At 40.8% G+C, this 144,179-nt stretch overlaps 1 protein-coding gene and 2 long non-coding RNA genes across 5 annotated transcripts; 1 reads left to right on the forward strand and 2 right to left on the reverse strand.

Annotated features, from left to right (window-relative positions):
• Positions 1-21,048: 21,048 nt before the first annotated feature.
• LOC138743261 (uncharacterized) lies at positions 21,049-24,630 on the reverse strand. Its single transcript, XR_011344762.1, has 3 exons — positions 24,459-24,630; positions 23,902-23,990; positions 21,049-23,389 (listed from the first exon to the last, which is right to left on the reverse strand). It is a non-coding gene; the product is annotated as an uncharacterized lncRNA (long non-coding RNA).
• Positions 24,631-31,149: 6,519 nt separating this feature from the next.
• On the reverse strand, positions 31,150-107,989 carry znf366 (zinc finger protein 366). 2 transcript variants are annotated; one of them, XM_069936818.1, is made up of 5 exons: positions 107,851-107,989; positions 83,922-85,209; positions 46,553-46,744; positions 35,286-35,460; positions 31,150-33,059 (listed from the first exon to the last, which is right to left on the reverse strand). In XM_069936818.1, exons 2-5 carry the CDS (start codon positions 85,185-85,187, stop codon positions 32,581-32,583), a joined length of 2,112 nt encoding a protein of 703 aa, XP_069792919.1. In that variant the 5' UTR covers positions 85,188-85,209; positions 107,851-107,989; the 3' UTR covers positions 31,150-32,580. The 2 variants fall into 2 exon arrangements, with proteins under 2 accessions (XP_069792919.1, XP_069792925.1); XM_069936824.1 differs by lacking the exon at positions 46,553-46,744.
• A 15,070-nt stretch (positions 107,990-123,059) lies between these two features.
• On the forward strand, positions 123,060-141,665 carry LOC138743277 (uncharacterized). 2 transcript variants are annotated; one of them, XR_011344797.1, is made up of 4 exons: positions 123,060-123,148; positions 131,681-131,794; positions 133,587-134,124; positions 140,031-141,665. It is a non-coding gene; the product is annotated as an uncharacterized lncRNA (long non-coding RNA). The 2 variants fall into 2 exon arrangements; XR_011344784.1 differs by lacking the exon at positions 140,031-141,665 and having other exon boundaries at positions 133,587-134,613.
• Positions 141,666-144,179: the final 2,514 nt, after the last annotated feature.

The following is a 144,179-nucleotide window of genomic DNA, read 5'->3' on the forward strand; positions in this document are numbered from 1 at the left end:
ACTAAACAAAAATGGGAACAGGATTTAAATATAAAGATAAAAAAGGAAACATGGGAGAAGTTATGCTCTGGAACGATGAGAAATACAATAAATACGAGGTTACGTATGATACAATATAACTGGATACACAGGCTATACATTACACCACAAAAGTTAAATAAATGGGACCCAACAGTATCTGATAGATGTTTTCGATGTAAAAAAGAAATAGGAACAACAATTCATGCAATCTGGACATGTGAAAAAGTAGAAACATTTTGGGAAGATCTCAATCAGATATTAAACAAAATAACAGAAAACAATATACTAAAGAATCCAGAGATATTTCTCCTAAGTAACATAAAAAACAAAGAATTTGGAATTGATTTGGAGGATGCACAAAAAAGATTTGTTAAGATAGCTCTAGCCGTACCAAAAAAATGTATTATGTCAACCTGGAAATTGGAAGATAATTTGAAAATACAACAATGGTATATAGAATGAATAAATGTATTCCATTAGAAAAAATAACATATAGTTTAAGAAATAATATTGAAATATTCGAACAAATATGGGAGCCTTATATTAAACACAATAGCGAAAACCTACTGGGAACAATCACTACCTAAGTTAACGGAAGGAAAAGGAAATGAAAAGAATGGACTCAGTGGAATTTCTGGTGTATTTTTATTGAATGACAACATTGTCTGACTGGTTTAATGTATCCTAGATTTTATACCTTAAATGGACGGGAGGGGGGAGGTGGGGAGGGTGGGAGGGGAGGAGGGAGAGGGGGGGGGAGAAAATGACATTGTATATGTGTGAAAAGGAAAAAATGTGTATCATGGTTAATGTGATTTATGGTGTGAAAAATAAAAAATTATAAAAAAAAAAGAAGATGCGATTAATGTGGAAGGATGTCCACAGGTCAGTGATGATGTTGAACTGAATGTCCTGTTTTCCTGCAGTAAGACTCAATTACCGAAATCCATCGTGCATCCACTTATCCATCCTGCCAGCCAAATTTATATCCACAGTCCTGCTCTCAGTGGAGAATGGTTTACCTTTAACAGAACTAATTTATTCCTTATGAACCAGAAGGCAAATTAATTTGGAAGTTTGCAGGTGCAATTACCTCAGCTGGTCAAGCACAGAAAGATGAACAGAGTCCTCAGATTTCCCTCTAATTTTAGCGTCCTTATATTCCTTGGCTTTTATCGTGGCCTTAACTTCTTTTGTTAGCCACATTGGTGCTACTTTCTTTTGACTTCTTTCCTTTTTCTAGGAATATATCTATCCTGTATGCTTTTTAATATTTGCAAAAATATCTTTCAACCCCACTCTGTTCCTCCTACTAGTTTGCTATTCCAGTCGACTTGCTCCAGTTCTTTCCTCACACCACCATAATTTCCTTTATTTCACTGAAAAATTGATACATCCGATAACCTTTTTTCCTTTCCAAATTGGAAATTGAATTCGACCCTGTTATGGTCACTGCTTCCTAGAGGTTCTAAGACCTTTAACTCCCTAACGACCTCAGGTTCATTGCACATGACCCAATGGACAACTGTGGATCCCCTGGTGGGCTTCTCAACAAGCTGTTCAAAAAATCCATCTCTTAGGTTTTCTACAAACTCACACTCCTGTGATCCAGTAAATTCCTGTCTTTCCCAATCCCCTGCCATGTTAAAATCTCCCATAATTAATTAGCTATTATCTTTGTGACATGCCCTTTGTATTTCTGTCTGTATCTCATAGTCCTCTTCCCGGCTGCTGTTTGGGGGCCTGTATATAACCACTAATATAATCTTTTTATCCTTGGCATTTCTTAATTCAACTCATACTGATTGTATTGCTTTAAACCCCATGTCCCGTCTTTCTATTGATTTAATGTAATTAATTATCTTCGGAGCCACCCCTTCATCTCTAACTTCCTGTTTACCCCTCCACCTCTAACCTCCTGCTTATCTTTCCTATAGACTGTGTATCCTCGGATATTGAGCTCCCAATCGCATGCCTCATTGAGCCATGTTTCAGAAATGACCACAATGTCATACCTTTTTAGTTGAATCTGAGCAACCAGGTCACCCACCTTGTCTTTGATGCTATGTGCATTTAAGTATAGAGTCCATAAGCCCGTTATTGATGATGTACGGGCTGTATTCCTGTTGAACAGCTCTATCTCCTGTCTGCTCACCTGCCTTTCCTTTATGTCATTTTTGACCACTTCTTTAATTCCTTCCTCTGTTGTAACTCCCTGTCTCACTGCTATCCTGTTTTCTTTGCTCTCATAATGACTTCCTTCCCCCTACAAAGCTAGTTTAAACCCTCCCCAATGGCTCTAACAAACCCTCCTGCCAGGATATTGGTCCCTTTCCAGTTAAGGTGCAGGCCATCCCTTTTATAGAGGTCTGACCTTCCCCCAGAAACGATCCCAGTGATCTAGGAACCTGAAGCCCTGCCCCCTACACTAACCTTTTAGCCACGCATTCACCTGCTGTAACTTCCTATTCGTACTCTGTCTAGCATGTGGCACAGGCAGCAATCCGGAGATTTCTACCCTTGAGGTCCTGTCATTTTCTACCTAGCTCCCTATATTCCCTATTGAAGACCTCGTCTCTACCTCTATGCCTTTAGTCCCCACGTGGACCACGACATCCGGTTGCTCTGCCTCCCCTTCCAGATTGCTGCTGAGATGACTTGAGACATCTTGACCCTGGCACCTAGGAGGCAACATATCATCCGGGGGTCTCTATGTATTCCAGCAAACATACTGTCTGCCCTCCTAACCAATGAGTCCCCTATTACTAGTCCTCTCCTCTTCTTAGCTGAGGAGACAATCTCTGTGCCAGAGACTTGGCCGCCTCGACTCATCCCTGGTAGATCGTCCACAGGGGTACTCTGCATTACCCGTCCCTTCCTTTTACCTCCCCTGACAGTCACCCATGTATCTGCATCCTGCGTATTTGGGGTGACTACCTCTCTGTAATGACTGCCTCGGCCTCCTGAATAACCTGAATAATTCACTGAGTCTGTGATAACCAGTTTATTTTCCCACAAATGCATCAGCTCTATTCTTGGTTCCATACTTCTCTGGGCAGCAGAGGCAATTGACAATAGAGGGTTAACCTACCAACCTGCACATTTTTTAATTGTTTGAGGAAACTGGAGCAGTTGAAGGAACCCCAACACAGTCGTGTGGAGAGTGAAAACTCTTCACAGACAGAACCGAAGTTAGGATTGGATCTGGGCTGCTGGGCTGGGAGGCACAAGCTCTATCTGCTGCATAACTGGGCTGCAAAGCTGAAGAATGTTACCAATGATCCCTTTAGCCTTTCAATAATTCCTAGTTTGCCTCTATTAAGAAAATATTATACTTCAGTTTGATTGAAATCAAAAACATATTGGACTGGTTTTGCAATACTACAATGTCTGAATTCTTGAAATATATCTACCATAAAATTAAACACGTAGAAGTTAAATTTACTTTAATTTTCTAACCACATAGAAGCAAATGCTGTGATAAGTATGAAAGTGGATGTGCTATCTGAAATGGTGGAGTAAGACCACATGCCTTAAAGCAGAACTGTTCACACCTCAAAAGAGTTGAGTTGAAACTTTCTCATTGATTAAGGCAATACCAAATTCAAAGCAATGGGAGGAACATGAAAGTCTGCAGATGCTGCGATTGCAGAGAAAACACAGAAATGCCAGAGGAACTCAGCCAGTCTCACAGCGTGCTTAGAAGGTAAAGATATATTACCAATGTTTCGGGCCTGAGTCCTTCCTCAAAAAACCTCATTTAAAACAAACTTGTTAAGACTGAAAGCAAAGTTAGCTCACTGTTAATTCTTTTTCTTCCAGAACAGAGTGAAGTAGCATTCTTTCATGTTGCATTACATGTTCTTATCACATACACCATCTGAACGCTTAATCTTCCTTGGTGACGCAAAATTACCCTTGCAACTGGTGTAGTGAGAATATTCTCACTCTTTGTAGATGTGATTTTCACCATGGTATCAGGGGAATGGAGCACTGATAGAGTTTTCATCTCTCTAATTGGATATTAAATCAAGGACCCATCTGCCTGTTCAGAAGGATTAATATGATTTAAAATAGAGCAGGGTGTTCCTTGTTTATTGTTTGCAATCCTTGCTGCAGACTGGTCAAATGCTGGTTAATGTCAACAATGATTATACTTGCAAGAAAAAATTTAGGATGTCTGATGAAAATGTCCTAATTTCCTATGGATCCAGATGTTTTCAGTCTTCCATGTGCAGATGTGGATCTGATCAAGTTCAATGAAGGACTAAAACTTGAAAGGCTGCTGACCTACTTCTGCTTCCATTTGCTGTTTCTCTAACCTGCAACCTTTGAGGTTCTCAGGGAGCTTCTGAGACAACTACCTGAAATATTTATTGGTTATTTTCAATAGCACAACTGTAAGTGATTGGCATCCCCTAGGGTGGTCACCTATGTTAATTCGGAATAGCACCTGTTTCCTCGGGCAGGATTAGAAAACACCAGAGGACATAGGTACAAAGATAAAGGAGGGAAGTTTAGGGGAGACATCAGGGGTAAATCTTTTTACACACAGAGTTGTCGGTGTCTGGAATTGCCTTGCTGGGGATGGTGGTGGAGGCTGAAACATTGGGGGCATTTAAGAAACACATGGATGAAAGAAAATAAGGGTAGGGAGGGTTTAGTACTTTTTTTTAAGGAAACAATGTATGGGTCGGCACGACATCGAGGGCTGAAGGGCCTGTACTGTGCTTATTGTACAATGTTCTCATTTAATAGGGAGTAATAGAAATAACCTATCAATGAAGAAAGGCAGAAATATACATATATCTGTTTAAATATATCAATGTGAAAAATCAACCAAGACAGGTGAAAGCAGATCAGCAAAAAAACTGAGGTACAGGATAGATGATGCCTTAGAAAACATCTCTGATGATGTTTTGCATTTTCTATGCCATTATTGAATTTGCATTCAAATTTAGAAATCAGATTGTAATTTTAATCCTAAATTCAATAAAATTGCCATTGAACATCAACAACAAAATTTTAATTTCATCAGGTTCTCCACCTGAAATCTTTTGAATTTAACGCATGAAATTTTCATTGAAATATGTAGGGATTATTTGCAATAAAGACACAAAATCCTGCCTTCACGGTAAAATTCATTTTCACTTTACTGTTTTTCTCCAATAAGAGGCAGAGATACATTATCTCTACCATTTATTGTTTTCTGTGGCAAGTCTCAGCTTTTCTTTTATAGTGGATATTTTCACATTTTATTCCATCAGCTATGTTCTTGCCCACTCACTCATCTTGTCTATATCCTATTGATGCCTCTTTACATCTTTGTTCCTACTTACAATGTATTTAAATAAATATAGTTTCAAAGACTCAGCAAAATTGCAAATATGACTTCTGGTCACCTCAACCAAATAATTGACAGGTTGTGAAGAGCTAGGGCCCCCCCAGAACCCTCTAGTAACAACCTGTCCCATCTTTTAGCATCAAGAGCTAACAGACATGTCTTAAGAGAAATGAAAAGCTCCGCTGAATGTGATAACCGAAGTAGATTGGATGGTAAAGGTGTATGGCAGACATGCCTTTATCATTTGAGGCAATGATTATAATGGCTGGCAAGTCATCTTGCAGCTGTATATAATTGTTTGGGCTACATTTGGAGCATTCTGTCAATTATGGTCACTGCATTACAGGAAGAATGTGGAGGCTTTGAAGAGGGTGGAAAAATGAGGGTTGCCAAGTGTTGCCTGGATTTAAGATTATTAGCTATATATTATTTTACCTGGGGCGATGGAAGCTGAGGGACAACCTGATAGAAGTATATAAAGTTACAAGAGGCTTTGACAGGGTAGATTCTGAGTCATTTGTCCTGGGTGGATACATCGAATACTAGAGTGCATAGTTTCAAGGTGAAAGGGGGAAAGTTAAAAGAGGTTTGTGAGTGAACTTTTATCAACACAGAGTAATAGATGCTTGGAACATGCTGTCAGGGGAAGTGGTGGAAATAGATGCAATAGCAATGTTTAAGAGGCATTTAGATGGGCACTTGACAGCTAGAGAATAAGGCCATATGCAGCTGGAAGTCCAGTGTAAATTGGCATAATGCTCAGCGCAAATGTCATGGGTGAAAGAGCCTTTTCCTGTGCTATGTACATAATGGTTTTAGTAATTGGGCAGAACAGGCTTGATGGGCTGAGTAGTTAATTGCTGTGAAACTTCTTGTCAATGTTTTTCATCCATCTAACCTGCTGACTGATGCTATTTCTTTGTTGAATTTCTGACAAGCCTTGATACTATTTACTTAAAGCCTGCCTTCTTGCAGCACCTAGTTTTGCACACCTAATTTGGTTGTAACTATTTGGTGCGTTTTACGCTAGGAAATGTAGAATATTCTATAAGTTGCTGATAGACCCCATGGTTATTTCAATGGAATCAAATTTCAGAAGTGGAGTTCAAAATACATATACAACTATGGCACGATTTGCAGAGCCCCTCAGCTGGGCCTGATTTCCACCCAAATGCATTGCAATATTGAAATCAGTAATGAGCTAGATGACTGACGCCGATCCTGGCCACAGCACTGAGTCCAGGGGCATAACCCAAATGTCCTAACAGATGCAGGAGATGGGTCATGTCACACATGATTTGGCCCAGAACAATTGTTTCTCTACCAATTTTAAAGCAAATATTGAGTCCTGCAGCCATTCATATGCTCATATTCTTTAAAGTATGGAATTAAGGTGATGTTCTGAATGAATTATCATATATTGAAATGGATTCAATGTACTGTGGTTTATTATATAGCCTTCCAGAAGTGGAAAATACTGAACTTATCCTTGAATTAGTGCCCATTGTCACATGTTGGAGTTCAGAGAGATGCCACAAAGAGGATGTGAGGATCTCGCAACATTGTGGTTTTACTTTCATGTCTCTATCCACACAAAATAAAACAAACATAAGCTGTGGGAGATATGGAAAATATCTTGTCAAGATTTATAAGAGACCATACCAATTTTATCTCACTGTTTCTAAATGGGGTTTGGAGGGTTATGGTTCATGCACTGACCAATTTACGCAGTCTTCAGCAGGCCCACTCTGGCCAACTAGAAGACCCTCTTGCCTGCAGAAATGGACCTCATAGAAATGTCAGAGTCTGATTATCCCAGGAATCCACACTCAGTGGTCCAGCACAACTGGCAGCAAAATCTAGGACAAACGAATAGCAGGAAAGGGAACTATAATATTTTAATGTTTATCTGTGACTAAGGATCAGGAATGGGTCTTCCCTTTTCATACTGACTCTTGCGGATTATTCCAGATCCATTTACCCATGTGTAACTTCCTCCAGAGCCACAACCCTTCAACTTATCTGTGCAATTCTAGACTCTTGAAATGCTGCAGCAGTAATAGCTTCTCAGTTGACAAGGCCCTATTTAAACATGCCTTCACCTGTCTTCATCCCCTTTGGGGTGTTGCTTTAAAAAAGCCTCTTTGGATCCATAACTATCTACTCCTATCCAATGTCTTGTAATGTTTTCATTATATTAAAGGTACTTAATACATGGAAGTTGTGGTTAATGTTCTTGAAATGCATCTACTTGATCAGCCTTGGCTATGTCGTCTGAATAACTTTAAGAAATTATTATTCGGAATCAAAACCCTTCCAAGCTATAATACACATATTTAAATTCATAATTGGATGGCTACCACAAATACTCCTACTCAATGTTAAAAAAAATCTGATAAGCTATATCTCTTACAGATCCACCTTATGGAGAAAGGTTATGAAGAAATTGACCAAGCTAGGGCTTTTCTCTTTGGAGAAACTGAGAATGAGAGACAACTTAATAGAGGTATACAAGATTATAAGCATCATTGTTGCCCTGGGACAAAGGGAGAACCTTTTAAAGTGAATGGAGGAAAGTTTCGGAGAGATGTCAGAGGTGTTCTTTTTTTAACACAGAGAGTGGAACACATTGCTGGGAAGGTGATGGAGCCTGATACAATAGGAATACTTAAGGATTCTTAGAAAGGCAGATGGATGCAAGAAATAATGGATGTTATAGACTGTGAAGGAGAGAAGGGTTGATTGATGTGGAGTAGGATTATATAGCTTGGCACAACATCATGGGCTGAAGGGTCTGTACTGTGCTGTACTGTTCTATGTTCTAACACTAACAAAATTTGACCATTTTCCTAATGACTGGACTGATTGCAGGAAGCAGGAAGCTTTTCCTTTGATTTAATACTATATTTGACTTCTCTTGTTAGCTACATTTGGACCATTATTCCTTTGAGGGTTTTTGTACATTAAATATTTATTTGTGGTATATTATGTATTTATTCTTTAAATGTTGGCCTTTGTTCATTTACTTATTGTCATAGATCTTGTAATCTGGCCGTCTTCTGTAACCAGTTTATGACCCTTTGTTTGGAGCTTGCTTTGTTTAAATTTGAGACCCTGGCTTTGGATTGAACTAAATCACTTTGAAACTTTATCTAAAATGATCATGACCACTCTTTTCAAAGGGCTCTTTAACTATAAAATTATAAATTACATTTTATTTATTACTCAAGCCTAAATTAAAGTAACCTATTCACTTATTTTACACCTTACAGATGTAGAAAACTATCTTGTGCATATTCCATGAATTCATCCTGACATTACTACCGGTCCTAATTAATTTGCTCAGTCTATGTGGTCTATTGTCTCTGCTTCCCAGGTTATGCTGTACCCTGCATTAGCACTAGTGTTTGGGATTCCACAAAATCTCCTTTCCAATGATTTCTACCACTTGCACTTAAGTTTCATAATTAAGATTATTTTTCCCTCTGATTTTATCCCATTCAAAGCAGGGGCTTTGGTCCTCCTGTTCTGTGAATATTTCATTTCCCTACACTTTGCAACTATAGGTATGAGCTGGTGGCTATTTATTTATTTTTTATGTTCTATTTCTCAAATCTTTTTTGTATCAGTTGGTTGTAAAACTGGTTGAATTTGGAAGGATCCCAGTGATCTCCATTCTTTCATGGATATATTCTAAAATGGTACAATATGCTTGCTATTGTGAGAATGTGTTTTAATTAGTGTGTTGGTTTGGAGTGACCTTAATTGATATAAGTGAGAGAGTTTGTGTATAGGGTGATCGTAGTTGTGTTTCGGGTGGGAGAGAGAGCAATTGAAAGAGAGTAAGAGAGAGAGAGAGATAGAGAGAGTATGTGTGAGTATGAGCAGATGTGGGTAGGTTTCCAAGGTGTGCGTAGCTGAAAATATGTATGTGTGAATGCATGTGTGAAATATGAATCTGGCAAAACATCATTGAAATCTCAGTTTGTACAAAAAAAAATCTTTGAGAGCAGGGCACAGGAACTGAACAATCAGGTACTGGCAGCATGTGTCCATGACTTGGTCACTTGTGTCGTGATGCATTTTCAGAGAATCACACTCTTACAGTACAGAAAAGTCCATTTGTCCCATCAGATTGACCTTCTTGCCCATCTATCTAATCCCATTTACCCACTTTCCACACCTTACCTATTCAAGTAACATGCCACTCCTGCAGCGTAAAGGAAACCAGGTGAGGAATCCTTGCAGGCTGCGGACTGCTGGTGACTATGGTCAAAGACTCACACCAGGCTGCGGACTGACAGAGACTGGCTTAAGACTGGCTGAAGGGATACCAGGTATCAGAACCGAAATGCGAGAGGTTGCCAAGAGCACTAAAGACTTTCTGATTGTGTCAGAGGTTTGGATCTGGAGCTCAGGTTGCCGATGGTTTGGACTGAAGTTGTGTGGCTGCGGAGGTTGCAGGGGCACTGGAAGCAAATCCATGAAGACTCAATGTCTCTTTTGCTTCTCTTTCTCTAACTGTAAGGGGTGCTGGGCAATTTCTGCTAATGGTGAATCTTTGCCTTAAGGCAGACTAGAGTCAATTTCATGTAATATTACACCTGTTTTATTATATGACAATAAAGGAATCTTGGATCATGTTAGGTCTGCTTTGTTCATGAATGAGTGAGACAAACACCAGGCTGAGTCGAAATCAGGGTTCTTTGTTCTTTATTACCGGATTGTAACACTTGCGACCAACCAGGTTAGTCGGAGAATGCATTCTGCCGTTATCAGCAAAATGGTGATTTTTTATACCCTTGGATATGTGCTTAGAACATCATCATATCATTACTTGTCCAATGACTAAAACTGTTGCTATCCTTTCCCTGCTAGCTTCCTGCCTCTCAATCCATCAATGTCTCTCTTATCTTGTAAGTACAAGGATGCATTCACATCTTGTTACTGCCCCGTACATTCCCATCTCATGATGTTTTACCTAACAGGAGTACAAGGACACCTCCCCTTCTTGTTACAGCCTTGTACAGGGTAACTCCCTACACATTCCCATCTCATGATGTTTTACCTTACAATCATAAGATTAAAAGTAACACTATTTAATCTTAATATTAAAAGGATTACACACCTCTACTTAAACTATTCATCATATGTAAATTGAACCACAAATTAAAAATGTCTTTACTGTTTAATATGAGAATGTTTTCAGATGAAATATGCTTAGATTTACAGATTTCCTGCATTTGGGAGATAATTCAGCATGTTTCACCTTCTTCTAATGTATAGGATTGCCTAAGCAAACTCAACACAAGAAAAATATTCAAGCAGCAGAAAACATTAAAATACCTATTTTGTACATTTTTCCTTATTCATAATCTCCCTTTTACACATCTGTGTGAACACATTCCCAGAGGGAAGCAAGGGTAGTTTTCACTTCCACTTCCTTTTCTTTGTTTGTAGAAATAAGGGAACTCAGTTGCAAGCGACAGAGAGAAAAATAGAATTTAAAAAGTCCAAAAAATGACCAGCCTCTTTGTTTTATATTGTGCTTGCAGCAAAGAGGAAATAGTGAGGAGCTCTGATACAGGGCCTCCTGGGAATGAATCTAGTCACTCCAAGTTAACACAGAGATGTACCTTCCTCCACATGTGCTCCAATCTCCCCTTCGTCTGACAGCACACATGGCTTTGTCTTTTATTTTCCAATGAATCTGCTGTTGCTACTTTCCCTTATAATAGTGATTCTTTCATATTATTGTCACCTTTGCAAAACTGCAATAGAAATGATTTTTATCAGCAGTGGGTATTGTGAGCACTGCTGTGCGAATAATTCTAACATAAAGTCCACAGACTGTACAACAGGCTTTAATTAGCTTAAACTTGTACACACCAGTCTCAGTATCTTGCTGGCGCCATGTGTCTGTCCCTGAAGGGGCCGGCTTGAGTCTTTATAGGGGGCCCAATGATTGACACCAGGCAGGTGGGGCCAGCCTTGCAGGTTTCCTACCTGCAGGTATAGTGGTTGGCCCCTGCAGTAGGCTAGTAGGAGTGCGACCAGTGTAGTGGTTATATCACTACATTCACCCCCTTCTTAAAATGAGTCGGGGGGGGGTGGTGGGCATGGTGTCCTCATTTTCAGGTAGTATCTACAAGTTCAGATGGTCCAGCAGTCATCTGTGCCTCTAGGACTGTTGCAGGACAGGCTCCTGGTCAAAGGTCAGTAGGCCACGAGGGTCAGCTGAGGCCGGGGTGGCCGGGACGGCCGGTGGTGTGGGTGGGATGGTGTCTAGCAGAGATGGTGTGTAGGTGTGGGGCAGGTCCGTGGAGAGTGGGGCCCTCTGGAGAGGCAGAGAGAGGATGTTGGCTCCCGGGGGATCTTGGATGGGCCAGGGGTTTTCAGGGTGAGGGGGTTGGGCAAGATCCCAGCTAGAGATGGCATCCTTGCGTCTTTTGGGTACCTGACATAGGCGTAATTTGGGTTTGAATGGAGAAGGTGCACCTGCTTGACCAGGGGGGTCAGATTTGTCAGTCCTCATGTGTTTGCAGAGGAGTATTGGTCCCAGAGATATCAGCCTCACTGGCAGGGAGACACGAGTCATCGATTTCCTAGAAAAGGAGAAAAGGTGTTCATGAGGGGTCTGATTGGTAGCCGTGTACAAGAGCGATTGTATGAGTTGCCTCTTGATAATAGTTGATGACCAACCTTTTGACCTCAGGGCCAGGAGGACCGCCTTCCAAATTACCCCACTTTCACGCTCCACCTTCCTGTTGCCCCGGGGTTGTTGCTAGTTGTGTGACTAGCTGCGGATGTCTCACACCATCAGGTACTGATGTAGCTCCTCATTCATGAAGCTGGATCCCCGGTCGCTATGAATAAATGCCTGGTATCCGAACATGGTGAAGATTTGTGCCAGTACCTTGATAACAGAGGCGGTGGAAGTGTCAGGGCAAGGGATGGCAAAGAGAAAACAGGAGTATTCATTCATCTATGACCAAGAAGTCGACACTGAGTTGCTCAAAGGCTGAGTGGCCTTCATTACATGGGCCAGTGGCGGGCGGAAGAAGCACAGTTTTCACTCTGCACAGATCCTGCACGACTTAGTCATGGTCCGAACTTCTTGGACTGTGAAGGGGAGGTTCCGGGACTTAATGAAGTGGTACAGGCACGTGACTCCCCAGTGGCAAAGGGTGTCATTGCAATGCCTGAAGCTGTTCAGGCTACTGAGCACTGGCACAGGTCCGGGACAGGGAATTAGGGGAGTCGTTGAGCTTCCCTGGCCTATACTGGATGTCGAAGCTGAAAGTGGCCAGCTTGACTCTCCATCTCAAGATCTTGTCATTTTTGATCTTGCCTCTATGGATGGTATTGAACATGAATGCCACTGCATGCTGGTCTGTGAGGAGGGTGAACCTTCTGCCAGCCAGGTAATGGCACCAGTTGCGGACTGCTTCTACAATTGCCTGAGCCTCCTTTTCGATAGTGAAATGTCTGAACCATGGAGGGTCCTGGAGGAAAAGGCCACGGGTCTGCCCCCTTGATTGAGGATGGCAGCAAGGGCAACGTCAGAGGCAATGCAGTCCACCTGGAATGGGGTGCTCTCATCCACAGCATGCATCGTGGCATTGGCGATGTCCTGTCTGATGTGGGCGAAGGCCGCTTGTGCCTCGGCAGGAAGGAGTAGAGTAATGGCTTGGGCCAGTGGGTGAACCTTGTCTGAGAAGTGAGGGATCCACTGAGAGTAGTAAGAGAAAGCACTTGCGTAGAGTATAGGGAAGTGGCAGTTCCATTAGGGGGCTCATGAGTTCGGGGTTGAGACTGCTGATACCATGTTCCACGATGCACCCCAGGATGGCGAGGCGGGTGGTGCTGAACACACACTTCTCCCTGCTGTAAGTGAGGTTCAATGCCTCTTGGGTCTGGGGAAAACTCTCCAGCTTGGCATTGTGGTCCTGCTGGTCGTGGCCATAGATGGTGACACTGTCCAGGTTCAGGAAAGTCGCTCTTAGATTGAGCCGGTCTCCCACTGAAACACGGAGACTCCATTTGTGACCCCCAGTGTGACCCAGCGGAACCGGTAGAGGCAGCCATCTGCCTCAAAGATGATATCAGTTTTATCCCGGGCATGGATAGTGAGCTGATGGTAGGCTGACTTCAGGTCAATCATGGAGAAAACCTTGTTCTGGGCTCTCGTTGACCATATCGGTGATTCGGGGCAGTGGGTAGGCATCCAGCTGGGTGTACCAATTGATGGTCTGGCTGTAGTTGATGACCATCCTCAGTTTGCTGCCCGCTTTTACAAAGACCTGGGCTCTCCATGTACTGGCACTGGGATCTATAACTCCTTCCACCAGAAGCTGTCTCACCTCGACCTTGATAAAGGTCCTGTCGGCTGCACAGTAGCACCTGCTCTTGGCAGCTATGGGCTTACAGTCTGGCATCAGGTAGTTGAAGAGGGATGGAGGAGGCACCCGCAGGGTAGATAGCCCGCAGGTGGTCTGGGGATGGTCGCTAGACTTTGTACTGTGGATGGTGAGTGGGGGGAGTGGGCCACCAAAGCTAGGGGTGAGGCTGTGTTGGGGTGGTTGGCTGACCCATGATGGTGGCACCCAGAAGACACACATGGCGTTGGCATGGTTGGGTGACTCGACCGGAAGTGATGTCGGAAATGATGCCATCGGTGTGGGCGGAAATGACATCACTGGTGTGGGCGGTAGTTGGATGATTAAAGATTGTGTCACCTGTGGTGAGCACGTGGCGGCGGCGTGGTTGGACGGCTGAGCCGGAAGTGATGTCAGGCAAGCGGAAGTGGTGGGTACAGTAATGGCGCTACCCAGCATCCTCTCGTGGGGTGACCAGAAAGTTGGAAGGGGCTCCTGGTTGATCGCAGAGAGCCGCAGCACTCCTGGTGGGTTTGGAGTGGCCTTTCTTGCCGTATGAGGAGCAATGCGAGTTCTTGCTGGGCAGTTCATTCAGGAGCATCTATCCAACCCATGCCGGGAACTGCAGTACTTACAGCGATGGACTGCATTGGCGGCAGCGATCGTCTCTTCCACATTAACAGAATCAAGGGAGATGGAGTTAGTGCAGAAATGTGAGTCAGAAATTAGGTGGGTGCAGAAATAATGCAAAATGTAATGAAATGGTGGAGCAAGCAAAAATAAAATGGCTTGTTCCCACTTACTCAAATATTTTTAAATATGCTTGTCTTGGATTCTGTAATCCATGAAAATCTGCAACATATCTAAACTTGTATCATATTGGCTGGATACTGAAGGACAAGGCAAACCAAATTGCTGGAGGCCTTCATGGACATCTTCAATACCTGACTGCAGCAGTCTATTGTTCCCATAGGGTTCACCATCATCTGAGCACCCAAGAGGGCAACTATCACAGGCCTCAATGACTACTGCTCTGTAACACTGATCCCCACCATTATGAAATGTTTCAAGCATCTGGTGATGGAACACATCAAAGCAAATCTCCCAAAGATGCTGGACCCATTTCAATTCACCTATAGAAGAAGCTGTTTCACAGATGATACTATAGCCTTCACTTTGTCCTGACCCACCTGGAAAATTATGCCTCATACACCAAGATGCTTTTCATTAACTTCAGCTTGGCGTTAAATACGATCATTTCCCAGAGGCTGGTGGAGAAGCTGTCCTCGGTGGGACTCAACACCACTTTCGGTAACTGGATCCTGAACTTCCTAACAGAAAAACCAGTCTGTCCGGGTCAGTAGCAGAATCTCGAGCACCATCACACTGAGCACTGGTGCACCTCGGGGCTGTGTGCTCAGTCCACTTCTGTTCACACTACTGATCCATGACTGATCCAACTCCAAAAGTGTCATCAAGTTTGTAGATGACACAACAGTAGTTGGTCTCATCAGCAACAACGATGGGTCGCACTTTAGAGAAACGGTGGAAAATCTCGTGAAATGGTGCGAGAGTAACAACCTGAGTCTCACCATGGACAACGTAGGAAATTATTATGGACTTCACAAGGTCCTCCAGTACACACCAAAAAGTCTATAGTAGAGAGAGTGGAGAGCACCAAATTCCTTGGAGTTCGCTTAACTAGTGACCTATCGTGGACACTCAACATCTCCTCACTTGTCAGGAAGGTGCAACAGCGACTACTTCCTGAGAAGACTGAAGTGGGCAAGGCTACTGGCCACCATTATGTCAACCTTCTACAGGAGCTCTATCAAGACCGTTCTGGCTGGCTCCATCACAGTGTGTTATGGTTGCTGCAGAGAAATGGATTGGAGGTCAATCCACAGGACCATAAGAGTGGGAGAAAGGATCACCAGAGTGACCCATGATGGTGGCACCCAGAAGACACACATGGCGTTGGCATGGTTGGGTGACTCGACCGGAAGTGATGTCGGAAATGATGCCATCGGTGTGGGCGGAAATGACCCCCCCTGCACATTGATGTGATCTACTGGGATCATTGCCTGAAGAGAGCGCACAAAATAATTGAGGACCCCTTCCACTCTGCACTAAGCATCTTTCAACGGCTCCCATCATGGAAAGGTTAGAGGAGTAACAGAGTCAGCGCCACCAGGTTGAGGGACAGCTTCTTCCCACGGGCAATGAGAATGCTGAACGACCAAAGGTACTGCTCATACTAACTATCTGAGACTCTCATATATACTTAATAGATACTAAATAATTTTCAAATTTTCACCCCCCCCCCCCCCCCCACCTCCCCTAACCCCTTAGGAAACCACCTTGTGGTGGTTAATTCCCAAAAACCCAAATGGGTGTGGTATAAACCACAAGTGGCATATGACTTTCGGGAGCAGAAGTACCACTCCCTCCCCCCCCCCCCCCCAGGCAGACAAAATACACATATAAACCGAAAAATCATCATTTCTTATATCCATAAAACCCCGGTCCATCAATTTAACCAATCTTATTCATAAACTCTTTTTTTTGAAAATCCAAACTTGATATTAAATTTTGCACCCTTTCCACCCTCCCAACACTGAGTTAAACATTATTTACAATCAATAAAAGCTTTTTTTTTAAAAATTTTTTTCAAGTCTTCCTGAATTTCATCCACTGAATTAAAACACCTCTGAACATCCCAGTTCAACACCGAATCTTCCATTCTTTTCAGTCTCAAGTTGAATTTGTAGCTTACTTTCAAAAAAAATTTTTTCAAATCTTTTAAAATTTTCTTGAACATAATTCCTTCGGTCTTGATCTTCTAAAGCATCAATGTTATTCATAAGTTCTTTCTTCTATGTTTCCCAATTTAATATCAAATTTTCCACTTTGTCAATCTTCTCAATGTTAAGTTGAAATTATTGTTTATTTTCAAGAAAAACTTATTCAAAATTTTTAACTCTTCTTGGACATTGCTCCTTCAACTTTAATTTTATAAATCATCAATCTTGTTCATAGTTTCTTTCTACTGAGTTTCCAAATTTAATAAAGTTTCCGTTTTTTCCAATTTTCTCAATATTAAACTGATCTTGTTGTTTAGTTTAAAAAAAAACCTTTTCAAAACTATTAAAATCTGTTTGCAATGTATGCATACTCACAGATAATAAATTCACTCTTCCAATATTTCATCCAAAAAAAAATCACTGATAAACCTTATTGTAGGTCAAGGAGTTCCATATATATGTTTATCTTCAGAAAATATTTCAAATATTTCAAATCAACATTCGTCGCCATCTTTCAAAAAGGAATCCGAAATCAACTTTATTAAGTTCTGTTCTTGAGAAAATTCCAGCACCAACTCCGGCTCTGTCTGGGCAAATAGATTATATTTCTTCCAAAGTCAAAGAATGTAATTTTGTTCTGTATTTATAGATAATAAGTTCATCCTTCCGATATTCCATCCAAAAAAAATCACTAATAAACTTTAATGTTATCTGGATTTTTAAAACTCACGGGCAACCAATGCCAATTACTGCAATTTATCTTCATAAAACATTTCAAATCAATATTCATCACCATCTTTCAGAGGGGTGTCCAAGGCCAGCTTATCCGACAGTCCAATTAATGAGCTCCGTTCTTAAGAAGATTCCAGCCTTGACTCCATAGTTCTGTCTGGGCAAGTAGACCGAGTTTCTTCCAAAGTCGGAGAGTGTAGTTTTGTTCTGTATTTGAACTCTATTTTCCTTAATCTTTGTTGCCATTTTAAATTTCAAAAAAAGTTTTTTCAAATCTTTTAAAATTTTCTAAACATAATTCCTTCAGACTTGATCTTCTAAAGCATCAATGTTATTCATAAGTTCTTTCTTCTATGTTTCCCAACTTAATATCAAATTTTCCACTTTGTCAATCTTCTCAATGTTAAGTTGAAATTATTGTTTATTTTCAAGAAAAACTTATTCAAAATTTTTAACTCTTCTTGGACATTGCTCCATCAACTTTAATTTTATAAATCATCAATCTTGTTCATAGTTTCTTTCTACTGAGTTTCCAAATTTAATAAAGTTTCCGTTTTTTCCAATTTTCTCAATATTAAACTGATCTTGTTGTTTAGTTTAAAAAAAAACCTTTTCAAAACTATTAAAATCTGTTTGCAATGTATGCATACTCACAGATAATAAATTCACTCTTCCAATATTTCATCCAAAAAAAAATCACTGATAAACCTTATTGCAGGTCAAGGAGTTCCATATATATGTTTATCTTCAGAAAATATTTCAAATATTTCAAATCAACATTCGTCGCCATCTTTCAAAAAGGAATCCGAAATCAACTTTAATAAGTTCTGTTCTTGAGAAAATTCCAGCACCAACTCTGGCTCTGTCTGGGCAAATAGGTCATATTTCTTCCAAAGTCAAAGAATGTAATTTTGTTCTGTATTTATAGATAATAAGTTCATCCTTCCGATATTCCATCCAAAAAAAATCACTAATAAACTTTAATGTTATCTGGATTTTTAAAACTCACGGGCAACCATTGCCAATTACTGCAATTTATCTTCATAAAACATTTCAAATCAATATTCATCACCATCTTTCAGAGGGGTGTCCAAGGCCAGCTTATCCGACAGTCCAATTAATGAGCTCCATTCTTAAGAAGATTCCAGCCTTGACTCCATAGTTCTGTCTGGGCAAGTAGGCCGAGTTTCTTCCAAAGTCGGAGAGTGTAGTTTTGTTCTGTATTAGAACTCTATTTTCCTTAATCTTTGTTGCCATTTTAAACTAAAAACAATTGATAAACAAAACAAAGACTTTTAACAGAAAAGAAATATTCTTAAAACGGGTATTTATATAACTGCCTGGGGGAGACCGGGAAGGCACGTCCGCTCCCTACGCCATCTTGCCACGCCCCCACTCTCATATATACTAAACAATATTTATCTATTTATTTGTATAGATAAAATATTTGTGCTGCACAGTATTACTTGTCTGTATGTGTGTTATATTTGGTAGTGTGTCTGCATGTTTCGCAACGGTACCGGAGAATGCTGTTTCATCGGGTTGTTCTTATACAATCAGATGATATTAAACTTTACTTGACTAGCGCTCCCCAATCAATCTCAACATTACATAGATGCTAATGAATTATTAGATTGCAGATGGAACTCTGACCATTGAACTCATTGAACCAATCATCCAAATGTCTTATCTCTTGATTTGCCTGGAGCCAGCTAAGTTTGGATTAACTTCCATGTCTTAGCATTTACAAAGGAGACAATAAAGAACTTCCATCTTCCCTTTTACAGAGTAATTTACAGTAAAAAGAAGTGCTTCATGATCATCTTGAGAATGTTACAACACAAAGGATGAAAGCACATGAAATCTAAATTGTCCTCAGAACACCATGCTGCTACACAACTCTAGAGAAAAGATCCAAGACTACCTAAGGAGCAAGCAACATTGACCTCATCATTGATTATCATAACTGCGGTCGTTCATTGCAGTCAAACACACTCACTGTTCATTACTTTAAACACATGGAGCTTTGTGTTAAGAAACTATTTTCTGTTCTGTGCCACTTATCCACTAGAGGCCTGGATAAAAATAGAAGGTAGAACAGTCCTAACCCCGGGGATGAATCCTTGCAAGTGTGAATGCGCGCAGTGTCCCAGTTAAGAGTGGTCAAGTGTGAACAGCAAAAATGCCATTCCTATCCCGGGATATTGAATGGCCGATTTAGTGGGAGGGAAGTGTAAAAGGGGCTACAGGGTCTTAATGTCTTCAGGTCATTATCCTGTGAAAGCCTATCTAAAACATTAATAATGTATCATTTTCATTTTTATTATACTGTACATAGTGAAAGAAGCAGTATCCACTTTATGCATTTTGTTTGTGGGATTTCACCTGGACAATGTTACCATGGGAGAGAAAAGATCAAAAAAGAAGTCAAAAAGTATTCACAATGATCATTAACTGGATAGCAATCTTTAATAAATTTAATAGACTGAGCATAGATCTATTTACCCAGCCTGTTCCACCATTTAATGAGTTTGGTAATTAAAAACATACATCCATATCGCTTCATCAAAAATCACTAAATGATCTCTGATATAATTAACAGTTGGTTTAACAACACTTCATATTCAGCAGAGATACCTGAACAAATTGCTGTCTACTAATGCTTGTAGAATATTTTCCGGCCTAATTTTTATGGTCTTGCCTCTAATTTTTAGAATATAGCCCTGCACATTATTATATCCTATTGTATTCCTTTTATATACCCTATTAAATCCCCTTAATGTCTTGAAAATTTCAATCAGAACATTCCCTAACTTTCTAAATTCCAAGGAATGCCACTCTCGTCCTCTAATCACTCCTTGTAATTTACTTTGGTGAACAACCTGCATTCTCTCCAGTTGGCAAAACATCAAACTGGATGACAATATGGAGTAGTGACTCCCAAAGTGGGTGCTGCGCCCATTGTGGCCAGTGGAAAGATCCAAGAGGGTGGCCACTCCAAACCTTCAGTCTTGTATTTCAGTCTGCTACAAAGTTTAATGAAGAAGCCAGTGCAATAATTTTCTGGCCAGACTCGGGGTGGCAGTAATGAGCAAAATAAACAGCCACAAGGCGTTTCGCAAGAGCTCATCTCTGTGACCGCCATGATGTACTGGCATCATGACCCCCTGCTCAGTGCTACCGCAGGAGCATCAAAATCAGGACTTCCAGGCTGGGGAATAGTTTCTTCCTACAGGTTATGAGATTTATGACTAGTATCCTGGAACCAAGTATTTATATATATATATTTATTCTGAATTATATTTGTGTCTCTCTTTGGCTTGGCTTCGCGGATGAAGATTTATGGAGGGGTAATGTATGTACTGTGTTCGTGTTTGCAATGTGGGTTGTATAGTCAGATAATGAAATTGAACTTGAGCCATTCAACTTTTGTGAGGATAATGCCCAGACCACTCTAGATGTTTCTAGCCTATGCTGTGTACAGTTGTACAATAACTTCAGTCTTCTTGAATACCTGTAGGACACCCAACCTCTCACTATTCATAGAGAAGGAAACAACATGTGTCTTATTGAGGAATGACATGTCTTGTTGTCGATAACCTTGGACACCTGCTCTCTTTTTTAAAAAATTTTTTATTTTTCACACTATGAACCATACTGACCAAAATACACACAAACATTTCCCTCTTGAATATACACAGGGTCATTTTCTCCCCTTCTCCCCCCTCCCTTCCCTCCATCCTTCACCCTCCCTCCCCACCCACTCAGTATTCAACATATATCATACATTAAGCCCATTAAACAATGTCATCACACAATGAAAATAAACAAGAAATTTGTGTCTTCTACTTTTACATTCTGGGTCAGTTCATTTCGTCTTCTTCTCCTGCTGTCATTTTAGGTGGTGGAGGTTCGGGGTAGGACCTCTCTGTTGTGTTCCATGTACGGTTCCCAAATTTGTTCGAATACTGTGATGTTATTTCTTAAATTATATGTTATTTTTTCCAATGGAATACATTTATTCATTTCTATGTACCATTGCTGTATTCTCAGGCTATCTTCTAATTTCCAGGTTAACATAAAACATTTATTTGCTACAGCTAAGGCTATAATTAGAGCTAGATAAAATAGGGGAGAAGGTACCTGAACATATACTATATAAGTGGGATGAAAAGCTAGTGCAACATAGGAATTCACCAGTACTGCACCATCTGCTCAACATTTGGAAGAAGATTCACGTAGAAAGGAATAAAACAAATTATCAACTACCAAAATTAATATTGATGCAAAATCAACTAATCCCTTTCACAATAGATAACCTTTCCTTTAGAGAATGGGAGAGAAAAGGGATCAAAAAAATAGAAAATTGTTTTTCAGGAAATAAATTATTATCTTTTGAACAAATGAAGGACAGATATGGTATAACTCACGGTACAATGTTTGCATACCACCAACAGAAAACCTACTTAAAGGACAAATTGGGAAGCAGGCTGAGGTTACCAGAAGGAAGCAATTTTGAATATGTGGTTACAGACACAATGATAATTAAAAGATTTATAACAAACATGTACATCAAACTGCAAGAGAAAGAGAACGAGGAAACAAGCTGTAAACCCAAACAAAAATGGGAACAAGATCTAAACATAAAGATAAAGAATGAAACATTGGAAAAGCTATGCTCCGGAACTATTAGAAATACAATAAACATGAGGTTACGCATAATTGGTTACACAGGCTATACACCACGCCCTAAAAGTTAAATAAATGGAACCCAACAGTATCAGACAGATGTTTTCGCTGTAAGAAGGAAACGGGAACAACAGTACATGCAATTTGGGCATGTGAGAAAGTGGAAAAGTTTTGGGAAGATCTAAACCAGGTATTAAATAAAATCACAAAAAGCAACATACCAAAAAATCCAGAGATCTTTCTTCTAAGTAATATAAGAAGTAAAGAACTTGGACTCGATTTGGATGGAGCACAAAAAAGGACACCTGCTCTCTTGATGTAAAGGTTATTACAATGTTTGTTTGTGTGACACCAAAAGTCCTTCCACCATTTAGAATGATGGCGCTTTATTCTTTCAAATCCAAATAAAAGATCTTTATTTTCCACAATTTTACCAAATTTTGCAATTTAATATTAAATGTTATAAAATTTAGATAGAGTTGTACATCACAGTAAACTACACTTTCAGCCCATGAGTCTGTGACCCCAATTACACCTACAAACCCTTGGTATGTTCTGAACGGTCGGAGGAAACCGAAGCCCCTGGGAAAAATCCATGCAGGTACGGGAGAATGTAAAAACTCCTTACAGACAGTGCGGGATTTGAAACCCAGTCCCAATCACTGGCACTGTAACAGCAGACCATGCCACCCTCTTAATAATTATTTGTAGTTTAATGCTTCTATTTGAACTTACAGTGGTACTGTTTTTGTGTCATCAGAAAATAGGTATGTGACTTTTCATCCTGCCATCAGTCAATTCATAATGCTGTGAAAAGTTGCTGATTTGACAGACCACCACTCCGGTCCTATCAACACTGTACTGTCCTTCAGGAGAGAAAATCTGTTAACCTTACTCTGTCTGACCTGTATGTGACTGCAGACCTAGCCTGCGGTTGACCAGAAAATTCCCTTTAATGTAGCATTGCAAGCTAATCAGTTGTATCATTGCTCCTTTGTTCAAATCCTGGATAACATTTATGGATAAGCTGATTAATGCCAAGCAAGGTTTGTGCTTCATAAGTGCTGTTCAATGACCTCCTGACATTCAACAACATTTTACCATTAACACCTTTATGATTATTATTACTATTCACCAGAAAATCAAATACAGGCACTTCCCGAATTGTGACCTATGCAACTTATGTCCATCCACAGTTACGACCAAATTTTTAAAAAATAATAAAGTAAAAATAAAACTTGCGTGATTACGGTGAAAATCGGGCCTATTTATGCTGGCTGGTGTCCAACCTCTCACAAGAGCTGGACTTGGTGGCCACCATGTGGAGATATTTCACCACATTTTAATTCCTTGTGTCCTGTTTCTTTCTGATTCTGTTGCTCAATATTCTGACGGTCAGACAGATTTTAGAGGCTCAGGGTCTGGATCAACAGAGAATGAGAAGGATTCAGAGATAGAGAATGGAAGGAAATCGATCATTTTACTCTTCAATATCACAGGTAGGGCAATTCCCTGACGTATGTCCATTCCAAGATATGACCAGTCATCCAGAATGGAACATGGATGTATGTTGGGGAGTACTTGTATATACCATATAAATAACATGGCTGCAAGAACAGGTCATAGTCCAAGAACCTGGCAATGAGTGTCAGCTCCTAACATCCCAAGCCTTTTGACCGTCCACAAGGCATAAATTGTGAGCATGATAGAATAATCTCCACTTATGTCAATTCATGCAACTCCCAACAACTCTCCAGATAACACCATTCAGAACAAAGCAAGCATCTTGACTCATACCTCATCCATCAATCTAAGCATTCATTCCCTCCATGCCAGTGTCTGCAGGGTGTATCAGTTTTTGGCCAATCTACTCTCAAATGCACACCAATCCCAAGTAAGTAAGAGGATAAGAAGCACAAGGCAACATCATTACCTGCAGGTTGTGCACCATCCTGACTTGGAAAAATATTGCAGATTCTTTCTCGTCACTGGGTCTATATCCTGGAAATTCTTGGTGTAAGACTGCAGGGGTTCAAGAAAACATCTCACCACCACTTTCGCAAGCAAAGTTGCAGATAGACGTTAGGTCTGGCCTTGCCTATGATGCCCACATCTTGAAAATGAATACATTAAAAAACCCGCCAATTTATGTGTCTATCTCATATTGCTTGGCCTATTTCCCAGCCAGGCCATTATGTAATTTGACTACATTTGATACTGTCATCTTTGTCCATGCTTTGGAAGGATACGGAAGCCCAGAGTAAATGGTGGACTGAGCATAGAACATAGTACATTACAGCACAGTATAGGCCCTTCTTCCCATGATGTTGTGCTAACCTATATTTAAAAAAACCCCTCTCTACCCCATAACTGTTTTTATTTCATCCATGTGTGTGTCTGTCTCTTAAATGCCCCTACTGTTCCAGCCTCCACCATCACCCATGGCAATGCATTCCAGGCACCCACAACACTCTGTGTAAAAAAACTTACCTCTGATGTCTCCCCTAAACTTTCCTCCCTTCACTTTGTACAGAAGTCCTCTGCTGCTTGCGACTTCTGCCCTGGGAATAAGGTGCTGAGTGTCGTTGAGCTCTATTAAGTCACCTCACAAGTCCAACCCTGCCAGCCGTGGAAGGGACTGCAGCTCCCACACGGTTCTCATCAGCCACCTCGGAACCCATGAAAGCAAGCCGTCTTCAGTTTTGGGGGATAGTTCATAAATAAGAGATATTTTGTAGCACTTCACCACTTACACCAGACTACTCAACAAAATATCATTTCTATATATTTTGGAAAATCTAAATGCACATTGTTATCACTGTCAGTACTTTATTTGAAATAAGTGAACACTATTGAAAGCTAAAGTTCCTCATTCATTATTAATAAAGATACAGCTGCAATGTTAAATCTGATGGCAGTTGTATGATGCATGTTGCATAATCCTCATCTTAATCCTGCAAGGATTTCCTCCCCTTTCTTCAAACCTACAACCGAATGTATAACTCTCTTCCCCCACAAAGGGGGACAAGAGAGAGAAGATTTTTTTCTTTACTCAACCTACTCCAACTAACATAAAACTAAAGAAAATGAAAAGGACTGCAGGGGATGGAAATTGAAAATAAGCAAAATAAAAGGAAATGCTGGGAACTTTCAGCAGCTCTGGCAATTTGGGCGAAGAGAGAAACAGTTATTGAGTCAGGCTGAAGAACCTTCAACAGATCTGATAAGGAGAAGCAAATGAGTATCAGTCTCCTGGAAATGATGGGGTTTGGGGGGTGGGGTGGTGTAGAAAAGAGGAATAGGACAAAGATTCTCTCTGATTGGGTGAGGCTGAGTGGTATGAGATAGTAGATGCGATCAACTGGCCCACTAGATAATGAGGGTAGTTGAGAATGAAGAATGCGGTTCTTTGTTCTTAAAAGCTATGAAATGTGAGCAGTTAGAAAGTGAGAATACAGACAAAGGAATGTGAGAATCGTGAAATGCTGGGCCACAGGAACCGCTCAGCAGGACAGGCTATACTGGACAGACATTTTTTAAAATAGAATTTGCATGATTTTACCATTCTGAAGAATGTCCTACCTCTCGGCATCGGTCGTTCACAAACGAACAATCAACCCAACAAATCTGCCTTTCTTTACGCGAGTTTAGACAGTATACCAGAAGTACACTTCATGGGTCATCAATACATCCTATACATTTGCCCACTGTTCATGAAATGTCTGCAATTCATTTTCGACTGCAGCCATTCCAGGAAATTGACAAGGGGTCTGAAGCATCCTCATTCCTGTTTTGAGGCTGTGTAAAAAATATAAGGGAGAAATTGAGCCAATGTCGCCAAAGAATGGCCTGGCTCATCCCAAGGCAGACACAGAAAGTGATTCACTTTAAGTCGTAGAATTCAATATTGATTCCACAAGATGAACTGTCCCCATGCAGTTTCTTACATTGGGACTTATTATAATCCTCCAGGACGCCAGAAACAGACAGATCAAAGTGAGAGTGTGATGGAAAATTAAAGCAGCAGGCAACAGAAACTCAGTGGAACAAGAAAGTCTGCAGACAATGTGATTGTAGTTAAAACAAAAAAGTGGTGGAGTAACTTAGCTGGTCTCATAGCATCCTATAATGGAGGATTAGACCAGCTTATGCAAGAAGGGATGCAGTTGCATCAGAAGGCATAATCTAAATTCCACCATGAGGCCCAGGATGCAGTTGAATCAGAAGACATAATCTAAAATTACACTATGGGCCCAGGGATGCATATGAATCAGTAGACATTACCTAACTTCCACCATGAGGCCCAGAGATGCAGTTGTCTTTTGTTGGTCGCAGACTGTCAGGAGTCCTTGAAGATAATTAAATCATTTGTTCAAAGAGATAAGATCTGAAGTTTGAGACTCTCCAAGAGGTGGCAACATCTCTCAGCAAGAAGAAGAACTTCAAGATTCCAAACCGACGTCCTGGTCCGGGGAGGTGGAAAAGCTGCTACCGGCGCCCAGACAACCTACTACAAGTGTGCAGTCATCGCCTCGTTTTGGTAGTTGGGACCAGTCCAGGCATTGATAAGTATAATTGGGAAGGGCTTGCATATTGTAGTGTGAATTCAGCTTTAGATTTAGTAATAAAGACTTGTATAAACTGAACTGCTCTCGGTGTGTGTGTCTATTTTCTTTCGGTAGCTTGAACACTGTGACCAATCTAAAATGAACAAAGTGAGAGGTACAAGTTTACCCAAGACACATCCATAGGAGGTAAAGATATATAACCAATAGTTTGGGCCTGAGCCCTTTGCCAAGGTAAAAAAAAACCTCAAGGTCAGTCTGTGGACTTAATACAGGTGATCCACAAAGTGGTCAACCAATGTGCATTAATTTTTATCAACTTAATGGAATTCATATTGTATACACCAAATGCAATTCACAAGATGGCGAAAAGTGCGAATGAATCACTGGTTCATCTGCTTGAAGAGAGATCAATGCAATTAAGGTAAATATTTGCCAGAGTTTAGAAGAATGTCATAAAAATCTACAAAATTCCAACACAACTGGACAAAGCAGAAACATGAAAGATTTTCCAATGGTTGATGAGCCATTATAACCAGAGGTTATAATCTAAGGATAAGGATATGGTCTTTATAACTGAAATGGGGAGAAATTTTTTTCCAAAGCATTGTGATACTGTGGAATTCTTGACCATGGAAAGCAGTTGATAAAAAATTATTAAATATACTCAAGAAGAAGTAAAATGTTGCTGTTAAGGTCAGTGGAATCAATGGATATTGGGAGAAAGCTGAAACAGGTTATGGAATTTAGAGAAGCTGCCATTATTAATAGTGGGGCAGGCGGAAAGGGTCAACAGGTCTATTCCTGCTACTCTTCTCTATGTTTCTGTGTCTCCATGTTTGCAATATTATGGCTAGGCCATCTGCAATATCTTTCATTATTTTCTTCAGCAGCATTTATTGCAGGTGATTTATTCTTTCTAGTAGCTTCTTTACCAATGTTTAGCCCTTCCTAAATATCAACAGCATCTTCCTTTGATGAACTTCTATTAGTACTTTCTTTCTTAGTAAACACTGATGAAAAAATGTCCGCTCAGTCAGTGTCTTCTGTCTTCTGTCTCCAGGAGTGCATTTTATGAATGGTGTCTGATTGATCCCATATCTCTTCTCATAGCATTGATCATGTTTATATATCCATACAGCACTCTTAGATTTACTTTATCTTTACAAGTTTTATTTTCTCATGCATTTTTTCTTACTCCCTATTTTACTTCATGATCTTCTCAAAATAAAACTGGATGATCGATAGTATCATTAAGAAAATTCATGCAGGATGAATGGAAAATCTTCTACATGTACTATCAATCAACCACAATCAGACAGAGAATCATGGTTAATAGGCTTTAATCACCTTAAAGCGTCAGCATTGCTTGCATGTTGCAAGGCAGGTACTGAGGGAGGGGTATGGGTGCAACAGCCTTTATGGGGATATCTGGGAGGGAGGAATCACAGGTTAAGGGGGTGGGCCAGCCCATACAGTACATACATACATCTATATGTATAGTGGTAGCACCACACTGCATAACATTACATTGGGATTTGTTATAATCTTCAAAAACTTCATTGTGGGATCTAATGCAGTCTTTATCATTTAGCTGTGGAATTGTTGGTAACTTGTAAACCTATACAAATCCAAAGACATTGAGTCAATGTTCAGTTGGCAATGATCAACAAATCTCAGCAGCAGATAATTTGCAATTGACCTCAGTCCCCCGGGTTAGGAATGGTAACATTAGTAGAAATTTGAATATCCCATTAACCATATGTCCCTGCTCACACTCACATTCAAACTAATATACTTGCAAAGTATTTAAAGCCAAATAGATATGTTGCCTTTAATGTTAACATTCAAAATTGCACATTAGCAACACCATTCCGATCTGCCTCTGAGGGTTTACAGTATAATTGATGCTCTGGTTCATTTACACACTACCAGCTGAAGATGAAATGCTGGGAATTCCAGTACATTTTGTTTTTATTTCTGCTGAATTGACTGACATAGAATGAATGAAGCAGTGCAAATTAATGAAAAGCTCCAGGCACAGTTCACATCTTGATAAAGGGCTCTGTCCCAAACAGTGATGGACCATTTCTATCCAAGGATGCTGTCTTATCCACTGAACCCCTTCAGCTTCTCTGAATTCAGATTCAGATATGAATGGGCTTACCAGAAGGTTTGAACTAGATTAAATTAAAATGATTGAGGTATGACAGCTGAGATGTGGTAATGGTCATATTTTAGAATGTCAGTCAGTTTAACATTGTATAGTTACACAATCTCTGCAGATGATTGCAACCAAACACAATTGGTGGTAGCTGATGGAAAACAGCCTTTCTAATAAAATTATTTGCTGTCAATTAATTTGAAAGCAACCAATCGGAATTGCTGTCTCAGAGATTTATCCACACAGAACTAATACACTGTGAGAGTGCTACATTTTGAGAGTTGACTTACGTTGCCTTGGTCTATTCATTTTAAATGGGTGAAGTAATTAGTGTATGAAGCTCCACTCACTCAAGTTCCAGGTGACTGAAAGAATCTTTGTGGCAAAAACTTTTAGAACAATTTAAACATCGCAAAAACTGGGAAAGTAAGCAACATTATTTTATTTTGTTAAATTTAGATTTGTTTCATGTACAGCAAGGTTAACTGTTCTCCTTGCACAGATATTCCCTGTGTTTCCTGCATTTTCAATTTCTATTTTATATTTCCAGTAGTTTTTTTTTATTTTCACTGATTTTATCTATGCTATCAATCCTTCCTAGTTCTAAATATCTCAATTAAATGGCCTTGACATTCCATGTTCTAGAGAATAAATTCCAGTATCAGAAATCTTTGTTTAATTCTGAGAAAAAAATTCTTGCTGACTTTTAGATGCTAGTTTGTCCCAGTTGCCTCTAAACATAGATATATGTTTAAGTGCATCTTTCTTTGCTAAAGCTATCAAGGCAACTGGCGTTATGGATTGTAGTGAGGTTCATAGTCGAGGTGGTGTCCTTTGAAATGAATATTAAATAGACAGCTGAATGTTTGTAAGTGAATATTTTTAAAATCACTTCCGTATTCTTTCTCCAGTTCAAATTCAAGGTTATGGTCACACACATCGAAAATCCAATGATAAAAGTTGTTTTGTGAATAAATAAGCATGCGTCTCACACATAGTAGAAAAGAGCAGAGAGACAGAGAAAGGTTAGTTGGTATGGAGCAAAAGCAACATAATCTTACTATTTTGGGGTTAATTCAGGAGTCTGAGAATGGTGTGAAAGAAATTGTCTTTGAACCCGTTAGTGCGTGATCTCACTCTTACGAATTGCAAGGGGAAAAAAAAACTCAAGGTCAATTCTTTTTGATGGCAGGAGAGTGAAGAGAGTGTGGTTCAGGATAGAATAAAATAAAAAAATGAATGTAAAGTTAAACCAGACTCTTCAAGACCTCAGTGTCCAATGAAACCAATGCTGAGCTTCGCTCCACTTTTATAAAAATAATAATTGATAATTGGATCCAATAATTGGATTCAAGTTTGTGGGCAAAGAGAAACTATTTCCTTTGAGGGGATGATCAACAATAATGTTAAAATCACAATTCCATTTTGGGGTGAAATCAGGAAGCTTACAAAGGACAGTAGAAATCTGTAACTCCCTAAGGTCTATGGTTGATTTGACAATTGTAATGTTTGTCAGTGAGATTGACAATGTCTTGATTGGTAAAGATATCAAACAGGATCTAGCAAAAACAATAATGACAACAGGTTGATTCAGTCGAATGGCAGAATAAATATTAACAACTGAATATTTTCTCCTTCCTACTTCCCCAAATGCGATAAACTGAATTTAGACCAGATTAAATTAAAATTATTGAAAACATCCACTGAAATCCTGTACCCTGATTGCAGAAACATTGTTGAGCAAGATATTCAGGAGCACATAATCCATTTTTAATCATTTTATTGAGTAAATCATTATGGATAATATAAAAGAATATATGTTACAGTTAGGAATTCAAATCACAAGTGTACTATTAATTGTTTTTAAAAAAATATTGCTAGAATTGTTAGTCTCATCAATATTTAAAAAAAAAATGAGTGTAAATAATGACCACAAAAAGTCAAGCACAATTTTGTGATTCTGTTAAATGTGGCCACTGCTCACTTGACAACAGATACAAAAGTGTTGAGGAAAATTAGATACTTGTGTTGTCAATGAAGATAAATACAAGCAGTTTGATCATTACTACATGTATTCCATATTGGTTGTTTACTACATTTCCCTTAATCTTTGGACTAATACTGGAGTACAATAATTTTCACCGCATTTATCCACTGGCCACCGTGACAGAGGTGCACCAAAGAAAAGGTACAAGGACTGCCTAAAGAAATCTCTTGGTGCCTGCCACATTGACCACCGCCAGTGGGCTGATAACGCCTCAAACCGTGCATCTTGGCGCCTCACAGTTTGGCGGGCAGCAGCCTCCTTTGAAGAAGACCGCAGAGCCCACCTCACTGACAAAAGGCAAAGGAGGAAAAACCCAACACCCAACCCCAACCAACCAATTTTCCCTTGCAACCGCTGCAATCGTGTCTGCCTGTCCCGCATCGGACTGGTCAGCCACAAACGAGCCTGCAGCTGACGTGGACTTTTTACCCCCTCCATAAATCTTCGTCCGCGAAGCCAAGCCAAAGAAAAAAAAAAAAAAAAAAAAAAAAATAATTTTAGAAACATGTGCATGAATACATGACAGAACATTATGGCAATATGGACTGAACAAATACTTTGTAGGTACATCACATTCAAATTTTCTTCCAGTAACTCACATCCAGCCTTTTACTTAACTTTGAGTTGACTTCTGCTGTACCCAGCATGGTTTATGACACCAAGAGGCCTAGACTGCTGTAGTATGAGAGTTTTTGCATTTTCCCCAGCCTTCCAAAATAATCCATACTAGTGTCATGTGGCCTCAAAAGAGAGCAATTAATTTGATTTCCTATTTAAATAGCAAATTTCAAGCATGAGCCAGCACCGGAACTTAAATCCTGTGCAATAATGTGGGATTGTTATTCCTGAGCAATAATGTGGGATTGTTATTCCTGAGCAATAATGTGGGATTGTTATTCCTGAGCTTCTAAGATAATGGTTACTCTGGAGTAATAGGAATTCTTGTAATGAACTCTTCACGTGGTCCAAAAAAAACACAAGACATTCATGCTTCTCTTAAAAGAGTATTCTTTTGTGTTTTTTTTATCTTACTTCAGATCAGATACAGATGACAAGCATATGAGATTTTCTGGTTCATAGAAATCAATGGTTATTAAATTCCTGCATTCTTTTCTCCATTTGCTGTTGGTTTGAATTGATCCGGCATTGCTTCATACTTCAGGGACTATATTTTAAAAACTTAAAATCTTTGCTTGGATAGGATGCGGCTAAAGAAGTTTTTTTTTTAAACTGGAGGGCATAATTTAACGTTAAATTTCAAATCTAAAACATTTACCAGAGAAATACATTAAAATGCAATTGTCTAGTATCTGATTACTAATTATACATAGAGGCACATTTATACAGATACATTCAAAATAAGCACTCAAAACAATATCTGGAGAAATAATAATAAGTCACATACTGATCATTTGGAAAACCTGCAGTAACTCTGCATGCTTTTTCCCCCTTATTAACACAGTAAACAAAGTACTCTTTCCTTATTGCTGTTAGAACGCATGCTGTGTATGAATGTATAATGAACAGTCAAATTTGTGGCCCACAAAATATATACTGATGTTGGGATCCATTTATGGCTGGCAGGAACACCAAATTTTGCAGCATCAACTTCTTATATGAATTGTCAGAGCCTCTGGTGCCACTGGACAGAAGTGCAAATTATTTGGAAGTAGCTGTATGATGAGAGAGAATGCAGGCTATTATGCTTCATTTTTTAAAACCAAGATTAAAAGAGCAAAATCTATTATGCCCCTTACGTCTCTGATTTTCAATCAGGACCCCACATTCTGTTTCTAAAACCCCTTTGTCTTTTAGATCTTTAAATGATTCTGGTAATTAATATTGATCATCTGTGCTTTTTTTCCACACTGGTCTGCACCTACTGTCAAGACAAAAGTCATTATAGTTTTCATTGATATCAAATAGATAGTGCATGGCAGCAGAGTCATGTTTGTTAGATTCCATTCCATTCTGCATAAAGTCTTCATCTTCCTCATTCATGATCCTTCCTTTGGTTAACACTTCATTGTCTGAGTCTCTGAAATCTCGAATCAGTCTTCCAGTCTTCTGGGATAAATCTTCTGGCATATATATTTTGTCCTCCCTGCAATACTCATCAGGACTGTACTGTTCTATTGTATAGAAATTGTCTTCTTCTTCTTCTTCTTGACAAGAACTCCCTTTGGCACTCTCACCATCAGACTGGGATACATTTTTCATTCTGCTCTTTTGAGAGAGGTCAAAGGGCTCTTCCTGAACAAAATTACTCACGAGATTGTTCTGTGCAAATCCAATGCGCCCTCTCCTCCTGAAACCTAAACGTAAGGAACAAGAACATCATTAATCAAAAGATTTCATGAAATATTTTATGCTAGTTTCAATGAAGTATTGAGTCAGAGAATATTTTATGAGTAAGGTTATTGGGATTTCTGATATTCATAGAATTGATGGTGACCTGATGGACAGAATTGCCTTATTCTATGCTGTGGCAATTCTACGATACAGCAATTCCAGGCTTTTCACTAATTTAAATATTGAAAATTATAAATTTATATTTTCTTGACATCATTTGTCAGAGTGAGAAACACAGCAGAGAAGAATAGAAAGAATAAACAATATATTTGATTGAAGGTCACATTTTTTTGTGGCCATTGTTTTTAAAAATGTCGTTGTTCTTGAGATCTACCACTGGAGCCCTGGATTGACTGTCATATTTAGGTTTTGCAGGGTCACAAAAGTACAATTGTGCTCTTTCACAACGTGAACAAGAGGGAATAAAGTGTTACAAATATCCAAGCACATGAGCTTGAAAATTTGATGCTGATCTCTCCCTGTCATGACATCAGTGGCTGGAAGTAGCTTTAACTATCAAATTATTTTATTCCCTCTGGACCGTACACCGATTAGAATACAAATTTATTTATTGCTCTGACATCTTTGATTGGGCAGAATAATTGACATTATAGATGTCAATATTGATAGAAAAGAGCAGATATTTCATTACGGTCAGGGTCCAAATCTATTTAATGTGAAATGCCGAGGGATACTAAAAATTAACATAATTCAGAATATACTGTGGATACAACTTTTAACCAGTAAGTTTCATAGACATGAAGTAACTGACAAATCACAGTCAAAATTACATAAATATGAATTATTAACATGAATTACTTTTAAATATTGACTGATTGATTGTTGAGTGCACCAACTTTTTCAGTCCTCAGCCATTACGTGCCACCCTCAGAATCCAAAATACTTCTGTATCTCTATTTTCTCACTGTCCTTAATTCTCACCTTCCTTGTTTCTGGCGTTCCCTTTCAAGTATCTCTCCTTTTATTTATGCCTGAAAAATGTTATAATGAAAGCAGCCCTGTGTTTTAGTCAGTCCTGCAGGGATGTTGTGTGTTAGAACCAAATAATCATATTCACACAATGGTCTCTGCAGCAAGGATGGCAGAAGGATATTGTCCATGGAAGGAAATTGGCCAGAATTAAAAACAAAGATTCAAGGGTACATTTTACAGGATAAGCTTTGAGCTTTTGAAAATATTTACACACAAATGTTTCCTCACAGAAATAAATGGGCGAGATAGAGTACATCACAGGGGAGAATGTATATAACCAAAGGAATAAGATTTTTGACCTGATTATGATTTTTCATTCTACTTCTGCTTGATGTTTTTTTTAAATTTCACATCTAAGCCAGATTTCACTGAAGCCTTATCCATTCAGGTTTCTTGCAATTCCATCCAACCTTGTTGTCAATGTTTTGAATGTACTCTCTTGTCCATCAATTGTCCTTAGTTTAAGAAGGTCTGTCATTTTGTTATTTTGATCTATTTTTCTGGTTCTACCTGTGTTTTCCTGCAATCTTGTGCAATCTGGTACATAGGGCTGGAAGTCAAGGATGGTGAGCACAAGGAACAGAGCAGGCACCTATACGAGGCAATTGTCAGAGGGTCATTAGAGAGCACTTTGCCGCCTCAGATACCTTTACTTCACTGGGGCGGTCACCACTGAGCGGTACCACCCACAGCTGTCAGCATTTCAGCTTCAGAACCACGAAGCACAGCTGTGGCATTCATGATCACTGTGATCTTTTATCTTTTAATCCATGGCCTCCTTACAGGCTACAGCATTGATATGACACTTCTTCTCTGCCAGGAGGGATACACAACATCTCAGAAACATCCTATTCCTCAAGAGAAGAGCAAAGTAGGACAAGGATTCATCATATTGCAGTTTTCCCTTGACATGGGTCCATAAAACGATTGCACCAATGTTATATTGAAGGATCCTTGCAATCTCATGGCAACGTTTTCAATCTCCAGCTCATTTGTGCTGATGGACAATGTATCTGGTAATCTGTACTCTATTTCCTGGCTGCAGTAGACTGGATTAGATCTCTGGATTTCTGAGCCAATAATAAAAATGCCTATCTTACAAATGTAGTAAACTAGATCCAATCTTGTTTCTGTTTCACCGATTTTCAATGTTTTTCAAAGAAAGCTCTGTAGATCATTAAAACCTGGGCTCTTACCTTGTGAATCAGGCCCTCCATCCATGACTCCATGCTTAACCTTCATGTGACGAGTAAGGTTTCCTTTCAGAGTAAATTTGCTGGGGCAATAAAGGCATTTAAACGGCTTGCTGTCAGAGTGCAGATGCATGTGGCCCATTAAATTGTGCATTCGATTAAACTCCTTACCACATAGCTGTAAGTTAAAATAATGATAGCATTTTAATGGGATTTATTAATTTCTGAAAAAAGAAATATTCTGCTGAGATATTAAATAATACACGAACAGACCCAGGATTACAGCATGCTCCAAAAATAGTGGATATGGCTTTCATCAGATCGCCAAGTGTTTTGTTACAGGGAACAAGATTGCTGCTTCTATGTCTCAGTACTTTGAACCATTTTAACAGAAGTTTACTGCCAACAGTAAAGTTTTACACCTGCTCCTGGAGCACTGTTGGAGATCTATTTGTTGTCAGATTTTCCAAATTATACGTATGGAAATTTAAATTCTTTGTTAGGGCACTAGCTCCAATTCTGTGATGCATGCTGCTAAAAACATATTTATGAGCAGTGCATTCTAAAATTTAATACAGTATCTCTCTGATGGGAAAGTGCTAAAAATTCTGTTGAAAACCCACTGTCTCAGTACATGTCTGGAAAAGGAATTCTGATTTCTCCATTTTGCTTCACACTATCAAATGTTAAGCACCTGGACATTAGTCTACGTGTCAATCAATCAATCAATCTATTTATTTATGTACATCTCAACTGGGCAATCTATATACCTTTCTTTTATCAAGTCTGTTTATATCATCTTACCATTCTACTTGCTTCTCTTCTGGGCAGAATTCCAGGTACATGTCATGAAATCTTCTGCAGGAATTCCATACCAGGTAATGGGGTGAAGTATTCCTACATCATGATAAGGAACCTAGCTGCTTCAATACTTTGAAAGGAGATTGACGGAGGAAAGGACTGAGATGGACAAACTACCCAACCTCTTCTTCCTCTATAATCACCAAGGAATTATTCTGCAACTTGAGAAGGCACCAAAAAGCTTTTTGACAATGTTTTTGAAAGGAATGATCCAAGTTGTGGACTTGTTTCCCCTATGCTGTGGGCTTTGGGTGAGTGTGGCTAGGCTGAGTGCCAACCATTCATCGTTTGATCACACTTTATGCACTGACTATGTAAAGTTGCAATTTCATTGCCATGTTTGAAATTTGAGCACAAATTCCAAGCTGATACATGAGGGGAGATCTGCATCGTCAGAAACTGTGTGATTTTGATGTGACATTAAACTTACCTTTAAAGAGATCTTTTTTGCCATGAAAAATAGAGGATTACTTGGTAGGAAGGGATTAGTTTTTTTTGGTCAGAATATATAGGTCGGCACAAGATCGAGGGCCAAAAGGCCTGTACTGTGCTGTAATGATCTAAGTTCTATGTTTTAGGCTCCAAAGGTGTGATTTCCTTGGTTAACATTGAGTCTCCCACCCCCACCACCCATTCCCAGAAATTTCATTAAATGAATCGTGATCACAGTGAATTGGGACAAGAAGCAGAAATCAGGACAATCTCAGACCAAGGAGAAAACACACCCTGGAACAAAATTCAATTTATCATTTCCAATAGCTTAAATGCTATAGATCGAGCAACATGGACAACAAATCAATTGAAGGCTCTTTGTCTGCTGTGAGCACCATAGATAAGATACTGTTATGAGATAGAATTGGTTTAGGCCTGCTGCAAGATATAAAAGAGCTGGAGAAATTCAGCAGGCCTTGCTGTTGTCAATTTGGGATGGAGACTTTCATCAGAAACAGGCACATGCCTGAATGAAAAGGTTGGGGGAGGGGGAAAGAGGAAATGAGAAGAAATGAGGGAGGATGGGAAAAGGGGAAGGATACAGGTGGGGGGGAGGGAGCAATAAAGAGAAAGAGGCAGAGTAGAGGGCAAAGGACTAAGAAGGTTAGCCCTCTGTTTGGAGAACAAAAGGAAATGGGTAGGGAGCTGGACAAAATAAGACAGAGACTTAGGGAGAGAGTGATGGCCTGACTGCACAAATAAGAAAGATAGAGGATTATTGTTCGGAGGTAGTGAAAAATTAGATTGTTGTGGAGTAGGTTTACATAGGTTGACACAATATCATGGGCTGAAGGATCTGTGCAGCGTGGAAAGTTCTATGTTCGAAAATGAAATATTATTGCCACGTCATTTTTTTATATATAGCTTGCAACTTGCACTTTTGCAAATTACAGAAAGCCCACGTCAAGATCTCAGTCTCAGCCAGAACTTCAGGAAAAGGCATTTAGTGCACATTATTTTGCTTTTGGCCATTTCATCATAATTGGTGACAGAATTAGCATTGACTGAGGGCAGCCTGTGATTGTAACTCTATCTGGTTGTTGGCATGGCTGGCAGAATTGGCATTTACTGCCTGTCCCAAACCGGTCTTGAGAAGGTGGTGGTGAGCTACCATCTTGGAACTATTGAGTCCCTCTGGTGAAAGTACTTTTACAGTGTTTTTAAATAAGGATTTCCAGGAATTAGACTTGATGGTGATAAAGAAACAGTAAGAGACTTCCAACTTGGAAGAGCAGTTTTGGTAGTGTTCTGATTTGCTTTTTGCTCTACCCTGTGGTAGAGGTCGTGGGTCTGAATCAACCTCAGCAAATAAATGCAGTGCATTTTGTACCCAGTTACATACAAAAGTTAAGGGGAATGAATGCTTAGTGTGGGATGTCAAATAGTAGACTGCTTTATCCCCAACAGTGTTGAGCTTATTGAGAGTTGTTGGAGATGCACTTATCCAGGCAAATGGAGACTAAGAGAAACATGAGAGGCTGCAGACACTGTGACTGTAGTAAAAGCTGGAGGAACTCAGCCGGTCTATGCAATAGGAGACAAAGATATATTGCCAATGTTTTGGGCCTGAGCCCTTCTTCAAGGAAAAATCAGAAAAGGCTAAAGTAGGATATCTCAGAAAGTTTCAGAATTCAAACAATGGGGGAGGAAATCAAATCAACAAAAGGTGTTAATTGGATGTGATAAGGGACTAAGTAGAATTTATTATGTCTTGTGAAAGGAGACAGGAAATGAAGAGATGATGGGGGAAGCAAACCAGGATGAGGGGGTGGTGGTTTAATGAAAGCCAGAGAAGTTGACATTAATGCCATCTGGTTGGAGGGTTCCCAGTCAGAAGGCGAGGTGTTGTCCTCCAATTTATGGGTGGTCTCAATCTGGCAGTAATGAGACCATGGACAGACATGTTGGCAAGGGAATGGGATGGAGAATTGAAATGGGTGACCACAGGGAGATCCATGCTATTGTGGCAGACAGAGATGATGTGCTCAACAAAGTAATCTCCCAGTCTCCATTCAGTCTCTTCGATGTGGAGGAGACCACAGCGGGAGCACTGGGTGCAGTAGATGATCCCTGAAGATTCACAAGGGAAATGTTGCATCACTTGGAAGGACTGTTTGGGGAAGGAGCTGAGGGAGGAGGTGTGTGTGTGTGAGGTATCTCCTGCAGTCACAGGGGACGATAGGTGGGGAGGGAGAAGTGCACAGGGGAGTCACGAAGGGAGCGGTCCCTGCGGAAGGTGGAGAGGGGAGGAGAGGAGAACATGTGTCTAGTTGAGAGATCACGTAGTAGATGGTGGAAATAGCTGAGGAGAATGTGTTGAATGCTGAGGCTGGTGGAGTGGTAGGTGAAGACAAGAGAAATCTTGACCTTGTTGTGCGAGGAAGTGGAGCGGGTCAGGGCAGATATGTGGATTATGGAGGATGTGCAGGTGAGTGCTGAGTTGATGGTGATAGAGGGAAAGTCACATTGTTTGAAGAAGGAGGACATTTCTGATGAGCTGGCATGGAAGACCTCATCCTGGATGCAGATGCGACAGAGACAGAGGAGTTGAGAGAATGGAATGGAATTCTTACAGGGGACAGGGTGGGAAGAGGTGTAGTTGAGATAGCTGTGGGAGTTGTGGGTTTACTGAAGATGACTAATTCCATCAACACCCTGACAGATAATCTTACAGATAACCTTAAAGTTATGGGAAATCTGGAGGTGAGGTAATTTCTGCAGGACACCCAACTTTTCACTATTCATAGAGAAGGAAACTACATGTGTCTTATTAAGGAATGGCATGTCTTGTTGGCCATAATCTTGGACACTTATGTGCATTTGTAAAGTCTTGGTGAAATTCACAAATAACTCAGTAAATGTAAATACCAATGGTTCAAGAACCATTTTCATAATCTACAGTCAGTTATAAGGTTTCAATCTGTTTGTCTTTACATGTTCATGGAAACAGGTAGTCACCACACCATTAAATATAGCCTTGAATCTCAACTTTAAATTCTCTGGGAGTAGGAGATTATGGAACAATGTTGCTGTTAACATTATGAATTATTTTGGAGAGATTTCCGAGTTCTCAGAGAGAGGGAACAAGTCTGTAAACTGTCCAAAAGGACCGTGAGAAAACAGGAAGTTTTAAGGAGTACAAGAGAAAGCGAGATGAAATCTATTTGCAGAAAGTTCCCTGGGGACCTGAAACTATTGTTAAGCAGGCAGTCAGTGCAGCGATATCCTTCCTTCTGCTGAAGAGGAGCCTTTTGCCAAAAGGCATTTATCTGGTCATTATTTTAACCCTCTGCTAGCCAAGATCAGGCACAGATATTAGTTTTTAAGATAGATTTTTATTTATTATGTCCTAACAATACGTTAAGTAATTATAGTCTTCCAGATTTTATTAACCCTTTATGATTTAGAATTTATAAAATAAACATGCATCATTAAGTTTTGTCGCTTTTCCAATGTTGAATAATTATTGGGGTAATGAAAAAAGATGTGTACCACAGTAGATCAGCACAACTTTGTGGAGTACCTGTACTAAAGATCTAAAGATATGTTTAACTTTCCCTATTAGTTTTTGGTCATTAATTTCCAATGTGATTTAATACTATGTAAGTCACAGATTTGCATTACCAACATCTTCAGACATATTTTTATGGATTTTGTATTCAGAAAGCAGTTGAAAAGGACTCTCACTGTATTTTTGGGAAACATGAGTTTTTTTTTCATGCGGACACCTAAATTTTACTATCATGTTTTGGAGTTCAGTTTCAAAATAAAAATGCTATTTGGAATTTGGGTATAAATACTGGGATGGATTTATATCAGAATAAGGTGGAATGTTATTTCACCCCATAATGATACTGGTTGGATCTGTAGTTGAAGAAAGGAGTTCAAGTTCAAGTTTATTTCTCATCCAATTGCACCAGTGCAACCTGATGAAACAGCGCTCTCTGCTCCATGGTGCAGAACAATCCAAAACAGTAAGATCGCTGGAGAAGAAAATGGATGACCTGAGGCTGCATCTGAATCAGAGAGAACTGCAGGGTTGCTGTGCTCTGGTGATTACAGAAACATGGCTCCAGGACATCATTCCAGACTAAGCGATCCAGCTGAATGGCCTTATCTCCTTCGGGGCAGAGACACTGCTATTTCTGGCAAGACTCGAGGAGAGGGTAGGGGGTGGTCCGGTGCATTTACATCAACGAGAACTGGTGCACCAATGTCTCTGTTGTGAAGACCTTCTATTCAGCAGAGATAGAGGACCTCCTGGTGAAATGCAGACCCTTCTACCTGCCCAGGGAATTCTCAGCCAAGTTGATTGCCACAGTCTACGTTCTGCCTTCAGCTAACAAAGGTGAAGCCTTGAAGGAGCTTTATGGTGCCATCTGCTGCTACTGACTTCCCACCCTGATGGTGACGTGATTGCTGCTGGTGGCTTTAATCATGCCAACCTGAAAATGGTATTACCACGGATTCAAAACCATGTGAACTTTGCCAGCATATAAGAAAAACACCCTGGTTCGGTGTACCTGGTGCGTAAAAGGCTGCACCTCGCCCTCATCTTGGTTACTTGGATCACATATTGGTCATGCCAACTGCTGGCAAAGTAAACTTGGTCAGTTTACAGGAGATCAGGATGTGATTGTGGGGAGGCCATAGCGGTGCTGCAAGATTGCTTTGAGACCACGGACTGGAGCTGTTTCAGGGAGGCGCCCTCCTACAACAGTCATGTAAACATCGAGGAGTACATGAGCACAGTGACTAGCTACATCAGGAAATGCATTGAGGATGTCACCAAGATCAAATACATCACAACCAGGGCTAACCAGAAACCAGGGTTGGATGCAGAGGTCCAAGCCCTTCTCAGTGATGCTCTTCAGTACAGGGGATAGGATGGTACTAAGATCAGCCAGGGCTGAACTCTCCCATGCAATCCGGAAGGCAAAGCGCAGAAGATCCACAGCAGACAGCTGAACAACATCAGTGATATGAGATGCATGTGGCAAGGGATCAAGTCTATTACAGATCACAAGTCAACCTTACGAATTAAGGACAATGGCACCTCCCTTCTGGACAGACTGAACACCTTCTATGCACTGTTTGATAAGAAGAACAGGATGATGCCAAAGAAAGCTCCATATCCCCCTGATGAAGGCCCCCCCCCCCCACCAGTGTCATCAAGTTTGCAGATGATGCAATAGTAGTTGGGCCTCATCAGCAATAATGATGAGTCACACTACAGAGAAGAGGTCGAAAATCTTGTGAAATGGTGCAACCTAAGACTCAGTGTGGACCAGACGAAGGCGATGATCATGGACTTCAGGAGGTCCAGAAGTGACCACTCTCCACTACACATAGTAACAACTCTTTTGTAGAGAGAGTGGAGAGCACCAAGTTCCTTGGAGTTTATTTGACTAGTGACCTATCATAGACATTCAACATCTCCTCACTTTTCAGGAAGCAGCAACAATGACTGCACTTCCTGAGATGACTGAAGCAGGCAAGGCCACCATTATGTCAACCTTCTACAGAGCTCTATCGACAGTATCCTGGCCAGCTACATCGCAGTGTGGTACAGTACAGACGCTGCAGAGAAATTGATCGGAGGTCATCTACAGGACCATAAGAGTGACAGAGAGGATCACTGGAGTCTCCCTCTACCAAGATCATTGTTTGAAGAGGGTTCACAAAATAATTGAGAACCCCTTCCACCCAGCACACAGCATCTTTCAGCTGTTCCCATCGGTAAAGAGATACAGGAGGATCAGAGCCAGCACCACCAGGCAACGAGAATGCTGAATGACCAAAGGAACTGCTCACACTGAACATCCGAGACTCTCATTTATACAAAGCAGTTCTATCTATCTATTTATTTATTTATTTTTATCGCTTAAAATACTTGTCCTGCATGTGTTTTATATATCTGTGTGTGTATTATATCTGGTTGTGTGTCTGCATGTTTTTGCACTGAGGATCAGAGAATGCTGTTTCATCAGGTTGACAAAACATAACACATATACAGACAAATTATACATATACACAGTGCATATGTACATATTTTTAAATAAAATTATTCATAAATAGCAGAGACTGTTTGAGCAATCATTCAACAATCTCACTGTCATGGGAAGAAACTGTTCCTCAGCCTGGCAGTTCATGCTTTGATACTTCTGCATCTTTTTCCTGACAGGAGTAGTTGGAAGAAGCTGCGTGCAGAAGGTAGGGGTCTTCCTGATTATGCAAGCCTTCTTTAATCCCGGTAAATCTCCTCAGTGAAGGGGAGGGAGATCGCAATGATTTCTCTTCTGTTTTTATGGACCCTTAACTATATGGTCCAGCAACCGTACCACACTGTGAGGCAGCCAGCCAGGACTCTCTTGATTGAGCTCCTGTAAAAAGTATAGAAAGTTGAAAGTTGATAGAATGGTGGCCAGTAGCCTTGTCCATCTCAGCCTTCTAAGGAAGTACAGTCACTGTTGCACCTTCCTGACAAGTGAAGAGATGTTGTGCATCAAGGATAGGTCACTTCTTAAGTGAACTCCAAGGAACATGGTGTTCTCTACTCTCTTCTCCACCGAAGAAGTAGAGTGAAGAGTGTGGTCATCCCTAGTCCTCCTGAAGTCCACAGTCATCTCATTTGTCTTGTCCATGTTGAGACTTGCGTCGTTATTCTCACGCTGCTTCACAATATTTTCCACATCTTCTCTGTATTTCGACTCATCGTTGTTGCTAATGAGGCCAACTAACTGTCATATCTTCTGTAACCTTGATTCTATTGGTTCTGGATCTGGCATTTAAGTCATGGGTCAGCAGTGTGAACAGGAACAGACTGAGCACACAGCCCTGAAGTGCTCCAGTGCTCAACATGATGGTGCTCGATGTTCTGCTGCTGGGTAACCTGGACAAACTGTTGTCTTTCCATTAGGGAGTCCACATCCAGTTACAGAGAGAGATTTTGATTCCCATTGAGGAGGACACCTTCTCCAACTGCCTCGGGGGTATGATTGTATTGAAAACCAAGCTGAAGTCAATGAACAGCAGCCTGGCATAGGAGATGTAATTCTCCAGGTGGGCCAGGATGGAGTGGAGGGACAAGGCTTTGGGAAATTGATAAGTTACCACATGTGATGTCATGTGTGTATTCTGACAATAAATCTGAAATCTGTCTTTTCCTAAGTGAACTTACTTCAGTGTGTCTGTTTATTTTTCACTATCCAACTAGTATTGCATTGCTTGCCCTCATTATTTATATTGAAGCTCTTTTAAATTGTGGCCTATTTAATATCCTTAGGGCAGCTCTGGATATTTTGTACTCTTCTGTTGTAAATATTTATAATTCAATAAAACATTTTTGTGTACAAAAACCCTTCTGTGAAGGTGAGATTTGAGAGAATGACTTGCTTAATTCATTTATACAGAAATGAGATGAATGAAATAAGGTTTTGCAATTAAATCTTGGATAGTTCCACTTTTCAAAAGTTTGTGGAAAGGTGTCCTACAAAAGATATGAAAGAAAGTTTTTTTTAAAATTCTATCTGCCGTAAATTACGTTCTTCTGAACCTAGCTGATACCTCAAGTTTGGCAGATGTGAATGTCATTCAAAACAAATGATATGTATCTCCTGTTTTAAATGCTTCATGCCATCAGATAGTCTGGGTTACCAGATAATCTCCCCATTTTAGAAAACATTTCTATTTTTAGAAAATGTATTTATAATCTGTTATGTGTTTAGTTACAAAATGGCATGTTATATTTTATATGAATGGCTGAATGAGCATGTTTAATATTGATAATATAATTTTACATTTCAAGTGACTGTGAACTATATGAACATACACATTTAAGATATTAGAATAGTGTTACTTATTGTCTCAATGAAATTTTGTCTCACCACTAGAATTCAAATAACTTATATCAAGACAACTGGACCCTATAGAAGTGCTTCTCTAGATCCTACAAGACCTTTTTAAATCTTCCCACTCAGAATCTATAACAACTGTTCCCACATTTCTTTCCATTCTGACTAGGAAGTAGACAGGGATAAAATACCACTCATCCAATTTATACAAGAATAGGTGAGCATTCAAATCACTTCACCACTCTCTTCTGCCCACTCTCCTAGAATTGATCTCAAGCTCCTTGTTCAACAGAATTAATTTGTTTTTAACTTGAGCATGTTGCCCCTTTTTTAAAATCTCTCTCTTGTATGCTATTTACAAACTTTGTCTACATTTGACACCTTCTCAAAATAAGGGACTGAAATCAGAAGCTCAGTAGATTGGAGAATCAGACCTCGACATTTTGTAGCACTTCAGCTAAGACCACAAGACATAGGAGCAGAATTAGACCATTTAGTGCATCAAGTCTGGTCAGCTATTCAAATCATAGTTGATGTACTGGTCTGCTCCACAGGGAATTATTGCAGATCAATGAGTCATATGGCCTCTTGGTATTTTATAATAATGATATGATTCTATAAAAAGAATTGAACATTTCAATTTTTTTCTAAATTTTAATTATTTTGGTATCTTATCTTTTACTGCCTCATTTTATGTACCAGCCTATCACTGTATGACATTTTGTGAAGTCTGTTTAACAGTAAATCTGTTTAATAATATTATTTATCCCATGGCATTATAACTTCTGACTACTTTCATCTTATCACATTTTTGTGCTATTGGACTTCATGCAACATGTTTGGAAAAAATATTGTCTGCAATTTGGTGACTTAATAGAGGTTGTAAAGGTTTTGTTACCAAATCCAAGACCAAGCTTCTGAGGGAAGTAGGAATTACAGGGCAGGCCCCCACAAAGGCAATTAAATCCCTCTCTGACTCAGCTGAGCGAGGAGGCTCTGGCTGAAAAGGATGGATCCATTTGGACTCCAAATCACCACTAGAAGAAATGGATATGGGACATACACAGGTCTGATCAGCCTGTGGTGGGCCTGCCTTGGCTGAGGGTGTCTTGTGTTTAAAAGGCCAAAATTCCCAATGACACCAGGGAATACAACTGAAGATGCGTCTGATACCAGATAATATTCCCTGGTGGTCATCCTCCATTATTATAATTGAGGCAACTGACCATACTAACTCTATGAGAGAGGATCAATCTAACCAATACTGAAACATCAGGGATTGTAACATCCAGTTCTATAAATCGACCAGAGAAGCATGTATAAGGTAGACTGTCAGCACCAGAGAGGGAGGTTTAGGGGAGATATTAGGGGTAAGTTTTTTACACAGAGAGTTGTTGGTGCCAGAGGTGGTTATGGAGGCTGGAAGAATTTGAGAATTTAAGAGACTCTGAGACAGGCACAGGGCTTGTACTGTGGTGTAATGTCCTATGTCCAACGAAATTTGATGATATGACTTGTATGGGCAACCTGACACACGCAAACTGTAGTACTATAGCGCCAGTGATTGGGACCAGGGTTTGAATTCCGCGCTGTCTGTCAGGAGTTGTACGTTCTCCTCCTTTCTGCATGGGTTTTCCCCGGGGGCTCTGGTTTCCTCACACTATTCAAAAAACATACCGGCATTGTAGGTTAATTGGGTATAAATTGGAAGGCATGGATTCGTGGGCTGAAATGGCCTGTTACCGTCCTGTATGCCTAAATTTTTTTTTTTAATTAGTTTCACTTCACTGCATCTGAATAGTTACAACCAAAGCATCAGTGAGAGGACGAGGTTATTTGTTCAGCTGCACAACTGATCAACACAAACAGAAAATGGTGGAAACACTCAGGTGGACAGGCAGCATCTTTGGAAAGAGGAACAGGGCTAACGTTTCAGATCTGAAGAATCTCAGACCTAAAAAGTTAACTGATTATTTGATCTGTTGAGTGTTTCAAGTATCTTCTGTTTCTATTTTAGATTTGCAGCATCTACATTTTAAAAAGTTTTCTTTAATCAACACAAACCTTGCATTTAAATGGTTTGATGTCAGAGTGTACAATCATATGGGCCTTCAATGTTTGTTTCTGCACAAAGCTTTTGAAGCAAAGATGACACTGATAGGCTCGGATGTTGGTGTGAATAAGGACATGCCTCTTCATGTTGGCCAGCAGAGTAAATTCACGTCCACAGATCCCACATTTATGTTCCTTCACGCCCTGAAACAAGATACAAAAAAGAGGAAACATTTTACAACAGGAATTCCCCATATGCATCTGATTTTGTGTTTTCAAATCTGTCAATATGGTGTAATTTTTCAGCCTCTTGAACTCTCAGTTTGAAATCTAGGCCACAAAAAATGAGAAGTTGATATAACAAATGCTTCTGTTTTCACTTCTTTTTGGCTTTCTATTTTCCTTTTCAAAATGCACTAACTTGTGCCCCAGTGCTGTTCCTTGGATATTTACCCACATTGCCCCCAAATGGTTATTCTTTTACATGAGCCTAGAAAGAAGGCCTGATATTGTGTTGTGTCCCAGGATGTTATGTAACTGCCAGGATGTAGGGACGGCTTGAAAAGTATGGAGTTCATATCTGCTTGGATTAAGACAGAGAATACTAAATGGGAAATTCTGTGTGTGGGTAAAGGATAGGTCCAATCTTCTGGAATTTTTATGTCAAGAAGTCAAATATGCACCAGCTTCTGTGCTTTTCCAAGGAATACTCTCCAGACTGCACCTTATAGCCCCCACATCTGCTGCAAACAGGCACATATTCCATTATAAGCTTTTCAGGCATCCCAAATCCACCGTCAGCCAAAGTCTCGTGCCATCAACCCCATTGTTGATTTTACTCAAGCTTCACTCTACAGACATGAATGCAAAGCCTTCACTGACTCTTTCGTGTAATTGACAAGTGGAATGCTATGCCCACACCTGCCCTCTCGTAACGTAAAAGATTTCAGAGCACTATCTTAAAACCAACAGGAATACAGATGTACCCATCAATATTAATAGATTATCTAGCCATAAATATAGCTGAAAAAGCTGGAAGCTATCAACAAGTCTGGCAGCGTCCACAGAAAAAGAACTCAGGCTAATATTTCAAGTCAAAATCCCTTTGTAAAAAATGATTATAAATCTCTTTATGGTTCTGCAACCATATTGTGATACTCAGAAGGTCACATAGCACATTTGCACCCACCTCAGCATCTGTATACTTGCTTGTTTAACTCCTCTTTGATATTCCAGCCTCTCCCACCATTAAACCACCAGCCCAAACTTGCTAAATGATTTTGATTCTTCAGAGACGGTCAGCAGGAAGTTCACTTAGCAATGAAAAACCGATCTCTGGTTTTTCATCTCCTGAACCTTCAGTATCCACATCAAACTAATGGAATTACCAGAGCATTCATACCACTCGTTTAATATTGGTCCAAAGTGGTCTCAAATTCTTAACATTAAGATCACTATCTGTAAAAAGTAAAATTATGCAATAAGATTACAACTGATCCTACATTTGGAAAAATAGGAGCCTAAGTAGGTTATTCAGCCCTTTGACCTGCTCTGCCACTCAGTATGATCTTAGCTGAGTCCCTTTTTTCAGTACCATGTATCACTTACCACTCACTCCTCAGGTTTATTGAAGATTTTGTGCCAGGAAATCTATCTTTCTCCTTCTCAATATATTCAGTAATTTGTCTTTCAACTGCCTTTTGCTGTAGAGAATTTTTTGGGCTCACCAACCCTCTGGGTGAAAAATCTTTCATCTCAATCTCAAATACCTTACCTTGTAACTCAAAACTGATTCCAGACAACACACCCTGGAAACACTCTTCCTGCACCAAATCCTGCCAAAATTTTGTAGATGGTAATGCAGATTCTAGTGACTACATGCCTAGTCTGCACAATCTATCCTTTTTTTTAAATTTAGACATACGGAACGGTAACAGGCCCTTCCAGCCACAAGCCCATGCCACCCAAATACTGCAATAGACGGAAGACCAGCAGTACCCTGCTCATCACCATCTTCCACCCTTTTATTTTTACTCTGTTTCCTATGCACGAACCAGTTTTCAATCCCTGCAAATATATTGCCTCAAATTCTCGGTGCCGTATCTTTTCAACAACTGATTTGGAATTTGATTCAAAACCAAATACTGGCATAGTTGTCTAACAACTGTCATTAACTGGTTGTCCCTTATCTAAAGCCTTTGATAATTGCTAGGTATCTGTTATCACATTCATGGTAATTCTCTAGCTTTTTTCCAATGATTGATGATAAGTCAACCATTTGTCTCTCTTCCTCCTTTTGTATATAGCGGGATTGCTCATTCTACAGGAACTTACCCATTGTCTATAAATTTTAGAAGACAATAACCAATCCACCCATTATTTCCATAACTGAAGGGATCAAGTGCATTGAGGATTGTTATGAACAAGGACAATTTATGACATTTGAACAGCTAAAAAATAGATATGATTTGTCAAATAGAACTTTCTTCTGCTATCTTCAATTAAGATCATTTTGAAGAGAGAGTTTAGGACCAGCCATGATCCTGCCAATATGCAGTGACGTGTAGGCTCTTCTTCCAAAGGGGATCACAAGTAAATTTATATCGAAGATGTAATTCCTATTGCAGAAGCGATAGCCCGAAACTGGACTTGCACATAGAGGGAAAGGTGGGAGACGGACTTGGGGAAAAGGATTCAAGAACAATATTAGTCAAAATTGTGCTCTGATAATATGACATCATTTATTAATGTCAGATGTGAATTGATCCAATACAATTTTATGCACCAATTATACCTTACACCGCAAAAATTACATGGTTTAAAATCTGAAATTCCAGACTCGTGTTTTAGGTGTGGTATAGAGGTTGGAACATTTATGCATTCAACCTGGCTATGTGTGAAAGTAAGATCCTTTTGGTATGACTTGGCAGAAATTTTGATGTGGATTTTCCTTTGGAACCAGAACTGTATTTGTTGAGCAATCTTATGGATATTGGCAAAAAATTATCAAAATATCAAATACAGTTCGTGAGGATTGCACTAGCGGTAGCCAGGAAATGTATCGCTGTTACATGGAAGTCCAACTTATTACTTACTGGAATATGGAAATGCAAAGTTGTGCCCCCATGGAAAAGATAATTTATAATCTTAGAAAGAAATATGGCGTATTTGTTAAAATATACGGCAATCTTATTTGAATCATACTGACTTATGGATATAATTACCATATATTTTGGTGTATAAGTTGACCCGTGAAACCCAAAACAAACCTCAAAATATGGGGGTTGACTTATACACTGGATATACTTTTGAGACCCTAAATTCAGCTCAAAATCCAATTCACACTGATCCAGTGTATAAGTCGACCCTTGAAAAACAAATTGTGTATGTCGACCCTTGAAAACCAAAAAAACCCAACTGTGACAGATTTTCATTGAGATTTTTATTGAAAACACAACACAATTATCCCCCTTCAAAATCATTATCATTGTCTGAAATCCACAACATATTTAGAACCCTTCAAAATCCCTCTCGCTATCATCGTCTGGTCCAAAGATGGTGGCAAGCACATCCATACTCTCACTGTTTAAACAGTGATCACATGGGTCCCATCTGTATCAGTGTGCAGTTTTGGGCCCCCTATCTTAGAAAGGATGTGATGTAGTTGGAGAGGGTACAGAGGAGATTTACTGGGATGATTCCCGGAATGCAAGGACTAGCTGTAAGACGACCGTTTGGCAACTCTTGGGTTGTATTCATTGGAGTATAGGAGAGGAGATCTCATAGAGGCTTTTTGGATTTTGAAAGGTTTAGATAGGGTAGATGCAGGTAAGATGTTTCCCTTGGTGGGTGAATCGAGGACAAGGGGGTCATAGACTGAAAATTAGAGGTTATCCATATAAAACAGAGATTAGGAAGAACTTCTTTAGCCAGAGGCCGTGAATCTGTGGAACTTGCTGCCGCATATTGCAGTGGAAACCAGATCACTGGGGTATTTAAACAAGAAATAGACAAGTATCTCATTAGTGAGGGCATCAAGGGATATGGGGAAAAAGCCGGAAATTAGAACTAGTGTAGAGTAGCTTAGTGTAGTTTTACGGAACAGACTCGATGGGCCTAGTGGCCTGATTCTGTTCCTTTGTCTTGTGAATCTTATGAATGAGGTGGTTTCAGCTTCGTCATCAGTGCCCCACAATAAATCATCTTCCTTGCTATCAATTGCACAAAAACCTCACTTTTTAAATGATTTTATAATAGTCTCTAATTTTGTCACATGCCTTGAGCACGAAGTGATGCAGCACACATTCCCCGACATTTTAAAGCGACTTTCTGAACTCAATATCCAGTATTCCATTCCTTGCACACATGATCTTTTTAAGGCTTGTTCAAGCAGACATCGAGAGGTTGCAATATAGATATCAAACCACCCGGGATAACCGCCATGTGAGTATTATATAGTGCTAATCTACTTTTAGTGTTCCCAGTTAAGTGGCTACGAAACATATCCCAGACTTGCAAACTCCATTCTTTGTGTAATCTACCTGGCCGTCTGTTCCACATATTGTTTATGCATAGTTTTACACCATTTTCATCCATCCATCCTTTTTCATGAATATGTACAAAAATACCTGTAGGAAATTTCATTTTCGGTTTAATTTTGCGTTTGAAGATCACCAGGAGTCTTAACTTTGTCCTGTCAGCCATGCATAATAACACCACAGTAAACCTGGTCCTTTTGGCCTGTACTTCTGGTTTGCACAGTTTTAACACCTTTCCATTCCACTGTTCTATTGCCTATCATGTCGAAATTCATGGGGGTTTTCAATATTTGCCAATGCAAACTGGTGTTTCTGCCGGTTCTGTATAATAAACTGGTGAAAACTTACAAGATTTTTTGGAAGTTTCTGTGGAGTTTTTGTGTTTTGGTGTAATACCAGATTTTTCCGGTTCATGATATGATTGGACCAGCCGACTGTGGCCTCAAAATCATCACTGAGGTCTGGGTGTGACTTTGCCCACTGCAGTGCAAATGTTCTTATTTTATTTCAGGTGACTGAGGCAATCTTGCCTCTGTTCACGTACCCATTCTACAATGTGATTTTCCAACTCTGGCCAATGAGTGATTCCTTTTCTCAACAAACATTGGATTTTTGGTATTTTTCTTAAAATCTCTTCTTTCTTCCTCCAACCTCTCATGAATATTAGATTTTCTCGCAGCGCACCACAGTTGTTAGTTTTCTTGGCCATATCTATCACTTTCAACTTAATGCTTGCTTCATATTTTCGTCGCATGCTGCATTGCATCGATGGACCCTCCATGATAACAATCACCTCCAGCCAAGCCCAGCAGATCAATCCATGTGATCTATGGGTTGGGGGGGGTCAATGTATATGCTGGTCAACAGCCCATCTCAGGCATCGTGAGTTTTGGGGGGTCAACTTGTATGCCGATCAACAGGGCACTTCAGGCAGCCAGAAAATGAGGTCAACTTGTACGCTGGATATACCATAAACTCCTTAAAATGAGGCTGTAAAAGGGGAGGTGGGGTTGACTTATACACCGAAATATATGGTAACTTCCCCAAAAAGGTTTAAATAAAGTTAATAGCATTGAGTTCCTGAAGATGAAGATATGGACTAATTTCATAAAGCCAGCTCAAACACCCTTTCTTTTCATTCAACTCTTTGTTCATTGACATGTATAGAAAGTTATTTGTGTCAAGCTGTCAAGTTTTCTTTTCCATTACATCCTTTCATACCTTGATGTAAAAAATCTATCAATCTTAGTCTTAAATCTACACAATGCAGATCTACACAATTCCTAGATCTTTCTGCTCCACTGCTTTCTTCAGTGTCATGCAAAGCAAAATCACAGCTGATATAAGAAAGAAAGTTTCCCTCAGCCTTTTTGCATGCCTTGCTGAGAAGTTGCGCTGATGTGCCATCACCAAGCTCTCTGGAAAGGCCCCCAATGGCAAGAGAACCAGCCACTCATAAATTTCTACTCATCCCACCCACCAAATTTTAAATTTAAATTATAACAGGTCCTTCCAGCCCACGTGCCCGTGCACGCAAATAATCCAATTAATCTACAACCCCCATAGATTTTGAAGTGTGGAAGGAAGCTGGAGCTCCCACACAGACACTGGCTGAACGTACAAACTCCTCACAGACAGCGGCAAATTCGAACCCGGGTCACTAGCTTGGTAAAGACATTACGCTAACCGCTACACTAACCGTGCTGTTCTAAAATTGCTAAAAGAAATACTTTGACAGCCGAAAAATTGTTTTGTGCTGCCTGAATTCATTTTGTAGGGGTGACACTGAACTCCCTATTGCTCGCCACTCTAATTTTCCATACAACTCTAATTTTTCTGTGGCCTCTTATGCCATCACAAGAGTTCAAATACAGGCATAAGGAACAGCACCTCATCTGTCTGTGCACATTGTAGACTTGTAGATTTAATATTGAATTCTACCACCTCATGTAACTTTATTATTTCTGATAATGATTTTTTTTCTCATTCGGGGAATGGAAGATTGCCCAGCCTGACATGATTTTTTTCAGCTCCCTTTTTTTTCTTTCTATGGTTATTTGAAGATGTCTCAAATCAATCTGCATTTTCCTGCATATCCTGAAAAATTATTGAGCATCCACAACCCTACATGATAGGGAATTCCAAAGAATCTCAATCCTGATTTTAGAAATTTCTCCTCATCTTTGCTGTAAGAGGCCAATCGCAAGACTATGTCTCCAACCGATTCTAAATTATCCACCAGGGAAAACAACATCTCTGTGTCTACTTTATAAATCCTTTATAGAATGAGCTATACAAATATAGAAAGTATGAGCAAGAGTAGGCCATTCAGCCCTAAGGGCCTGGCTTCACCACAATGAGAGTTGATCATCCACTTCCATATCTGTTCAGCATATCTTTTGATCCCATTAATAATAGGAAGTCTACCTACCCTCTTCGTCAAGAGATTTACTGTCTTGGTCTCTACTGTCTTCAATAGCAGCGAATTTCGTGGTTCCATTTTCTCTGGTGACAGAAATGTCTTGGTTTTATCTGCAAACTCTAAGGCTGTGATCTATGCTTCCAAATTCTCCAGCCATTGGAAGCATTCTCACTGCATCTTGTTTGTCTAATCAGAGTTTTATAGGGGTTAGTGATACCCTTCTCATGTGTCTAAGCTCTAGTGAGTATTGGCCAGTCCTGCCAAATCCCTCTTTGTTGTAAAATCCCTGAAATCAATTTGAATCCATGCTGCATTGCCAACAAGAGAAGCTTATTCTTCCTTAAATATGAAGACAGAAGCTACACAGAATGCGACAGATGTGGCTTTACCAAAACAAGATTTTCCTATGCTTATACAATATGTCAATATGTCATTTTCTTTCCCAAATGTTTGCTGTACTAGAAATTCCTGAGCCAGCACACGAAGATCTCTGGGCAGAGTAGCATTTCTAGAGTTTTTCTCCATTTAAGGAAAGTTTTTTGTTTCTATTCCTCATCTAAACCTCTGGAGCATAAATCAAATGATCATATAATCATAGAACAATTACAGCATAGAAACAGGCCAATTTGGCCCTTCTAGTCCACACTGATCCAAGTACCCTCCTCTAATCCCACTTACCAGCACTCTGCCCATATCCCTCCATCCCCTTCCCATCCATATACTTATCCAACTCTTTCTGAAATGATGAAATTGACCCTGCCTCCACCACCTTTCCCGGAAGCCCATTCCACTCAGTAACCACTCTCTGAGTAAAGAAGTTTCCCCTCATGTTACTCCTAAACCTTTGCCCGTCAACTCTCAACCCACGACCTCTTGTATCCATCTCTCCTACTCTCAATGGGAAAAGCCTTTCCACAACAACTCTATCTATCCCTCTCATTATCTTAAACACCTCTATCAAATCCCCTCTCAGACTTCTACGTTCCGAGGAATAAAGACCTAATTTGCTCATTCTTTCCTTATATTGCAGATGCTGAAACCCAGGCAACATTTTTGTAAATCTTCTCTGCACTCTCTCGATCTTGTTATATCCTTCCTATAAATCGGTGACCAGAACTGCACACAGGACTCTAAATTTGGCCTCACCAATGCCTTGTACAGTTTCATCATTACTTCCCAACTCCTATATTCTATGCACTGATTTATATAGGCAAGCATACTAAAGGCCTTCTTCACCACCCTATCCACATGAACTCCTAACTTCAGGGAACAATGCACCATTATTCCTAGATCTTTCTGCTCCACTGCTTTCTTCAGTGCCCTCCCATTTACCAGATTTGTCTTGCTTTGATTATTCTTTCCAAAATGAAGCACCTCACACTTACCAGCATTAAACTCCATCTGCCATCTTTCTGTCCACTCCTCTAAGCAATTTAAATCCCTCTGCAATCTTTGAAAACCCTCTTCATCATCCACAATTCCCCCTATTTAGTATCATCTGCATATTTACTAATCCAATTTACAGCCCCATCCTCCAGATCATGAATATATATGACAAACAGCAATGGTCCCAATATCGAACCCTGAGGTACACCACTTGTCACCGGGCTCCATCCTGACAAACAATTATCTACTAATACTACTCTCTGGCACCTTCCTTCCAGCCACTGTTGAATCCATTTGACTATCTCCAAATTTAATTCTAAAAAAAATAAATCTCTCTGGAGCAAAACAGAGAGACTTCTTCCACATGGAGTTCTCACTCTATTTCAGTCCAATGTCAGCTCACAAATACCTGGTTCAAGCAGACCATTTATCATGATCAATGTGGATGAGATGTGATAGGACCACCATATAACCATAGAACAATTACAGTATGGAAACAGGCCATCTCGGCCCCTCTAGTCTGTACCAATTTAAATAATCTTCTCTAGTCTCACTTACCTGCACCCTGCCCATAACCCTCCGATCCCCTCACATCCACGCACCTATCCAACTTTTTCTTAAATGACAAAATTGACCTTGATACAACCACAAGATGCAATGTGAGCATATCACTAAAGCCAATATTAAAGCAAATTAATTCTCAAGGTTTGGACATCACTACATATGCATCGTTCATTGCCTAACTTTACATGCCTAGGAAAAGGTTGATGGTGTCTCCACATCAGATTTGGACAAAGATTCCAACAAGGACTGTACTCTTCCTCACCTACAAAGCTCCTGAGGAGCCACAAGTTGAGACTTTTGGTGCAGAGTATCGAGTCTGTTAACTGCTCATTACCAAACCACTTAAGAAACTGGTTCTGTTGAATTTCTAGCCAATGGAAAGATACTGATGGTGGGAAAGTTTGAATATGGTAGTGCCTTTAATGACTTTTACACCCCAATCCTGTGATATTTCCACAAGGAAGACCCTCCAATATGTTGCCATTGGTTGTTCACACTGAAACGAACAAAGCCAGAATTTTTCCAGGACAGGGCAAGTTGGAATTCCACAAACAAAAGGGTAATTCAATAGCGTTGGCATCTGCATTTAGTGTCACGTATAACAAACCATATTTGACGGCAAGTTGGACCCACTTGTTTTTCCCAAAAAATAGCTCAAACATATTCCCCCGGTTTTATATGCCAGGTTGAAATTAGGGTGATAATGGTGAGTAACCCCGACAGTAACGTTGTCAGTTCCTGGACTGGCCATTGTTGTGTTGAGAAGGTGTCAGGTCTGTGAGAGATGAGTCTGGACACAAGGGTTTGCTATCAAACATCACTTCTGTTAACACACAATTAATAGAAGAGTGTGGGAAAATCATAGCGGGAATAAAACATACATGCACACAATGTATGAAAGAGCATGGTATAATCTACTACAAATATTAATCTATAGAAGTGGATTTAAAACTTTTTCTTTCCACTCACATACCAACTGAAGAAATTCCTTACTAATCACCATTACCTATCGTTGGGGGCTGGTGGAAGGCTGTTGGTGGGGTAGCAGGGTGGTGAGCTTCAGACTGTTCAAACTGAGGACAAACCCATAGTCTAACTTGCTTGCAATCTGGCAGATCTAGTGTCAAATCTTTGTGCCTTGTGATTGCCCTCAGAATCTGGCAGACCCAATGTCAAATCTAGGGTTAGGTTGTCAATATGCGGGCAGTGGGATAATCATCCTCCTTGTGTTCACATGTTTCCCCTCTCTGGGGTTCTGTGTCACTCTGAACTGCCAATTTGTGCTGGCCCATGTTTTCATTATACTGCGTCTGTTTCTAGTCTCTGTTGGCCTCGTAACTTCGCCGGTAGGTCTTTGTATCATTCATTCAAATGTTTTTACAATTTGTATGGTGTTAGGGTTAGAGTTAGTGGTGGTGTTTCTTGGTAACCTCGGGTCTGTGTTAGGGTGTCCCTGTAATTGAGTTAGTGTTAGGGTTAGGTTTAGTGGACCACAGCACACTTAGTGGCCCATAAGACAGAAGGGGACAGTAGGCTGCGGGAGAGTGCAGGCAACGGACCACTGGGACAGAGCAAGACAACAGGCCATGGGCAGGGATGGGGCTAATAATAGGCAAACCAGGCAGCCGCCTAGGGCGCAGACCTCAAAGGGGCACAGTCAGGATGGCCAGGATGACATCTGTGTGAAATGTGAAAAAGTGTATTTATTTTATTAGTCGGCATCCTGAGGTCCACTGGCTGGCTGGGCACGACCATCTTTATTCTTTTGCACATGCATGAGTCCTGGCTAGCGTATGCATTATGGATTTGAGTACCATGGCTGTCAAGTGCAAGTGTGGTGGCCCTGCAGATGGGGGAATGTTTAGTGCAGCTATGTGTGTAGCTCTGGTGCAATCGGCAGCAGCCGTAGCGCTTCAGTCGATGTCAAGTGGAGTAATGTGTCGCTGGCTTTAAAAGTAGGTAGGTCAGAACAGGTGAGGAGGGCAATTGACATGGGTGTATGATTTTGAGGGGGCCTACTTCCCAGTGGAGACAAAAGAGGGGGGACCCTTTGCTTTGGTAAAGAATATTAATATTGTAAATAGTATCATGGGGGGATCCTTTGGCACAAAATATAATATTTTAAAGAAGATTCATAAAAGATTAATACTGATAAAATATAGATAAATAAAGCAAGTAACTGAAACCAACTTATGTTTGATTTATTCCATTTATCTTGTAGTGGTGGCCATGCACACAAATAAAATATGCAGTATCTTTTCTGACTCGTCTCACAGCTGCCACAACGCTCAACATGTACACGCATCGTGTGCGAATGAGTAATCGTGAATGCCTTGCCTTTGTCTTCCCCCATCAGCTTCTTCATGTTCATGTATTTGTTGTGTTGTATAATCATTTTATAAATAGTTATCGGCATTGAGCCTGCACATCACTCACACACACACACTACACAACATATCTCTTTATTAAATTTCAGGAAACATGGCTTTGACAGCAGATACATGCTATCACTTTGAGTAGTCAGGCCTGTGAGTAGTTCCAATGCTTGTTGATAAAGATACATTATTATGTTTTAAATTGTGTTTTAAATTGTTTAGTGCTGTCTTTTGCGATTTATACACTCTTGTTTTTAACTTTTGTTAACCATTAAGACAAAATACCTTTTACACAAATATATGTTATATTATGTTAAATATAATAGAGCTGCAAAGTTTATGAAAATCTTCTAGGTCTGTAATTTTGCCCTATTCTTTCTTGCAATTTAAAGTAAATTTAGCACTTTCAAGTTTGTTTTTTTTCTACAAAACTTCAATTTGAAAATTGAAGTTGGCAATGTATTTGTGGAGGTTGGGGGAAGGGGTACAAGTAGTTGGCCTTGCTTAGCGTGCAAAATAGTCTGGGGCCATGGGTGAGAGCAGACAGCACTGAAAAAATTGACAGTACACAATATACTGCAGGCTTGACAGGAGTTTTACAAGGTCCCTTTGCAGTAAAAAGCCAGGACTGGAATGACACCCCCATTCTGCTTCCATGCTTTTTACATAGCACACGTTCTGGAAAAAAGGAGAAAATGTCCCAGAATGAAGTGGCTGAGTGAAAAGCCTACCTGAATGCTGCCAACAGATGCCTCAGGGCTCTTTTGTCTCAGATGGACATCATAAATATTTATGGTCACTTAAGATCAATTCAGCATGCAGTGCTTTATTTGTAAATATATAATAGAGGAGATAAAGAAAATGGGGTAGAAATTATATTTTATTGTGCTTATGTATTGCACAACAGAATTTTACTCAAAGAGCCATCAGCAACTTTGCCTGGAATTTTTTGGGGAATTACATTACAGTCTGCTGTGCTTCCACAGAAGATTGCTGGATTCAGGGCAATTATTTGCAGCCCACTATTGTCAAATGAGGCAAGCAACTGCTGATGCTTAGGCAGTAGGCACTTTTGCACAGCCATTGAGAAGCGGAAAATTAGCGAACATTTTCTGCTCTGGTGGCAGTGTAAAAATGTCCTGAAGGAATTTATTTCCTAAATTCCATCCCAACATTTTTACTCCAAGACCCTTACACTTTTTTACGGACCGGCTGCAGTCTAAATTGACCACAGGAAATCCGCAAAAAATAAGCACCTAGCTGCGGCAGCCTTGCTCCTAGCCCCAGCTCTTCATTTCTCCCCCGCCCCCATCTAACTCCAGAAATGGCAGCAGGTGTGCCGTGCTACTGAGCCCAGAGTTCACCTGAGTGCTGCTCCAGCTCGTGGTGAGAAGCAGGTGGTGACGGCTCAATGCAGGAGGAATGTCCGCCTTCCTTACCCACAATCCCCCATGCAGCTGGAACCGCTCTGCCAGAGCCAGGGATATGCAGAGCGGTTCCAGCTGCATCGGGGATCATGGATGAGGAAGACTGCCATCGCTCCCACATTGAGCCAGCCACCACCCGCTTCTCTCCCATCGGATGCTGGGGCCGAGTCACCTTTCCACCAAAGGTAAGTGAGAGCACTCACAGGGGCAAGGGTAGGGACAGGGGATGATGGGGAATGGGAGGTGACGGGAGATGGAGGTGACAGGGGATGGGGGAACTTGGGCGACAGGGGATGTCCTACTTCTACCTCAACCTACCCTCACCTCAAACATTCTGCCTCCAAAATCACTGCAACTTTAGTGTAAGCGCCCTCCCTGTGTGAACGGCCACTTCAGAGGTAAGTATGCTAATTTTTTTTCAGTATTTCTCCTTTACTTTTGTGTAAAAATTATAAGTATCTGTGGAGGAAAAAAAAATCTGAGGTAATATTTCGGCTTGATGTTGTACTTGTGATCAACCAACATTAACTTCCCCACCTCTCCCAGCTAGTACCATTCAGTCTCAACTGTCGACTCAGCACTGATTCCTATGGCACACTACTAGTCAAAGGTCTTTAATTTGAATATCATTCTCTGACACTTACCATCAAGCCAATTCAGTTTTCAATTAGCCTGCTCATGCCACCTCGGATGCAATGATCTGATCTTATGGACAAGCATAACCAAGCTGGACCTCATCAAAAGCCTAAGTGTACATAATGCCTACCACCCTGCCTCATTAATCCTTTGTTATATATAATTTCTACACACAAAGTGTGGCAGATTATGTTGTGTTTGTATTGTATATAGATATGTTTTTGGGAGATAAATTGGGGCAGGTTTTTTAGAGTAGGTCACATACAAACACATTAAAACAGATCTTATTTAAAATACTGGAGCTCTGCTCATGCTAGACATGTCGGCCCCAGAGCCTTAGCTAAAGCTTTGGAGAGTGCCCAAGAAACTTCACTAATGGATTGTTTTTTACAAAAAGGCAACAGATGAAAGAACTTGTCGGAGCCGCAGACTGTCTGGAGTGGAACTTGCTGTTCTAGGAGGGTCATGTGGTTTTGCAAGCAGAGAGAGTAAAACAGGTTTTCTCTGTAAGAGAGAGAGAGAGAGATCAGTTCTACAGTGTTCCAGTCAGCAGCAGCAGCAGCTGGGAATGGAACAGGACAAGCTGGCAAGCTTGTGTGGAAAACCCAATTTGGAAGATGGGTTGTGAGTGCTTAGTTCAGCCTAGTCAAAGCCCTTGTGGTTTATACAAGAGGAGAAGATTGACTGACTAATGTTTCCCTGAAATAAAAGAAACAAAAAAGGAAATCAGTGGTGACATGAAAGAAAGAGGTTATCATCTGGAGAACCCTGATGGGTCAAGTTTCTTCAGCAAGAGACTGAAGTGGCTGATTAAAAAGGAATCAGTTGTGGGAATCAGTTATGGATGACCGGTGAACAACAAATCTCTCTCTGAAAACCGACAAGAACCTTCCTGAGTGGTAACCATTTACCTTTCAAGCACCAAAGCCTGGTGAACTTTATAAATGTTAAGTTCTGTGCACAGTCTAAGAATTGCCTGCAACCAGTGAACTTGGAGGGATGAGAAGTGAGATTAGACTGTGAACCAAAGAACTCTTCTGAACTTACACACACATTACATATACATGCGATTAGAATTAGAAGGGGGTTAAGTTAGGTTAGTTAAGTCAATAGTGATAAGTTAAAGTGTGATTCTGTTTTCAAGTTTAAAGATAATTAAAAGCAACTTTTGTTTAAGTAACCATTTGTCTTGGTGAATATCTATTGCTGCTGGGTTTTGGGGTCCTCTGGGCTCATAACAAAAACCATAGCTAATCAGGTCTTGGCTTTCTATATTCTAATATATCTTGCCCATTAGAATCCCCTCCAGTAACTTTACCACTACTGATGTTACGCTCACAGGCTATAGTTCCTTTGCTTGTCTTGGCAGCCTTTCTTCAATAAAGGCACCACATTAAACACCCTTCAGTCTTCTGGTACCTCATCCATGGCAAAAGATGATGTAAATACCTCTGCCGGAATCTCTGGAATTTCTCCTCTAGCTTCTCACAATGTCCTAGGATACACTTTATCAGGTCCCCATTAGGAGAGGTTGAATGTGCACTCTGCACACAGAAGAATTTCTACTATGAGATGTCTTTTGTACAATGTTTCGGTATGTCTACTATTTAAAATAGCAGTATCACTAAAAATTAATTAAACTTTTTCATGCAGAATTCTACCAGAAGTTAAAGAATCACACATAATAATAGAAAAAGAAGCCTCCTAATAATATGTAATGAACATTAAAATGCAAAACAACTCTAAGACATCCCAGCACCAGCTGCTTTCCTCTTCCTGCTGTGTACATATCAGGAGTGCCATGGTCTTTCTATCTATGAAGCTTGCAGCCTTGCTTATATCCTGTCCTCTTTCAGTCAACTTCCTTAACTTTTCTTTTGTCTATTGCTGGTAGCTCTAATCCCCTGGAGAGAAAGCTGCAGCAATCTCAAGAGGTTAACTACAAGAGGCGGCGGCCCTTCCTGTTGTGTTCAAGTATGTTTAGTTGTGAGTTGAATGAAAAACAATCTGTAGCAATGTCTTTAAAGTGCATTTCTCTGCCTTGTAAAATGGGAGGAAATCAGACAGAGAAGAATGCCTAAAGATGAGTAATTTTTGAAAAATTTGAGACAGTGAAATGATTTGTATCAATTGAGATGGCTCTCTAGAAGTTGGTGTGATTGTAAAAATCACTATTTGATTGCCTTATTAAAAGAGGAAAAGAGTATTATTTTTTACATTAAGTACTGGAAAGAATATAATCAAAAGCATTAAGCGCATTTGATGGATCTTCTGGGATGTCAAATTGTTTGCAGGCCTTTCTTGTGTGCATGTGTTTGTGTCAAACTAGGTTCGAGGCAGGGTTGATGCAATTGCCTAAAATCCAATCATGTCCGCATGCCCAACGTTTTAAAAAGTAAGTAGGTTTGCGACTGTGCCTCTTTAAGGGGAAATGACCGTGATGTTTGAAGCCTGATTCTCCCAAGGTAGCTCTTTTATTTAAGATTTTAACTTCCACCCTTTAAAACAGGCCTTCTTCAACCTGATTGCTTCCCTATCCTAATCCACATGCAGCCAATCATGGCTCAAGCACCCACCCCTTCTTGCAATCATGAGCCACTCAACTAAATGCCAGTAAACTGACAAGAACTTGAAAAGCCCTTTGGCAAGCCAGTTCCATTGCACATAAATTTAATCCAAACAAATGTGAGGTAATGCCATTTGGGACATCAAATACTGACAGGACATATATGGTAAATGGCACAGACCTCAGGAGTGTTAATATAAAGATTGACCTAAGTCCCTCAAACTGATGACATCGGTGAATAGGGCAGTAAAGAAGACAATTGGCATGTTTACATTAAGTACTGGAAAGAATATAATCAAAAGCACTAAGCGCATTTGATGGATCTTCTGGGATGTCAAATTGTTTGCAGGCCTTTCTTGTGTGCATGTGTCTGTGTCAAACTAGGTTCGAGGCAGGGTTGATGCAATTGCCTAAAATCCAATCATGTCCGCATGCCCAACGTTTTAAAAAGTAAGTAGGTTTGCGACTGTGCCTCTTTAAGGGGAAATGACCGTGATGTTTGAAGCCTGATTCATTGGCTGAGGCACAGAGAATAGGGTTTAGGGTGTTATATGTTGCAACTCTACAAACCTTTGGTCACGTCACATCCACAGTTCTGATCATCACACAACACGAAGGATGTGGAAGCATCAGGAGTGCAGAAGAGATTCATTAGGATATCGCCTTGATTGAAGGACTTGAGTTATCAGGATATTATGGAATTGTTTTGCCAGGTACAGAAGAGGCTGAGGGATGATCTTTCAGATGTTTATAACATTATGAGGGGCAGAGATAGGGTAGATGGTCAGGGCTTTTTTTCTTCCACTGGGATTCTAATACTAGAAGGCATAAGTTTAAGGTGAGAGGGGAGAAATTTAAAGGATCCCTGAGGGACATTTTTTCTGCACAGAAGGTGGTAGGCATATTAAATAAGATGAAAATGGAGTGGGAGAATCAAATGTAATCACAATACTAAAAGATACTTGGACAGGAAAGGATTTGAATGACACAAGTCTCATGCAGGCAAATGGGATTGGTGTAGAGAGGCACCGTGGTCAGCAAGAACAAGTTGGGTTGTAGGGTCCATTTCTGTGCTATCCAAATCTTTGACATTATGGGATTGCTCTGTGGAAGTGTCTGCACAAATTATGCATTGTTCATGAGTCAAATATATGCATGTCATCACTTTAAAGAGCAGAAGCATTTTCCAGGCTGTTAAATTCAGCAAATTTTTGGCTGATAATTAAGGCTTGAGCAGCTAGATCAATCTTTGATGGTAAAAATCTGAGAGAAGGCAGAACATCAGTATATTCCATTTATAGCTCACATTATTTAAAGAGAATAATGATAAGCCAAGAGCATTTTCAAACAATTACAAACTTCTTTACTATGCTGTCAACTGGATACCAGAATGAACTGAACTCCATGTACAGACGTGATAAATGGCAGAATTCCAATGGGAATGTGATTACAGGTTTATTTTCTGTGCCTAATTTTCACTGAGGGCATTGAGTTTGAGGGATAGGAATGAGCAGATCTAATCAATAATCCACAGGAATTTATTGTAGGGAAACATTGAGGTGTAGTGTATATGTGAAAGATTAATGGAATTTGTTGATAACACAAACATTTACAGTATTTGCTAAATTTAGCTGATCAGGGAGGATCCAGATAATTTAGGAGTGGTGATTGGTTAAACCAGGGAGGCCAACCTTTTAATTTTTAATTTAGACATACAGTATGGTAACAGGCCATTTCGGCCCACGAGTCTGGGCCGCCCAATTAACCTACACCTCTGGTACATACTTGTGGGCCAAAATGGCCTGTAACCATGCTGTATGTCCAAATTAAAAATTAAAATATTGGCCACTAATTCTGTTTGTCTTCTCTGCCAGTTAAATTCTCTATTTCCCAATACTCTGACCTCATCTCATAACAAGGCACAATATGTCTATGAAACATGGTTGATAGGCTTTTCTCCAAGGAGTGCTGAAGAATGAGAGGTGACTTAATAGACATTATGAGGAATTTGGATAGGGTGGGCAGCCTTTTTCCTGGGACAACATTATCAAACACCAGAGGACATCTGATTAATGTGAATGGAGGAATATTTTGGGAAGATGTCAAAGGTAAGTTTTTTTACACAGAGAGTGGTGGATCCCTGGAATACAATGCTGGGAGTAGTGGTGTAGGCTGATACAATAGGGACTTTCAGAAGACTCTTAGATAGGCACATGGATGTACAAAAGGTTGTAGGCGTGAGGTAGGGGAAAATTAAGTTGTCGCGGAGTAGGTTGGCACTAAATCATGGGCTGAAGAGCCTGTACTGTTCTATGTTATCTAAATGAGGAATAGCTGTGTTGCAGCCTTCCAGACTCAATATTAAAATCTATCCCTTCAGCTGACTTGCATCTTCTCGCTCCATCAAAACTTGTTATTTCTGCAGTAACTTGTCTATGGCCCCTTTCACACTTGCATCCCACTAAATCAATCGTTCAGTGTCCCAGGATAGGAATGGAGGTTTGGCTTTTCAAACTTGGGGCACTGAATGCTTTCACACTTGCAAGGAGTCATCTCCAGATTAAAACTGTTTTACCTTCTACCAGTGACATCATGAAGCATCGAATTATTGTGGACTTGCCCTAAATCCTGATCAATGTTTTATGATCTTATATTTGAACAAAATTAATCGTGCCTAATTATAACATAACTAAGCTTTATGTACAGCGCAGTATGAGCCCTTCAGCCCCTGTTGTTGTTGTGCTAACCTATAAAAACCTTTATAAAGGACCATGGGAAAGTGCTAGCAATAAATAACAATAGTGGTCAAGTTTTAAACAGCGTGGGAAAATTGGTAGTGCTATCGTGTACAATTATACAGCGTGGGAAAGTTGGTATCGCTATTTCGTGGGGAAAAAGCGATGGCAGACCTGCCCTCCCAGAATTTCATGCAGCAGAGAAAGGGCTGTGTGCACGGAGCAGTCATGGAGGGATTTCTCTGGGAAGTCAGGTTCACCATCACTTTTTCCATAGTCTTTATAAATTGTGCGCTACCAACTTTACAACGTTATTTAAAAATTGTCTGCTATTTCTATCTATTGCTATTTGTTCTCTCTCTCTCTCTCTCTCTCTCTCTCTCTCTCTCTCTCTCTCTCTCTCTCCCCCCCCCCACCCCCCACTGCAACTTTCCCATGGCAAAGTTTATACCTTTATTTTAATCTTTTCTTCCTTCACGTTTTTGCATTCATGCAAAAACTTGAGTCACTTCAATCCCACAATGCAATTGCCCATTCTACACTTGCCTGATTACAACGCTGGTGTCTTCAGATGCCAAGGATTGTACTAGGGATTGAGGCAGTCAGTCCCTGGCGTGGCATGATGTCATCTGACACTGGTGTTGAGAAAACTTTCCTTTCACACTAGACGCTTTAAAGGCCGATTGGCCATTAATTCCTGGGACCACTTGCAAGTGTGAAAGGGACTTATCTGTGATATTTGCTCTGTTTTTTCTCTCTCTATTGCACAGCCTGACCTACTGGACAGGACTTACACTTCTGCATTTTGCAACTTTTTTATTTGTTATTGCTCCTCAACTTCTCTTATTTCACAGCTTTTGTTCACTTTCTCCGCATTCTGCAACCTATCCCCATGGCAATCTGTCAACTCTATCAAAGAACTGCTAAAACAACTCTCTGAGACTCTACTATTTATTAATAATATTTATTTTATTATATGTATATATCTAGTGTGTATATGTCTGTAGGTATGTTTGCACTGATTTGCACCGTAGACAGGAGAACACTTAGCATTTTGACACAGAAACTGGAATTATTCTGAAAAAAATTCGCATACTTACTTCCGATGTGGTCGTTTACACAGGGGCACTTTTAGGGTACTTTTACACAGGCTTCTTGTGTTGTGGAGTTTGTCAGAGGGGCACCGTCGTATTTGTTAGGCCAGTTTCTTATGGAGTGGCTGCAGTCAACTTACACTGCAAATGTATAGGGGTACGAGTGGAAAAATTATGGGATGGAATTTGCATTAAAAATTTTGTCCCGATATTTTTACACTGCTACCGGAGCTGAAATTTTCTGCTCTTCAGTGGCTGTGTAAATGCCTACTGTTTCATCAGGTTGTACAGCTGCAATCAGATGATAAATGAACTTGATATCTTTTTTGATATTCACTCCCTTTGTCTGATCCATTATTCCCCAATGTTCCTACAACTTAAAACTGAATTTTTCTCTCTTTCTTGATAAAGGTCTTCAATCTAAAATATTATTTTTATTTTCCATTGATACTGCTTGACCTTCCAATTGTTTCCAGCATTATCTGTTCTTTTTATTTCTAATGTTAAGCATTTGCAGTTTTTTTCATTGTTTGCATGGCCGGGACATTTTGAATCTGCTGCCATTAGCTGCCACCAGGGTGGCGCTGTTAGCAGTGCAAATGCGCCAAAATCTTAAAATGCTGCTGGTGGTTCCACGCAGTCCTTTTGTGGCATTTGAATTGCCCTCTTTCTTTTTCCCTCTCTCGATTGGACAGTTTAAAGTTGTGTTTGGACCCACCCACTCACCCAGCTGCAAACATTACATCACTGAGGCAGCTCAGAGACTCGGCTTGACATCAAGGCAGAACTTTAGGCAAATTGCATGGCTCAAGAGCAGAGAAACTGCCAGTTGACGGACAGTAAATTTAATTTACTTTAATATATGGTCAGTATATTTAATTTATGTTTTCTGGCATTTTCTGTGGTCTGGCAATGTCCAGGTCCCGACGTTGCCAGATTAAAGAGGTACAATCTGGACAAGAATAAAATTTAGATGAAGTTAGGTCCAAGTGTTGAATTCTTTTTGTGTTGTTTTCTAATCCCTTTATCTTCACAACACTTTCATTTCAAGTCAAGTCAAATCAAGTTTATTGTCTTTGATTACACTAGTACCACCCAATTAAAAAGTATTCTCTGATCCTCAATGCAGGCACACAATCAGATATAGCACACATACAGACAAACAATATATATGCAGGACAAGTATTGGTAAATACAAATAAATGAATAAATATTAATTAAAAATTTTGTAAATATGAGAATCTCAGATGGTTAGTGTGAGCTGTGACGTGTATGTCCATGATGGGTCACTAGTTAATTGGACTGCAAGGAATTTAATGTTCTCCACTCTTTTTTGAAAAGCTAATCAGATTTTGATTGATGCTTCTTGAACGTTCCCACCTGATTCAAATTTGGCAGTGAATACATCAAATGATGAAGCCATCCTCTTGTAAATGATTGGCCCTAATCTGTTGATGTAAAGGTAGAATCAACACTCTACCATCTGGAGACGTCAGGGTCAATATATTGCTTTGATTAGAATAACGTGAGACAAGAAACTTGGGAATGCTAGAGAAAACCCATACTTAATGAACAGCTGATATCTTGTAGCCTTTTTAATCCATGTTGCTGCTGGAGATGCAACACCTGTTCCTTTACCTCTTCTCTTCCTCTAGCTAAGGACTCAAACAGCCATTTACTTGGACTTCTTCCAATTGCATTTGATCTTCTCTTTATTAGATGGGGTGATCCCTTTGCAGAACCACTCCATCAATCTACAAGGACAACCTTGAACTTCTGGTTGCCTGGTGCTTTGATTCTCCAACCCATTTCTACTCTGATTTCTCTGTGTTTGGCTACACACTGTTCCAGTGAAGGCCACAATAATCTTGAAGATCACAGCTGTACAGTACAGCCATGACGGTTCAACAATGAATATAGCCAGGTGTTCCATATTAAGCGGAGGGGTTTTGGGGAGTGCTCAGTGAATCAGATTGGATATTGGTCAGTGGGGTAAGGTTGCATTTCATTTCAATAACTTTATGATGAGGAGTTGTTAATTGAAGTAATATTTCTGTACCTCTTTCCACTGTGTGTTTCCAGTGCTTTTTCAGTTTACATTTCAGATGTTAAGCACTTGCGCTTTTTAATTCCTGGCCAATTCTGACATGATGTAGTTTTTCTCTCTCCACCCAAACTGCCTGACAAACTGGCTTTCTCTCATTCACTTCCTTTCACATTTCCAGCAACGGTTGTGTTCCACTTTTTATTGTTCTGACAAGTATTTTATTTCCTTCTCTTCAAATTTTGTATTTACATCCTCTCCAAACGGTTTGGCTGCACTGTGACTAATCTGTGTCATCCATTTTCTCTGCCTTTTCACAAACATCCTCTTTTATGTTTTTTAGATAGATTTTGTGTGATTTTGCCAGTCTGGAGAATGACCAACTTCTTGGCATTGGCCGTTCACACATGAATGACCAAAGCTCCAAATCTCCATTTCTTTACACGAGTTTAGACAGCATACTGGAAGTGTGGTAAGTAAAGAGGCAGGACTTGGAACACCACTGCAGCGATGTCCTGCTCATTAGCTCATTGTTGACAGAATGCCTGCAGTTCACCTTAGACTGCAGGTGTTCCAGGAAATTGACAAGGCATCTGGGAGGTAAAATGTCAGAATGGGAATGTGGTGAATCTTTGTTCAGCTGTCAGTCTCACACTGTGCTTAGCCCTCTTTACTGATATTGGACATGTATTATCTCTACCACTTAAGACACTCCCCTTGGGTATAACTGTGTATGCACCCATTGTCTTTCATTATTGTACCACTAGTTTCTGCTAATAAAAGCCATGGTTACTGCTTGACTGCACTGCCTTCGTCTTCTTCATTAACTGGCACTTCAATTTTATTAGCAGGAATGGATGAAGCCCTCAAGCCAGAGCGGCTGATAATCGACCAGTCTGCCCCGAGAGCCAGAGAAATCTTCAACCACTGGATTGCTTGTTTCGATTACTACTCGGAACATGTAGTCGATGAGGCGATACAGTGGGGCCACCTGAATTCACTACTGGGTGAGATCCCTTTAGCTGTAACACAAGGAGCTACAACTCTGGCTATAGCCCATGAAGGACTGACCACTTACTATGTGGCACCATGGAATGTGGTCTTGCTCGACACCAGTTGCTGACTAGATGCCAGAAACCTGGGGAAAGTGATGCTGCCTATGCACTGGCCCTCGACTTGCTGGCAAATGAATGCAATATCAGGGCAGTCAATGTGGAACAACACCACAATGCCTTGAAGCTGGATGCTTTTGTCAACGGAATCGACTCCAGTTACATCCTTCAGAGGCGTCTAGAGACAGAGCCCCTGACCTATGGCCAGGCAGTCACACGAGCCAAAACACTGAGAAGTGCCATACAGTCTAGTGAAATGCTGGAAACTGAAACGGAAACATCCAGGAGTGCTGGAACCCCGAAGGGGAGAAAGGGGTGAACCCCTGGCAAATGATACTTCTGTGATAAGAGCTGGCACCCCAGACAGAAATGCCCAGCTTGATTCGCTACTTGCAGCTACTGTGGGAAACATGGCCACTTTGCTAAACCATGTAAAGTGAAAAATACTCCCACCGATAAAAGGATGAAGAAAAGCACCAAGAAAATTCATCCTGAAGATGCTGGAATGGAAGACGACTATGAAAAAGGAGAATCTTCAGATGAGTCCGCTGAATCAACTTCAAGAGACAGTGAGGTGAGATCAACACAAAGTTTTCCTGTGATAACTCAATTGACTGTAAAACTTGAGGGTTGTTACGGACTGGAACAGTCGACTATGGAGGGGGAGATTAATGGTGAGATTGTCGATTGCTTAATAGACTCCGGCAGCACTGACAGCTACATCCATGAAAAGGTTGCTAAAGCCTTAAATTTGCGGAGATATCCAGCGAACCGAAGGATATCGATGGCTTGTAGTGAACTTAAAAAAAACTGTACGGGATAACTGTAAAGTCACTTTGAACTTGCAGGGACATTGTCTTGCTAATGTTTAGCTCTTTGTAATGCCTGATCTCTGCACTCCTGTGTTACTGGGGTTGGACATTCAATCTCAGATGAAAAATGTGGTGTTAAATTTCGGTGGGCCACTACCCACACTTACCATCCCCCACACTAGTTACTGTGGTCTGTCCATACTAAAGATCAAAGCTCCCTCCCTGTTCAGTAATCTATCTCCTGAGTGTCGACTGATTGCCTCTAAGAGCCGTTCTTACAGCAAAGAGGACCATGACTTTATTAAAGCCGAGTCTCGGAGACTACTTAAAGAGTGGGTGATTAAACTTAGCAGGAGTTTGTGGAGAGCCCAGGTGGTAGTTGTGAAAAATCACACTAAGAAACAACTGGCTATTGACTACAGCCAGACAATTAATCGTTACACCAACTTGGATGCCTACCTTCTGCCACGCATCAACGAAATGGTTAATCGGACAGCACAATATAGAGTGTACTCGACTATCGACCTTAAGGCAACTTACCACCAAATCACCATTTTAAAAAGAAGTGAACAACCCTATATGGCCTTTGAGGCTAATGGGGGGTTATACCAGTTTAAAAGGGTATCTTGAGTCACTAACGGTGTGTTGGTGTTTCAGAGAGAGAGAAATAACATCGTTAGAACGTATGAGTTACAAGGTACGTTCCCCTATCTGGATAATGTCACTATCTGTGGGAAGACCCAGACTGAAAATGATAACAACTTAAAAAAATTTTTAGCAACAGCAAAAGAACTCAACCTTACATTCAACAAGGGTAAATGTGTTTTCAATGCAACAGAACTACCCATTCTGGGCTACATTGTTTGCGAGGGCGAAATCTCCCCCGATCCAGAAAGAATGGCTCTCCTCAAGAAGTTGCCATCCCCAGACTCAGCAAAAGCCCTTAAAAGGTGTTTGGAATTCTTTTCCTACTACTGCAAATGGATACGTGACTACGATGCTGTTGAGCTCGTCAAAAGAATCAAAGACTTGTTGATCCAAACCAAGGCTTTTGTTAGCAAAAGACAGGAGCTCTTCACAAGTGGCCGACCAGTCCGGAATGGTCCGACCTGGCTAGGGACACAACCCTTTAAGGCCCAGACAGTAGGTGTGGCTAAGCTCTCAGCCAATCGCTGTAAGCACAGTCTAGATACTGTAACTATATACATTGGTGATAGATCTGTACTATTACAGATACAAAAACACAATCCCTATTTGACACAAAATCTTTCCCTCTCTCTCCAGCAGCTCTGAAAGCTTTCGAGAGAATTAAAGCTGATATTACCAAAGCTGCACTTTCGTCCATTGACGAGGATGTCCCGTTCCAAGTGGAAACTGAGCAGGAACCCTTATTCAAAAGGGCAGACCTGTGGCATTCTTCTCCCGCACGTTATGCAGACCTGAACGTAAACATCCGGCCATTGAAAAAGAAGCCCAGGCTATCATTGAAGTTGTTCGCTACTGGAGACACTTTCTAGCTGGCAGAAAATTCACCCTGATCACTGATCAGAAATCTGTAGCCTACATGTTTAGTACTAAACACAAAAGTAAAATTAAAAATGATGAGATGGCACGCTGGCAAATAGAACTCTCAACTTACAATTATGAGTTCCTGTACAGACCTGGCAAGTTAAATGATCCCTCTGACACATTATCACGAGCTGCTGCCGGTGTTCAACTTGCAGGACTAAAGGAGATCCATAGAAGACTGTGCCACCCAGGGTCACAAGATTCTTCCACTATATAAGGGCTAACAACCTTTCTTATTCCCTCAAAGAAATCAGAAAACTGACTAAATGCTGTCCTGTTTGCGCAGAATGCAAACCGCAGTAATTTAAAGTTCCGGAGGCCACTCTCATCAAAGCAATCTGACCTTTTGAGAGGATCAGTTTAGATTTTAAAGGGCCGTAACCTTCTAACAACAAAAATGTATTTTTCCTTATTGTGATCGATGAATATTCAAGATTCCCCTTCGCGATACCCAGCCCCGACTTCTCAATGATGTCTGTCATTAAGGCACTTGACAGAATTTTCAGTATTTTTGGCTTTCCCAGTTACATTCATACAGACAGAGGCTCAGCATTCATGAGCACAGAGCTGCGCCAAGCTCTGTTACGCAAGGGGATTGCCACCAACCGCACCATGAGCTCCAACCCCTAGGGCAATGGTCAGGTTGAAAGGGCTAATGCCACAGTCTGGAAGACTGTTAACCTCGCGTTAAAGACACATGGTTACCCCGTTACTCGGTGGCAGGAGGTGCTGCCTGAGGCACTACATTCCATTCAGTCTCTACTATGTACAGCACACATGTCAAACGCTGGCCCGCGGGCCAAATTTGGCCCGCGATATAATTATATTTGGCCCGCAAGATCATTTCAAAAATGTATTAGAGGTGGCCCGCCCTGCAGCGAGAGCTGATGCTGTTTTTTGGTAATGTCACCCCCACCATCCTCCCCCTTCATTGCACATCCTTCCCCATTGTAACACGAGAAATTGTAACACGAGAAGTCTGTCAATGTCATCAGCCGGCAAGCCGGTTGGAAGGCTTCCCGCACAACTAGTCACTTCTCCCACCTGTCGAGCGGTGCGGCGGATTTCCTGTCGGTGCAACGGGCATGGCAGGCTGCACACGGCCCCCGGGCAGCGCGAGCCCCGCGTGACTGGCACCGGACGGCCCTTCCACAGCGCGAGTGCACTTCTCCCGGTCGCCACAGCCTTCAGCGCTTGCACCCGCGCGAACCCCAGGGACGGCTGGTTCGGCCCTGCACGTGAAGAGAGAGATGGTGGCTGTCCACAAAGGCTGATCGGCAGCGCGCTGGGCCTGAGTGGGTGGGTAAGCAGGGGTGGGCAAGCAGGGGTGGGCAGAGGGTGTAGGTGAGGAGTAATGGGCAGGGGAAGTTATGGTGGTGCGAGTGGCAGTTAGAGGGAGGGATGAGTAGAAGGAGGGGTGGATAGGGAAGAGGTAAAAGGGGAGGGGCAGGGCGAGTAGGGGAGGGGTGATTAGAAGGTGAGAGATGGGTAGAGGGAGGAACAGGTTGAGGGGAGAGGCAGTAGAGGGGCGTGTATAGGATGGGGTGGGTAGAGGCAGAGCGAGTGGAGTGAGGGGTGAGTAGAGGTTGGGTAAAGGACTGGCCAGGTAGAGGGATGGTGGGTCGAGGGTGAATAGAGGCCTAGAGCCTGAGGAGTGAGCAGGAAATGCTGAGTCCTGATGCAGGCCAAAATGGACACAGCCTGTGAATGCTGACTACATCTCCACAGGGACCAAATATGTTTCCCTCAGGTCAAGCAAAAGGTGAACTTGAGCTACCTACTCCTGACCTGTAACATTATCCTCCTAAAGTTATATCCTAAAGTTGGGGAGATGTGGTTGTCCGACAAGGGATAAAGGACAACTCAGGAGGGGAAGGGGAGATTGGGGATAAAGAAGATATAAATAGGAGAATAAGGAAAATGTTTGATGTTGTAGGAATGTTGTCTTATAAAGAGTTGAAAATAAGAAAACAGAAATGGAAAAGGAGGAAAGGTAATGATGGAAAAACAGAAAGAGAAGATAAACAAAGTATAAAATGGCTACGCTGAACTATATGACTTTAAATATTAATGGAATACATAACCAAATTAAAAGGAAGAAACTACTAAATTTACTGAAAAAGGAAAAAATTGATATAGCATTTGTCCAAGAAACACACTTAACTGAATTGGAGCACAAGAAATTAAAGAGAGATTGGGTAGGACATGTAACAGCAGCATCGTATAATTCAAAAGCAAGAGGAGTGGCTATATTAATTAGTAAAAATGTGCCATTTAAAATAGAAGAGGAAATAATAGATCCAGCAGGGAGATATGTTATGATAAAATGTCAGATATATTCGGAGTTTTGGAATCTACTTAATGTATATTCACCTAACGAAGAAGATCAAAAGTTTATGCAAGATATCTTTTTGAAGGTAGCTAATATGCAAGGGAACATACTAATAGGAAGGGATTTCAACCTGAATTTGGATCCAAATATGGATAAAACGGGGAAAAAAATTAACAGAAAGAACAAAGTAACCAAATTTATAATTAAATCAATGGAAGAAATGCAACTTTTGGATATATGGAGGAAACAACACCCAAAGGAAAAGGAATACTCATACTACTCGGCTAGACATAAAACATACTCAAGAATAGACCTATTTTTGTTATCAGCTAGTATGCAGGATAGAGTAAGAAAAACAGAATATAAAGCGAGAATACTATCGGACCATTCACCCTTAATATTGACAGTAAAGCTAGAGGACATCCCTCCAAGAATGTATAGATGGAGATTAAACCCCATGCTACTTAAAAGACAGGATTTTAGAGAATTTATTGAAAAACAATTAAAAATGTATTTTGAAGTAAATACGGAATCAGTGGAAGATAAGTTTATACTATGGGATGCAATGAAAGCATTCATTAGAGGGCAAATAATAAGTTATGTAACCAAGATGAAGAAGGACTATAATCAGGAAACAGAGCAGTTGGAAAGGGAAATAGTAAACATAGAAAAAAAATTAGCAATGAAGGAAGATACAACTAAAAGAAGAGAATTAGCAGATAAAAAAATAAAATATGAAACATTACAAACATATAAGGTAGAGAAGAATATAATGAAGACAAAACAGAAATATTATGAACTAGGTGAAAAAATGCACAAAATCCTAGCATGGCAGCTTAAGACAGAACAAGCTAAGAAAATGGTATTGGCATCAAGGAAAAATGACAAACAAATTATATATAATCCAAAAGAAATTAAGGAAAACTTTAGAGAATTCTATGAACAATTATACCGAACCGAAAACGAAGGGAAAGAAGGGAAAATAGATGAATTTTTGACTAAAATTGAACTACCAAAACTACAAATAGAGGAACAAAATAAATTAACAGAACCATTTGGAACAGTAGAAATACAAGAGATAATAAAAAAATTACCAAATATTAAGACACCAGGAGAGGATGAATTTCAAATAGAATTCTACAAAACATTTAAAGACTTATTAATTCCGCCCCTCCTGGATGTAATCAACCAGATTGATGAAACACAAAGCTTACCAGATTCATGTAAAACAGCAATAATTACAGTAATACTAAAACAAGGGAAAGATCCACTCTCACCAGCGTCATATAGACCAATATCTTTGCTAAACACAGATTATAAGATAATAGCTAAACTATTAGCAAACAGATTAGCAGAACAGGTACCAAAAATGGTAAATTTAGACCAAACTGGATTTATCAAAAAAAGACGCACAACAGACAATATTTGTAAATTTATTAACTTAATTCATGCAGTAGAAGGAAATAAAGCACCTGCAGTAGCAGTTGCTTTAGACGCAGAGAAGGCCTTCGACAGAGTAGAATGGAATTATTTGTTCAAAGTATTGCAAAAATTCAGTTTACCGGAGAAGTATATTAATTGGATTAAAGCATTATATAAGGGACCGTTAGCGAAAGTGACAGTAAATGGACATGTATCAAAGCAATTTAACTTAAGCAGGTCAACGCGGCAGGGATGCCCACTATCACCTTTATTGTTTGCGCTAGCTATAGAACCACTAGCAGAATTGATAAGAATAGATAATAATATAAAAGGAATAAAAATAAAAGACAGGGAATATAAAATCAGTCTATTTGCAGATGATATTATAGTGTACTTAACAGAACCAGAACTATCAATAAAAGAATTATATAAGAAATTGAAGGAATATGGAGAAGTGTCGGGTTACAAGATAAACGTAAATAAATTGAAGCAATGCCTATGAATAATGCGGATTTCTCAAAATTTAAGAAGGAATCTCCATTCAGATGGCAAATGCAGGCAATAAGATACCTAGGTGTACAAATAAACAAAAATCTAGGCCAATTATATAAACTCAATTATAATCCACTAATGAAAAAATCACAGGACGATTTAGAGCATTGGAAAGATCTACCACTAACACTGATAGGAAGGATAAACTGTATTAAAATGAACATTTTTCCAAGGATATTATACTTATTTCAGGCATTGCCAATACAACTGACAGAAAAATTCTTCAAAGAGTTAAAGAAAATAATAAGGAAATTTTTATGGAGAGGGGGGAAACCAAAGATAGCACTAGATAAATTAACAGAATGGTATAAACAAGGAGGCTTACAATTGCCAAACTTTAAAAATTATTATAGAGCCGCACAATTAAGATACCTATCAGATTTTTATCAAACAAGGGAAAAACCAGACTGGACGAGATTAGAATTAGATAAAATAGGGGAAAAGATACCTGAACACATATTATATAAATGGGATGAAAAATTGGTACAACATAGAACTTCTCCAGTATTACATCATCTCCTCAATATTTGGAAGAAGATTCATGTAGAAAGAAATGAAACAAATTATCAATTACCAAAACTAATATTGACGCAAAATAAGCTACTCCCTTTTACAATAGATAACCTTTCCTTTAGAGAATGGGAAAAAAAAGGGATTAAAAGAATAGAAAATTGTTTTTCAGGAAGTAGATTCTTATCCTTTGAACAAATGAGAGATAAGTACAATATAACTGGAGATACAGCGCTGGCATATTACCAACTGAGATCCTACTTGAAGGATAAATTAGGAAGCAATTTGAGTTTACCAGAGGGAAGTAACCTTGAATATGTGATTACAGATACAATGTTAATCAAAAGATTTATAACAAATATGTATATTAAACTGCAAGAAAAGGAGAATGAGGAAACAAATGGTAAAACTAAACAAAAATGGGAAGAAGATTTAAATATAAAGATAAAAAAGGAAACATGGGAGAAATTATGTTCTGGAACGATGAGAAATACAATAAATATGAGGCTACGTATGATACAATATAATTGGTTACACAGACTATACATTACACCGCAAAAGTTAAATAAATGGGACCCAACAGTATCTGATAGATGTTTTCGATGTAAAAAAGAAATGGGAACAACAATTCATGCAATCTGGACATGTGAGAGAGTAGAAAAATTTTGGGATGATCTCAATCAGATATTAAATAAAATAACAGAAAACAATATACCAAAGAATCCAGAGATCTTTCTCCTAAGTAACATAAAAAACAAAGAATTTGGAATTGATTTGGAGGATGCACAAAAAAGATTTGTTAAGATAGCCCTAGCCGTAGCAAAAAAATGTATTATGTCAACCTGGAAATTGGAAGATAATTTGAAAATACAACAATGGTATATAGAAATGAATAAATGTATTCCATTAGAAAAAATAACATATAGTTTAAGAAATAATATTGAAATATTCGAACAAATATGGGAGCCTTACATTAAATACAATAGCGAAAACCTACCGGGGACAAACATTACCTAAGTTGATGGAAGGAGAAGGAAAGAAAAGAATGGACTCAGTAGAATTTCTGGTGTATTTTTGTTGAATGACAACATTGTCTGACTGGTTTAATGCAACCTAGATTGTATACCTAAAATGGATGAGAGGGGGGGGTGGGGTGGTGGCTTGGGAGGAGGGAGGGGGGGGAGAAAAAGTCACTGTATATGTGTAAAAAAGAAAAAGTGTATATCATGGCTAATGTGATTTATGGTGTGAAAAATAAAAAATAAAAAATAAAAAGTTATATCCTAAAGTTGGTTGAAAATTTTCAATAAATATTTAGTTCGGCCCTCGATTTAGTCCAAGTTCTTAATTTTGGCCCTCCGTGAATTTGAGTTTGACACCCCTGATGTACAGCAACAAACCAAACACTTCATGAACGTATGTTTACTTTTCCTAGGAAATCAAGAACTGTGATGGACTGGCCAGCTGTCTATCTGAGCCTTGAACCGTACTGCTGAAGAGACATGCTCGGATATGTAAAACGGATCTTCTAGTCCAGCCAGTTCAGCTACTGCACACTAATCCCAATTATGCCCACATTAAATTCCCAGACAGGAGCATGGACACTGTATCCCTAAGAGATCTGGCCCCGCCTGGTTCACCCCTTCTGCACACCCCTACTCGGAGTGATCCTGAGAGGTTGGACGCACCACCCCAGCCTGTGACCCCTATTAAGCATTCAGATGGCCATGCTGAGGCCTCACTTCCTCACGCTGGTGATTCTGGAGTGGGTCCAGATGTCCTGCCATCTCACACTACAGACCAGGGATCTGTTCCTAAGGTTGCCACTCCTGCACCTGTCCAGATAAGGTCTACTCGTATTTATAAACAACCAGAGAGGCTTCAGTATTCATAAACATCTCATTATATTCTGATTGCTCTGCTAGTTACTAGCCTTGCTTTGGCTATGTCAGTGAATTCTCAATACCATTTATCTTATTGTTGTATTACACTCGCAGTAGATTGCTTGCCTGCTTGTATTTTACTTAGAGCTGTCCTTTTGATTTTAATCCGACTTCTGCTGGAGGAGACTGTGGTGAATGTATGTTGAGCTGTCAGTCTCTCACTGTGCTTAGCCTTGCTTTACTGACATTGGACGTGTATTATCTCTACCACTTAAGACACTCATTATTGTACCACTAGTTTCTGCCAATAAAAGCCATGATTACTGCTTGACTAAGGCCTTCTTCTTCTCCATTAACTGCCACTTCAAGGAATGACACCTTTATTCCCATTCTGAGCTTTTTACACAGCATGCATTCTGAGAAAATGGGAATAATTCTCTGGAATACAGCGGCTGTGTAAAAAAATCATGTCTGTATCTCTTCCATATTGTTCCCCCAACCTCCTGCTTTGCAACATAAAGCTTGCCTATTTCTAAAGGTTCCCAGCTTTGGAAGATCATTAACATGAATGTGAAATCTGTTTCTTTCTCAAAAATTACTAATTAATTTATTGAGTAGTCCCAGCATTTTTTGCTTTTATTTTAGATCCTTTCCAAGGATCAATTCAGAATGTTGTTGGGGCAGAATGGTCATCTATGGGGCAGAGTGGTCATCTATGGGGTAGAGCGGTCCTCTATGGGGTAGAGCAATCATCTATGGGGTAGAGCAGTCATCTATGGGGTAGAGCAGTCATCTATGGGGTAGAGCGGTCATCTATGGGGTAGAGCAGTCATTTATGGGGAAGGGTGGTCATCTATGGGAAGAGCAGTCATCTATGGGGCAGAATAGTCAGCTTTGGAACAGAGTGGTCATCTATGGGGCAGAACAGTCAGCTTTGGGGCAAATGGCCAGCTTTGGGGCAGAGTGGTCATTTATGGGGTAAAGCAGTCAACTTTGGGGCAGAGCAGTCAGTTTTAGGGGAGAGCAGTCAGCTTTGGACCACAGCTGTCAGCTTTGTGGTAGAGCAGTCAGCTTTGGTCAAAGCCATTAGATTTGGGGCAGAGCAGTCAGATTTGGGGCTGCAGTCAGGTTTTGGGGCAGAGTGGACAGGTTTGGAGCTGCAATCAGGTTTTGGAACCAGAGCGGTCAAGTTTGCTGGTTCCATTTGGTTTCCTGTGACTGACTTTCAACCAAGACAACCCATTGAGTTTGTGAATTTTGACATGGAGTTTTGGACCAGGCAAAGTCTTTCTCTGACTCAGATCCTCAGGGACAGTATTTCCTTCTTCCCTCTGCATTTAATCAATTCTTGAGATCTTTGTAAACAGGTCTGTCCTTCTGCAGAGCCTCCCACAAAACATGCTAGAAATGCATAAGATGTTAAGCCAATTATTGGCACTTCAGAATCCATACATCTCTGAAAAACATCCCGTTGATCTTCAGGAGAAAGATTAACATATGCCTCTGAGGATGTCAGATCCACTCAGAATTCAGTTTCTTGTCACTTTCCAAAAAGAGCCCATGAAGTCTTCACTTTGTGCATGATTTAAAAAAAATTAAAAATTGCAAACATGAAAAGGATCAACATTAGCATTGATAGTACCTTTAACACAACAAATATTTTCAAGGCACTTCAGTGAAGAATTTCTAAACAAAATTTAACACCAGCAATCATCAAAAGAAAGATTGCAAAAAAAGGGAAGAGATGTGGAGAAGTTTAAGGAGAAAATTCCAAAGTTCAAAGGGCTTTAGCAGTTGAAGGTATGAACTCCAATGGTGGAGCAAAAAAAATCAGGAAACATCAAGAGGCTAACCCTGGAGAAGAAGTGATATCTCCAAGGTATCCACTGTCAAATCCTCTCAGAACCTTGTCCTTCAATAAGGTCGCATCTCGTTCTTCTAAACTCCAATGAGTATTGACCCAATTATTTCAACCACTTCATACTCAACCCAGTCATGCTGGAAATTAACTTCCTAAACCTCCTCAGAATTGCCTCTGAAGTCAAATATATCATTCTCATTATACTAGGTATTTAACTAGACTGTCTATCTCTTCACCCTCTCCTCTCTAGCTTTTCTGCTTTCTCACTTCCAGGATGAGATCCAATGCAAACTACACAGCAAGATAAGAAACAGGAGCAAGAATAGGTCATCTGGGCTATCAAACCTGCTCCACCATGGCTGATCTGACCATGGACTCAGCACCACCCACTTGTCTTTTCTCCATAACCCCTAATTGCCCTACTATTCAAAAATATGTCCATCTAAATATATTTAATGACACAGCCTCTATTGCTTCCTTGGGCAGAGAATTCCATAGATTAATGAGTCTATAGGAAAAGCAGTTCCTCCTCATCTCTGTTCAAAATCTACTCATCTGAATCTTGTAAGTTACATCCCCTAGTTCAAGTCTCGCCTCCCAGTGAAACAACTTTCAGTCCTTATAATGCAATGCTTCTATAAGATCTGCTCTCGTTCTTTGAATCCCAGCAAGTATTGTCCCAGGCAATTTAATCTCTATTCATGGGCTAACCCCTCATCTCTGGAATCAACTGCGTGAACCTCCAATATCTTTTCTCAGTGAGGAGACTACACACAATACCCAGGTGCTGCCTCGCCAGTACCCTGAACAGTTGCAGCAAAACCTCCCTGCACTGAAATCAATTCTTCCAGCAATGAAGAACAACATTCCAATCAGCTTCTTGATTCCTGTTGCACCTGCAAATTAGCCTTTTATGAGGAGGCTCTGAAGGAACCAAGCGAAAACGTTTTTCACACAGAGAGCAGTTGATTCAAGACCACAAGACTTAGGAGCAGAATTAAAATATGCAGCCCATCATGTTTCATCCACCATTCAAATCATGGCTGATGTTTTATTTTTCCAAGCCCATTCTCTGCCATCTCCCCATTACCTTTGACACCCATAATAATCAAGAACCTATCAACCTCTGAAATAGATTCCACAGATTCACCATCATCTGGCTGAAGAAAGTTCTCCTAATTTCTGTTGTCATGGCATATCCTTTTATTCTGAGCCTGTGCCCTCTGGACCTAAACTCTCCCACTACTGGAAATATCTCTTCCATGTCCACTCTATTCCTTTCAGAATGTTTCAATGAGATCCCGCCTCATCTTTCTAAAATCCAGTGAGAACAGCCCCAGAATCATCAAATCCACCTCATCCCTCTTATCTCTGGGATCATTCTTATAAACCTCCTCTGGACCCTCTGCAATGCAGAGGAGGGGTGTTTGGAATGCATTGCCAGAGAAGGTGGTAGAGGCAGATGCAATCGCTACATTTAAGAAGCATCTAGCCAAGCGCTTGAATAGCCATGGCATAGCGGCTATGGGCTTATGCAGGTTAAGATGGGCGCAACGGTCGTGACGGATGCAGAGAGCTGAAGGGCCTAATTCTGTGATGTTCAACTACATGACACCATAAGTTTCAAACAATCAGCAGTAAATGGGAAAGAGTCAGTGGCTCGGAAATCGAATGAATGTTGGGGACTCAATTCCTTTCTCAAGTTTCTACATACTATTTAAATTTAATATTTATGTTACAAACTTTTCTGCTAAGTAAAATACTCTATCTCAGTGGTTCACAACCTTTTTCTTTCCACTCACATACCACTTTAAGTATTCCCTATGCCATAAATGCTCTGTGATTAGTAAGGGATTGCTTAAGGTGGTATGTCGGTGGAAAGAAAAGGTTTGAAAACCACTGTTTTAATTGTACCTAATTGACTCGTTATGTGCACAGTTTCATAACTCCAAAAGAAATGGGCCAATGACAATTTTTCTCAAGCAAAATATTTCAGTAATAACTGGGTCTAAAGCAATGATTCTCAACCTTCTCTTCCCACTCACATACCACCTTAAGCAATCCTTTACTAATCACAGAGCACTAATGGCACAGGGATTACTTAAAGTGGTATGTGAGTGGGAAGAAAAAGGTTGGGAACCACTGCTCTATCTGTTCCTTTCACTTAGTCATCCAATCTCGTTAATTGGCACATCACAATTAAATCTCCACTTAGATTCTTCCGCTCTAAGGAAAACAACTTTAACCTATTCCAGGAATGGCCAATTGTTTAAGGTAGGTGCCACATATGATAAAAATTTTATACATGCACATTTTGTTACAAAATCTTCATATAAATATTAAGAAATATATTTATGTGATAATATTTATTCATGCATGTAGTTTTTAAACTGCTTATTTGTATTAGTTTCAATAACCAAAAAGTACACATTCCATATATACTTGTGTAATACTCAAATTTCATGAACCAATTTTTAGGATAAAATTTAGGGGGTTAACTATTACCCACACACTACTTGACCATGGTGAATACCTGCATCTTTCGGGGCGTCGGGAGTTCCAAGGGGTGGCAGGTGGCCAGGACTGGGTGGAAAGTCCGTGTTTGGGGTGTCAGGGGCTCAGATGGGTGGAGCCTAGCTGAGAGTCCATGGTCAGGGCATCAGGAGTTTGAATGGGAGGGTGGACGGGACCTGGGCGAGAGTCTGCAGTCAGGACATTGGGAGCTCCGGTGGGCAGGCAAGCAGAGCCAAAAATCGGGGGGTTGCCTTTTACATGCTATATACAGTATACATACATATTATTTTCAATCACAAGCCATGTCCACTAAAACTACCATTGTAAGCAGTGGCTCACACGATTCCTGTCTCAGCTAACATATTTCCACAAGTCACACATTATATGTCAAAGAGCCACATGTGGTTCACGAACTGCAGTTTGGTCACCCCTAGAATGAGTTCCTGCTGCTATTTCAGCATCCTTATGAACGCTCTTGAAATGCTGTCACATCATCTTCCGGCATGAAGCAGGATTTTACCTGCAACTAAATATAATGATAACATATCATTCTGACACTTAGCCAATTGCTCACCCAGTGAAAGAATGTATCCTGTATACAATTATATATGTCTGTCTGCTTTTTTCTGGGATCTGTGGTTTACACTCTAAGGTCTCTCTGCTCCTCTGCACCCCCTCAGACATCACCATTGATCTTACAGCCCTTTGCCAAAATAAACCATTTTGATCAAATCAATGTTTGATGAAAACCACATTACAATTTGGATGAGATAGAAAATTTTTGGAAGGATTCAAGCAAGATCCAGGAAAATGATGTGAAATCAGGAGATAATAACATTAAGAGGGAAAAGAAAAGCCTCATGAGAAATTGGTTTATAAGAACAAAGTGATCAAGGGTTGGGTTTGAATAGAAGTCATGTTATTTTTCAGTGCTATTGTCTCCTGTTGTAGTTAATTATTTTCTCTGTTCATATCTTTGAGTTAGTGTTAAGTTTTATTTTCTCTCTATTTGACAGAAATGTCCTACCTTGTGAGTCAGCGAGTGCTGTTTGAGGTGATGAGATTGAATGAATTCCATCCCACATTCAGTGCAGATATATGGACGGATATCTTTATGCTTCATTGTGTGATTTTGTAGTTGACTTGGATACTGAAAAGTTTTGTCACATTCGTCACAACGATACAGTGTTGGTCCTCTGTGAGATGTAAGATGCCTCTTTAGTTGGGCTAGTGTGGGGAAGTCAAGTCCACATTCAACACAAATATTATCACGGCCATTCGCATGTTTGGTTTCATGGGCTTTAAGTTCACTTGGATAAGCAAAGCCCCTGCCACAAATGCCACAGTTATAGGGCTTTACATCGCTGTGCTGCATCATATGCCTCTTGAGATGGCTGGTCTGAGTAAAAGCCTTGTGGCAAACATGACATTTGTGAGGCCTGGTGCCCTGGTGTGTGAGCATGTGAGTGTGCAGATGGCTCAGCTGCTTGAAGGGTTTTCCACATTGAGAACAAGCATGTGGCTTGATGCCACTGTGTCCCAAAATATGCGTCACCAGATTGTATTTGGATGTGTACGACTTCTCACACATCCGGCACTGCCAGCGTTTCTGATTGCCGCCCACGTCAACGTAATAACTGTCATCAATCTGAATGTTAACATCGACTCGCTCAACTGAATTCTTCTTTTCTTCTGGAGCAGTGGCACCTACATTAAGATTTCTCAAATTTTGATAAAGAGGATATCTAAGATGCAGACTTGTCGGTGCTATGACGAAAGGAAACATGAATTCTGGAGGGACATTGGCAAAATAAGGCTGAGAAGGATGTATTAACAGAGGCCTGGTAGGCCACATTACGTTATGTTTAATGGACTTGTGCTTCAAGCACATTGTGTCTTGTGGCTCAAAATTTCTGAATAGTTGAAATCCTACATTGCTCAAATCTATCATTTGGCTTCTGGGTTTTGGTGATGGCAATTCAACTTTGATGTCTTCTTCCACATCTTTTGCCAAGTCTTCTGATGGAACAACGTGAATGACTTTTGTAGGAGTACTTTTCCTTTTACGAGATCCTCCTTCAGAATTTGCTGAGAATCCTTCCATGACTCCATTTGATGTGTCATTTCCTGAATAGGGATTTGCAGATTCATCATCCTCGAAGGGGGTAAATGTGTCTGTTTTAATAGTCAGTGGAAGAGGTTGTATTGGGAAGTGTGGAAAAGTCCTTATTCCTTTAACCTCTCTGGAAATATGAAAGTCTTTATTATTTTCATTCATAGGCTTGTACTCCATTGATATTGGCTCAGCTCCTTCCCTTCAAATAGATGAAACAACACAAAAATTAAAAATGGCATTCAAAGATAAAGCAAACATAGAAAAAATAGAAGACAGATTAAACCTTATCCTGCCTGCCTTTACCTTTAATTCCCAAAAATTGAAATTCTGCCCCGATTACTGACATCACATTCTGCATGACAAAGGTGGGTCTTCCCGCGCAGGTACACCCTTGCATGACAATACCTTCTTCCCCACTCGCTACCCCGTTCTGTTGGCTGTACAGCAGGGATAGTGCCATCTTAGGGTCACTGACCCTTTGGCTGCTTTAGCTGTTTGTCAGCCTGTTTGCTTGCCAGTGCAGTCTGCTGGCTTTACGTTGTGCTTGCCGCCCAGAGTGTCAGCTTGCTCGCTGCAGTGGCAGGCCGCTACATCACCCCCACCCCCACCCCAGAACCGGTGGAATTGCCCATGATGCCCGGAGGCAGAGTCTTTGTAGTTTCGGTGGTCTGCCTCTTTTGCATGGTGCTGGTGTTTCCATTGTCGGCCGGTTCGCTTGCTGGGGCCAGTGCTGCTGCGCAGTCTGCTGGCTTTATGTTGCATTCACCGGCCGGAGCGCCGTCTTACTCGCTGTGGTGGTGGCTGCCACAATAGTTTATTAATTCAACAGAAAATTGATTTTTCAGGAAGAATACCAAAGATTTTGAATCTTCCACCTTGAATAGTTTATTTAATTTTTTTTAATAAAGCGATCCAGTCTTCTGCCTTTAATTACCCTGATTTAAAAAGACTGAAATAATTTCAGCAGAAAAAAAAATTAAAGATGAAACTTGGATTTTCTGAATGCCCTTTATGACCTGAGGATGTCCTAAAACACCTTACAGTTAATGATAGGAATAGATCCTACAAATTGGCCGGATTGTCTATTGATGTCACTTGAAGTTTTAGTAAGAGTTATCAAATAGAAAGATCCCTTCAGCTTTGCTTCAAGTTTTGCCAAGGTTTCTTTTATAATCACCCAAGACTACTGTTAAGGAACTTAGTTGATTTCCATCTGTGCAGCACTCCCTCAGTACTGAACTACTTTTAGATAAGGGCACCAACATTGGAAGGGGACTTCAACTTACAATCTTAAAACTCAAACACCTTTATAACCCGAGAAAGATGTAGTACATAAAATACTTCCTGTGTTTTATGTGTACATTGAAAACCTCTAGTTTTGTCAGAGAATAATTTTCATAATGTTGCACAGGGGAAAAATAGAGGGAAAAAAACATCCAGAAAGTTCTCCAGTTTATTCGATGAGTGAGTCATGTGCTATGTGGGAAAATTACTGGAGCAGATTGATAGCCCAGCTTGCAATTTTGCCAGGTGCTGTTAAGGTTTAATTCTTGTTTTTGTGGCGATCTTGTAATTTGGGTTGACAGTTGACATTGGAGGACTATCTTGCAGAGCAGCTACAGAGAAAATTAATGAAGAGTAAATGGGTTGGCAAACAGAATAATAAATGTATGTGGTTAAAAATGAAAAAATTCAATTCTCCCATTGGTGAGTGGGTGAAAAATTTGGGCCTTCATCTGATTGTTATCAATCAATCAATGCTTCCAGAAGGCATTTTTGTAGAAAAAAATTAGGAGCGGCAGTCATAGCCAATTTTCATCACTTAATCTCCGGATGACAATTGTCCTGAGTTAATTCAGTGACGATCAAGTTCCACTCATCAATCAATCATCAAGTGGTACAAAAAGAATGTAAGAATCTTAATCAAATAATTCTGATAATGTGTAATCAGGCAGTCACAGCATGGATTCAGCAAAAGTGGAGGCTACATTAGTAAATACATTTAAGACAAGGCTGGATAGATTTTTACATTGTAGGGGAATTAAGGGATATGAATTAAGGTGGAGATGAGTCTATCATCAGATTAGCCATGATCACATTGAATGGTGGAGCAGGATTGATGGGCCAGGTGGCCTAGTCCTGCTCCTATTTCTTGTGTTCTTATGGTCTTCATTCATCAGCAAACAAGGGTATTCTAGTCATCCCACTTACTCTCGTGATTGATCCTTGATCACAAAACCTATTTCAGTAAAATCCCAGGTTTTCAGAATTCAAGCATCCAGCAAAAAAAAAGAACAAATAAATAAATAAATAGATAGAAATTCAAATCAATAAGAAAAAAATTAAATTAAAGTTGTACAAGTAAATGTTCCCCGAAGCAACCCACAACCCTTTGGTGAAGATGGGAGCAAACATTCAGCCAGCAGAACGCCCCATTTGTGCCCCACCTACATAAGCTATTTGAATAAAGATTCAATAAAGTTGTGTTTGAATAAAATGGTGACACCCAGGAAGAAGAGCCGTCTGATACCATATGCTGCTGCGGTGTCTCTCCCAAAGTATCTCTATTCCTGCCTAGTAAGAATTATTAAGTACAGGTATATTAGTAAGGCTTTATCTGTAAATATGATGGAGGTGGTTAATTATGGCGATGGCACAATTTGCTTAGTGCAACACTGTGACAGCACCAGCGACCAGGATTCGAATTAAAACTTTTTAAATTATGTGAATTACCTGATTAAAGCAAACTTTATATAATTAAGGACTACAATACTGATCTTTTACAAATTGTTTCACATTTTACACTGTCTTTTGTCTTTTAAACTTTATTCTGAATGCAGGTGCATTAGTTAGGCATTAGAAGGGTGTGTCTCAGACAACTAGAAAATTGGCATATCCAGCATCCGTGATCCCCGTAGGTGCTGGTATTTGCTAACGATATCACTAGATGATGGGTAGCTGTTTCCTCAGGCAGGATAACCTAAATGTAGGGGGTATTGTTATTCTCAGAGAACTCAGACTCTAATATTAACATCACTGCTCTGAATGAGATACATAGAACAGGACAAGCCAACTGAAAGGAAAAAATGGTAATATTTCTTTCTAGAAAGGAAAATATGAAAGGGACTCTGTCTTCATAGAATTGGATCTCCAACATAAATAAACAAATGAATATCACTGGCTGACATGATGGATAAATAAATAGCTTCTGTCCTTTTGATTCAGTCTAAAGGGTAATCAGTACGATGTATCCATCAGCATGAACCCTGCAGCCAGTGGATGTGGTCAGAGTGAAATCCTTTCTAACTTGGAGTGATCCCCATAATAAGTACTAATGGGAGACATTGATTGTCCTTGGTGATTTAAATCCTAGGATTGGAATGGACTTGACCTCCTGAGAAGGATGCTAAAATAGGATATTTATAAACTTCAGATTTTTTTACATTTAAATTTTTAATTTAGATCGAATCCTGGTCCCAATTGCTGACGCTGTTACAGCGTTGCACTAACCACTACACTAACCATGCCACCAATATGAAATGTTGTTCTTCTAGTTTGTATTTGGGTTCACCATGGCAAGGCTGAGTAAAGACTAGTCATTGTGGGACTGAAAAAGGGAGCTGAAATTACATGCCACTAGAATATAAAGGTGGGTTTTGCCAATACGATCCAGGTGCTCTGCAACAGTTACCTTGTCTGTACTTGGTCTTGCTCATTGTGAGGAGGTCATATCATGAGTACCAAAAGGAACAGAACACATCTGAAGAGATCAATTTCAGGTAATCCATGGATTTATCGGTGGATAAACATGTGCTGACATATAGAAAGATGCAGTCTTTACCTTATGAGCCAAAAGATGGCCTCGACTTTGCCAATCTATGAAATATCTGAGTACTATTTTTCCTACTTACACATCTTGAACATTGTTAAACAGACAATTTTTTTTTGTTTTATACACAACAGCCTCTGAAGTGATGGGGGCCTTCCCCATTTTTTACATGACCTGCTTGGGACAAGCTCGATGTACATTGAATGTTTTGCCAAACTTTCCTGACACCGTTTCAAAGGCTGAAAAGAATATTGCTCTAAAAAGACTGACTGTGATGCTACATCACAGACCAGCAGCAATAGAAATTGATTTTCTTTTAAAACAATTGCTAATAATATAACACTTTAATTATCTTAATGAATATACGTGTGTGTGTGTGTGTGTGTGTGTGTGTGTGTGTGTGTGTGTGTGTGTGTGTGTGTGTGTGTGTGTGTGTGTGTGTGTGTGTTTGTGTGTGTGTGTGTGCGAGAGAGAGAGAGAGAGAGAGAGAGAGATACACAAACCATTACACCTTAGGCACAATTCTGGAAAGTCAGTCCATAGTTCAGTCTTAGAAATCTTGTGTTGAAATGCAGACTTTTAAACTGTTGCCCAGAAGTAATTACGAAGGAGGTGGGAGAGACTGAGTAACTGCTGAAAACTCACGAATCCTTGTTGAGTTCCTTGCTGAAAAATATCCTTTTGGACGAACGGTTATCCCAACTCCTCTTTTCCTTGAGTAAGGGAAACGAAAAATGTGACTTCCATGATGCTTCCAAAATCCAGGCACAGGTCAGTCGAAATGACCAATTCCTTAGTCACAATTCGATGCAATAATTCTACTGCTTCCTTCACCCAGATACAGGTCAATCAAAGTGTCCTTTTCTTTGGTCACGGTGGTTCAATAATTCCCATGACAAGTAGAATCAGCTGAATGATCCGTTTCACTTCAAGTCACTCCACCTCTATGTTCATCTGGTGGCTGCTGGTCAATAATTAAAACCTGTGTCTTTAAGTATCCCACTCACATGACTCTCACCACTTTTTTCCGGGATAAACAACCATTGTTCTTTCTCTTCCTTCAGAGTATCAACTTTGTTTATAGTTTGTACTTGATGGTGCAGTGCAGTCTCACCTCAACTGAAAATACTTGCAGCCTGTATTAACCCTTAAAGTGACAGTCATACTAAATGAAATGTGAGCTCATAATAATGCTGAGATTTACTTCCATTGTGAAATGTGGGTTTCACAAATAACAAGTTAAAACAAGAGGACCATGAAGGAAGAAGGATGAAAGTTGACACTTCCCGTGGGCACCTATTGCAAGTTACAGCTTGTAAAACATTTACCTAATAGCACTGCTTTTACTTATTTAAATTACAATAATTTCTTTTTATCTAAGCTCACATGAGGCATATAAAAATTGTTGACCATTTCTATATTTTTAGTGACCAAAGGAATAGTTTGTTATGATGCATCTGACCTGCTGTTCTTATTCAAGATTCTTTCTTTGGCTTGGCTTCGTGGATGAAGATTTATGGAGGGGGTAAATGTCCACGTCAGCTGCAGGCTCGTTTGTGGCTGACAAGTCCGATGCGGGACAGGCAGACACGGTTGCAGTGGCTGCAGGGGAAAATTGGTTGGTTGGGGTTGGGTGTTGGGTTTTTCCTCCTTTGCCTTTTGTCAGTGAGGTGGGCTCTGCGGTCTTCTTCAAAGGAGGTTGCTGCCCGCCAAACTGTGAGGCGCCAAAATGCACGGTTTGAGGCGATATCAGCCCACTGGTGGTGGTCAATGTGGCAGGCACCAAGAAATTTCTTTAGGCAGTCCTTGTACCTTTTCTTTGGTGCACCTCTGTCACGGTGGCCAGTGGAGAGCTCGCCATATAACACGATCTTGGGAAGGCGATGGTCCTCCATTCTGGAGACGTGACCCACCCAGCGCAGCTGGATCTTCAGCAGTGTGGACTCGATGCTGTTGGCCTCTGCCATCTCGAGTACTTCGATGTTAGGGATGAAGTCACTCCAATGAATGTTGAGGATGGAGCGGAGACCACGCTGGTGGAAGCGTTCTAGGAGCCGTAGGTGATGCCGGTAGAGGACCCATGATTCGGAGCCAAACAGGAGTGTGGGTATGAAAACGGCTCTGTATACGCTTATCTTTGTGAGGTTTTTCAGTTGGTTGTTTTTCCAGACTCTTTTGTGTAGTCTTCCAAAGGCGCTATTTGCCTTGGCGAATAATTACTTACTCTCATTCATTGGGAATGAGAAGACAATTATGTCAAGTGAGGAAAATTTGAGGGAACGGTTGCATGAGGTAAATAAAACTATTTGAATACTTAAGGCTGAGGTTTTTATGTATCAGCAACATTTAATTAAAGGTCTTGAAAAGCAGGAATTCCACTGGGTGGACTGCAGCGAGCATGTTGGCAGTAACATTCCTGAGATCTCTAACATTCTCTTGACTGAAGAACTTAAGGGAAAGCTTCCAAAGAAATAGCATGAATCATTTGTTTTTTGAAAGGAGTAATATAAATAAGCATGCAATTCCAAGGCCATTAAAGCCATATTGAATTAATTCCATTTTTTTTGCAGGTGGGTGCTGAATGAGGTGCAGCACTCGTTTGGTGGTGGCCTGGTCCAGGGCGGAGACTAGATGGTAAAACTTGGTCGAATCCGATTAAATCTGGCGGAGATGAAACTGAGCCTCTGCATGGCTGAACCAGATCTCCAGCTCCTGAACCCAGAAGTCAGGAAGCTTGATGACTATAGCGTTGATCGAGGGGTCGATCACGTCGGGTTCAAAGACATTTGAACCTGTCGGGATCACCAATTGTAGCGGCAGCTACACTGTTAACTGAAGGATCGCACAACCAGACGGGTTGAGTTCAGTGAGCAAAACTGATTTATTGCGGGCTACCTGGCTGGTTTTATACTCCCAGCCTGGACCTGGTTGAGTACCGCGCTGGGGGGCCCCGACGTCACTGGGGCATCACGTGGGTCCACAAGCGTGGGCTCTGAGCCCAGTGCCGAGGTCGGGAGGAAACCCCCAACGGCGCCATTTTGGCTGGCTGCCCCGCCGAGCGTGACAAGCGGGGCCAGTTTGTCTGCTTAATGGCGTACCACCACACCACCCCAAATTGCATTGAATTCTGAACATTGTATCACAGCTCAGCAGTTACTGCAAAACGATCAGAGTGCCAGCGATTCAGGTTCAAATCCAGCACTGTCTATAAGGAGTTTGTACATTCTCCCCTTGACTATGTGGGTTTTCTTCCACCCTTCAATATGTATGTGGGTTGGAGATTACTTGGGGTATGTGGGCAGAACAGGTTCATGGGCACTATAAGTCTAAATTTTTAAAAAATTGAATTAAATATATTGAGAAAGCAAGAAAAAACTGGTTAGAAATCTATCAGTCTTCTCATTTGATAAACCTGCAATGTAGTAGTCCATTGAATTTTGATTCTCCAATGGATTTTGTTCAATATGTCATCAAATAGAACCATGGATGATGGAGCAACAACCAGAAAGATCTGACTTATGGTGATTGAGAAAAGAGTTAGCGATGACTCTGGACGTACATTTTACACAACGAGTCGGGTTTAGATCACAGTGGCTCAGAGGTGGTGGATACAGATTCATAGGAGTCTTCGAAAGAGAATCGGATAAATAATTGACAGCGAATGGCGATGAGGAAAGAGCAGTGCAAGGTGACTAATCAGTCAACCTTTGAAAGAACCGTGCAAGTTTAAAGAATTGAGCAGGCTTCCTTTTCTATGATTCTCCAACTCCCACATCAGAACAGTTAACAGATCTGATACAAAAAGTTTGGAATCTTTAATTAGATAGGAAGGCACAAAGTAAGTAATTATCAATCTGGCAAACAAAGCTAAATTAGCTCTTAGGAAATTGATAGATTTGGTGCTTGGAAAAATTGAAAAATTTTGTGCATGTGGTCATTCAAAGATTCTTTGATATGGTAGAGCAAAGCAGACCATGATAAGAGGAATTGTGAAGGATTGGTTGGATCAGTGACTGGTTAAACGGGGAGAATTAGAGTAAAAGTTGGTTGTGATTTCCCCATCGAATTCTACCCTGCTCACTGAAATCAGAATGCAGGGGTATAATGAATGGAGTTCAAATTTGCAGACAATGCAAAACAAGATGGCAGAGTAAATAATTTTGGATTTTTTTTGCAAAGAGCCAAGGTTTTCTGTGAGAGGATAGAGGAAGAAGAAGAAGAAAAAAAATCTTTATTTCAGCTTGTTCTTCCTTTTAACATCTGGCAGAGGGACATTGACAACAGAAGTGTCATCTGCTGGCTTTGTGGTTTTGATGATGGGGCCTCCCTCATAAAAGTCAGACTCTCAAATCAAACATGCTTCACTGAGCATTAATTTAAAATATCAGAAAATCATCCAATTTTCCATCTGTCACTGCCAGTAAACAAGGCTGCATAAAGATAATGTTAATTGAATTGTCATTGCAAAAACTGAGAGTATACTAGATCACAAGACAGTTGGAACAGTCCAAGAAAAGAAAATGTCTGATTTGGAAGTTTTTGCAAAACTAGTTTTCTTAACTTAATTCTATTAAGAAAGTTAAATACATTGTAAAGGTCCTTTCCATCCCTGCCTATGCCAGTGTAATGTGATTTTTGATGTAGTTCATAGTGAACACATGCCCAAAGAGACCATGATCTCATCTAGGGATGAGTTACAAATGTCCAAAAGCAACTACAAATGGCACACAAGTGCAACAGAAGTCAGGTTCCATTCTGCTAGCAACATCCATCTTTGACATTTGAAATGGTGGCGCTGCTGGAGCCGCTGTAACAATAATGCTGCTGTTGGTGCGGACCCACGGGGAGCGAGGGAATGGAGATGCAGTGCTCCCGTGGGGTCCAGCCACCCCGTCAACGGCCATCGGCTCCAAACATGCTTTGTACGGCCTATTGAGGGAGCTGATGGAGGGGTTTTATTTGAAATCCCGCGACCATGGGTCTGTGCCAAAGATGGCAACGTCTATTAATGGGCTGCAGCCACGAGGAGTTGCAGAGGAATGGAGCAGAGCACCAGAGATGGGAAAGACCACTCCTCATCTGAGAGGGAAGAGCTGAGGAGACGACCTGCATGGACAGTGACCACAGTGGTGGGCCAATGAGGGAGCTCTGCAGCTAAGGGACCGGTGGGCTGCAGAAGCACTGGAGGTGAATCTACAGACACTCGGTGACTCTGGGGTGGGTGGGGGTGGGGGGGACTCCCTTTTGCTTCCCTCTCTCTGACTGTAAGAAATGTAAGAGGGTTAGGCAATTCCTGATGGTGGCAAATCTGCCTGCCTTGCAGCAGGCAAAAAGAATTTTCATGTAATACAACACTGTTCTTTATGACAATGAATTGAATCTTGAACCTTGACACATGCATTTGATTTTAAAAAATCAGAAAATATGACATGATCTCAGTCTAACATGAAAAAATTAAATATTATTTTTGCTTTGATCTTTAAACACATTTAGTGCAAAGAACTGGTACCGTTTATTTTCTATAAATGTTATTTTGATTTTCACATCACCAATCCAAGTTAATGTCTCAATATAAATTACAACATTGGACTTCAATTTACTTAATCTTATTTGACAACAATATTATAGAGTTAAAAAATGGAATTTGTAGTGTCCTAAACTATTTGAAACTAGAGGAACAACACCTCTCTCTGGGTAGTTGACAAATTAACGGCAGGAGCATTTCTCTCTCTTTCCAATTCACCTATTTTCCAATCCTTGTTCTGCTTCCACCCACCCCTCCAAGCTCCCTTTCACTCATCCAGTTTCATCTCCTTCTACATTCTCCACCCACACATTTCACCCTCTCCTCCTGGATCCCCTTCCTATCAGATTCCATCTACTCTTCACCTCTTCTCCAATGGTTCCCATTATCACCTCTGTTACTTGTTCAGTTAAATAGGTCAAGGTGTGACTGGGTAGCTGCGACATCTGGGAAAAAAAAAACTGCATGATTTAGTTTAGTGGGAAATTTGGAGTTTTATTCCAGTGGAGTTCTGAGAAAAAATGGAAAAATGTAGAGCAGGTGAGGCAGCATTATCCAAGGTTCCTTACCTACAAAAATACAACAAGGGCAGAGATATTGAAGGCTTACCAAGAGCACAGTTCACTCATATAATCTTCCATCTAGAAGACTTTGTTTTATGCTCTCTCAAGTCAATTCTTTTTTTAAATTTTTTTTTCACAATATGAACCATATCAATTAAAATACACACAAACATTTCCCTCTTGAATATACATAGTGGCATTTTCTCCCCTTTTCCCCCCTCCCTTCCCTCCCTCCTTCCCACCCCCCTCCAAACCCATTAAACGTTCAACATATACAATACAATAAAACCATTAAACAATGTCATCATACAATGAAAATAAACAAGAAAATTGTGTCATCTACTTTTGCACACTGGATCAAGTCATTTTGTCTTCTTCTCATTTTATCATTTTAGGGGGTGGAGGTCCACGGTAGGCCCTCTCTGTTGTGTTCCATGTACGATTCCCAAATTTGTTCAAATAATGTGACTTTATTTTTTAAATTATATGTTATTTTTTCCAATGAAATACATTTATTCATTTCCATGTACCATTGCTGTATTCTCAGGCTGTCTTCCGATTTCCAAGTTGACATTATACTTTTTTTGGCTACAGCTAAGCCTATCATAATAAATCTTTTTTGCGCTTCATCCAGTTTGAGGCCTAATTCTTTACTTCTTATATGACTAGGAAGAAAGATCTCTGGATTTTTTTATATGTTGCATTGGGTGATTTTTAAAATTACCTGATTTAGATCTTCCCAAAACTTTTTCACTTTCTCACATGCCCAAATTGCATGTACTGTTGTTCCCGTTTCCTTCTTAAGCGAAAACATCTAGCTGATAATGTTGGATCCCATTTATTTAACTTTTGGGGCGTGATAGATAGTCTGTGTAACCAGTTATATTGTATCATGCGTAACCTCATATTTATTATATTTTTCATAGTTCCAGACCATAACTTTTCCCATATTTTATTTTTTATCTTTATGTTTAAATCTTTTTCCCACTTTTGTTTGGGTTTATAGCTTATTTCATCCTTTTCCTCTCTTGCAGCTTGATATACATGTTTGTTATAAGTCTTTTTATTATCGTTGTTTCTGTAATCACATATTCAAAGCTGCTTCCTTCTGGTAATCTCAGTCTGCTTCCCAATTTGTCCTAAGTAAGTTTTCAGTTGGTGGTATGCAAACATTGTACCGTGAGTTATACCATATTTGTACTTCATTTGTTCAAATGATAATAAATTATTTCCCCAAAAAACAATTTTCTATTCTTTTAATTCCTTTTCTCTCCCATTCTCTAAAGCAAAGGTTATCTATTTTGAAAGGGATTAGTTGATTTTGTGTCACTAATAATTTTGGTAGTTGGTAATTTGTTTTTTGCCTTTCTACGTGAATCTTCTTCCATATGTTGAGTCTCAAGTCAATTCTTGATGATGAATTTCAATAAAGTTATCCTATGAATTCTGTATTTGACCAAAACTAGGTTGAATCAGGCCAATAACACTGATGACTTCCACCCAAATCTACAACAACATTTTTCTCTCTCCTTTGCTCCTATTTCACTTTCATTTTTAAACTTTTTCTTTTGACACATTTAAATCCACTGGACTCCCAAAATGCTGGAAAATAAGCAAAATCCTCTGTTCATTTGTATTTGATCAATTCCATCACAAACCATAAATATACTGTTATGGTCATCTCAGTAGACCTTCTTGCTGTTGTTTTCCAAACCCAAGTCTCTGTAATTTGGTGAAACTTTGAGAAGTTTATGGTCTTACAAACATTTTAATTGATTATGAGACCTACTGTTGAGGACAAAATACATTTCCTTCCAAGGAAAAAAATAAAACCCTTTATCTTCCTACCTACCATCTTTACCATCCATCTCAAAATTGGCGAGCTACATGTTTTACCAATAAGCCTATGAAAACTTGGCAAAGACACAAATCCTACACTTCTTTGTAGCAGACATCCAAGGAGCAAGCAACAACCAAGCTGCTAGACAAACTCTGTTGGTCAGAAAGCCTGTTGTTGTATATGATGAATCGACATTTCAGGTCAAGGCCCTTCACCTGGGCTGTTCTCAACTCAAAACATCAACAGTCCATTTCTCCCCACAGTTGCTGCCTGACCATCTGAAGTCCTCCAGTACCCCACTTTATGTTCCATATTCTAGCAACTACAGTCTTCTGTGACTCTACCTAAACTACATCGTCAGCTAAATAGCTGATTAACAAATCAATCCTTGATTTATCCTTGGCATTATTTTTTTAAATGATTTCATTAAGAAAAAAAAATCATAAAGATGAAACCAAATTATGCCTTTAAGTACATGCAGAAGAACTCCATCCTTCATTCTGCTTCTCTACCTTCTGTTCCTTCTGATCCTTCCTGCTTTTCTCTCCATTTTCATTTTGCCTGTCCTTTATGTTCAATTTATCTTTTTCATCCACTTCTGTTTCTCAGTCTCTGTTAATTCCTTTATCATTATCTCTCTTCTTTCATCTCTCCTCATGACACCCTGGCTTGTTTTTTTCTTACATTTGTCTTTTCCCACTTTCTTTATTTGAAAGTGATACTTCAAGAAGAAAAAACAACACTTTGAAATGAGAGCAAGATCTTTGAGAAATACTTTTGAGAAATATACCAGATGACCTCATATAAGAGTAAATAATTGTTTCTTTGTTGGTTAAAATTCAAAGTTTCAGAATGACCCATCTGATTATTTCCTTTAAAACTGAGTGCTTTTCTTATAAATCTTTATGAGCTAAATTACAGAGCTCAATATCCATTGGAATTGATCTAATGTTACCAGGACAAAACAAAAAAGACCAATTTCAAGAAATGGTTTGTGACATGTGCCAAAAACTGCATAATGAGTTTGAAACTTAAAGAGATAAATATTTTTGGAGTGGGTTTACAGATACAGATCTCATAAACCTCAAAGGACATAGGGTTTTGTTGGCTAATAGCAATAATTGACAGTGAGTTTATTGTCATATACATTGTACAAGTACATATACACAGGAATTTTAACTTGCGTATGTTACATATGATATATATTAGCAATGATTTTTTTTTGCATCAGTATCATCTATTAACAGAGCCACCCTAATGTGAAGATCAAATGCTTTTCTACTTGTATTTAAAATGGAAAATTTTAATTTCTTTGTGTAATCCAGATGTATAGCTTCAGAAAACTTTTTGATGAAACTGGTTTTTCAGCCTATCCAGTAGTTTCAACAAGCAGTGGTACTTTCACAAACACTTCCTGCTTTGTTTAAAAAATGAACTTATTTTCATTGTGCTAAATTTAAAAAAAAAATAGATTTCTCCAAGTTCTACTTGAAAGTTTGCTTGCGACTCTTTAATTTTCAGTGATTTTGTGATTATTTTAGATAAAACCACTCACCCATTTATTTTTCTACTTGTTATACACCCATGATTATGTGTCCAGGCACAATTCCAATACCATCAAAAGTTTGCTGATGACATGACAGTTGTTGGCAGAATCACAAACGGTAATGAGGAAGTATACAGGAGGGAGATAGATCAGCTTGTTGAATGGCGTGACGACAACAAACTTGCGCTCAACATCAGCAAAACCAAGGAGACGATTGTGGTCTTCAGGAGAAAGTCGGGGGAACACGATCCAGTCTTCATTGAGGGCTCAGTAGTGCAGAAGGTCTTCCGAGGATCTGTTCTGATGTCTCCATGTTGATTCAATCACAAAGAAAGCTCGCCAGCAGCTATACTTTGTGAAGTGTCTGAGGAGGTTGGTTATGTCACCGAAGACTCTCATAAACATCTACAGATGTACCTTGGTGAGCATTCTGGCTGGTTGCATTACTGGCTGGTATGGAGACGCCAACTCTCAAGACAAAAATAAACTTCAGAGGGTTGTTAATGGACCTGTGACAGCACAGGCACCAGACTTCACTCCATCAAGGACATCTACATGAGGCGGTGTCTTAAAAAGGCAGCCTCTATCTTCAAAGACCCCCACCATCCAGGTCATGCCCTCTTCACTCAACTACCATCAGGAAAAAGGTAGGGGAGCCTAAAGATGAGCACTCAATGGCACAAGGATGACTTCTTCCCTGGTGTCATCGGGTTCCTGAATAATCAATGAACCAAAGACACGGCCTCACTTTTTGTGCACTGTTATTTTTACTTTTTTTTATAATAGTGTACGATGGTTATAAATATGTTCATTTTGTTATGAACCCAGAGGACCCCAAAACCCAGCAGCAATAGAAATTCACTAAGACAAATGGTTACTTAAACAAAAGTTGCTTTTAATTATCTTTAAACATGAAAACAGATCAAATTTTAACTTTTTACTATTACTTAACCCCCTTCTAATTCTAAGTGCACGTGTATGTAATGTGTGTGTGTGTAAGTTAAGAAAAGTTCTTTAATTCACAGTCCAATCTCACTTCTCATTCCTCCAAGTTCACTGGTTGCAGGCAATTCTTATACTGTGCACAGAATTTAACATTTATGAATTTTGCCAGGCTTTGGTGCTTGAAAAGTAAATGGTTACTGCTCAGGAAGGTTCTTGTTCTTGAGAGAGAGACTTGTTGCTCATTGGACCCCACAACTGATTCTTTTAGATCAGCCACTTAAGTGTCTTGCCAAAGAAATGTGTCCCATCAGGGTTTTCCAGATCATTTCCTCTTTCTTTCAGGTCACCACAGAGTTTCTTTTCATTTCCCTTATTTCAAGAGAAACATTATGCAGCCCGTCCTCTCCTCTTGTATGGAGTACAAGGGCTTTGACTAGGCTGAACTAAGAACTCACAACCCATCTTCAAAATGGGGTTTTTCCACAAGTTTGCCAGCCTGTCATGTTCCTGTCCCAGTTGCTGAACTGTAGAACTGTAGAACTGAATTCTCTCTCTCTCTCTCTCTCTCTTTCTCTCTCTCTCTCTCTCTCGCTCACTCACTTAGAGAAAACCACATGACCCTCTTAGAACAGTCAACTGCACTCAGACTGTGGCTCCAGACCTAATCTTCTGAGCTTCTGAGTTTGTTCATCTGTTGCTTTCCAAAACAATAATCCATTACTCCACAGCATGTCCAATTAACACCTACATAACACCTATAAGTCCTTATACGCATCCTTCAAAGTTTTTTCAAAGGCACTCGGAGCCTGGTCTGTCTGGCTTGAGCAAAGCTCTGGCATTTTAAATGAGATCTGTTTTGAAGTGTTTGTATGTGACCTACACTAAAAAATATCTGCCACAATTTAATCTCATATAAAACATATACAATATAAAATATAATCTGTCACGGTTTGCACTATTGATGTTGCCGCAAGCAATGAATTTCATGACTTGTTCATGAAAATAAATTCTGACTCTGAAATTCCTCTCACTCTCTTTATGGTTTCAGCTTGTGACCATTGACATGGTTAATATAAAGGCAAACATTGAAGAGTTTCCAAAAGAAAGCAAAGGTCCTACAGACTAGTTAGCCAAGATGGAACATTATGTAAAGAAATGTGAAATTGTTAATAAAGCTGACATCAATCAACAAAAGATCTGAAAATAGAACAAGAAAAATGAGTTGAAATAGCAGTTTAGATATGATCACACTAAAATGGTAGAAATGGCACCATATTTTGTTCACCTTGAGCATACAGCTATCAGCACAAAGAAATAGAGAATACAATATTTCTCAAAGTAACCATGTGTCTATGGCTTTCCCTTTTCTCAAAGTGTTCAAAATGCAAACACTGGCAAGATATTTTTTCAAATCAATACCTCTTCCAATCCTTTAACATCACCAATAGTTCATAGTAAAGATACTGTAGATGAACAAGAGCTCTGCAGTTGTACTCGCTGGAGTTTTGAGGAATGAGGTGAGATCTCATTGCAACCTTGCAAATTCTGAAAGGCCTACATAGAGTGGATGTGGAGAGAATATTTTCTTTGGTGGGGTAGTCTGGCTCTAGAGGGCCCAGCTTTGGGACAAAAACGTCCCTTCAGAACAGAAATGAGGAGGAATTTATTTACCTACAGGGTAGTAAAATTCATTGCTGAGGACAGCTGTAGAGGTAAGTCATTGGATATATTTAAGACAAAGTTAGAGAAGTTCTTGATTGGGATGGGAATCAAAGGTTATAAGAAAGAGGCAGGAAAATGGTGTTGAAGGATAGTAAATTGGCCATGATAGAATAGTGGGGCAGATTCAATGGGCTGAATGGCCTAATTCCACTCACTTCTCATGCTTTGGTTAACCTAAAAACTCATTTAAATGAGTTAGTAGACATATTTTAAATTGTCTATTACCAGCCCAGTCCAATATCAATGTATTCACACTATTTTCTTTCTGGTCTCTTTTTCAGAACAGGCTTCACTAGCAAGGCCTATCATTATTCCAGATCTTTCAGCTTTTGACCTTCCTAAAACTACACAATGTTCTGGTGAACTCCAAAACCTGGGACTCAACATTGCAAGAGTAACCATGAATACATTAATTTTGCATCTTGTGATTACCTCACTTCCAAACCACAATCAGTGAGGATTGGTAAGAATATCTCCACAATCTCCATCAGTACTGGAGAATCACAGGGCTGTATTCTTATCCTCCTGCTCTACTAACTTTACACCTACGACTGTGTGGCACTGTATGACAATAACACTATCTACAAATTTGTCGATGATACCATGGTAGTGGGATGTATAAAGGAAGGTGATGAGTCAGAATACAAGATGGAGATTGAAAACTTGGCTGAATGGTGCACCAACAACAACCTTGCACTCAATGTCACCAAAACAAAGGAACTGATCATTGATTTCCGGAAAGGAAAGCCAGAGTGATTATTGGGGGATCAGAGGTGGAGAGGGCGACCAAATTTAAGTTCTTGGGAGTCATTATCTTTGAGGATCTTTCCTGGACTCAATTCACCAATGGCATTGTGAAGAAAGCACATCAGCGTTTTTTCTTCCTCAGGAGTTTGTGGAGGTTTGGTATGACATCAGAAACCTTGGCAAATTTCTACAGAGGTGTGGTGAAAAGTGTGCTGACCAGCTGCATCACCATCTAGTAATGGGACACATATACCCTTCCAAAAGCCTTCCAAAAGGTAGCGAATGCAGCCCAGGACATCACAGGAAAAATCCTCCCCATTACTGAGTACATCTACAGGGAACGCTGCCATCAGAGAGCAGCAGCAATCATCAAAGACCCTCACCATCCAGCACATGCTCTGTTCTTGATGCTGCCATCAGGAAAGATGTATAGGTGTGACAAGATTTGCTCTATAATTCCCAGGATTATGCTTATTACCTTTCTTGAACAATAGAACTACACTTGCCATTCTCCAGTCCTTCAGTACCACTTCTGTGGCTACAGAGGACACCAAGCTGATCATCAGTGCCCTGCCAATCTCTTCCCTCACCTCCTGCAACCTGGCATTTATCCTGTCTGGCTCTAGGGATGTATCGAGCTTAATATTTTTCAGAAGCCCCATCACAACCTTTTTCTTAACCTCTACTTGCTTGTACCATCCAGAGACCGTGGTCACACATGTCAACTTCTTCAATGATACCACCTCAACCCATGCTCTCTGCCTTTGAGGAAATAAGACAGAAGACACATACTATCCTTGTAAAATATTCCTCTTCTTTCAACAGTGCTGGAACTAAATCCTAGAATTGTCTCCCCCAACAGTCATGTCAAAGGTCCTTCAGATTTCAGATTTATTGTCAGAGTACATTCATGATGTCATATACCACATTGAGATTCCTGCAGGCATGCAAGAATTATGACTAATTAGTAGTGCAAAAAAAACTGTACAGAGCGTTAACATGTAAACCAAAAACTGTAAACATATAATGAATGTAAACAAACTGACTGTGCAATGCAGAGAGAATAAAAATGAAAACCAATAAAGTTCACAAGAAAGAGTCCTTAAATGAGTCTCTGACTGAGTTTGGCTGACGGTAGAGGGATAACAATTGTTCCTGAGCAGGTGGGAAAACTATTGGAGAGAATCCTTGGGACAAGATTTATGAATATATGGCAAAGTATAGCCTTCTTAGGGATAATTACTGTGGATTTGCCAGGGGAAGGTTGTGCCTCACGAGCCTATTTGAGTTTTTTGAAGAAGTGACAAAATAAACTGATGAAAGTAAAGGAGTGGATGTGGAGTATATGAATATTAGTAAGGCATTTGCCAAGGTTCCCTATGGTGGGCTCATCCAGAGAGTCATAAGGCAACTTGGCTCTGTGGATTTGGAATTGGCTTGCCTGCAGAGGGAAAGGGTGTGGTCGATGGAGAGTATTCTACCTGAAGGTCGGTGACTCAAGATGTTCTTCAGGGAACTGTTCTGGAACCTCTGCCCTTTGTGATTTTTATAAATTACTTGGATAAGGAAGTGGAAGGGTGATTTTAAAGTTTGCAGATGACACAAATACGAGTTGTGGATAATGTAGAAGTTTGTCAAAGACTACAACAGGATAGAGACAGGATGCAGTCTTGAAAAGTATGAAGTTACCCACTTTGGAGTCTTGAACTTGAAGGCAGAGTAGGAGGTTAATTGTAGGATTCTTAGCAGTGTGGAGGAACAGAGAGATCTTGAGGTCCAGGTACATACGTTGCCATGCAAGTAGGTTAGGTAATTAAGAAGGCACATAATGTGCTGGCTTTTGTTAGTCGGGGGATTGAGTTCAAGAGCTGCACGGTAATGCTGCAACTCTACAAAACTCTGGTTAGAACACACTTCAAGTACTGTATTGTGTTCATTTCTGGTCATCTCATTATAGGAAGGATGGATACATAAGCTTTAATAGAACATAGAACATAGACCTGCGGCACAACACAGACCCTTTCGCCCACAATGTTAGAACCTTATAACCATAGATCACTATAGCACAAAAACAGGCCCTTTGGTCCATTTAATCTGATTTGAACTATTTATTCCCCCTTGTCCTGTTGATGCACCCAGACCATAGCCCTCCATCCTATCCAATCTTCTCGTCAATGTTAAAATCAAACTTGCATTCACCACCTCTGCTGGCAGCACATTCCATACTCTCACCACACTCTGAGTGAAGATGTTTCCTCGAATCTTCCCCTTAAACATTTCACCTTTCACCCTTAACCCATGTCCTCTAGTTCTTGTCTCACACATCCTTGATGGAAATAGCCTATTTGCATTTTTCCTGTCTCTACCCCTCATAACTTTGTATTCTTCTATCAAATTTCCCCTCATTCTCTGATGCTCCAGGGAATAAAGTTCTAACTTATTCAACCTTTTCCCTATAACTAAGGTCATCAAGTCCTGGTAACAGCCTTGTAAATTTTCTCTGTACTTTTTCAATCTTATTTAACTCTTTCCTGTAGTTAGTTAAACTGCACACCAAACTCAAAATCTGGCTTCACCAATGTTTTCTACAACTTCAACATAACATCCTAACTCCTATACTCAATATCTTAATTTATGAAGGCCAATATGCCAAAAGCCCTCTCTTTATGAGCTTATCTATCTGTGACACCACATACAGGGGATTATGTATCCATATTCCCAGATCACTCTGTTCTAATGCCCTACTGTTTACCATGCAAGTTTTATCCTGGTTGTTCCTCCCAAAAAGCAACACCTCATACTTGTCCACGTGAAATTCTATCTGGCATTTTGCAGCCCATTTTTCCAGCTGGTCCAGATCTCTCTGAAAGCTTTGAAATCCTTCCTGACTGTCCATTGCACCTCTAATCTTTGTGCCATCTGCAAACTTGCTGATCTAATTTGATGGATGATCATCCTGATCGATGATGTATGGAAAACGAAAGTGGACCCAGCACAGATGCATGAGGCTCACCACGAATCACAGGCCTCCAATCAGAGAGGCAATCAACTACTCCCACTCTCTGACTTCTCCTGCAAAGCCAATGCCCATTCCAGTTTACTACTTCATCCTGGATGCCAAGTGACTGAACCTTCTTGACCAACCTTCCATACAGGACTTTGTCGAAAGCCTTACTAAAATCCATGCAGACAACATACACACCCTTTCCTTCATCAATTCTCCTAGTAGTTTCCTTGGAAAACTTTATAAAATTGTTTAATCTGACCTACCACACACTGTTGACTGTTCCTTATCTGTCCCTGTGTATCCAAGCCTCAGTAATTTACCCAATATTGATATCAGACACCATCCTATAATTTTCTCAATTTTTCTAGAGTTTTTCTCAAACTGCGAAATCATATTAGCTATTCTGCAATCCCCTGGCACCTCACATGTGGTGAAAGACCTATTTAGTCCCTCTGCCAGGGCACCTACAATTTCTGCATGAACCTCCTTCAAGGTCTGAGGGAATATCTCGTTGTCCTTGTGATTTATTCACTCTTATTTGCCTCAAGTCATCAACCATCTAAACCTCTGTAATCTGTACATGGTCCAGGACTTCACTGCTGTTTTGCTTCACTTCTATAGAATCAATGTATGTCTCCCAAGTAAATACAAAAGCAAACAATAAAATGTAAGATCTTCCCCACCTCTTTTGGCTCCATACATTGATGACCACTCTAATCTTCAAGAGGACCAATTTTGATTTTAAAATATCTACCGTATATCTCTTTGCTCTCAATATATGTATAGAATCCATGTTGTTGGGCCAACATACTATATATAAACCCATTCCATGATCAACCTAACTATTCCCCTCTCTCCTAGCCCTTCAGAGAGGATGCAGAGGAGATTTACCAGGATACTGCCTGTATTAGAGTACATAATTTATGAGGAAAGGTTGAGAAAGCTAAGACCTTTCTCTTTGGAGTGATGCAGGAAGAGGGGTGACTTAATTGAAGAGGCACAAATAGAATGGACTGCCAGCACCTTTTTCCCAGGACGGTAATGGACAAGGTGAGAGGACATCCATATCAGGTGAGTAGAGGAAAGTTTTGGGGGAGCTGTCAAAGGTACGTTTATCATACAGAGAGTGGCAAGTGCCTGGAATTAATTTGCTGGAGGTGGTGGAGGAGCCTGGTACAGTAGGAATATTTAAAAGACTTAGATAGGCACATTCATGTAAGAAAAATGGGGGTAGGGGTGGGGGAAGAGTTATGGACTGTGTGGGAGAGACGTCTTACATTAATCGTGGAACAGTTCTATAATTGTCAGCGTAACAATATGGGCTGTGGGGCCCATACTCAGCTGTACTGTTCTATGAGAGCTATGGTGCAACAATAGTGGAAGGAATGAATGATAATAGTAGTAGAAGTAATGCTTGTGAAGCGAGTGATCATGTTCTGGAGGAGTCAAGCTGCTGTGTGGATTAATTATGGAAATATCAATCCATCTTTCCTTATAACATTAACATTGCCATTATATATAATTACCAGAGAAGAACTTACAAAAGAAAATAAAGATCTTGTACTTAATACAGTCTCAGAGTATTTTCAAAGTACTTCACATCGAAGGAAATGCATTGATGATTACGGCAGTTATTAAAAAGTATGTAAATTTGCTCATCCTAATGAGGCTCTCAGAAATGTTATTCTATTTAAGTTCTTGTGCAAAACAGACGGCTGCTTTATTAGGCATTTGTAACACCTCTTATACTCACTGTGCTGTGGAAATTTATGGACTTAACACTTCAGAATATGAAAATTGTTGGCAGTCAATTTATCAGTAAAAAATCTGTGATCTGTTTTCAAAATGATTTACAAAAATAGAGAAGTGAAATCGAGCAGGCTTTTTGCTAGTCTGAATGTGATCACACCACAGATAAGAGACAAGGCCTCTACTGCCTGCTTTGTTTTGCCCTGGGAATTTACCTTTATTAGCAGATAAATGGATTCTCTTTCTGCTATTAAGTCTTTTAGTTTCAGTTTCCTCTTTTGCATTAGGGTTAGTGTGTGTGTGTGTGTGTGTGTGTGTGTGTGTGTGTGTGTGTGTGTGTGTGTGTGTGTGTGTGTGTGTGTGTGTGTGTGTGTGTGTGTGTGTGTGTGTGTGTGTGTGTGTGTATTTATGCATGCCTGCCCTCTCTAACTGACTGAAGTTTCCAGAATATTTTCTGGAATTTAAATGTAAATTAGAAAATTATTCCAAAATTTATTAACATTTAGGGTAAAGCTATCTTTTAAGAAGAAAAGAGTATTTAAAAAGTTTTCATTTGTATTTTTTCTTGTGCTTAAATATTGATCTTGATTAAAATTATTTCCACACACTTTTAAATTCTCACAATGCAATGTACAAATTTCAACCCGATTTCATAATGAATACATGACATAATGTTACCATTGTGTGGGTCACTGCAGAATTCTGAGTAAATTTGATGCAAATTGTTGCATTGTGTAAATTAAAAAAAATTGGATTATCTCAAATGTTTTGAAAATATTTATCAAAATGAACTTTGCATCGACTGCTTACAAAGGGTGCAATTATTAACACTTTACTAATTTATTTAAACTGGAAAATAAGTAACATACAAGCAAGGTCTTTCTTGGGCTAATGTTCATTTAAAATTGTGCACCAATTACTTTGGGCACCATCCTAGACCATGGGCACAGATTCATTTCTTGCAATGGAAAATATAATTTTGACGATCTTACATAAGCACTGAGAATTAAAGAGACTATAAGTTTTTGATCAATTATACATTTTGATTTCAATCTTTTTGAAAAGTATGTTAAACATGCACATTCAGTAAAAGAGCTGAACATCCAAAGTACCACCCAGTACTTGGATTCTTAACAATTTTCTGTTATTTCCTTTATAAATACATAGTATCCTTAAGAACCACTGGTTTGAGACTGAAAAAAAATGACCAAACGTAGAAACATCAGAATTTTTTGAAGTTTTAAATATTCATAATTAACTGCATCCTCTGGACAAGTATTACTTTGTCAGACTAAAAATTACAAGGATATAACTTTGCAATTAACACTCATATCAGAATTGAAATCTGAATTTCTTTGCAAAACTTACCAGTGAGCCTACTAAGTACGTGTCAGGCTACCTACTCCTCACAGTCTCCACACATAGATTTGATTAAAAGTGGGTACTAATTGTGTCAATATTTGAAACTACTCAAGAAAGAGAACAGGAACAGAATTACTTCGTTCTCTTTTTCTCAGATGAGTACCTTTGGAAAAAAAGGAAGGAAGGGAGGGGAGAGGAAGCCAACAGCCCTTTGACTTCCTGAAAAAAATAAGGAAACTCCAGATAGTCATCTTTCTCTGAGAAAAAAAAGAGATTCATATGGAAACAACAAAAAAGGAAATTAGATCGAGGTTTGAGCTTCATTCCCAGACTAGATTGGGGCACTGTTTGCTCACAGGGTTTTGTTGTTTTTATAGAAAGTTAAGATTTTCAGCATAATCTATGAGAAATGTAGTGAACAAAAAATATTTTTAAGGTCATTCAGCTGAGTAGACAGCATTCATTACAAATTCAGTTTGATATCACAAGCTTAATTCCCTCAATCCAAATGATCTACATAATTGAATTCAATAATATACATTAGGAATGTTGTAGCTTAAGCAATGTTCCTGTCATTGTGTAAAAGGAATGACTAATGTTTATAAATGTGTTTCCTATACTCAATGATCAATACAAACTGCTCTTTTGCTCACAAATTACAAACAGAAGGAAAAGAACATCTCTGACTTTACAGCAGTTAATTAGCTTGGACCTGCTGAAATAAATATTATGCACTCAACTCAACATAAATACACAAGGTAGATTAATGGCTTATTCCAAAATATGCTACATGGACCACACAACGGAGATAGCGTATGCAGCATCAATTTTCTGTCTTAAATCCTCATTGCTGTTTATTTCTTAAACCATGCATAAATAGTAATTAATGTTCACCAGACTTACATATATCGAGATTTGAATTCCTTAAATATGTATTAAGCAACAGTGAATCACAGTTGAATGCAATTTTAACAGGGTATTAAAATAATCAATTGACTTATTTGACAAGGAAGCTCTGAGTTTCTTCAGCAATATGAGTGATGACGGTTTTGAACAAATCATATCAGAGCAGTAATTATTACAATCCTCTGCCTTAAGGAATGGAAACAGAGATGCTTGAGCATTGCAGGGAAAGTCGCTCTTCAAAGTGAAGCTACAACAAACAATTTACCAATGCCAGTTAAAGTCAGTTGATGTGGTGCAGTAATTAAGACCAGAGATCTGAGATCACATCCCACTATGGCAGGTCTGGAATTTGGAACAATAAAGACCATAAAATTTGAAATGTTCTTATAATGTCCTTCAGGGGAAATTTTTGGCATCTTACAAGACCCATCAACATGGTTGACTCATGCCTTGTGAAAAGTTAGGGAAGAAATCACATATGCCCTTACTAGATATTATGAAAGATACATTGAATGTAAGAGGAATCTTAAGAGAGGAATTAGGAAAGCTAAAAGAAGGTACGAGAAAACTATGGCAAGCAGGGTGAAAACTAATCCAAAAGAGTTCTACAAATATGTTAATCGTAAGAGGAAAGCTAGAGACAAAATTGGTCCCTTAGAAAATCAGAGTGGAAAACTGTGTGTGGAGCCTAGAGAAATGGGGGAGATATTGAACAGTTTCTTTTCTTCGGTATTCACTAAGGAGAAGGATATTGGGAGATGTGGGATAAAATTGGGTAAATATGGGGAATATAGAGATTACAAAAGGTGTAGTTTTAAGGCTTTTGAAGAATATAAAGGTGGATAAGTCTCCGGGACCAGACGGGATCTTCCCCAGGACATTGAGAGAAGTGAAGGAGGAAATAGCAGAGGCTCTGGCGGTAATTTTCCAAATGTCATTAGATATGGGGATAGTGCCGGAGGATTGGTGCATTGCGCATGTGGTTCCGTTATTTAAAAAGGGTTCAAGGAGGAAGCCTGGCAACTATCGGCCTGTAAGTTTGACGTCTGTGGTAGGTAAATTAATGGAGAAAATTCTTAGAGATAGTACTTATAAACATCTGGATAGACAGGGTCTGATCAGGAGCACTCAACATGGATTTGTGGGAGGAAGGTCATGTTTGACCAATCTGATTGAATTTTTTGAAGAGGTGACTAGGAATGTGGATGAGGGTAGCGCAGTGGATGTTGTCTATATGGACTTCAGTAAGGCCTTCGATAAGGTACCACATGGAAGGTTAGTTAGGAAGGTGCAGACTTTAGGTATAAATTTTAAGATAGTCAAATGGATTGAACATTGGCTGAAAGGGAGAGGCCAGAGAGTGGTAGTGGATAATTGTCTGTCAGGTTGGAGGCCGGTGACCAGTGGTGTGCCTCAAGGATCTGTATTGGGCCCATTGTTGTTCGTTATATACATTAATGACCTAGATGATGGGGTGGTGAATTGGATTAGTAAATATGCAGACGATACTAAGATAGGTGGAATAGTGGATAATGAAGAAGGTTTTCAAGGATTGCAGAGGGATTTGGGCTGCTTAGAAAAGTGGGCTGAAAAATGGCAGATGGAATTTAATGCTGATAAGTGTGAGGTGCTTCATTTTGGTAAGAAGAATCAGAATAGGACATACGTGGTAAATGGGAGAGCATTGAGGAATACAGAAGAGCAGAAAGATTTAGGAGTAACGGTACATCGTTCCCTGAAGGTAGAAACTCACGTGAATAGGGTGGTGAAGAAGGCTTTTAGTATGCTGGCCTTTATCAATCATTGCATGGAATATAGGAGTTGGGAGGTGATGTTGAGATTGTATAAGACGTTGGTGCGGCCTAATTTGGAGTTCTGTGTGCAGTTCTGGTCGCCTAATTATAGGAAGGATATAAACAGAGTGGAGAGAGTGCAGAGAAGGTTTACCAGAATGTTGCCTGGGTTTAAGCATCTGGAGTATGGGGAGAGATTGGACAGATTGGGTCTTTATTCTTTGGAGTGTAGAAGGTTGAGAGGGGATTTGATAGAAGTATTTAAGATTATGAAAGGGATAGACAGAATGGATGTGGATAGACTATTTCCATTAAGAGGAGGAAAGATTAAAACAAGAGGACATGAGTTAAGAATTAAGGGGCAGAGGTTTAGAGGTAACATGAGGGGGAACTTCTTTACTCAGAGAGTGGTAGCCGTGTGGAATGATCTTCCGGGAGAAATAGTGGCGGCGGAGTCAATTGTATTATTTAAGAAAAGGTTGGACAGGTATATGGATGAGAAGAAGATGGAGGGTTATGGGCATTGTGCAGGGAGGTGGGACTAGAGAGGGGTGTTTGGTTCGGTGCGGACTAGAAGGGCCTAATGGCCTGTTTCCGTGCTGTAATTGTTATGTTATGTTATATGTTATGTTATATTCACATTGTTTTTAGCCTCGGGTTAAATGCTGGATAACTGGAGGATGGCAACTGTGGTGCTGTTATATAAAAAGTACATCAAGGATAAGCCAAGGAATTACAGGCTAGTAAGCCAGATATCAGTGATTGGAAAATTATTGCAGGGGATTCTGAGCGATGGGACCAACCAGCATTTGGATCATCAAGAGATAGTCAGAATGGCTTTGTGCATGGAGGACTTGTGTCTAAATTTTTGAAGAGGACTGATGATTTTATATGTGGACTTTGATGAGGACCCACTTGGTAGGTTCGGCTGGAAGGTTAGATCATTGCGGATCCAAGGGGAATTGTCCTATTGGATTAAAAACTGACTTAGTAGAAGGAGTCAGAGGGTAGTGGTGGAGGGATGTTTTCCTGATTGAAACCCTGTGAGCAGTGGTGTACCGCAGGGTTCAGTACTAGGACTACTGTTTGTTATTTATATTAACAAATTTGGATGGCAATTTAGTTAACACAATTACTAAATTTGTGCATGACATCAATATTGGTGGAGTAATGGACAGTGAGGAAGGATATCTGAGTTCAAAACAGGATCAAGTTCAGTTGGGAAGGTGGGTCAAGGGGTGGGAAACAGAATTTAACTCTGACAAGTGGGAGGTGTTGCGGTTTGGTAAGTCAAACTAGGGTACAACTTGCATGGTGAATGGTAGGGCTCTGCATAGACCTAGAACCACATGAAAGGGAACTCAGGTGGACGAGATGGTGAAGAAGACATCTGGCATGATTGCTTTCATTGGGCTGAGAAATTAGTAAAAAAGATGGGACCTCGTGATTCCAGTGTACAAGGCACTGGTGAGACCACACTCAATTGTATGCAGTTCTCATCACTCAGCTTTAGGAAGCACATCAGGAATTTGGAAAGGTGCAGAGGAGATTTACCAGGATGTTGCCAGTACTGGAGGGGTTGAGTTTCAGGGAGATGTTAGATAGACTGGGGCTTTATACCTGAGAGCATAGGAGGAGTGATCTTGTTCAGGTTTATAAAATCATAGGGTGCATGGATAAAGTGAATGCTCACAGTCTTTTTCCCAGGGTAGATAATTCCAGAACTAGAGGGACCTGAGGGGCAACCTCTTCACTCAGAGGAGTTTGGAACAAGATGTCTGAGAAAACTGTAGAAATTGGCACAATTCTGACATTCAGAATCATTTGGACAGGTTTATGGATAATTAAGGGTTTGAAAGTTATGAACCAAATGCAGACGAGTGGGACTAGCCCAGAATACCAACTAAATTGGCATGGAAGGTGCTGTTCTGTGCTGTATGACTCTGTGATTCTTAGTTGTAGCATAACTATTATGTTAATTTGAAAAGGAATAAATCTGAATGAACCACCTGGAATTAACAAAGGCAGTGAGTGTGTATGAAGAAAAATTTCTCTCGGTCCATTCAACCTGGTAAAGCCCTCCTCACCACTATCTGGGAATAGGGAGTTAAAATGGGAGGATTGTCACACAGACTAGTCTAATGATAGTCTAACATAGTCATACCTTACAAACAATGTGTCAGACTGCTCAGTCACCATACCTAGGCACATCCTGTCTCACCAATCGGTCAACCTCCCCAGAGATGCAGCTCCATGGCATGTAGGTGAGAGGGGGTGGCCTTTGCCTGGAGATGTCAGTATTGATTCCAGGCCTCCTTGAATTCTTAAAGCATCAGGTTAAATACAGGAAATAAAATATCCTTTTGATTATCATTTACTACTCTCTCTCTCTCATCCTTGTACATGGATCACAAATAATGCCAGTAATTTAAAAATTGAACAGAACGTTATCATTCTCTGCCAGGGAATTGAAGTCAATGGGCATCAAAGCAAAAACACTCTAATGGCTAGAGTCATATTTTGCATTGAAGGAAAATGGTGATGGGTGTAGGAGGTTAATTGCTCCAGCTCACACACTGGGGCAATGTCTTAGGCTCAGCCATTTTCATCTTCTTCATCACTGATCTTCCTTTCATCATAACGGTCAGAAATGGGGGTGTTTGATGATGGTTACATGATGTTCAATTCTATTTGCAACTTATTAGCAAATAAATCATCTCAGGCACGAATGGCGAAGTGCAGGCTTCCCAAATGTCTTTGTTCGCAAATGCGTTAGGGAGCATTTGGAAATTGAGGAATCCTTGTAGTTATGAACTAGAAGCTGAATGCAAGTAGAATGGTGTCAACTTCCAATTTGAGCATGGTTGAATCTAATTTAAATTAAATTATTTATCTTAAACAGTAAGCAATCTGAGGCAGTGCTTGCAAAATCCCATTTTTTCAGAATTTGATTATTTTGTCTCAACCGAATATTAACCAAATTATAAATACAAATATCACTGACCTCCCAGACCCCAAATGCCCATCATCACTGGCCTTCTAGAAGTGAGTTTCCACCCCATCCCCAGCCACCAACAGGTCGGATCTCCCAACACCTCTGATGTGGGTATCCACCTTGGCCCTGGCTGCCTGCAGGTGGAGCTTCTGATGCTTCTGACATTAAGGTTAGGGTTAGGGCATGTTTTTGAAGTGTACACTTGACCCTCCTGATTGTGGGTCATTCCCGGCCCCTGCTGCCTACAGGCCCAAGCTTCAAACACCTCCTTCGCTAACCCCCATCCCCGCCAGTCAGGTGCTGGAGCCACCGTTGCCTCCACCAGTGACCCTGTCTGCAAACATACCATACCCGCTGATGCCCCTATCGGCACATGTCCCAGTCCAGACCAACACTATTCCGGCACCCACGCCAACTCCATCACCAGTTCCCACATTAACCTTAGTGAGAGGGAGGGGGAAGAGAGCGAGTGAGCGGTGGGGGAAGGGGAGGCAGTGTAAATTTTTAAAATGTGGCCAGCCTTGCGCCAAAAGAAATCTGAGTCTCATTGGTTGAAAATGGCATCTTGAGGTCTGACGTCTACGCTGATGTCTGCACTGCTGACATCAGGCCTTAAGACGCCATTTTGTTTTGTTAGTGTCGAAGCGACTGTTTAGAAACACAGCTAAAAAGTAATTTAAATTTTAAAAAAATAAAAACAGTTATTACAAGTTTTAGCTCTTACTACCCATTTCTGCAGAACCCCTGTGCCTTTCCATGGAACCCAGTTTGTGAAACATTGGCATAGCAGTTAGCACGACACCTTTACAGTGGCAGCAATTAGGACTAGGGTTCGAATACCACGGTGTCTGTAAAGAGTTTGTATGTTCTCCTCATATCTGTGAGGGTTTTCTCCGGGGGCTTTGGTTTCCTCCAACCATTTGAAAAGTACCGGGGTGTAGGTTAATTCGGTGTAAATTGGGCAGCGCAGGCTTATAGGCCGAAATGGCCTGTTACTGTGCTGTATGACTAAATTTAAATTTAAATTTTAAATGTAAAAATTCCTTCAAGTAACAAGTTCTGGACAACATTCAAGCACAGGCTTATAATTGGAATGTAACAATGCCACACCAGTGCCACAAAATTGCCAGGAAATACTCATTTCCAACAACATAGTCAAACCCTCTACCACTGATATTCAATGGCATTAATATTGCTGATGCCCTCTTCATTAACACTCTGGAAGGGTTAACATTAACCAGCTATATAAATAGCCCTAGTGCAAGAGTAGGTTAGAGGCAAGGTATCCTGAGTGGCTCGATTCATCTCCTGATACACCATGGCCTTTCTGTCATCAACAAGACACAAATCAGGAACGTGATGAAATACTTTCCACTTAACTGGATGCGTGCAGTTCCAACAACTCTCAAAAAGCTTGACTCCATCTGGGGAAAATCAGTTCATCTGATTGGCACTCCATTCACTACACTAAATATTAATTCCCTTCATCTCCAGATCACAGCAACTCCAATATGCACTGCAGTTACTCATCCAGTCCCATCTACAGCACATTTCAAACTCAGGACGTTACCATCAAGAAGAATAAAGGTCACTGATGCAAGGGAGCAGCAATAACAGCAGGTTCTCCTGCCAATCACACACTTGGAAATATATTGCTGTCACTTGTGGCTGGGTATATATCCAGGAAATCCCTACTTAATATTGCTGTGGTACTACCTTGCAGTAGTTCAAAAAGATGAATCACCAACATCTTCTTGAGAGTAAATTCTGATGTGCAATCAATACTGGGCTTACCAGATACCCTCCAAAAATTAGTACATAATAATACAATGCCTGAGCTCAATTGCACAGGACTCTGTGCAACAGGTACAAAGGGAAGGGATTTATTTGCAATGCCCCTCTGCTTAATTTAAATTTTGGATTCCTAACTTAGTTTCTCCTGAACTGTGATGCAAAGGCCTGACTGCTACTTTTGGATTTCATATGACTGTCCCAGCGTTTACCAAAAGGGGTATTAATTTCACTTGGTTGGCACAATAAGAGCAGCTTCCTTAGATTAAGCAGGTTATTTCTGGTATATTATGCTTTCCATGTTAACAATATGGGGAAAAATAAAAATGAAACACAGGATATGAATGGTAAATGGCAGAGCTCTGAGATCCAGAGAGATCCAGATGTCCTTGTACATGTGTCACAATAAACTAGCAGAAGGTAAGTAATTTGGAAATCTAACAGAATGTTATCAGACAGTTAAGAGGCAAGTCACGAGTCTTTGGAACTTTCATTCTCTGGGGCAGTGGAAGAGAGTCCTGAATAGCTTTAAGGCAGAAGTATATTATTACGTGATGAAGCAAAGGGATGAAAGAATACTCCAGGTATGCTATGAAATGGTAAAACAGGCTTGTGAGCCAACTGACCTACAATTACAGCATCAGTAGCTCAGTTTCAAATCCAGCACAGTCTGTAAAGAGTTTGTGTATTCTCACCATATTCGCGTAGGCTTCAAGTTCAAGTTTATTATCATCCGATTGCGCAAGTACAGAGTAACCTGATGAAGCAGCGCTCTCTGGTCTTCAGTGAAAAAACATGTAAACACCCTGATATCAATAACTTCAAAAGTTTGGAAGTTACTAGACGACAAGCTTTTATTCCCTTAAGACTGACGTGTACTCATGTCGCTGGCCGATTCCAGGGTTCGTACTGGGGGACGGACTTGGGCATAACCGCCTTTATTAGGGAATTTCAAGGGAAGGAGTCACAGGCTTAGGCAGCAGGGAGCCGGGCCAACCATACACACTGAGACAGTACAAATGGAACAACTAGCATTACCATGGTATCTCCACATTCACCCCCTCTTTTAAAAGAAGTCCAGCGGGGTGGGGTGGGTTCAGTGTCCATCACAGGTTCAGTCAGTCTGGTGGTGTTTTCTGTCTCTGGGACCACCGTAGTGCCAGCAGTGGCTCAGTTGCCAGTTCCTGGGCCATGTGATGCATGTCAGCTGTTTGTGTGTCCAGTGACTGGGGTGGGGCAGCTGGGGCGGGGGTCAGGGTAGGGTACTGGGGTTTGCGGTGGTAGGAGCAGCTGGGGCGGGGGTCAGGGTAGGATGCTGGGAATGCAGTGTTAGGGCTCAGTGGGTGATCAATGGCAATCTCGGGATCTCTCGCGCGTAACAAGTCCCAGACGGAAACTGTGTCCTCGTGCCCATCCAAGTACATCATGTAGAGGGTTGATGTGGAGATGGTCCTTCTTGTTCAATGGATTAATCTTAAGGCATCACCCATGCCTCTGGAGCAGGAATGATCCTCAGGATGTCAACCAGGATGGCAGGGTGGTCCTCATCGTGGACTTCCTAGGAAAGGAAAACATTTGTTCATGTGGCATGGTGTTGGTGGCAATACTCAGTTGGGATCTAATTGCATGGAGAGTCTTTGGGTGGACCTCTTGCCAATGGGAAACAGGCTGGTCTTTTGATTTCAAGGCTAGGAGGACTGCCTTCCAAACAGTGGCATTCTCCCTTTCCACTTGGCAGTTTCCCCAGGGCTGTAACTGATGGTTCTACTAGTGGCAATGCTCTGCGCCAACAGGTACTGATGCAGTTTGTCACTCATGAAAGAGGACCCCTGGTCACTGTGGATGTAACTCAGGTACCCAAATAAGGTAAAGATGTTGTGCAATGTCTTTATGACCGTGGCCGTGGTCAAGACTGGGCAGGGGATGGCAAATGAGAACCGGGAGTAATCATCAATGACAATGAGAAAGTACATATTTCAGCTCGAGGAGGGCAGGGGCCCCCTGAAATCCATGCTCAGGCGTTCAAAAGGGTGGGTAGCCTTGATCAGGTGTGATTTGTTGGGCCGGTAGAAGCGTGGCTTGCACTCAGTACAGACCTGCCAGTTTCTCAACAGCGTCCTGATATCGTCAATGGAGTAGGGAAGGTTTCAACTTTGATGAAGTGAAAAAGCCTAGTGACTCCAGGGAGACAGAGATCATCATGGAGGACTTGGAGTCGGTCAGACTGTGCCCCGGGACAGGGCATCTGGAGGCTCATTGAGCTTCCCATGCTGGGTCAAGATCATAGTTATAGGTAGAGAGTTCGAATTTCCACCTCAGAATCTTATCATTGGACGAGTGTGGGAGAAAAACGCCACGGGTCTGCCCACTTGGTTAAAGGTGGCAATTAGGGCAAAGTTGGAAGCATCGCTCTCCACCTGGAATGGGCTGGATTCATCCACAGCATGCATCGTGGGCTAGGTAATGACCCCTTTGATATGGGTGAAGGCCACCTGAGCCTCTGTTGACCGGGGGAAGGAGGTGGCTTTCACCAGGAGTTGGATCATGACTGCATAGTTGGGGATGAGCATAATACGAAAAGAACCCCAGGCATATTTTCATGGCCTTTAGCCTACGGGGAAGTGGGAGTTCCAACAGGGGATGCAGTCAGGTTCAGGACCAATGACTCAATGTTCCACAATGCAGCTATAAAATTGACATTAAGCGATCATTTACCTCCTCATCCATCATCGAATAGGCGAGCGGTGAGGGCTATCCTGGTTGAGTGTGATCGATGCCAGTACTAGGTCGTTGTCCCAGTTGCTGTCCAATTCAGACCAGTAAGATGGTGCCCACGATCCGGACTAGTAAGATGGCAGCCTCCATGGTGCACATGACTCGGGGGAGGAAGTGATGCTGGCCACGATGGCTGCCTCCGTGGCACACACACGATACTATTGCTTGGGGGTGGAAATGACTCCGGCCAAGATGATGGCTGCCCCCACTGGCCACGTGCTGTGCTGCTAGGGAAAGGACTTACAAACTTTTGCATTGTGACCCTTCTTTCCACATTCTGAACATATCACTTCCTTGGCTGGGAACGCTTTTGGAGTGCTTCTGTTGGCCACAGAAGTAGCACTTTGGGTGCTCGGCAGTGTAGCAGCTGAAGTGGTCGGGGTGCCCCTGCATGGCGGTGGCGTGTGTGGAGAAAGCCTGGGACCTCGCGTCCCAAAATGGCAGCGCCTGCAACCCCACGTAATCGGAGGAGAATTAGTCCATGTTATGGAGGGCTATATCCATTTTGGATATCTTGAAGACCCTCAGCAAGGTCAGTTCATCCTGTTTCAACAGCTGTTGGCGAAAATAGTCTGATTGATTGCCTGCTGCACTTGTGTCTGGGACAAGCTCTCTGTATATACATCTGCAGTAATGTCCCTACAGCCGCAGGCTCACCCGAGTTTACGCAGGTCCCAAAAGTATTCTTCAAGGGGCTCACCAGGTTTCCGCTTGTGAGTGGTGAGGAGATGTAGACTTCATTCGTCCTAGGCCTGTACTGGTTTTGGAGCTTGTTCATTGTCTCTTCGTACGTAGTGCAGCCCTTGATCACTGTGTAGGTGCAGTGGCCAACCTGCAATAGTAGTAGATGCAGCTTGTTGTTGTCTGATCCAATGACTTGAGTGGAGGCTTGCAGAAAGTCGTTGAAACAGTGTAGCCAGGATCAAATCGGTTTGGGGCTTTGGGTGATTGGGAATCGATGTCTAGCTTGTCCAGCCTCAGCAACTTGTCTATTGCAATAAATATTTAAAATTGATACGGTATCCATAACTTCAAAGGACTGGAAGTTACCAGATGACAGATTTCAGGCTTTTATTCCCATAAGACTGAACATGCACACGTGTTGCTGGCCTGATTCCAGGGTTCATACTGGGGGACAGATTTGGGTGTAACCACCTTTATTAGGGAATTCCAAGGAGAGGAGTCACAGGGTGAGTTAGCAAGGAGGTGGGGCAGCCATCCACACCGAGACAGTACAAATGGAACAAATAGCATTACTGTGGTATCACAACCAGGCTCATACCTCATACACACAAACAATACATATGCAGTAGACATATAACACACACACACACACACACACACACACACACACACACACACACACACACACACACACACACACACACACACACACACACACACACACACACACACACACACACACACAAATAAAGTTTTATTAATAAATAGTAGAGTTTCTGGGGGCTTTGTATAAGCCGTTCAGCAGTCTTACTGCCCGTGGGAAGAAATTGTTTCTCATTCTGGTGGTGCTGGCTCTGATCTTCCTGTATCTTTTCCCTGACAGGAGAAGCTAAAAGATGCTGTGTGCAGGGTGGAAGGGGTCCTCAGTAATTTTGTGAGCCCTCTTTATACAAATATCCTAGTAGATTATGCTGATGGGGAGGAGGGAGACCCCAGTGATTCCTGCCACTCTTGCGGGCTGCCGGTCAGGACGCTCTCAATAGAGTTGACAGGATGGTGGCTGGTAGCCTTGCCTGCTTCAGGAAGTGCAGTCGTTGTTGTTTCCTATGAGTGCTCGGGTTTCCTACCACCAGAGGAAACTGGAGGGAGACAAGATGTACAGGGTTGGTAGATATAATTGTGTGGTGTGGTGTCATAGGCTGTAAGGGCCTGTTGCCATGTTTTATCTCTAAATTATTATTGTTATTGCTTCCAACTCATCTCTTCATGTGTATATTTGCTGGATTTCTGTCTTTTTCACATGAAACTAAATAATTTTGCTCAGTATTAACCTAGTCAAGATATGTTGGGTTAGAAATTAATCCCTGGTATTCTGAATTAATTGTGCAATTGAAGTCAATGAAAGCAAAAGCAAATTCAATGCACATTTATAACTACGTTGTGAGTTTATTGAATCTTTTTCTTTGGCTTGGCTTCGCGGACGAAGATTTATGGAGGGGGTAAAAAGTCCACGTCAGCTGCAGGCTCGTTTGTGGCTGACAAGTCCGATGCGGGACAGGCAGACACGATTGCAGCGGTTGCAAGGGAAAATTGGTTGGTTGGGGTTGGGTGTTGGGTTTTTCCTCCTTTGCCTTTTGTTTGTGAGGTGGGCTCTGCGGTCTTCTTCAAAGGAGGTTGCTGCCCGCCAAACTGTGAGGCGCCAAGATGCACGGTTTGAGGCGTTATCAGCCCACTGGCTGTGGTCAATGTGGCAGGCACCAAGAGATTTCTTTAGGCAGTCCTTGTACCTTTTCTTTGGTGCACCTCTGTCACGGTGGCCAGTGGAGAGCTCGCCATATAACACGATCTTGGGAAGGCGATGGTCCTCCATTCTGGAGACGTGACCCATCCAGCGCAGCTGGATCTTCAGCAGCGTGGACTCGATGCTGTCGACCTCTGCCATCTCGAGTACTTCGACGTTAGGGGTGTAAGCGCTCCAATGGATGTTGAGGATGGAGCGGAGACAACGCTGGTGGAAGCGTTCTAGGAGGCATAGGTGGTGCCGGTAGATGACCCATGATTCGGAGCCGAACAGGAGTGTGGGTATGACAACGGCTCTGTATACGCTTATCTTTGTGAGGTTTTTCAGTTGGTTGTTTTTCCAGACTCTTTTGTGTAGTCTTCCAAAGGCGCTATTTGCCTTGGCGAGTCTGTTGTCTATCTCATTGTCGATCCTTGCATCTGATGAAATGGTGCAGCCGAGATAGGTAAACTGGTTGACCGTTTTGAGTTTTGTGTGCCCGATGGAGATGTGGGGGGGCTGGTAGTCATGGTGGGGAGCTGGCTGATGGAGGACCTCAGTTTTCTTCAGGCTGACTTCCAGGCCAAACATTTTGGCAGTTGTGAGTTTATTGAATACACCAGAGAATATTGTTCTATTTTACGGAGTCATAGCGTCAAACAGCATGGAAGCAAGTCCTTCATTCGCATGTCCTTGATTACCCATAATGTATGCCTTGGTGATTCAAGTTCACATCCAGATATTCTAAATTGCTGAGTGTTTCTGCATTAACCATCTACTCAGGCAATGTATACTCAGGATCTAATTCAGATTCCCTCTAAATCTCCTACCCCTTTCCTTAAACCTATACCCCACCCCCCTGGTTTATAACATTTCTCCCAGGGGAATGTTTTCTTACTGCCTATGCCCTTTAAAATTTTCTCCTCATTGATCAGACCCCCCTTCACTTTCTCCACTCCAACTCAAACAACCCAATCTCTCCTCATAATTTGAACGCTCCATCCATAGAAACAAATCTCCTCTGCACCCTTCTTCTATTGTGGCAAGCAGAACTGCATACAGTTTGGACAGGGTGCATTCATGTCCGGTGAGAGGCGACTTGATTGAAACAAAAAAGCTCCTGAGGGGACCTGACAGGTGCTGGAGATAATTTATGTTTGGGAGAATGTTTAAAAATATAGGGTTGCGGCTGCTACTGCTGGAGAGGTTACGCTCAAAGAAGAGACACACATTACGGGAGTGAATTCAACATTGGTTTCTTGTGCTGGCAGCTCTATTCATAAAGGGCTCAGAAGCTAATCTCTGATGTCATCGTGCCACCTGACGTGGCATTACAATCCACTTCCTGTGTTTGGTCGTTTAATGCTACCCGGGGAGCAGCCACTCAGTGAGCCCCTCTCATCCCTGGGCATGCCTGTTTCCCTAGCTCCACCCGATTGGCTTCCATTGGCCAGCCCATCAGGGTGGGGCCCTGCAGCCGTGAGCTGTTGAGTCGAGCGCTGACTTCGAAGCACATAGCCTGTCTCAGCCAGCTGTGTAGGCCGCGGGTTCCCAGTGTCAGGTTTAGGCGTGGCACGTTCAGCTGCCAGCTACAGGGTTTAATAAAGAGTCAAAACCAAACAAAACGTTTTCAGTTCACTTAATTTGCAACACTTGATTAAAATTGGAGGAAGTTGTAACATAATATTTATTCTAATTTTAAAAGTTAGTGTTAAAATACAGTATAAGTAATGCAAAAATCTTAACAGTGAAAGGATCACAATCTTTCATGTTTTTGTTTAATTGACCCTTGGCAATTAAGGCAAAGTTACAGCTCATGAAATCATCAGATGATACATCACAGAAAGACATTTGTTCCATTGTGCCTGTATTGGCATCTGTGGACGAGCTGTACCCACTCCTATGCTCCCCATAGATGGCTGATCTTTGTTCGCCAAACATTGATCTTTTCTGCAGTGGGAAGCAGTTTATAAATGCCCCCATCTTGTTCATTGCTAGGCTCCATCTCTAATGAACTGATAGCTGAAAACTTGTAGTGGCTCACTTGCTTTTCCTACTCTAACAGGTAAAGCATCATCACAGTCTTTTCACTGAAGGTTTGGTCTGATCCTCAAACATTGTTCCCTCTCCGACTGAGCCAAGTTTAGAATACAAGTGCACAAATTATTCATATGTGCAAATGTGAGTCACTAAAAATTTATTTTCAAATTGTGACTTATAATTTCACTATTTTGTGGAATCCGTTCAGAAAATACATCAAAATGTGATCTTCATGGTCCAGAACTCCACTTTGGTGGCAATAGAAGAGAGAAAAAAATAGAACTTAATGTAATGATCACAAAGTACTGTCAATCGCTCATTTTTTTGATCTAGGACACCCAGAAGGAATTTCCCAATTAGAGGGAGGACCTATTAAACTGATTCAACTGGATTGGCTAGCTTTGGAAATAAACATCATCTCAAATTTCTTTTTCTTCTCAGTAACTTTTATACGATTTGTAAAGTCCAAGGACACTCATTGTGCTTCTTCAGCAAGATCACTACTTTTCTATCACAGGAAATGCAATGGCTACATTTTGAGTAAGTAGTAAGATCTTGTGGTATCAGTAAGGAAAGATATATATTGCTGCTGAGCTCAAGCTTTCACTTTATATTTATTCACTACCCCACTATCACGCTCATCTTTCTGTCTGTGGTGTGCACTGTTACAATAAATCTTGGAGAAAAAACACTTCACCTTCCATCTGGCATGTTGTAAGCTTTCCAATTTTTAGTGAACTCACTCTTTCTATCTATTAATATTGATAGTTTTGTCTGTCATCATTTTGATTCTATTTTTCTTATTCTATTTGCATCATTGGAATTGCTGTGCATTCCCCAAAACTTCCTATTATCAAAACATTACAGGCAAAGAAACAAAATGCCTGTTCTGTTTAACTAACTTTCTCTATATGCTGCACTTTGCACCAGTAATCCTGTACCTTGAACTTATTGAATACTGTAATATTATACCCTACACCTATGTTTATTATTTCACTACTTGTTTTACTCAAGCACAGGTTGACTTGCCTGGATATCATGCAAAATAAAGCTTTTCAATGTATCTCAGAATAGGTGACAATGAACAACTCAATTCAATGTGCTTGTGACTGATCAAATTTGGACCCAGCCCTATCAGAGGTAGCATTACAAAAACGGCAGCACTGCCGGAGTTGCTGTAACAGCAGCGTTGTCACTTGTGCGGACCTGCGGAGAGCAGGGAGCAGAGACACGATGCTCTTGCAGGGTCCAACTGCCCAGTCTGACTGCTGTCAGCTCCATGCAAGCTTTAAACAGTTTGTTAAATGGAGCCGATGGTGGTTTTATTTAAAAATTCTTCGACTGCGGTGTCTGAGCCCAAGAAATCGGTGCCTATGATTGGCAGCAGCCAAAAAGAGTTGCAGACTCCAAGGAACCAGAGGACTGACGCAGAGCACCAGAAAAGGGGGAGAACATTCGCTGTTTGACAAGGAGAAGCAGAGGAAACGACACGGCGACGGACCAGTGAGGGACACTGTGGCTGTTAGCAACTCGAGGTGAGGAACCTGTGCAGGCTGAGGGCTTCTGGTGATTGCCATTGAGGAATGCACACTAGGCTGTGGACTGCTGGAGTCTGGCTTGAGACTGGCTGAAGGGGGTACAAGGTATTGGAACCGGGATGCAAGAGGGTGCCAAGGGCGCTGAAGGTTTCCTGACCATGTCAGAGGTTCAGATCTAGAGCTCGGGTTGCTGATGGTTTGGACTGGAGTCTATGTGGCCACAGGGGCTCCAGCAACGCTGGAGATGAATCCACGAACACTCAATTACTCTGAGGGGACACTCTTTTGCTTCTCTTTCCCTGACTGTAAGAAGTGCTTCAGGTAGTTATTGCCTTACGGCAGATGAAGACAAATCCGTTTAATATTGTATTGTTTTTATTACATGACAATAAAGGAATCTTGAATCTTGAATCATCTCTCCTTAAAACAAATCAGTTTTTTCTCTTTTCTGTCCTGAAACACTAACTCTCTTGCTGGATCCTCTGAGGGTTTCTAGCATTTTCAGTTTTTTTTAATCATCATTATTTAGATTTCTGTTTATTGGGACAGTTTGTGCAACCCTATAACAGTGTCTGCAACCTGGGTTCGAATCCTGCGATGTCTGAAAGGAGTTTGTTCATTTTCCCCCGTGTCTGCATGGGTTTCATCTGGAGGCTCCAGTTTCCTCCCACCATTCAAAGCATTTGGGGATTGTAGGTTAATTGTTGTATTTGGGGGTCATGGGTTCATGGGCCGGAAATGTACACCTTGGTGTACATTTAAATTTAAAATTGAAGTGTGGATGCTTGCTTGGAAGTAATGGACAATTGATTATAATTTAGAAATAACCTCTGGGGGCCATACAGCTCAGTAACAGGCCATTTCAGCCCACAAGTCTGTGCTGCCAAATTTACACCCAATTGAACTACAACCCCTGGAACATTTTGAATTGTGGAAGGAAACCGGAGCCCCTGGAGGAAACCCACACAGTCACAAGGAGAATGTACAAACTCCTTACAGACAGAATGGGATTCGAACCCCAGTCCTGATCGCTGTTGCTGTAAAGGCGTTGCACAAAACACTATGCCAACCGTGCCATCATAACTTTGACTGAGTTTAGAGAGCAGCTTATTGCTTGGATTAAGAATATGGAAACAGCTAGTAACTCCCACTTGTTCCATTCTGCCAAAAATCCAGTTATATTCTATTTTTGTTCACTCCTCCTGGCAGTTTTTCTAATTGCCCTTTTATTTTGTCCCAGTAAAATGTATGGACAGGAAAGCTCCCTCTCTGCTAATCTGACTGGGAAATGTGTCAGAATGACCTGTGCTTCAGCTCTCATTCCCTTTTGCTCTTGCAGGAAATACTTGCTCTCTGCCTGGCAATGTTCTTGATTTTGTGCCAAAATCTGGAACTTGTGCTGGGAATCCCACCCACAAATCTGAGTTCTGCAGTTTCAGTGTATTGGTTCAGCATTTGAAGCCTTCAAATATTTATATCCACAGCAACTAATACAAGTATAATATTTAAAATATTATATTCTTCCTTGTGACAGCCACCGTTCGCTACCTTAGATATAATTTTCTGACTGTTATAAGGTGGATGCCTCCTTAGAATGATGCTGTTTGCGTGATTCCCATCCTCCCTCTATTTATTGTTTCAATGAATACTTTGCTTCAACCTCTCATATCTCGGTTTGCAAACAAATTAACTTCTTTCAGATTTCCAAGGTAAAAAATGATACTGACATAAACAGTAACAAATTACTGCACTTAAAATCCTTGCTTGCTAAATTTTGGTTAAACTAGGTACATATTTAAATTCAATTCAAATAATGCTCTTCTACACCATTTGCACAAGACTAAATACTGAGGACAAATGGGTATCTTCACCATGTATGAGTTAGAAACTTCTCCCTCTGCCCCCAGTACAGATACATCATGTAATACCAACATTTCACTCCTTGCCTGCTGGCAGGATTACACAATAAACAATATTAACATTTTGATTTGGTGGATTAAAACAGGAAATATAACTAAATGGAACGTGTCCCCTAATATTTTCTGACCCCATTTCATGCAAGGTACATTCCAATGGAACAGAATTCAGGAAAATATTCCTGATGTGAGAGGTAACATTAGTGCGGCCATCAATCCTCTTCCCATACTTAGTTTGTCTCAAGTGGGCAGCAAGTTGAAAATTGAAGTTGCGAGTGAAAACAGCTACATGAGTAATTGGATTGCCAAATGACATTTTTCCATTTGGTGCTACGTTTCATTCAGTTTAAATTTCAATTGCGAATCAGAATTGTAATGTTGTGGATTGCCTCCTGCTTCATAATTGATACAAAATAAGAGGTTTATTTAGATTTTTTAGTTAGTCCATTGCTAAAGCAAAAATGACAAAACACCACTGAAGGTGACATTTTTCCCTCTTTGGTCGGGGTCAGTGATGGGGTGGAATATGTCATGGTTTATGGATGGCAAGGTGGGAGCTTTCTGCCTGGACCACAAGGTCGTCAATCTCCAGGTACAAAGCTGGATTTCTTTATCAATCGCTATCGTGTGGGAATGTTGTTACACAGTTGGTTCATTTATCTTGTTTTACCAGTGGTATTCTACAAGGATCAGAGCTGAACCTCAACTGTTTGTTAGATATATATGTGAATGATTTGGATAGAAATGTCGGTGGTTTAATTACTATATTTACAAATGACGTGAAAACTATTTGAGGAAGATTATTAAAGGTTACAGCATGTTATAGGTCAGTTGGAAATTTAGGCAGAGATATGGCAGATGGAGTTTAATCCAGACAAAACTGAAATGATAGATTTTAAAATGTCAAATTCACAAAGAACATATACAGTGATTGGCAGGACCCTTAATCTCAATGATGTACAGAGAAGTATTGGGTGTAAGTCCATAGCTCATGGAATGTGACCCCATAAGTGGGCAAGTTGGCAAAGGATGCATATGGCATGAACGTCCTTATTGATCAGGCCACTGAGTATAAAAGTAAGGAAGTTATGCTGCAGCTCGTCAAAACTTTAGTTAGGGTACATGTGGCGTTCGGTGTCACTACACTGTAGCGAGAATGTGGAGGAGAGGGTGCAGAGGGTTCACTAGGATATTGTCTGGATAGGAGAGTATATGAGGTGTAAAAATAAATTGAACAATTTGAACCCTCAGGCTGGAGAAGTTCCTTTATGTAGCAAAGGCAAAGATACATAACAGATATTTTGGGGCTGAGCCCTTCATCAAAGTATGAGAAAACACTGGCAAGCATCCAAATAAAAGGGTAGCATGGGAGAAGGGGGTGGCAAGGCTCACAATTTAATTAGCTTAAAATTAAAAGGACCATGGAGAAGTTCCTCATCGTCGAGAGGCTGGATATTGACCCTCAACACCCGGACGCTCCAGCATACTTCAAGATCTGGAAGCCTGTGTTTCAGGTGATCATCCACACACAGACTGAGGTCATCAACACTAACTAGAAGAGACTCATGGTACTTCACACCAAGCTGGGCTCATGTGTTTTCCAGGTTATCCAAGACTACATTGATTTTGAACCAGCAATGGTCATCCTGGAAGGCATGTACCGGCCCCCGACGAACATACTCTACTTCCGGTACCTGCTCAGCATCAGGATACAGCAGCCAGGTGAGACAGCAAACACTTACCAGGGGGCATTGCGAGAACTAGCACGCCCGTGCTCAATTGAAGCTGCGATGACTGCTGGGGAGGAGGAGTGACTCATCCGAGATTCCAGCATAAGAGAGTTGCAGTCGAGGGCGACTCGACAGAGACTGTTGCAGGAGAATAATGCCTCCCTTACTAGGATCATGGAGGTGGTCCACTCCCTAGAAGCTGCAGCTCACCATGTAGAGGTCTTCAATGCTTGCCTCTCCCAACCTGTGGCCTGGCTGACACTGATGACAGCAGTCACTGAAGGGCCCCACATGGAAGAGATGATCACCGCCGCCGACGCAGTCCGCCTCTATAAATACTGTGGGTCCCGGTGTGGGTCGGACAGATGCTCCCGAAAGAACTGCCCAGTGAGAATTCGCATTGCTCCCGATGCGGCAAGAAAGGCCACTTCGCTAAAATGTGCCTCTCCAAACCCACCAGGAGCTCAGTGGCCCTCTGCGACCAACCGGAAGCTCCTTCCAACTCTCTGGACGCCCCCATGTGAGGATGCCAGCCATCGCCAATTCTCCGCCTGCTATTTCCACTCACCCCAACAACATCAATTACAGCTCAGCCGTCCAACCACACCGCCACGTGCTCACCACGGGCACCACAATCTTTCATCATCCAACTTCTGCCTGTACTGGTGATGACACTTCCACTTGCATCAACGATGTCACTTCCAATGTCACTTTTGGATGAGTTGCCCAATCACGCCAACGCCATGTGCATCTCCTAAGCGCCGCTATCATGAGCCAGCCGACCTCCAACCACCTCAACACAGCCTCACCCTTCCCTTCGGTGGTCCGCTCCCCCCACTCACCATCCACAGCACAAAGTCCAGCAACCACCCCCATCCACTGCGGGTGCCTCCTTCATCCCCTTCAACTGCCTGACACCAGACTGTAAGCCCATAGCTGCCAACAGTGGCTAATAGGACCTTTATCGAATGAGATTCCCTCTGGCGGAAGGAGTTATAGAGCCTAGCACCAGCCCCTGGAGAGCCCAGATTCTCATCATAAAAAGGGGCAGCAAACTGAGGATAGTAATTGACTACAGCCAGACCATCAACTGGTCCACCCAGGTGGACGCTTACCCAATGCCCCGCATCACTGACATGGTCAACGAGATAGCCCAGTACAGGGTTTTCTCCACGATTGACCTGAAGTTAGCCTACCATCAGCTCCCCATCCATGCCCTGGATAAACTTTATATTGCCTTTGAGGCAGACAGGTGCCTCTACCAGTTCCACTGGGTCTCATTTGGAGACACAAATGGAGTCTCTGTGTTTCAGCGGGAGATGGACCGCATGATAGACTAGCACAAACTAAGATCGACTTTCCCGTACCTGGACAACGTCACCATCTGCGGCCACATTGGCAGGACCATGATGCCTACCTGGAGAGATTTCTCTGGACGACTGAGGCACTGAACTTCACCTACAATAGGGAGAAGTGCGTGTTCAGCACCACCCACCTCAGCATTCTGGGGTACATCGTGGAACATGATGTAATCAGTCCCGACAACGAATGAATGCTCCCCCTAATGGAACTGCTCCTCCCCCAGTTGCTCAAGGGCCTCCATAGGTGCCTAGGGCTCTTCTATTACTACCAGTGGGTCCCCCATTTCTCAGACTGAGTCCACCTAATGGCTCAAGCTACCACTTTTCCCCTCCCTACCGAGGCACATGGCCTTCGTCCACATCTAACAAGACATCGCCAATGCCACGATGCATGCTGTGGACAAAATTACCCCATTCCATGAGTGCGATGCCTCAGATATTGCCCTTGCCTCCACCCTAAATCAATGGGGCAGTCCCGTGGCCTTTTTCTCCAGGATCCTCCTCAGTTCAGAGCTCGGACACTCCACCATCGTAAAGGAGGCCCAGATGATCATGGAAGCAGTCTACCACTGATGCCACTACCTGACTGGCAAAAGGTTCACTCTCCTTATGGACCAGCGAACAGTGGGATTCATGTTCAGCACCACCCACAGATGCAACATCAAAAATGACAAAGTCTGGAGAGTCGGGCTGGCCACAAACATAGAATCCCCCTCACCTACCATCCCACCATCCTCCGCATCCAACATATTATCTGCCGGAATTTCTGGCACTTACTACAGGATCCCACAACCAAACACATTTTTCCCTCTCCTTCCTCTTGGCCTTCTGCAGGGACTGCTCCCACCGCGATTCCTTCGTGCACTCATTCCTCCCCATACATTACTGAACATGAATCCCTCTGTTCGCTGGTCCATAAGGAGAGTGAACCTTTTGCCAGCCAGGTAAACATCCCCTGTTCCCACAGGAGGTGCAGCTCGCACCCTCACATCCTCCTTCACCACGGTCTCGGCCCCAAACAGTCCTTTCACATGAAGGAACACTTCACTTATACATCCAGAGGACTTACCTATTGCATCCAGTGCACCTCTTTGTGACATTTTCTAGATTGGAGAGACCGGTCACAGACTGGGAAATCGCTTCGCTCAGCACCTCCATTCCATTCACAACCACAGCAACCTCCCAGTGGCCAACCATTTCAATTCTGGGTCACACACCCACGATCATGTCCGTCCATGGCCTTGTGTTCTATCCCATCCTGACCTCCTGCTGATTGGAGGAACAACACCTTATTTTCCTGTTCGGTACTCACCGGCCACATGGTATGAACATTGACTTCACTGCTTTCCATTAAACTTGCTTGCCTTTACTTCCTCCTGTCCTTCCAGTTCTTTCACCCACAAAGCCCTGCCTTCCCCCCTCCCCCTCATTGCTGCTGTCCCCTCCCTCTTTTCTCCACCTATCATCTCCTGCCTTGCCACCTTCCTTCTCCCCTGCTACCCTTTTGTTTGGACACTTCCCATACTTTGTTGAAGGGCTCAACCTCAAAACGTTGGTTATGTATCTTTGCCTTTTGCTACATAAAGGACATTTTGACCTGCTGAGCTTCTCCAGCATTTTGTGTTTTAACTCAACCAGGGGTGTCTACAGAACTTTGTGATTTACTCCTAAAGCTTCCAGCTGAGTGGAAACCTGAAGAATGTATTTACAATTCTGAGATAGTTTTCATAGGGTAGAAATTTCAAATACTAGAGACTCATAGATCTAAGGTGAGAAGGGGAAAAGCTTAAAGGGGACTTGCAAGGCTTCTGACATAGAGAATAGTAGGTGCCATTGGAGATGATAGAAGCAGATATGAAAGCAACGTTTGAGAGGCATTTAGAAAGACAATAAGCAGGCGGGGAAAGGAGGGCTATGGCCACATGTAGGCAGGCAGATGTGATTAGTTTCAATTGGGGTCATGGTCGGCACAGAACTGATGGGCTGAAAGACAGCTCTTGCTCTGTTTTATGTTTTATGTTCCATGACAACCAGATGGAAAATAGATCTGTGCAATCCATCTAAAAAAAAATCACTAATTGCGTTATTTGTTGTAACAGCTGGTTTAACACTAGTAAAGCTATGGTGGCAAGGACAAAATTCACCAGGAGGAAGGGGGAGGTAATAGAATTCAGCAGTTTTTGGTGATTGACAAGAACACATTGTGTGCTTACACACACACACACACCCACACTCCCCCACACACACACACACTCACACACACACACACACACTCACACACACACACACACTCACACACAATCACACACCCACACTCACCCACACACACACACTCACACCCACACACACCCACACACACACACACCCACCCACACACACCCACACACACACCCACACACACACATCCACACACACACACACACACCCACACACCCACACCAAACAGAGAAATGACTGCTTCTATAAAACTAACAATGTGACATGCAGCTGTGATCTATAGTGGATAAATCCTTTTATTTGCCCTCAGGATCTTATGATTATTTCCTATGGAGCGAAACACAAAAATCTACAGATGCTGTGATTGTCATAAAAACACAAAAATGCTGGAGGAACTAAACAGGTCTCGCCTCATCCACAGGAGGTAAAGGTACATTAATGATGTTTCGGGCCTGAGCCTTTTTTGGTATGCGTCAAAAGCAGTCAAAGGAAGGAGTGCAGACAAACAGACAAAAGGTGTTAATTGGATATGGATAGTAGAAAGAAAGGAAAGGTGAGAATTAAAATTTGCAAGTAGTCTCAGTCTGGCAGTACATGAGAGCATGGACTAACATATCAGCTCGGGAATGCAGCAGGGAATTGAAATGGGTGTCCACTGGGAGATCCCCCACTATTGCAATTGACAGAAGCAAAGTGTTCTGGTCTCTTCGATGTGGAGGAAACCATAACATGAGCTCTGGATGCAGTAGATAACCCCTGCAGATTCACAAGTGAGGTGTTGCTTCACTTGGAAGGAATGTTTGAAGCCCCGAATCATGGTGAGGGAGAAGGTGTGGTTGCACCTCCTTCAGCCACAGGGATGGGTGGACGAGAAAGTTGCAGAGAGAGTGTGGTCCCTGCAGAAGGTGGAGCAGGGAGAAGGGAAGGTGTCTCTCTGATGGTGGAATGAAGTAGTTTGTGAAGGAAATGGTGGAGGATGATATGTTGGTTGTGGAGGCTGGTGGGGTGGAAGGTGAAGACATTGAAAACCCTGTCCTTGTTGTATGTGGGGCCAGAGGGAGCTAGAGCAGATGCGTGGGAAATTTTTACCTTTCATCTCTCCTGTCCCCCTATCCATATCCAATTACCACTTTTTGTCTGTTGGTCTGTACACCTCCCCCTGTCCTTTCTTTTAATTCAGGCACCTGCCTGCTTTTTTACTCATATCTTGAAGGACTCAGGCCTGAAACATTGGTTATATATCTTTACCTCCTATGGACATTGCCAGACCTGTTAAGTTCCTCCTGCCATGTGATCATTTCCTATCACTTTGCAGTTGATTTATCTTTGCCCCAGCAAAAAGCCCATTTGTGTTACTTTTTAAGGCTTTCGTTTGATTCAGAATTACTCACCGCATAATTATTCACATGCTTTCAGCATTAAATTGCCCAACTCTGCACCTGTGTTTCAATCACACAAACAATCAACTCAGGAAACTAGCTCATTTTTAGTACTTTACTGCTCTGGTGGGACTTATATCAGTTCTTAACCAATTAGGATCCATTTACATCAGTGGATTAATTTGCCTTTCTGTCATGGCAAACCAGCCCAAAGATTGATGGCACTTTGGCATGTTACCTCATTTTTGCATTATGTAATGCCTCACATTTATCATCAGAGGGACGTGTGTCAAATGTCAAAGTTACTTTTGAGGAAAATAGGAATAATATTAAGATTTTATTATGTGAATCTCCCTCGTAATTTTACATTTCAATAAAATCACCTCTTACTCTTGTGAACTCAAGGGAAATCCCAATTTGCTCAACTTTTCTTAATCTGTCAAGTATTTCATCCCAGCAATCAACCAGATAAATATTCTCTGCACCACAATGTAACGGATCATTCTCTCATTATGGAGGAAAAACATATTGGCAAGTCATCCAGGTATAGTCTCACAAACACACTGGAAAGTTGGATCAAAACTTTCTTCCTGTAATACTCAATTCTCTTTGCAATAAAGGCCACCGTTCCTTTAACTTTCCTGATTACTTGGCTGCACCTGCATGTTATTCTCTTCTGATTCATTTATTTGGAAGCCCACATCCATTTGCAGCACAACATTTTGTTCTATCAATCCATTTAAGTACTGGTAATAATTTGCTTTGAAGTATATAATTCCTCATGGTCCTACATCTGCCTACTTCTTGTCACTAAACTTTTTTTCTATTCATTTACAGGACCTTTGTGTTTTCCTCACAACTTGCTTACCCTCCTACCTTTGTGTCATCGGCATGTTTGGCTACAATACATCCGTCACGTTCATCCAAGACATCAACATGGTCTCACTACTGATTCCTGAGGCACCCTCCCAGGCACTAATTGTCAATATGAAAATGCCACATTTCTTCCAATTCTCTGTTTTTGGCCAGCCCCCGATCCATGCCATTATAAAACCACAGTAAAATTGAGTTTTGATGTTCAAGGTGGTTTTCCTCTGTACAGTTTACACTGTGGTCATCATCTTGGATAGCAACCTCAGCTTCAAATTACTGTAAGTGAATTAGAGAAGTCCAGTTGGAAGTGGGAACTGACAACCAATATAAATTTATGAGGTACTGAATAAAGATCAGCTTGTTAGTGTGAGTACCTCAAGACACTGTTGATATAACTCAGATGAAGCGATTATAAATCGATGAGACAGGATGTGTCAGCTGGACCAAGGCCCAAGAATCTAAACACATCTGTTTTTGACTGCTCCCTTTGAATCAACTGCAGGTAATTCCAATAATTCCCTTGTCACTGGCATTCACTCCCTTCAGATGTTCGGCAGTGTGAGAGATAATAGAATATAGGAAGTAAAGCTAGTATGAATGAAATAAGGAATACTAGACTAGACTAGAGGAAGTTAAATAAGTGCTGAGGAAGGGTTATGCAAGTATAATAGTATAAGGGTCTTATAGTGATAGACAGAATTAGCAAGTTCTGCGTATAGAATTAATAAGTCCTGGGGTTTGAGATGTGTGAATAAGGACAAAGGAAGATTCATGAATAAGGACAATGACATGATGGGACCCAGACAGGATTCCCCATGGTCTTTCAAGTTTACAGAAACTGCACATAGGCAGACAGAATTACCAAATACCAAACCAATCCAGGAGGCAGAAGAATGTTAGGGGGGGAGGGTACCTCTGCACTGAAATGAACTGTATAAAAGTTGGGTGAGCCCCAGTATGTATGTGTGTATTCCCAGGGTAAGGGGACGCACCCAACTTTGCAATGTTGTACAATAAATGTTCTTTGTTCTCAATTTTTGTCTCGAGTGAAATCTGTGAAGGTACTTCTGATTCTCACAATTGGGGTCTCGTCCAGGATCGCACTCCCTCCACTGACAGAGTGCCCGACGACGGGGGTAGGTGCACCCCGGCTGATTTAGCTGGACTCCCGGACGACGGGTGACTGGTCAGTGGACGAAGGGAGTGATATCCGAGAAGAGGCATTGAGAACAAATGACAGGAGAACGTTAAGGAAGCGCGCTAGGTATAGCTACTGGATCCCGGTAAGAGGAATTTTATTTACCTGCTAGTATGGGAGGAGTAAGTAGCAAGGGAAACAGTCTTAAAGAAGGACAGGAAGATCAGATACATAAACATAGACCATTAGGATTAATGTTATTTGATTGGGGTGCGGGGAAAACCCGTGGGAAAGATAAACAGACCATGGTCAGGTATTGCTATCAGGAATGGGTTAAGAATCCGATAAAAGGGAATTCAGTATATTGGCCAAAGTTCGGATCCGACGAGGACTGGATGTGTCAGGCATTGAACATCTGGCTCTACCAAAATCAAGGAGGTAATACCAAGAACAGAGAACATGCAGCCTGTTGGCTCAGTGGATCGTTTGATCAAATGATTTTGAGCAAAAGGGAATGTAAGAACAAGAAGGATGCGGAACCTTTAGTCCCTGAAATACAAGGATGGGATGTGTTACATTCCCTTCCTCCACCTTATGTTCCCCCTGTGCCGGCTCCTATCTTCCCCCTCTCACCTCCGCTTTACCCTTCTTTACCTTCCCCTCCTCCTCCACAGTTAGAGAAAGAGAAAGAAAAAGAAAAGAGGGGTGGTATGATGACCCGCTCACAGAGTACAAGATTACCACCTCAATTGACACGAGAGGGAGGAGACTTTGATTATGAGGGTCATTCAGAACAGTGTGAGACCCTTCGGGTGGAAAGGGCAAAACCCTTTGATTTGTCTCCCGGAGGGCAGGAACCAAAACATCATAGAGGAGAGGATAAGCCAGAAATTAACTGGATGAGACCTTTACGAGAGGTTCCTTTGGGAGGGGATGTGGGGGGTCTTGGGTTCATAAATGTGCCTCTGACTAGTACGGAGGTGCGCAATTTTAAGAAGGAAATTACCTCCCTGATAAAAGACCCTCAGGGATGTGCAGAACAATTAGATCAATTTTTGGGACTGAATATATATACCTGGGATGAATTAATATCGATCTTTAAGGTTCTATTCACTTTGGATGAGCGTGGAATGATTCACCAGGAAGGGATTAGAGTCCGGGATAGGGAACTCCAAGGGCGACCAGAGGCGATACCTGGGGAACTTAAATTCCCCCTGGTATACCCGAATTGGGATAAGAATACTAATGATGGTCGCACACAAATGGAGGAGTATAGGATTAATCTAATAAAAGGAATGAAGGAGTCTGTTCCAAAAGGACAGAACTTTAAGAAGGCATTTGAGGTTCCCCAAGGTCCCGAGGGGACCCCCTCTGCATTTCTGAATAGATTGCGTGCAGCCATACAGCAATATGGAGGGTTGGATATAGAATCCCCAGCAGATAAACAGTTGGTATTGACGGGCTTTGTTATTAATTCAGCCCCAGATATCAGGAAGAAATTACAAAAGACAGAGAATTGGCATGAACAGGGAATAACACAGCTTTTACAGATTGCACAAAGGGCATATGTCCAGAGATCTGAAGATAAACAGAAAGGAAAGGCTAAGATTTTGATACAGGCAGTCAAGGAAGTTGTGGAGGGACAGCAGGGAAACGTTAGGAGTGCTGGGAGTGGGGAAGTAGAGACCAGAGCAGAGGCAGGGGTAGAGGAGAATTCTGAGGACGACGACCATTCCCGGGACCCCGTGGAGACCCTGGTAGAAATTGGGAAACAGGAGCATTAGTTTGCTATTATTGTAAAAAGGAGGGACACTTTAAGAGGGAATGCCCAATGTGAGCCAGGGAGACGCGATCTTACGCATTGATGGAGGCAAATTATGAATAGGGGGGGTTACGGTTCTCAGTCAATACACACCGTGGGGCTGCACGGAGAACCATTGGTAAATTTAAGCATAGGACCCCACAGTGACAAGACGACTTTTCTAGTAGATTCTGGGGCAGCCGTCTAGTATTTTACAACCACCCGCGGGTGTTAAAACAGAAGGGACAGTGATGATTTCGGGAGTGGGAGGAAGAGATTTTACGATCCCTATACTAAAGAATGTAAGGATACAAATGGAAGAAAAGATAATAACAGAGGATATTTTACTAGTTCCCCAAGCTGGAGTTTGCTTGTTGGGACGGGATTTACAGGACCAATTGGCTATCAGTACCAGACCACAGGGATCAGGTATCGGGGTTCAATTTTATGTACTAACCGAGGAGGATCGGGAACTAATAAATCCTAGAGTATGGGCAAAAAGAGGCAATAGAGGAGGGTTAGATGTTCCTCCCCTACAAATTACTTTAAAAGACCCTGACCAAGTAATTAGACGAAAACAGTATCCAATTCCTATGGGTGGCTGAAAGGGGCTGCAGCCAGTAATTGACTAATTGGTGAAAGATGGAATACTCGAACCTTGTATGTCACCTTTTAATACCCCAATTTTACCTGTCCAAAAACCAGACGGTACCTATCGATTAGTGAAGGATTTGAGGGAGTTAAACAAAATTATTCTCACCCGTTATCCGGTTGTACCTAGCCCCTTTACGTTAATGGGTAAAATTGATCCCCACAGTAAGTGGTTTAATGTAATTAATCTCAAAGATGCCTTCTGGATCTGTCTGTTGGCAATAGACCGTAGGGACATGTTTGCATTTGAATGGGAGCATCCTTTTACAGGATGGGAAAATCAATACCGGTGGACGGTCCTTCCCCAGGGATTTACAGAATCACCAAATTTGTTTGGCCAAGTTTTAGAACAGGTACTAGATGAGGCCCCTCGGAGAGAGGATTGTCAATTAATACAATATGTTGATGATTTATTAATCACGGGAAAAACATATGATGTGGTTAAACAATACACTGTTGAATTTTTGAATTTTCTAGGGAATAAAGGTCTTAGAGTGAGCGAATCAAAGTTACAATTTGTTCAATCTGAAGTTAAATACTTAGGTCATCTGGTTAGTCAAGGAATTAGGAAGATAAGTCCAGAGAGGATACGTGGTATTCTACAGATCCCACCTCCCAAGAATGCCCAAGAACTTAGGAAATTCCTTGGTTTGGTGGGATACTGTAGAATCTGGATTGAAAATTATTCTAGCCTGGTCAAATTCCTCTATGATAAACTCACGATTCTAGGGGGCGAAGCTGTTGTCTGGACAGAGGAAGAGATTAAAGATTTTACCTTGGTGAAACAGCGTCTTATTAGTGCCCCAGTTTTGGCTTTACCCAACCTAAATAAGCCATTTGACCTATATACCAATGAGAAAGACGGTGTGGTCATGGGAGTATTAACGCGAGAGGGCAGGCTTTAGACAACCAGTTGCCTTTCTGTCAAAAATTTTAGATCCTGTTTGTCGTGGTTGGCCAGAATGTGTGCAAGCAATTGCAGCCACTGCTATTTTAGTTGAGGAAGGACAAAATATTCCGTTTGGTGCCCCGATGATAGTTCATACCCCTCACACAGTCCACACCATTCTCTTATAACGTGCCGGAAGGTGGCTTACTGATTCTAGAATTTTAAAGTATGAAGCGATTCTTATGGATAGGGATGATTTGAGACTGATTATAAACAAAGAACAGAATCCAGCCGCCTTCTTGGTTTCTCCAGATTCTGATACTGTCCCCAATGATTTAGAGGATGTATGTTTAGAAGTGATAGATTTACAGACAAAAATTAGAGATGATTTAAGAGATGAACCTTTACGGGAGGGTGAAAGATGGTTTATTGATGGATCTTCCCGCTGCATTGAAGGCATTCGGTATAGCAGGAATAGTGTAGTGGATGGGAATGAAGGAGTTGTGATTGAAGCCGGTCGTCTTTCCGGTCATTGGTCAGCACAATCCTGTGAATTATATGCCCTCTGTAGAGCTCTCCTGGGTTTAGAGGGAAAGGTGGGCACAATTTATACCGACTCAAAGTATGCTTTTGGTGTAGTGCACACCTTTGGAAAGATTTGGAAAGAGCGGGGAATGATACTGGGAAAGGACAAAAGTTGATCCATGAAAACTTAATTGTTCAATCCTTAGATGCTCTTATGTTACCTGAGGAGATAGCTGTAGTTCATGTACGGGGCCATCAAATTATTGACAGTCCTGAAGCACAGGAGAACAGACGGGCAGATGAAGCTGCCAAACAGGCTGCACTCACAGAAAAAATAGACATGCAGCTGTTACTCCCCACCCCACATGAGGTTCAAAAGACTCCTATCTTTTCACGGGAAGAGGAGATTTATATGAAAGACCAGGGAATGCGTCAAACTGCCGATGGGTTGTGGTGGACAGCAGAAGGATGCCAAGTACTGAACAAAGCCTTGGCTCGTCAGATTATTGATCAGCTCCACCAGCAGACACATTGGGGAACACAGGCACTTGTTGATGCTTTTGTACGATCCTTTAATTGCTTGGGACTATACACCATAGCCAAGCAAAGTACTTGGGGGTGCCCAATCTGTCAGCGAGTGAATAAGAAAGTCATGCGCCAGGTAATGCCTGGCGGTCGCGATATAGCCGTACGCCCGTTTCAACGAATACAGATTGACTTCACAGAATTACCTAAGATAGGGGTTTATAAATACCTCCTGGTGATGGTGGATCATTTTACGTGATGGGTTGAGGCTTTCTCAACCCATAATGATCGTGCTAGCATGATCCGTTATCCGAATATTACTAGAGTCTGTTATTCCGCGTTATGGCATTATTCAAACCATTGACTCAGATCGAGGTACACATTTTACCTCTCAGGTACTCCAGGGTGTGTGTAAAATCCTGGGAATAGATTGGCAGTTACATACCCCATGGCACCCCCAGAGTTCAGGCCGTGTTGAACGGATGAATCAGACCCTGAAAAATCAACTCACTCGACTTCATGAGGAAACTGGCCTCTCCTGGATTAAATGCTTACCCTTAGCTTTAATCAGGACTCGCACAGCTCCTCATAAGGACCTTGCTGTCTCACCATATGAAATGATGTTTGGTCTTCCTTACATGGGATTCCACACTGATACCCCTACCCCTGAGGCTAATGACCAGTACATATCTAAATATTTATAGGGACTTTCTACTTCTCTATATGACTTAAGACAGAAGGGTTTATTAGCTCAAAACCCATCCCTGGACTATCCTATTCATTCTATTAAACCTGGTGATTGGGTATATGTAAAAGCGTGGCAAGACCATAAACTAAAACCGATATGGGATGGCCCTTATTGTGTACTTCTGATTACAGACACTGCAGTGCGAACAAAAGGAAAGGGGTGGACTCACATACAACGCATTAAACAAGCTAATCCATGGACTAAAGACGTTGATAGTCTACCCTCCACCTGGCGTGCAGTCTCGCATCCTTCTGGTCTGAAAGTTACGCTACGCCCGGAAAAAGTGCTGTAATGTTATTTTTATTATTTGCTGTATTGTTTTTCTGCTGGTTCCCAATTTTTGGGAAACCACCCAATTGTACACAATGTATTAAGTCCTCCTGGAATAGGGGCAGCAGAAGTGATAATTACTTTGAGGAATGGACAAGTTTACCTTTAGAATGCAGACAGGGCACAGGTATAGAGTTTATTCATAGTGGGGTACCTTATTTAGTGTGGTTTAATTTAGGATCCCAACATGGACCAGGGAAACAGAACTGTCCTAGGGGAGTGGATTGGGTTTGCGTCCCGGCCTCTACAGATATTAAAGAGATGAGTGCTAAAAATATGGTACAAAGAAGATGGTGGGAAAATGATAGGCAGAACATTAGTCAGGGCTATACCTGGAGTAGGGATAAAGGGGGTGTATATGCTAATGCTCACAGACAAGCTGCTACTCACAGGTTAGGTAACAATAAACGCCCCCCAACTTGGCATCTTGTAAATCATCCTTTGGGTCACGAATACATTCGGAAGGCTAAAGGCCATCACTATAAGTGGGATTCCAGTTGTAAATGGCTCAAGCTGCTCCAGAATACCACAGCTGTTTGGCATTTAAACCATTTAATCAGACACCAGGAAGTTTTGGAGTTTATCACCAAACAGACAGCGACGGCCTTGGATTTATTGGCTGAAGAACAACGACAGATACGAGCTGCAGCTTATCAAAACCGCCTGGCTCGTGATTACTTGTTGGCTGCTGAGGGCGGCGTTTGTGGAAGACCGATTGATGACAATGGTCACAATGGTCAGGCGGTTGAACTTTTTACTGGTAACTGGAGGTGGATACACAAAGCCCTTATAGCAGTTGGACTTGTTATTTTAGCCATCATGATACTTCCCTGCCTATTACTTGTGTGCAGTGTTTAATTCAACGGACCCTTCATCAGATCACTACAACCCAAAGAATGTATGTTTCCCAACTCCGTCTGATGATGTTGAGATTGCAGTTCGTTTGCTGACTCACTGGGAAAAAGACCAAGCTTCCAGTTGAGAATTTACTAAGCGTAGCTAAAGAAAAAGTGTGGATTGTGAGAGATAATAGAATATAGGAAGTAAAGCTAGTATGAATGAAATAAGGAATACTAGACTAGACTAGAGGAAGTTAAGTAAGTGCGTGCTGAGTAGGGATGAATTCCGATAAGAGTGTGAGGAAGGGTTACGCAAGTATAATAGAATAAGGGTCTTATAGTGATAGACAGAATTAGCAAGTTCTGCATATAGAATTAGTAAGTCCAGATGTGTGAATAAGGACAAAGGCAGATTCATGAATAAGGACAATGACATGATGGGACCCCGACAGGATACCCCATGGTCTTTCAAGTTTAGAAACTGCACGTAGGCAGACAGAATTACCAAATGCCAAACCAATGTTAGGGGGGGGAAGGTACCTCTACAGTGAAATGAACTGTATAAAAGTTGGGTGAGCCCCAGTATGTGTGTGTATTCCCAGGGTAAGGGGAAGCACCCAATTTTGCATTGTTATACAATAAATGTTCTTTGTTCTCAATTTTTGCCTCGAGCGAAATCTGTGAAGGTACTTCTGTTTCTCACAGCAGTAATTCCAATCAGCACTCAAATAAGAGGAGGGCTATGTACCAAGCATGATTACAGCCCAAAACAGAATCAAATTCCCCATGTGTCAAGGCCAAGCTCCAAGTTAGACATACCTGAACTTGGGCATTCTGACCACGTGGAAATCATTCGTCTTTTTTTACACTTCAAAACAGACCCCTAGAAGAGGAAATAATAGATCCAGCAGGGAGATATGTAATGATAAAATGTCAGATATATTCAGAATTTTGGAATTATTCAATGTATATTCACCTAATGAAGAAGATCAAAAATTTATGCAAGATAACTTTTTGAAGATAGCAGACACGCAAGGGAACATACTAATAGGAGGGGATTTTAACCTTAATTTGGACTCAAACATGGATAAAACTGAAAAAAAACTAACAGAAAGAACAAAGTAACCAAATTTATAATTAAATCGATGCAAGAAATGCACCTTTTGGATATATGGAGGAAACAACACCCAAAGGAAAAGGAATATTCATATTATTCGGGTAGACATAAAACATACTCAAGTATAGACCTATTCCTGTTATCAGCCCACATTCAAGGGAGAGTTAGGAAAACGGAAAATAAAGCTAGACTATTATCGGACCACTCACCCCCATTATTGGCAATAGAGCTAGAGGACATCCCACCAAGAATGTATAGATGGAGATTAAACTCCATGCTACTTAAAAGACAGGATTTTAGAGAATTCAGTGAACGACAAATTAAAATGTACTTTGAAATAAATACGGAATCAGTGAAAGATAAGTTTATACTATGGTACGCAATGAGAGCGTTCATCAGAGGGCATATAATAAGTTATGTAACTAAGATGAAGAAGGAAGGACTACAATCGGGAAACAGAACAGTTGGAAAGGGAAATAACAAATATAGAAAAAGAATTAGCAATAAAGGAAGATACAACTAAAAGAAGAGAATTGGCAGATAAAAAAATAAAATATGAAACACTACAAACATATAAGGTGGAGAAGAACATAATGAAGACAAAACAGAAATATTATGAGCTAGGAGAAAAAACACACAAAATTCTAACGTGGCAGCTTAAGACAGAACAAACTAAAAGAATGGTATTGGCATTAAGGAAAAAGGACAAACAAATTACATATAATCCAACAGAGATCAATGAAAACTTCAGGGAATTCTACGAGCAATTATATCAAACTGAAAACGAAGGGAAAGAAGACAAAATAGATGAATTTCAAACTAAAATTGAACTACTGAAATTACAAACAGAGGAGCAAAATAAATTAATAAAACCATTTGAAATAGAAGAATTACAGGAGATATTAAAAAAACTACCAAACCATAAAACACCAGGAGAGGATGGATTCCCAATAGAATTCTATAAAACATTTAAAGACTTATTAATTCCTCCCCTCCTGGAAGTAATCCTTCATCCTTCATACCAGATTCATGCAAAACAGCAATAATTACAGTAATACCAAAGACAGGGAAAGATCCACTTGCACCAGCGTCATATAGACCAATATCTTTACTTAACACAGATTATAAAATAATAGCTAAACTATTAGCAAACAGATTGGCTGACTATGTACCAAAAATAGTAAATCTAGACCAAACTGGATTCATTAAAAAAAGACGAACAACAGACAATATCTGTAAATTTATTAACTCAATTCATGCAGTAGAAGGAAATAAAACTCCAACAGTAGAGGTTGCTTTAGACGCAGAGAAGGCCTTTGACAGAGTAGAATGGAATTATTTGTACAAAGTACTACAAAAATTCAGCCTACCAGAGAAATATATTAATTGGATTAAAGCATTATATAAGGGGCCATTGGCGAAAGTGACAGTAAATGGATATATATCAAAACAATTTAACTTAAGCAGATCAACAAGGCAGGGATGTTCACTATCTCCCTCACTGTTCGTGTTAGCTATAGAACCACTAGCAGAACTGATAAGAACAGAAAATAAAATAAGAGAGATAAAAATAAAAGAGAAGGAATATAAAATCAGTCTATTTGCAGATGACGTTATATTATACTTAACAGAACCAGAACTATCAATAAAAGAATTATATAGGAAATTGAAGGAATATGGAGAAGTATTGGGGTACAAGATCAACACAAATAAAAGTGAAGCAATGCCAATGAATAATGCGGATTTCACAAAGTTTAAGAAAGAATCGCCATTTAGATGGCAAACAGAAGCAATGCGATACCTAGGTATGCAACTCAATAAAAACCTCAGCCATCTATATAAACTCAATTACCATCCATTAATGAAAAAATTACAAGATGACTTAGAGCATTTGAAAGACTTACCACTAACACTGATAGGAAGGATAAACTGTATTAAAATGAATATTTTCTCAAGGATACAATACCTATTTCAGTCATTACCAATACACCTAA

This window comes from Narcine bancroftii, chromosome 1, assembly GCF_036971445.1.
Source record: "Narcine bancroftii isolate sNarBan1 chromosome 1, sNarBan1.hap1, whole genome shotgun sequence".
NCBI lineage: Eukaryota > Metazoa > Chordata > Chondrichthyes > Torpediniformes > Narcinidae > Narcine > Narcine bancroftii.

What these genes read in the sequence shown, in the direction of transcription:
- znf366 (XM_069936818.1), bottom strand. Translation starts at nt 85,187, where the DNA reads ATGGAGTACAAGCCTATGAATGAAAATAATAAAGACTTTCATATTTCC. An exon ending in AGCACTCGCTGACTCACAAG is followed by an intron (nt 46,745 to 83,921) that starts GTAGGACATTTC and finishes ATCTTGTTTCAG; the next exon opens with GGCGTGAAGGAACATAAATG. An exon ending in TGGAGGGCCTGATTCACAAG is followed by an intron (nt 33,060 to 35,285) that starts GTAAGAGCCCAG and finishes CCTTACGTTTAG; the next exon opens with GTTTCAGGAGGAGAGGGCGC.